The 144,179-nt window shown below is 38.4% G+C and overlaps 1 protein-coding gene and 1 non-coding gene across 2 annotated transcripts; both read left to right on the forward strand.

Annotated features, from left to right (window-relative positions):
• The first annotated feature begins 65,128 nt into the window (after nt 1–65,128).
• Nucleotides 65,129–87,888, forward strand: si:ch211-153b23.4 (uncharacterized protein LOC335392 homolog). The gene is made up of 9 exons (XM_028816018.2): nt 65,129–65,261; nt 70,133–70,246; nt 70,499–72,178; nt 73,928–74,027; nt 74,290–74,438; nt 76,924–77,036; nt 78,715–78,804; nt 80,682–80,804; nt 86,552–87,888. Exons 1-9 carry the CDS (start codon nt 65,195–65,197, stop codon nt 86,711–86,713), a joined length of 2,598 nt encoding a protein of 865 aa, XP_028671851.1. The 5' UTR covers nt 65,129–65,194; the 3' UTR covers nt 86,714–87,888.
• Nucleotides 87,889–123,867: 35,979 nt separating this feature from the next.
• On the forward strand, nt 123,868–124,054 carry LOC114663290 (U2 spliceosomal RNA). Its single transcript, XR_003718104.1, has one exon. It is a non-coding gene; the product is annotated as a U2 spliceosomal RNA (small nuclear RNA).
• The last annotated feature ends 20,125 nt before the right edge of the window (nt 124,055–144,179 follow it).

A 144,179-nucleotide genomic window follows, 5' to 3' on the forward strand; every position in this document is an offset into this window, starting at 1 on the left:
AACAGACTGTAGTGTACATGACCTTCCCAAGGTTCTATTTCTTTAAACAGCAGCTTCTAATAAAACCTGCTTCAAAACAAAGGCTACCTGTCTTTTGTGATCTATCAGAAAGCAACACTCTGAGATGGATATGGCAGCAGGGTGAGCCTTTTACAAACCTTCACAAAGACAAGCTAGGAAACATCTAGAGTCGAAAACTTGTTTATTTTCTTTGAAGTTGCAAAACACACACTATTATTGGGTATTTCATCCTTTCATCAGTGTGAACACTGAAACAAGAACCCTTGTGATGCCTTCCTTTCCTGCTACTGAGTACTGTTTAAACAGCTTTGTTGCGTAAAAGCCTCATAACACATACATACATTACTTGGTGTGTGTGTGTGTGTGTGCATTTGGAATTAGCAACTTTGGAACGTGGGTGAGTATATGGTTTACATTTTTGTTCCCTTACTTTTCTTTCTGTTCTGTAAAAATGTAATCTGCCATCAAAACATCAAAGCGAATGAGAGTTAAGTAATTTCTGACAAAGAGACAAAACAAAAAAAAGCCTTCCAGGATTTTCAAACACTTATTTTGATACAAATAGTGAACAGAATGCCATGCATAATATACAGTGTTTAATATTGGAGCTTTACACGTTTTCTAGCAGATGTCTCAGAATAGCAAACAATTCCTCTGACTAAAATAAATCTTATGATCAATTAAAATGTATAAAAAGTCAACACATGGACTATTTGTAAAAATGAAAATGTGTGTCTTACCATAACTAACCATGTGTGCCTGCAGATGGGTTCAGTTGTATGGCCTCCTCAGTAGCAGCAGTTAGAAGACCCCATCTGCCTTTAAAAGGAAACTCCTGCAGAAATTCTGCACAAAGAAGCATTAAGGCACAGTAGGGCTCAGTTAAAATCAGGGTCCATGATGATTATGTTGACAAAATATGTATTGTTTCACAATATAAATATTCAATAAGCAATGTGTTCATTTTTTTATTTAGCCGTAAAAATGCTTCATAACAGCAAATGTTACAACTGAATAGTGAAATACAACATCAGGCTGCCCATGAGGAAAAAATACATTTGAAGTGCTAAACAAAAGTAAAATACCTTAAAAGAATTATTATCAAAGCTACAGTAGCCATCTAAGTCAGAGGTGTGTATTTGTGAAAACACTAGAGTCCATTTTACGTAATCAATTAATCTAACATGCACATCTTTGCATTTGATGGGAAATGAAAACACTAATAAAAAAGAAAGAAACAAAAATCACCACGCTGAAAACAATAATTATACCTCAGTGTAAAAGCATGAAGGTTAATTTTTGCTCAAAGACAATAAAACTGCATGCTAATAGAAATTATACTGATGTACCTTATGTACCATACCAAACATAAGATTCTTAAATCCACTAAATCCAGTTCATAGTCAGCTGGGGACAGAGCCTGTCTCAGCAAACAGTGAACATTGCCAACAAAACAATTCGTCCAAGCAGAGGACATTTCTGAAGAAAAAAGAAAATCCCATCACTCTTCCAAGGTTTAAACCAGTTTTGTTCCCCATTACAAGGTCAAGAAGGGGACATGTTTAACCAGGCAGACTTTAATGCAAGGTGTTCCATTATAGTAACAAGGTGGAAACTTGAAAACATTAACATGTGATTTTTAAAGTCTGCTTTTGACGATACTATGTATCAGCTGCATACCATTCCTACTGTTTTTTTTCATAAGTTTCAGAGTCGTGCATCCATTAAATAACTTGCTGAAAAAGAATGTAATAAGTATTTCTGCTGTTACAGCATTACCAATAGGCACAAAGTGGAGATCTGCCCTGAATTTAACATTAGACTATTACCGGGCACATACACTGTATATTGTATTTAATGATAATGGGACAGGTTATTAACCTAACCTATCAATCAATTGATCCAGTTTATCTAGTACAGGATCACATCAAGCCAGTGAACCTCCTGGCAGCACTGGGTGCAAGGCAAGAACCACCCCTGGATGAAATATCAGTCCATCAGACAGCATATTCTGGACTGTGCAGCATTGGACTTTAAGACTAACAGAGCAAGAAACTGAGCACAGCTTCCTAGAACCATAAGGCACCCTAGTTATCAGGTATACCACCATACTATTCCAAAGGGATATAAATTCTCATCTAAATTATTAATCTTCTATGTGTAGTTGTCAAGTAATCAAAAGCAACACAAAACAGAACTGTTTACATCCTGACCTACAGACATCTCACTTCAACTCTGCAGGTTCATTTTTTAGTGTTGCAGAGATACAAGAAACAGTGTAGCAAATCCAAAACTGGGGGCTGCTACTTAACATGCTTTCCTAAGGTTGCTTCAATAAAAATGACACCTGGATCCCTTACTGTAATTTCTAAGTGATAATACCATACTGTATAAGACACATCATTTGGTTGCAGTAATGGCATTGGCAAGGTAAATCAGTTAAGAGAAATGGCAGCCAATGCTAAACAGCCAGATGTTCTTAACCATTAGAAGCTGATAATTAGAGGGACCAAAAGGCAGCTGGAAAACAACTCAATTCAGCTTATTCTTATTAAGCCCAATTCCAACTTTGAATATAGCACAATAAAAAAAAGATGCGCCATTAAAAGCAAAACATGCAGAAATGTTGAAATTTAAATAGAGAAATATCTGCAATAAATACAGTATGTATAATACATATGCATATTAGAACATTAGAACAATCTAGATGAGAACGGGCCATTCAGCCCAACAAAGCTTACATTTCCCATCCACTTAATTCTTCCAAAATAACATCAAGTCCAGTTTTAAAGATCCGTAAGTCCTACTGTCTACCACACTACTTGGTAACTTATTCCATGTGTCTGTGGTTCTCTGTGTGAAGTAAAACCTCATAGGTTTGTGTGAAATTTACCCTTAAGAAGTTTTCCAACTCTGTTTCCATGTTCTTGACTAACTCATTTTAAAGCAACAGTGTTGATCCACTGTATCAATTCCCTTCAAAATTTTGAACACTTCAATCATGTCTCCTTTTACTTAAACTGAAATTGCTCAGCTCTTTTAATCTTTCCCAGGAACTTATCTAATGTTCTAATATACTGTACATACAGTATACATTGTTAGAAATAAAGACAAAAGTAAGATGATAAGGGGTTGGGAGACCCTCGACAGAATCCTGTATATTTGATTGACAAATAACAAAACAAGTTAACGTGTCATTGATATGCCTTTCCAGCCGTGAGTCTCAGTGTAGACTGAATCCATGATAGCACCAGCCCCGGTTATGACGGGTGCAAGGTGGGAGAGGTTGATCCAGGTAAATGGGAACTGGCACTGATGCTATAGAAGTGCAGGTAGAATGAGAGGAAAGGCATACTGATTGACAAGACCTGAAGTTGGGCTTCAGGTCCATAAATATTTGAACAGTGACACAGTTTTTGTAATTTTGGCTCTGTACACCACCACAATGGATTTGAAACAAAGCAATCAAGATGTGATTGACGTATAGACTTTCAGCTTTAATTCAAGGAGATTAACAAAAATATTGTATGAGCTATTTATTAATTTTCAGGGGCTCAAAGGAATTTGGTCAAACTAACATAATCAAAAGTATAATGATAATTTTCAATATTTGGTTGAAAATCTCTTACAGTTAATGAATGCCTGAAGGCTGGAACCCATGGCCATCTCCAAGTGCTGAGTTTCCACCCTAGTGATGCTTTGCCAGGCCTTTACTGCAGCTGTCTTCAGGTGTTCGTCAGCATGTCCAACTGGGTTGAGGTCAGTTGGTTGACTTGGCTATTGAACAATATTCCACTTCTTTGCCTTGAAAAGCACTTGGTCTGCTTTCGCAGTATGTTTTGGCTCATTGTCCATCTGTACCGTGAAGCGTCGCCTATCGGTTTTGCAGCATTTGGCTGAATCTGAGCAGATAGATTAACCCCATACACTTCAGAATTCATCCTGCTACTTCTGCCAGCACTCATATCATCAATAAACACTAGTGACTAGTTCCATTGGCCATCTTGCATGATCATGCCATAAAACTGCCATGCCATGTTTCAAAGATGATGTGGTATTCATCGGATCATGAGCTGTTTCTTCTCATTTTCAAGCTCTTCCCTTTCCAACATTCTGGAATATACTGATCTTAGTTTCTTTTGTCCAAAGAAAATTGTTCCAGAACTAGACAGGCTTTTAAAAAATGTTTTCTGATGAAGTCTAATCTGACCCTCCTTTGCTTGAGGTTTACCAGTGGTTTGCACCTTGGGGTAAACCCTCTGTCTTTACTTTCATGAAGTCTTTTCTTGATTGTCTTCTGTGGTTTTTGAGATCTTCCATTGTTGCTGAGTTCAACAGTGTATTCCTTCTTTTAAAAAATCTACCAATTTGTTGATTTGACTACTCCTTGTGTTTCTGCTAACTTTCTAAAGGGTTTGTTCTGTTTTCTCTGTCTAATGATGGCCTGTTTTTACTTGCATGGGCAGCTCTTTGGACCTCATATTGAGAGTTCACAGTGTTACCTTCCAAATGAAAAGTCAATTCCAGACATTTTACCTGCTTAATAGTTAATGAAATAATGAGGGAACTGTTCCAACCTGGCTTTGGAACAGCTTGTTAGTCAAATGTCCATATACTGTACTTTTGAGCTCCTGGAAATGGGGGACTTTGTAGAAAAATGGCTGTCATTCCTAAACAGTTCATACAATATTTTTGGTAAACGCCTTACATTAAAGCTCAAAATCTACACATCAGTCACATAATGATTGCTGTATTTCAAATCCATTGTGGTGCCGTACAGAGCAAAAATTATGAAAATTGTGTCACTGTCCAAATACTTATGGACCTGACTGTACATAAACATATATAAACATACATACAGTATATGCATGGAGGTTTTCAGTCCAAATTCCACTCACCCTAGCCACGTTCTGAAAAGGATTATTCACAAACCTCCCCGTCTAGTGGTTAAGACTTTGAATTTCAATCTATGAGACTGATGGTTCAACAGACTTTTTAATAGGACACATATATGCTGAACAAAGTCCTTTACAACAATTATAGAAACATGAAAAAGAACTACTAAAAATGTTAAAAAACTAAAGAGCAATTATTACTAATAGGTTATTTAAGACTGTAACAATGAGACTATAAATGTCCAGCTTAATAAAATACTATAGTCAGGTGTTCAAGGAGGAGAATGTAAGAATGCAAGGGGTCGCTGTTACCCCTTAAACCCAACAGACATATGCTTTGGACATAGGGAAGTATTTTAATGCTTCTTCCTTTAAGCATTGCCTCCAAAGCACCTCAGCCACAATAAACAGATAATACCACAATAATATTCACAATTAATAAACACAAATCTCTCCTCCACACCTCCCAGCAAGCTCTGTCACACTCCTCCCAACTCTGGCTTGCTTGCTGGGTTTCCAGCAGTCCTTGAAGTAGTCCTTGACCCGGAAGTACTTCTGTTCTTCCTCCCACATGACTTGCTGGCACTTCTGGGTCAAATGGAGTACTTGAGTTTTTCTTTAGCCTAGAAGTACTTCTGGATTTCTGTCTTCATGACTTGACAGTATATCTGGGCAATAAGTGAAGCATGACTTCCCTGGTCCTTGCATAGCACCCTCTGGCGGCATCTGCAGTACCCAACAGGGCTGGGATAACGAACACCAAGACCCAGGAAGTCCTGTGGGAATCTGTGGTAAGGCTATACTCCAGGGGAGCTGCCATTTAGCACCTTGGGGGAGGCAGTGTCCAAAAGTAGCTGCCTCTCCTATCCTTTTATTCTCAGGATGTCCCGGCCAGGTTGAGCTGCAAGCTGTCCATCACAAGAAGAAAACAAAAACCCCAGCTGGCAAGGAGAGTGGAGAAAATAAACTAAAGTGACTATTCTTTAGAACACCTGCATTTATAATAAGAGCCAATCACCACCATTTAACTCCCCTAACTGAGGAAGAAAAGAAAATAAGAAAAACTTAAATTAAAGAGGTATAATTAGCAGTATGTTTTTGAAGCACTTAACCATACTGGCTTGATATAACATCAATGGTGAAGTATTCCAGAAGTTTCATGCATTAAAACAAAAGGCCTCCACAGCAGTTCTTTTATGCTTCACTGTTAGAATGTTAAAAAAACACAGTCTTAAAGGTTAAGAGATTATGATTAGAAATGCAGGGGCACAGACTTTTCAAAATATAAGAAGGTGCTTCATTGTTCAAAGCCCTATATACAATTAGGAGTATTTTTAAGTCAATCCCAAAAACACAGGCAGCCAGCATAATGATACTAAGAAAATATAGAGAGATGAGAAAGATCTTCTGCACTGACCTCTGGTGGCAAATACTACACTGTATCAGGATCTTGGCCCAGGCAGTGTATGATGTCCCCCTATGTCCATCCAGCCTGCACAGCTGGGGCATTGTGCACTTTTTGAGCAGCCATCTAAAAGCTTCTGGGGATAGCTGATATTGCTTGTGATATGACCAGATAATTAAGACCATCATGGAGACCATCAGTAGTGCCATTAACGAATGGTTGGAACAAAGTGTGAATGGGAGAGCAGTACAAGGCAGGGTGGATTCATACCTACTAATCCTTAACTAATAAATTTAAATTCATCAGTCAATTTCACATGCATGTGCTTGAGATGTAGGAGGAAAGAGGAGTAACTGGGAAAACAGGCAAAATCCACACAAGTACTGTAGTGCACAGGCTTGTAAGGGGCCTAAGGCCATGGGGCTATGAAGGAGTAGTGTGCCACTCTAAATTGTAAACCAGTTAGCATATTTAGCAGTAAAACACAGGTTTCCAGCTTTGTTTGCCCCGTTTACCCCATGGCACCTTTTCAAAAGTTAATTTCCCCCCATCCTGTCTTGTTAAGTAATTTGAGTTTGTACTTCTACTATAAGGCAGCACGGTGGTGCAGAGGTAGCACTGTTGCCTCACAGTAAGGAGACTGGAGTTTGCACACCTTGTCTTCATGTCATGTAGGTTTCCTCCTGGTACTCTGGTTTCCTCTCTTAGTACAAAGACATGCAGTTTAGGTGGACTGGTGAAACTAAATTAGCCCCAGTGTATTGGGGTGGGTGTATTCGGCCTGCGATGGACTGGCATCCTGTCCAGGGTCTGTTCCTGCCTTATGCTCTATGCTGGCTGGAATAGGCTCCAACACCCCTGTGACCTTGTTCAGAAAATGACTGACTTCTACCATATTAAAGTAATTGACAAGGGGAAATGTTTTTAACATTTTTTTAAAGTTCAAATAACAATAACAATAATAATAGCACATAATAATGCTATTTCACATATTTAAAAACAACTAATGATGAGCAGATACCAGTATGCCACAACAAAACACATCAATCAGTGAGATGCTTATTCTTGCTTTTCACATACAATTTTGGATATTCTTGGCACAGTTGTTGAAAGAGCAAGTCTCATGTTGTCATTGGGAGCTTTTTTGAGCAAATTTACCCCCTAAGTAAGTGAAATTTACCCCCAACTGGGAACCCTTGCAGTAAGACAATGTTTAAGGAGAAATTGTAATACAGTATTCAATCATTTGACCATTTTAATAGTTACGCAGGAAATAATTTACAATAATAAGCACAATGTTGTAATCTTAATTAGATTAATTTCTGTATGACAGTGTCTGTCTCTGATCCAATCAAGTAAACATTTTCAAAGTATGAGAACAAAGTAAATTTGATCTAAAACAAGCACTTACATGTTTTTCTTTGGGCTTCAAATTACAGGAAAACTAACAGGAAATAAATTACAAAAAGATGCAAATTAAGCCAGTTTACTACATTTAATCAACTACACTAAATTAAGGGCATGAAGCGGCTTGACTACGTTCCTGTTGTAATAATTATGATAAAAAATAGCAATATCCATTCAGTTTTTATTGCTGACCACTTCAAAATGTAAAAACTCAAAGAACCATAAGAAAGATCTTAAAATTGAAGTTTTGAAGCCTTTGTGTTTCAAAGGCTGCTAGAGGATCATTTGCCAAAGAGCATGCAGGAGACACGCCAGCATTGTGCTTTGCAGGAAGAGAATGAAGAAAAAGGCTGATGTCTGTGAGTCACAGGTGCTGTGTGGTGGCATCATGTTAATGTTTACACTTAACAGAACTCTATCCTACTTTTATAGACAAGTGTGTGTTTTATTTCCTTGTTTCTTGGAAACTCCTACATTAATGTTGTTGCTGACTTTTGCCCTCATACTCCCTGCCTGTCTGCCCACTTGGCTTCCTTTTTTTCTACGTTATTTTCTTGTTTGACCCAGCATTTGGTATTTTGAAAAAGGTGCAGAGTTTTGCCTGCCTCACTCTTTTGTTTCTCTTATTTTGCAACAAGTGCTTAGTCCAATGTCTTTTTTTCGGTTTTGCATTTAGTCTTTAGGTGTTAAGTGTTAACTTTGAATGTTTACTGTAGGTAGGCAGTGTGATGTTTTGGCTAAAGCTTTTTAACACACAATACAATGAAATGTTAGAATTACATCTAAGAAGCATTAGCCAGTATTACAGAAGAATAATACTTTACTATGGCAGTGCATCCAATGACTAAAGAAAAATAAAACTCCTGCTTACTTAAACTGAGAAGTTATTTGAAACTAACAGAAATACCCAGCATTGTTCTGGTACATTTAAAATATAATATTTTTTTAGCCTTGGGGAAGGATATATATGAAAGATTAGAATGATGTTTATTTGTGAAATTAAACTGGAAAATTTCCTTGTAACATTATTTAGTGTACTAAGGGGTTTTCCACCTGTTCGCTTCGCTCCCCAGCCACCCTGGCCTGCGCTGCGCACCAGCCACTTCGCGTCTCTGCCACTCACGTTGTGAAGAGACGCGGTTGCTCCTACGAAACCCCCTCTTAAACGGTGATACAATGGGAAACAAATACAATTTTTATTATTACCTCCTCTTTGCTCAATCAGCTGCTGGCTTGCTGCTGCTGCTGCCATGCTGTGTGATCTGCATCTCGCACAGTGCTTCAAACATTTAAAAGCCTGTACAGCAGCTGTCCTACTCTTTCTCTTTTATTTCCGGCCCCGTGCCTGGTTAAATCTCTCGCCACAAAGTCCCGTCTTGCAGGACATGAGTTCTTGATATTTTTTAGTTAGTAGAATAAGAATTTGAAAATCTAACAACATCATATTAAAGTTCAATAAATTCTGAAAAGAATGATACCAAACATATATATGTAGGTTTTAAAATAAGCCCAATTTAAAGCGTGACAAAAAATGTGACATAAAAACATCACATAAAATGTTTGCACTTTTAGGCTTAGGATTTTATATATAGAGAGTAGATATAGAGAGTAGATATATAATTTATACATGTAATATATAAATTATGTTCATTTTCTACTTTGGAGCAACCCATTTAAAAGAGAAGTAGTTGTGCTACTGTCCAAATAGATTGAAATCTAAATAATCAACATAGACCTCAGTGCATTCAGTGTTAACATTTGCAGTGCACCATATATTGAAATGGATTTCATAAGGTATGTGGAAGTAAAATGCTTTACATTTTTCATGCCAACACAAGGTGGATCACAGATATTAGCGATGCTTTTACGAATCCCATACCAAACAGCATTTAACAGAGACATCACAACAGGATGGCCACAAGATACTTATCCTTTTATTAAAGTGGATATTATATTACTAGATTAATTTGGTTAATGGTTTCTTACTGTAATTCATTTATTATCCATCCATTGTCTCCCGCTTATCCGAGGTCGGGTCGCGGGGGCAGCAGCTTGAGCAGAGATGCCCAGACTTCCCTCTCCCCGGCCACTTCTTCTAGCTCTTCCGGGAGAATCCCAAGGCATTCCCAGGCCAGTCGAGAGACATAGTCCCTCCAGCGTGTCCTGGGTCTTCCCCGGGGCCTCCTCCCGGTTAGACGTGCCCGGAACACCTCACCAGGGAGGCGTCCAGGAGGCATCCTGATCAGATGCCCGAGCCACCTCATCTGACTCCTCTCGATGCGGAGGAGCAGTGGCTCTACTCTGAGCCCCTCCCGGATAACTGAGCTTCTCACCCTATCTTTAAGGGAAAGCCCAGACACCCTGCGGAGGAAACTCATTTCAGCCGCTTGTATTCGCGATCTCGTTCTTTTGGTCACTGCCCATAGTTCATGACCATAGGTGAGGGTAGGAACATACATTTACATTTTGTTTTCCACAACTGTGTGTGTCATTGTTAGGAAAGGATTGGTTGAACTTCCTTACCATGATTTCATCATTGTCCTTACGCAGACTTTTCTTTTGACTGGATTAGTCAATCACAAAGATGTAGTGTCATTTCCGTCGACTGTCTCACTGTGATACGTTACCACACACGATTCATACCATAAAATTATCCAGTGACAAAGGGCTTTGTTCATTTAACAATTAGAAGGGACATGGAGAGTAATCTGATCACTGCAGCACTTACCTGTTGTACCGGGCCATACTCAATGGAGTTTTTCACACAATATTACACTGGAGAAGCTATTGTGTAAAGCTCTCTTTTATTTCTTGTATAGCAGCAGGCTACTAATCGTCCCACCACCGAAGCGTCACTACTCCCGGTTTTACTTGTCCTTGGCAAGAAGTCATGGTTTCATTCCAAAATTACTTCTAGAGGAAGGGATTATCTTAAAACTCTTCTGACCCGTGGAGATTCTGCTCTGCTAACTTTGTAATATGCCAAAGGTTTTGAACCTATCATAGACTAGTAATCCCAAAACCGTTTACAGAATGTCCACACTCCTTAGCGCATCCCAACTGCTACTCAGAAGTGGCTTATGTCTGAATTCTGGCTCTTTCAGGATTCCTCTGTGTGATGCACCTATGATGTGGGCCTTCATTTACCATCATTAAAATTTGATTGTATTAACATTATGTAAAAGTAGCATAATTTTAAAAATCATTAATTAGTTAGTCAGTCATTTTCCAACCCGCTACATCCTAACACAGGGTCACAGGTGTCTGCTTGAGCCAATCCCAGCCAGCACAGGGCGCAAGGCAAGAACAAATCCTCAGGCAGGGCAAAAACCCACCGCAGGGCACACACCGACTAGGGACAATTTAGGATGGCCAATGCACCTAACCTGCATGTCTTTGGGAGGAAACTGGGGCACCTGGAGGAAACCAACGCAGACACAGAGAGAACATGCAAACTCCACACAGGGAGGACCCGGGAAGCGAACCCAGGTCTCCTTACTGCGAGGCAGCAGCAGTACCTCTGCGCCACCATGCTGCCAGATCATTAATTAATTAATTAATATTATATTAGTATTATATTAATCAATTAATATCTCTGGGTTCACAGTTCTCGAGGCTGATCCTCCAATTAGCTGTGAACCATCCAATCTCACTGAGATTGCACAGGGGGTGAACCAGCTGAGGGGGAGAAAGGCTGCAGGGATCTGTGGTATCCAGGGTGAACTTCTCCAGGCTGGTGGTAAGGCTGTCCTCCTGGCATTGCAAGCAATCGTTGCTTCCATTTGGGAGACTGGTATCATCCCAACTGACTGGAAAACGGGACTTGTCGTCCCTATCTGGAAAGGGAAGGGTGATCGCCTGGATTGCAGCAACTACAGGGGGATAACACTGCTCTCAGTGCCAGGTAAGGTCCTTGCTAGGGTCGTCCTTAATAGGATCCGTGATCACTTGCTCACCTACCAGCGACCGGAACAGTCTGGTTTTTACGCCTAAGAAGTCTACCATCGACCGCATCCTGGCACTGAGGGTTCTCATGGAGTGCAAACGCAAATATTTCTTTGCAGCCTTTGTCGATTTTCGCAAAGCATTCGACTCAGTTGCTCGAGCTGCCCTGTGGGACATCCTGAGGGTTTGCAGGATCCCCTCGAGGTTGCTGGATATCATGGCCAGCTTGTTCACTGGTACTGTGAGTGCTGTGCAGAGTGGAGGCAGAACCTCAGTGTTTTTCCCAGTTGATTCTGGGGTTCGTCAGGGGTGTGTTCTTGCTACCGCTCTGTCCAATGCTTGCATGGACTAAGTGTTGGACAAGGTCGTGGGGTCCAGCGGCTGTGGGCCATCTGTTGGTGAAGAAAGATTCACAGATCTTGACTTTGCTGACAATGCTGTGATCTTCGTGGAGTCAATGGAGGCTCTGATCGGGGCACTCGAGAGACTGAGCAAGGAGTTTGAGTGTCTGGGCTTGCGAGTGTCCTGGATAAAAACCAAGATCCAGGCCTTTAATGACCTCTTGGGCACAGCCATCAGCAGTGTGTCTGTCTGCGGAGAGAGTGTCGGCCTTGTTGAGAGGTTTACTTACCTTGGCAGTGACATTCATGTCTCTGGTGACTCTTCCTATGACGTCAGTAGACGGATTGGGAGAGCATGGGGGGTCATGAGGTCACTGGAAAGGGGTGTGTGGCGCTCCCAATATCTATGCAAAAGGATGAAGGTCCAAGTCTTTAGAGTCCTGGTGCTTCCTGTCTTGCTATATGGTTGCGAGATATGGACACTATCCAGTGACCTGAGACGAAGACTGAAATCCTTTGGTACTGTGTCTCTCTGGAAAATCCTTGGGTACCGTTGGTTTAACTTTGTGTCGAATGAGCTCATGGAGTCCCGAGTGAGGCACATTACCTGCATTGTGAGGGAGCGTCAGTTACGGCACTACGGCCATGTGGCGTGTTTCCCCGAGGGTGATCCAGCTCGTAAGATCCTCTTTGTTGGAGACCGACTGGCTGGACCAGGCCAAGGGTTGCCCATGTAACACCTGGCTGCGACAGATAGAGGGTCATTTCCGGAGGGTGGGATCAGACCGCATGTCTGCCTGGGGAGTTGCAAACCAGGATCCCAAGTGGTTTCACTGTGTAGTGGGTGCGGCAACGCACTGTACCAGTGCATGCTCCCCAACTTGACTTGACTTGAAAGTTTTTTGCAAGGTTTCATATGCAAACTGAAATAGTTTAGGGGAGCACTGTGCTAAAATGCCTTTATGAATGCAGCTACTTATAACCATTATTATAAGTTCAACACACTGACAATACCATTGAATTTGAAAACGGAAGGATGTTTACTGCCTTAAAGGGCACATTGATTATTTTAAATTAAGTCTGCTAAGTCAAAGACCGAAAGGTTCATCTAGTGCCAAATTGAAATACTGTAAAGGAAAGGTTTAAATGTGTTCAGCTGTTGTGCTCAGTTTGTAGGAAATTTCAATTACTAAGTTCAACCTGCCCTTAACTTCAAGTTACCATGTCACCAAGGAATTTCATCCTGGCGAATAACATTTTTAAACTGTGTGTGCGCCTGTGTGTGTGTGTGTGCATTGCCTGAGTCAGGAAATGAGTGAGGGTCTGAGGGTTCATTAGACAGTGAAGTCACTGGCAGTTACAATCACAGGTGCAATCATTGAGCTCAGGTGTGTAGGGCGTCACCTAGAGCAAGGGTGGGCAACATTGTCCTGGAGGGTCGCAGTGGCTGCAGTTTTTCGTTTCAACCCTGTTGCTTAATTAGGAACCAATTCTTGCCAGTCTCAGACTTTATTTAATTTTATACCTTGTTAGTCTGCAATGGGGCAGCATGGTGGCGCAGTGGGTAGTGCTGCTGCCTCGCAGTTAGGAGACCCAGGTTCGCTTCCCAGGTCATCCCTGCATGGAGTTTGCATGTTCTCCCTGTGTCTGTGTGGGTTTCCTCCTACAGTCCAAAGACATGCAGATTAGGTGCATTGGTGATCCTAAATTGTCCCTAGTGTGTGCTGTGTGAGTGTGTGTGCCCTGTGGTGGGCCGGTGCCCTGCCCAGGGTTTGTTTCCTGCCTTGTGCCCTGTGTTGGCTGGGATTGGCTCCAGCAGATCCCCGTGACCCTGTAGTTAGGATAATGGATGGATGGATAGTCTGCAGTGTTAGGTTTTTATATCATAGATTTTTTTTTTTTAAATATCATCCAAATGAGTTGAGGCCTAAAATGGATAATTTTCAGTCTGGCACATTTTTCTCTTAAGCATTTTATTAAACCAAATAGTGCACGATGAATCTACACAGGTGTACAGGTAGTCAGAGACTTACGACCACGTTCGGTTCTGAAGGACTAGTTGTAAATCAATCTGGATATAAGACAGACTGGTATATGTATTTGTCTTACTGTTGTTGAGTTGCTGGTAGTTGTTTGTGACCCACAAGATGGAGACCTCCACAGCCATCCTGTACTCCAACTCATCTCTATTAATAATAACTATTTCTTTACATTTATATGGCACTTTTCTCACTACTTAAAGTACTTCAGTGAGGGAGGGATCTACTTCAGCCACCACTAATGTGCTGCATCCACCTTGATGATACAATGGCAGCCATTTTTGAACCAGTACACTCACTCCACATTAGCTGTTAGGAGGTGAAGTGGTGAGAGAGATAGCAATTAGAGACAGGGGATGGTTGGAGGTCAGAATGACTGGGCCATGGTGGGCAGTTTAGCTTGGACTTCAGGATACACCCTGCTGTTTAGGAAGGGTGCACAGAGATCTTTTATGACCACAGAGAGTCAAGAAGACATCATTTTTGCAGCACAGTGTCCAGATCACTGCACTGGGGCATTGGGATCCACACTCTGACTACACCTTAAGCACCCCCTGATGGCCTCACAAACACTTCTTCCAGCAGCAACCCAAGCTTTTCCTAGAAAGTCTCTCATCCAAGTACTGGCCAGGCCTGAACATACTTAGCTTGTCCTGTAGTTCATGTGGTATGGCTGCTAATGCAGCCTATAATTTTGTGTTTATATTGAGTTATTTTTTATTAAGTGTGTGCAGTTTTGACATTAAGACTGATCATTCTGCTTGTATTTTGTTACCTTTTGCAAATCTTCCCAAAATAATAATGCAATCAAATTGTGGTTTATGTTTAATAATATAAATCTTGTAACTGCTTTTACTGTAGTTGTTTCTAGTAAAACAACCTGAGGCATCAGTCTGTGTTAAAATTAATTTGTCCATCCCCCTTAGCTTTATTCTAAGTTGTTATGCAGGTGGTGTAGTCATACAGTAAAACAAATGTCTATAGTTTTGGGTGTAACAAATGTATGTTCTTATTAAAATAAAAATTATTCCTCTGTGAATAATTTGTGTACAAAAGAGGCTTTTAATAAAAAAGAGCAAAGAAGACGTTGGAAAAAGTTAGTCTGTGAAAAGTTTCATTGTTCATTCCGAAGCGACATGGAGGGACTTCATTAAATTTACCTTATTGCTTGAAAATTGCAGTCATTAAGAACAGAATTAGAAAAATAGTCAATTGATATAAATATACTTTCATATACATACAAAATATTTTACTATCCATCTATCCTTTGGAATGATCACAAATTTATAATCAGCAAAGGATGGAACAATTACTACTTTTTATCATCATGTCCACTTGAATAAAATTCTTGAATTATGGTAAAATGGCCACCCATCAACATTAATAACAACTATTTGACTTGAATGAAATTATGACTTCAGCAAAAAACTATCATATACCTGCTTGAACATGAATATATAACTGTTCTCGAAAGTCAGAAGCACTTTAACTTTTGAACCATTACTCTCGAGTTGCAGAAATCTTCTTTATATTTCCCTTAATTCATAGTCCGGGGTAGTCAACTCAGATCCTGGAGATTCACAATGGGTGCAGGTTTTCATTCTAACCAGTTTTGCTATTAAAAGCCAGGCTTAGCACATAATGAAACTTTATTTTCAATCATATAGCTTGTTAGTGCTTTTATTCTTCCAAGACAAATATTACACTGTAGATTTTAGGAACAGATTTGTACCTCCGGGCGGCACAGTGGCGCAGTGGGTAGCGCTGCTGCCTCACAGTTGGGAGACCTGGGGACCCGGGTTCGCTTCCCGGGTCCTCCCTGCGTGGAGTTTGCATGTTCTCCCCGTGTCTGCGTGTGTTTCCTCCGGCCGCTCCGGTTTCCTCCCACAGTCCAAAGACATGCTGGCTAGGTGGATTGGTGAGTCTAAATTGGCCCTAGTGTGTGCTTGGTGTGTTTGTGTGTGTCCTGCGGTGGGTTGGCACCCTGCCCGGGATTGGTCCCTGCCTTGTGCCCTGTGTTGGCTGGGATTGGCTCCAGCAGACCCCCGTGACCCTGTGTTCGGATTCAGCGGGTTGGATAATGGATGGATGGATTTGTACCTCCTGGCCCTTCCCTGTCATTTATTTCAAAATATTGCATTATCGAAGATACTTCGTAATGCACATACAGTACACAGGTTTAAATTGAAGCACATCAGCTGAAGAGCTGGTAGTTCCTTTGTAATTCACACCTCTTTACTAACTGAAGGCTGGTTAAGAAAACAGAGAACAATTAAAAACCTAAATGCAGTGCTTTAACACTAAAACAGACAATTTAGAATCGTAATAAATAAGTTAACTAAAATTAATCCCAATAAAACATTGCCCTAGTATTAAAAAAGTAGGTTCTAATTAAAACTTTGGTTGAAGCAAAAACCCGTAGCAACTTCGAATCTCCAGCACAGGAGTTGAGCACCAAGTCATAGATGCTATATTTCACTGTCAGCTAGCTAGTCTAAGTCAGGGGTCTCCAGATCCAGTCCTGGGGCCTCATGTATAACGCTGTGCATAGAATTCACACTAAAACATGGTGTACGGACAAAAACAGAAATGTGCGCACGCACAAAAAAATCCAGATGCATAAATCTGTGAGTACGTTAATTTCTACATTCTTCCGCTACATAAATCCCGGTCAGCATGAAATGTAACGCATGTGGATGCGCCCTCTGCCCCACCCCGACTCCTACTAGAATTACGCCTCTTTGAATATACAAATCAATATAAATAGCCCTTTAAGTTCAGTGTTCTGTAAAAGACAATGGCTAAAGCACTGGGAAAATAGAAGAATTCAAGCGTATACCAAGTGGTGGCAAGGAAAAAAATACTATTTGTTGGTTTAAGCAGTGGTATAAACAACAAAAGGAAGTTGATTGAGTGACATAGAGTGTAGGAGAAACTCGAAAAGTTTGAGTTCAAGCAAATTCAAAACACATGGCATTAAAAAAATGAATTTTGTTTTCATATAAAATTATCATACATAGTTAAAAAAATTTTCAAATTATCATGCAAAATGAGTACAATAATGAATCCAAACACAGGGTCATGGGGGTCTGCTGGAGCCAATCCCAGCCAACACAGGGCACAAGGCAGGAACCAATCCAGGGCAGGGTGCCAACCCACCGCAGGACACACACAAACACACCCACACACCAAGCACACACTAGGGCCAATTTAGAATCGCCAGTCCACCTAACCAGCATGTCTTTGGACTGTGGGAGGAAACCGGAGCGCCCGGAGGAAACCCACGCAGACACGGGGAGAACATGCAAACTCCACGCAGGGAGGGCCCAGGAAGCGAACCCGGGTCCCCAGGTCTCCCAACTGCGAGGCAGCAGCGCTACCCACTGCGCCACCGTGCTGCCCAATATATATCATTAACCTCTATTATTACTTTTATTATTATATAATTTTTTCATCTAATGTAGGAGCCTCTTTTTGTGGAACCTGGTTCAACTGCACCTTTTGAAGTTTTGCACAATATGTTGCATGGTAAATTCGCAAACAGAACATTTCTGTGGTGCTCCCCTTCCCTTGATGCCCTAAGCACATGCTTATTTTGCTTAATGGTTAATCCAGCCCTGTTCCATGACCACAATTTAGGGCAGATACCAAGGATTGTTGATTCAGAGAGCCAACTGCATTTTTCATTACCCCATATTTTAAATAGCTGTTGTTATTTTCTTACTTACACTTGTGTCAGTTTTACTGCATCCAATCTGTTTTTCTGATGTATTACTTCTTAATATATTTGCAAATACCATTCCTTTTAAAGTGACATAGTCATTTGTTGTGTTTTATTTGTAGGCATAAGACATGCCTGCCTTATGCAACCTAGTTTTTCAATGCATTTATTTGTTTAAGGGCTGCATTGGAGCTCAGTTGTTATCCCTATTGCATCACAGATGTTTCAGTTTTGTCCGTTTTGAAGTTTGCACATTATCCCTGGTCTGGTGCTTTGTGGTAATGAAACATGAGGAATAAATGACTGAGAAAATGTTGACACCTGAAATCAGGCCCTCAGTGCTCTTACATAATAATAATAATAATAATAATAATAATAATAATAATAATAATATTGCATTTTGTTTAAGCAGTAACTTTCCCATGCTCAAGGAACTTATGAATGAAGGCATAGAATAAAAGTTATGGTATTATCACACCCTTCCTAGTCTAATAAGGAAGAATAATAGAAATCCTGACTCGTGGCTCTTTCAACAGAAGTTTTATCAGGAATGAAATAATATATATGAACATAAACATATTCAAAATTAAAAATATTCCTGTAATAAATTAATAATTCAATCCTTTTAATATTAACAAATTTAGACTTTGTTTTTACTGTTTTCTATATTAATTAATTTTGTACTTTCCACAATAAGTCGCATTTCCACATGATAAATAACTTAAAAATTCAATTACAGGTAACTCAAATGTGATAAACTATTGCTAATCTTACTACGCTATTGCATCATTTCACTGCATTTCACTGCATAACCTGACACAATTAAAGTAACAGAAATGTAGTATTTAGATTTTTATTTACTTGTGATAATTTATACTATGTAAACTAAATAAGAAATGTTAAAGAAATAATACCATGCGTGTATTGTGTGCGTTTCAACTTAAAGAGCGTGTTTAGTGGTTTTCGTGTTATTACATTATTAATACAGTATTTCAAAATATATGTTGAAACTTTCAAAATCTTTTCTGAAATATGTACCATATACTATGAACGATTTAATGTATTTAATTATAACATGAACTATTTATATACTTAGATAAAGAAGAATAGTGACTTTCAACAAGAACCGTTATCAGGAATGAGTCACATGTCAAGGACTTCTCCTACTCCTTGTTGCCAAGCATGAATAATCAATCAAGCTTATGTTCCTGCTGAAGCCACAACAATACAGAAAAGAACAACTAATCAATAGCATAAAAGGTACTGTAAAATGATCAGACTCAACACACTTGAAAAGGTTTGGGGCAGCCATCCATATATTATCCCTGCCTGCAATGGGTTGATTTTTTACAAGAGATGTTTCTTTGTTGGAGTCCAAAATTGAACTGCTGAAGGTTTGCAAAGAGCTTTAAGGGATCAAACCAGAAGTGATGTATAGGAACCAGAAGTGATGTAGGGGAACCAGAAGTGGCGTTCTTCTGACGTCAGTTTGTGCGTCAGAACCAGAAGTGACATTCTTCTGGTCTCTGGAACCGGAAGTGATGTCATTCTGGGCACTGGAACCGGAAGTGGCGTCATCAGCGTTGAGTCAGACAGGTTTTTCCCGCAGCTGGTCTGCAGAGATAACAGGAGAATGTTTAGTGCACCTCACCCTGGCATGGAAATACCATCGCTTGGTCCATGCAACATCCTCCTACAGTACATTGGTTCCCTTCTTCATGCACATTTCAGTAAGTTAGACACAGAGCACCGTGTAAACCTACTGAATTAAACAAAAAAGTTTTCTGACATTGAACAAAATATGTCCATCACAGTATCATTGGTGGACTTTTGTTTCAAATGTTTTACAAGTATTATGATAATATTGGACTAAGTAAACAAAACTCACTTATGATAGGCAACTGCAAAAAGCTGCATTAGCAAATTCACAGGATTTAGCATTTTCTTGCATTAACATAGATTTCATGATTTGTCTCATGCTTTTAATCCAAGCAATTTAAGAATCGTGAATTTGTATAACTGGTTCTGTGGCTAATTATGTAACCTTTAAAGGCAACCCGGTGAGTCTTAGTAAGTGCTGGTGAATCAGCTGTAAAAAAACTGTTTTTTAATATTTATTTATTTCTTTGAAGCCATCTATTTCTGATTGTGAGTCAATATTTTCAAAATTGCAAATCGTTTCCTGTCCCTTTTTCTAATCAGTACATCCTAAGTATGTAATCAAAGGCCTAGCTTTGCCTTTTAAAGACAATAAAAACAAGAGATACAGCAAGAATTTTGAAATGTTACCCTTGATATCCAGAGCATTGCAGCATATATTTTCATTATCTTTTGTACATCTCCAGAATTTTTGAAAATATCTCCTGCCTACTGCTACTACTATGCATGTTGACATGATTGATATGGGTGACATTTTCTTAGGGCATATTTTCCATTATCACGCTTTATGCATCTCATGTTAACAATATTTGAAAGTCTTTGAAGCATCATACTCATTTTCTTCCCCAATGTGGCATTTCCCAACACTTGTTTTCTTCTACGGAGATTTGCATTACTGTTTTTGGCAATGCAAACAAAATTATGGCTAAAAAAGTCAATGTTTGAGTTTAACTCTTTCATGTGTATTTATTCTACATAAAATATTGTCACACACGTACGCTTAGGAGGCAGTCAACATGCCCTAAGGTGAGTGATCTATCACGATTTGAAGTGTTTATTTTGGGTACTAACACCTCTCTCTCTCTTTCACCAGACTCAAAGAAGAAAAATAAAGATCTCATTCACTTACCTCCACCATTTCTGGGTTCTCAAAATGGCCATGCAACCTCATTTCCACTTCCGGTCCCACACTGATGATGTCACTTCTAGCCCATTGTGATGATGTCACTTCCAGTTCTGACATGATGACATCACTTCCAGCCCATTGTGATGATGCCACATCCGTTCCCACAGTGATGACATCACTTACAGCTCCCTCATATTGACATCACTTCTGGTTCTGCCATTATGACGTCACATTCCATCCTACAGTTTTGACATAATTTCCTGCCATATCACATCCTGTCCCCATTTTGTATAAATATCTCCATTTCATTGCTGTATTTTATGAAATACTTTGGTTATTGATCTACTTCTCAGCTATATTTGCATCAAGTCCACTGGACATTATACGGGACACTTCCCCAATTCTTTTTGATTTTGTAGGAGTCAATTATTTCTTATTACAATATATATTAGTAAGTTATCTGCATTAATAAAAGGAACCATACAGACACACAGACACTTATCCTAGCTCTCATCATTCCAACAAATGGTGCATCACAAAAATTAACACTGCTTTTACAAATCCCATACCAAGTGACATATAACAGGAATATATGCATTGCATTTGTCATTCCAGCAGATGGGTCATGACAGATATTTGTAGTAATGCATTATATTACTACAAATGTTTGTGATGAGCCTTCTGCTGGGAAGTATTTTATTACTACATGAATTACAAAATACAAAATTGCACTGTAAATGTTAACACTGAGGTCTGTGTTGGTTAGTTAGATTGGCACCTGTCATAGACGGGCTTCACAGCTAGTTTATATTCATATGGTGTACTTTTTCATCTATACACCCTTTCATCCATTTTCCAACCTCATTCATTCCATTTGGGTTATGGTAGGCTGGAGTCAGTAATGACAGCATTAGACACAAGGCAAGGACCCACATTGGAGGGGATTCACCCCCTCCATAAAGCATTCTCACTCACACTGTACCAGTTTAGCTGCTGCTTAGCCAAACATTCATATCTTTTAGATGTGTGAGTAAAATCAGACCATCTTGAGAAAAATCCAATGTAGAAACTGGGAGAGTATTGTTATTAAGCTAAGGCTATGTAACATTATTTCACTTTTTCAGCAATTTTCACCCATAGCCTTCATTTACATAATTTTAGCAATTCAGAGTCATTTGCATAATTTGACATGCGCAGTGACTCACCCCAACTAGTCTGTGACTCAATTTGTTAAAAAGAAACAGGTTTGATTTTATCTTTAGTTGTAGCAATGGAGTTTTCATGCAAGAGAGCTGACAACCAATGAATGCTCTTCCGAAATTACAATGTATAGAATGTAGTGAAGAGGAATAAGGAACACTCATGTTTTGAAACTCACAAACAAAAGAAATTCTCATCTTTCTGATATATTGTGTTTTTGTGTACTAAAACAGAATAGAAAAATGTAACTCTTTGTTACTTCGTCAGGCAGCACGCTGTCATAAAAAGAGATGAGCTTGACTGTGCTGGAAAATCGGCACTCAGTCAGTAAAACAGAAATGTCCAGCAATTTTCACATTTAAACTGACATGGTCCAGTGACAAGAGCAGTAACTACGGTTGTCAAATCTGACATACCCCACAACTAGAAGTTGTGTAGTGTGACATTGGCTTTAATCAAAAGAAAGGCTGACTGAGATATGGAGATGACTGGAAGAAGAAATGTTTACTAAAGCTAAAATCAAAACCAGAGATTATTATTTGCTAAACACCTTCATCGAAGCTAGTTTACAACATCTGAAAAACAATTAGTTACATTCTTTTATTTTTCCAATTCAGTGAAAGGCAACTAAAGCAAGTTGCTAATGGTCACATTGTGTCAGTCGTGGGATTTGAAACCATAAGGTATGCAGTCCAGAGTCTTAGCCACTGTACCTACCTAGCCTATCCTCTCTGTCCTATAGATTGTCATTACCAAAGTGCTAGTAAACAAAAGTTAAAAGCCAGGCATTCTAAGGCACTTGAAATAATCACACAAATTAAAGTTTGTTTTTTAGGAGACTTGGATAATGGTGCAAATTTGGATAATGGTGCATGTGATATGCTGCTTTTTACATTGTAAGGTCGATGATGTTAGTTATGTAATATCCAGAGATGGGCTAAGTCGCATCGAGCAACACTCAAAATGGCAACCGCTGTACGTATAAATGGTGAAAAAAAGACAGAATTATTTTTATTATTAACTGAAAATAATAACAAAAATAAGTTCAAAATAGGATATAAAGGACTGTCTATTTTCTGTTACAGTAATACTGGCTTGTATGTGGCTGTAATATGCGTCACTGTATTATGTGCCTTTAATTTTCTCTCACAGTAATACGTCTCTCCAGCAAGTATTTTAATCTGAGCTGGCGTGCAACTGATTATTGTATGTATGGTGTCTCCCCAGCAATGGATTTTATGTGCGCGAAAATAAATCTACTTTTAAAAGTCATCCTATTGTAATATCATGAAAATTCGTATATTTAGGAAAACACTTTACACTTTACCGGGCCAAGTTTGTTAATCGCAAAAATGACATCCTCAGAGTCTTGCACAACAACAAACGCTAATCCCACCTCTTTGGGGAAGCTGGCCTCCGCGTCTCAGTACCCGATTGGATTTTTCGTGCGTTATGTTTTAGGTCTTACCTCATTTACCGAAATCTGATTGGATCGGCTGCGCAATATTTTATAGGTCCCACCCTCTCTGTCTGTGTGACGTGTCAGGCGGCCTTTGAAGCATCGCACCGTGCCCCACGCATGCGCACTTCACCAGAAGACACACACACACAGACACATGGACGCACACAGGGATTTTATTAAAGAGGATATATATATAAATATATTATATATATATATATATATATATATATATATATATATATATATATATATAAATATATTATATATATATATATATATATATATATATATATATATAAATATATATATAAATATATATATATAAATATATTATATATATATATAAATATATATATATAAATATATATATAAATATATATATATATAAATATATTATATATATATATATATATAAATAAATATATAAATATATATATAAATATATATAAATATATATAAATATATATAAAAATATATATATATATATATATATATATATATAAATAAATATATATATATATATATATATAAATATATATAAATATATATATATCCATCCATCCATCCATCCATTGTCTCCCGCTTATCCGAGGTCGGGTCGCGGGGGCAGCAGCTTGAGCAGAGATGCCCAGACTTCCCTCTCCCCGGCCACATATACTAGCTGTGTATGCCCACGCTTCTAAAATCTATTGAAATCATCAGAAAAAATGTAAATGTAGAGATGTCAGGTAATTGAAAGGAACTATTCTGGGCAAGGGATGAGGATCTGTCTCTGATGTTGTCGCACTGGCCCAGTTAATTAGGCACTAATGATATTATTTTCATTGTCACAGCAGGCTTTACATTCGATGTCATACACCTTAAAAAACATCATAGTAAACGACATTCCGTATAAAAACCTTGTCGCAATCTTTAATCAACTTGCCCATAACTGAGGATTCTTCTACTTTTACTTTGACACTTTGCATTTTTCTCACTGTGGAGGCTAGAAGCAAGATAAGGAGATAAGCCTTTCTGGTATTTGACCACCAGCCTAATGAGGGTAGATCACCAAAACCAAATATACAGAATCAAAATCACAGTCCGAGGAACAATGCTGAGTCCTAACATTGGAATCTTTGTGGAAGTGCCTTTAAGCTTCCTCTGTTCTAAGAAACTTGTGAAACTAGAAAGTGATCCAAAGCCAGGATCTTAATAAGGTAATCATAATGAATATACATGCAAAATGGGTGTCAAATCAAGTGACTGGTAATGGATGGCATCCCCTAGTCATTGCAATACACTATATTCTAGTAAACTTATTCTAGTAAACTTAAACTTAAACACTGCCTGTTTTAAATGAGTAACCTAGTTACAATTAATAAGGTTCTAAGACTTGTTGCAACTTACAGAATTGACCTTCATAGGTTTTTAATGAGGATTCCTGTGTTACTGACACCTTGTAACTTCCTGCTGTGTTGTGTAAACATTTGCAGGTCATACTTTAAGGGGGAAGCAAAACTTGTAATGTCTTGTTGTTCTAACATTAATATGTTATTGGTTTCTAAGCAATTTTTAGTAAGCATAGTCTTTCATTTGTAGTAACCAGCTTTTCCACACATAGCCGTGACTATTTATTAGACTTATGAGAACACAACACTCAGAAGAGTCCTATTCAATTCTAAAGGAGGCAAACACAGAAATTAAATTGATTCAGAATGATGCCTGAATTTTCCCCATGCCTGCCTAGTACATTTTTGTATATTGTGAGATTTTTGAGCTCTTTTGGGACCCTCCCCAACTATGCTGCACACTGAAATGAATTTGATGTGTCTATTGAGGGTTGCTTGTCTTTCGCCAAGGCAACCACGGGTTTGTGGCACCACAAAGGCAACTACAAGTTCGCAGTCTTTCAGATTAACATGTCTGTTGCTCAATGGTTGATACTGGGAACATTGTAACTCAGCCACTGACCTGGCCCTGTCACTGCTTGTTTCATGTGTCTATGTGTATTGAATTGTTAGCTCCCATTTGAATAAATATCCTAATAGTTCCTGTTTTGTTTGGAATAAAGTTGATTTTCTTGAAGCCTTTGGATTCAGTGTCTTCTCTCGGGTGCAAGACAGTGACGCATACGTCACATGGTACCAGGATTGGAGTCTTTCATCGATGGATCCTCAACAGGCACACGATGCTCCACTACCACAAAAGCTGGATGAGGCTCCTTCAGGCACCTCTGCCCGTGCCTGTTCTAGAGATGTGCTGATGAAGATGGCTTCCTCAGAGTGTTTCCTATTCTTATTTGAAAGTACGGCAACACTAATGTGCTGGAACAAGAGAGGCTGGGCAGCTATTTTGGCCCTCTATTTGCCTGAGGGGGGTCCTACAGGTCATGCGAAATCTTCCTCCTGAAAGGTTTGATGATTATGACTTTCTGAAGCAACAGATCCTCCTCTGTATGGCTATGTGCCCTTTGGCCAAGGGACGTTAGGTTCGGCTATGGCAGATTCATCTGGATCACCCCATCTGGTGACAGGCTGGTATCATGGAGACACCTTCAAGCACATTATGGAAAAGCTTGTTATTGATGGAGTCAATACTCCAGAACAATGTCCACTCACTGCTAGGCCTGACCCGCAGACTGAAGGGTGCCCAAGCCACCTGGAGGGACTATGCTAACATGGCACAACTTCGACCCAACCATCGTGTCCTCGCCTGAATGCCAATCATAAAGGTGTGGTTCACAGCCTTCACCTCCAACTTCTCCTCTGCTTCCACATCATCCTCGCCTCTCCTCAGAGCAATGTCTGCTGCCACTCCCTGCCACAGTTTCTCCTGCTCAAACCCAGGCTCCTAGAGTCGCTGACGCCACCTTTGGTATCATTCAAACTGACGCCACAGGTAGAAGGCGCTATCATAGGAACTCCGCAGAGATTGAACACAGGTGTTTCCATTGTGATCAACCATGACATCAGGCTTGGGAATGCCACCTCCTACCTGCACAGTCCAGGAACTTTGGTCTGGCCCAGGTATGTGGGTCACAGTTTTCCCCTGGGGTGTTGAAGTAAAACAATTTTAAAGTCATTATTAAGTTGGCCTTGTTGGACTCTGGTAGTGACCTCTGTGTTGTCCATCATGATTTGCTCCACCCTATTGTTTAAACAATGAGAGACATTTGCTGCGTTCATGGAGACATTAAAGAATATAAGACTATTTTACTCCATCTGAAATTTAAAGGGAGGAACTTTAAAGTTTGGACTGCTGTATCAGATACTTCATACTGGCCTCTTTAATAACAAATTCCCACACGTCCTAGCCACCTGCAGAGCACCTTTTTCTGTAGTGGAGAGGGAGGGGAACCACTGAACAAGCTCAGTCAGGAAGAAATTGAATAGAAATTGAACCTGATTTGTACAGTGAGGCAGGGGACAGCCCCTCATCTGAGAGTTTGAGACAACTGGATGGCCCCAGAGAAACAATGGTTAGAGAAGAGCAGGATGTTGCATTGGGCCCCGGGGAAGCGGGGACAGAAACTCTGACAGAGTTTGTATGCTGAAATGGGCTGACAGCAGCATAGGCTTTGTATTTAATCAAGCACATGTTGCAAACAATGCTTACTATATAGAGATCGGAAGGAATTCTGATGTGTTTTTGGCCATGCCCAGCTGGACTGAAATTGCCGAACACAAGATCATAACAGAACCCAGTGTTAAAATGCAGACATGCCCATATTGTCTTCTGGAAGCAACAAGGAAGGTGATACGCAAGGAGGTAAAGCAGATGCTTGAGTTGGGTGTAATTTGTGAAAGTAAAAGCGAGTGGTGAAGCCCAAATGTTCTGATCCCAAAACCAGATGGCTGTATAGATCAGGGCTATTCAATAACAAATTCAATTGGGCCAGATTTTCAAACCAACAAATTTAGCAGGGCTAGACATTTTCAGCGGCTGATATGCAGCAGGTAATAACAACTTCTAAACTAACAAAAATAAACATATTGAAAAACAAGTAATGTTTATTCATTGATTCTCTTTTAAATTTGGTATATTAACAAGTGCATTAAGAAACAATAAAAAAAGTTTTAACTGAACAGAAACTGAGGTAGTAGTAATACATTTTTTCCACTTTTGAAATAAAAAATAAATATTTTGGTCATATCTGACCTAGGCACATGTCAAAGTGCATAAAAACAAAAAAGTACGCAGTATTACTAATAACATTTGTTTCCCTTTTGAAATGAAATAAATATTTTGGTCATATATGACCGAGGCACACCACAAAGTGCGTTTAACAGAATAAAAGAGAACTATCAATACTATCAAAGCTATCAGTGCACAAACCCATAACAAGTTATAAAAGTAAGTAACACACATGAATGGAATGTCTTCAGCACACTAAGGGAAACAGAGGTTTGTTTGTTTTAAATCACCATGTATGTGATTAGCTGTGCTCCCTTTGTAAGCAGAAAGGTGGCGGTATTTATACGCTGCATTTGAGGTACTCTGAAGTTATATAGAGGCCATTAGCCCTAGTGCTACACATTTTGTTTATTTGGTGAAAAACATAACGTTTAAAATTTGAAATTTACCAATCATCAAGTATAATAATAATTCTTTGCATTTATACCTCGCTTCAGTACTCAAAACGCTTTGCAAACTTCATGTAGAAAGGACCCTGGCCACGAACCCAGCATCTCCTTGTTACGAAGCAGCAGTGTTATCTTTTTGCCACCTGCACATGCGTATTGTACTGCTGAATATTGTGCTTGATAGTTTAAAATTACAAACATAAAATTTCTGAAATCGAAGAATATTACCATTAAGAATAATAATGAGCTGTACATTTTAAAGAAATGTTACATAGTCCCGCAAAGCAATCAATGCTTAATTTGACCGATTTTTAAAGAAAATTTCAAACTTTTGACATGTTCTCATCAAATACAGCCTTTCTGATTCGTTCTTTGCTTTGTGTGTCAGTGACCAATCATCGCCCTCATAATAGCCATGAATCCCCAGGATTAAAGAGTATGAGTGAAGAGCCAACCAATCGTATGAAGAGAAGTCCAGAAACAGTGCTTGTCAGTAATGAGGCTCTCATTGGAATAACAATTAAATTCATTTAAGGAATTCATTTAGGAAAACCCACGTTTATACTTACTTGATTGAAAATGGAATATAACTAAGACTCAGGACCAGAGGTGGGTAGAGTAGCCAGAAATTGTACTCAAGTGAGTGTAGCGTTACTTCAAAATAATATTACTCAAGTAGAAGTAGAAAGTAGTTATCCAAAAAATTACTCAAGTAGAAGTGAAAAAGTATTTGGTGAAAAGACTACTCAAGTACTGAGTAACTGTTTGATCATAATAAATGATTTATTTTTTAGAAATGTTGTAATAAGGCAGACAAAAATATAAATTAATGTGCAAATTTCCAATTTCCAATTTCTGCTATTTCCAAATAATAAAATAAAAAATGAGTAAAAATAAATAACATCTTTACAAAATAAAGATGCAAAAATAACACAAAGTTCCAGATCTCAGTTTTTCACAACAAAGCTTTTGAAGCCAATACCTACAGTAGGTAACATGTATGTTTGAACAGTGCAAACTACTTACAGTGACAAGATATACTGACTGTACACTGACAGTATAATACTGCTTATTCAATTGCCCTCCAAATAGCACAGCTGATAGAAAACAACATTAGAACAAGGCAGCTTGTGCACGCAGAAGAAGTCTCACTTTACCTTGACTGGCCAGTCGCGGATAGTTGTCACAATTGACACAGTCACTGTATAATAGACTGTATAATAGACAGATGTCAGACGCTAGATAGATTGTATACAACAGACAAAAATAGCGGCCACTTGGTAACAGTATTAGCTATAATCAATGAAAGCATTAATTAATCAACAGAAATATCCGCAATCGACATTTTAAACTTAACGATTTACTTAAGAAAGAAAAGAAAAACACCCCAGCACGTCTATGAAGGCAGACACTGCAGGCAGGCAGAGTGGCGAAAAGCGCAGAATAGCGCCCCCCGAAACGGAAGTGGTAGAAAATAGATCGCATCGGTAGAGGTTTACTACTACCATAGGGAACGAATGGGAAATGGTTTAGGGAGTTTTAGCTAAAGAATACGCAGCGGCTGCCTTCCGCTGTGCATGTTTGGAATACAGCGTATACAATGGAAAAAAAGTAACGATTCGAGTGTTGCCCAGTGTAGCGGAATAAGTGTAGCGTTTCTTCTTCACAAATGTACTCAAGTAATAGTAAAAAGTATGGTGCAGTAAAACTACTCTTAGATGTACAATTTTTTTTAAAAGTTACTCAAGTAAATGTAATGGAGTAAATGTAATGCATTACTACCCACTTCTGCTCAGGACACAATTGATTATAGAATCATTTACAGTAATACGTAGCCGATGCCACGACCAGCTATCACGGTTGAAGTACTGTCACAAAAAAAATCACGGTGTCATAAATTACTGCCATACTTCAAGAAACAACAATGCACTGCACTGCGGGTTGAATGTTGCTAGGCTATGTGAAGTGTTGCATTCATAGTCTGTACTGCTGTAAGAATTTATGTAGGAATTTTCTGAAGGCTCGCAAAATGTGTTTTTCTCACTTTTTCTCTGCATTTCTGATGGGACCATGGGCTGGGGACACATGTGGCCTGCATTCTGCCATTTGAATAGGCTGAGTATAAATTTAAGATGCGTGAATAAGATCTCCAAATTTAGTTCATACCCGAAGGTACGTATTTTAGAATTGTTAGGGAAATTTGAGGAAGCATCATATATTTCCACCCTGGATCTCACAAAGGGGAACTGGCAGTTGCCCCTAGAGGGGTCCAGTTGCATGAAGACAGCATTCGCCACTCCAGATGGGTTGTTTAAACTCACCAGGCTTCCTTTTGGTCTCCATGGTGCGCCACTAACTTTTCATCGGATGATGGACCAGATTCTGTGACCCCATTCCACATATGCTAAAGCAGGGGTGTCAAACTCTGGGCCTGTGGCTACAGGTTTTCATTCTAACCCTTTTCCTAATCAGTGAGCAGCTTTCACTGCTAACTAACTCCTTTTCCCTTCATTTCAATAGCCCTGTTTTTAAGGATTCAGTCCTCTGAATTGATTTGTTTCTTCATTAAATGGCAGCCAAACAGAAATGAGATGTGAAACGAGCCAACAGATGACCAGCTAAACTGGGATTTCAAACTCCAACAAGTTTCACTTCAACCAGTCTCTTAATGAGAAGCTGATTCTTGTTGTTAATTAAGCCCGTTATTTAATTCAATGGCTTGTTGCTGCTCTCATTCTGCCACAGCAGACATTTCCAAATCTGTTGATTTTTCTGTTTTTTCTGTCATATGGTGGCTTGTTTGATGTCTCATTATTGTTTGGCTACTAATTAAGGAAAATGAGACAATTAAGGGGCCTGAGTCAAGTTAATTAAAACTAAAGCAAAAGAAGTTAATTAGCAGTAAAAATGGCTCACTAATGAAGAAGATGGTTAGAATGAAAACATGCAGCCACTGCGGCCCTCAAGGACCGGATTTCAACACCTGTGTGCTAAAGCATATCTCAATGATGTGGTTGGTCTTTTTTAGCAATGATTGGAGGTCACATCTCGACCACCTGTAAGCAGTGCTTGACAGTTTGATCCTGGCTGGATTGATAGCTAATCGTAAGAAGTGTAAATTGGGTATTTTGGAAACGCATTATTTGGGGTACTATGTAGGAAATGGTTTGATTAAACCTAAGTTGGAAAAGGTGCATGAGGTGCTTGCGTATCCATGTCCGGACATGTAGAAGCAGCTTCAAGCTTTCCTCAGACTCGCTGGTTATTACAGACAATTCATTCTGAATTTTGCACATCTGCTCCTCTCACTGACCTGACGAAGGGCAGAAAATACTGTGCCACTTTCTGGATTGATGATTGTGAGATGGCCTTCTCTGACTTTAAAGCCGCCTTGTCGTCATTCCTGGTTCTGTGGAATCTGGATTTTTCTAAGGAATTCATTCTACTGATGGATGCGATTGCTTTCAGTTTGGGGGTGGTACTGTCTCTGTGTTTCGATGGGGAGGAATATCCCATCACACTCCTGAGCAGGAAATTTCTGCCCAGAGAGCGTTAATTGCTCAACCACTGAGAAGGAATATTTAGCTATTAAGTGGGACGTGGAGACCCTTCTCTACTACTTATGGGGTTGCATTTTATTCTGGTGACTGATCTACAGACTGAAGGATACAAATGCCCAGCTCACTTGGTGGTTTATTAGCTTGTAGCTATTTGCTTTTGGTGTTCGCTGCGCATATCAACATTGACATTCTCTCACATCTGGCTGAGCACAGCTTAGGTGGTTGCTTTGTCCACACCTGTGTGAACAAAGCTGTGGGGGGTGTGAGATTTTTGAGCTCTTTTGAGACCCTGCCCAACTGTGCTGCATACTAAAACGTGGTTGACGTATTTATCAAGGGTTGCTTGTCTGTTACCGAGGCTACTGCAGTTTCACAGCACCACTAAGGCAGCTGCAAGACAACTGTATAACACATCAGTCGCCGGATGGTTGATGCAGGGAACATTCTAACCTGGCCACTGACCTGGCTCTGTCACTCCTTTTTGGCTGAGTTTGTCTATATTGAAGTGGTAGCAACCATTTGAATAAATACCCTGACTGTTCCTGTTTTGATTGGAATAAAGTTGGTTTTCATGAAGCCTTTAGTCTCAGCGTCTTCTCTCGGGCGCAAGACAGTAACTCGCATGTCACAATATAAAGAACCAAAAACTGAATCAGAGTAAAAGTAAAGTATAAATTGGCTCTGTCATTGATTAACAGACATACCAAACAAACCTGCTACAAGATAGCTCATACAACCCCACAATCCCCTCCAAATTTAAAGCATTAGGGGATTTCGATAGCTAAGCAACTTGCCCAATCCATTGTTCCAAAGATATACATAACAAATGCAATGAATGTTTTTATTTTTCCCCACTTGTAACTTCCACTTGAATAAACCTCATTACAAACCCCAAAGCACAATCACGGTAATCCAAAGTGAGCTGTTGTTGTCCAGGTTTCCTTATTTCTGTTTCAATTTGAATTTACTAATGTAACAGAAATAGAAAATAAATTCTTCTGACAATCTTGCAAAAATAGTACAGAGGATTTTTTTTTATTTTGAAAACTCCAACTGTTAGGGGGCAGTCATCTGTGTCTTCTATTTCCATTTATCTCTGTCTGCAGCCACCTCTAACCTCAGACCCAACACATTTAAATCTCTGCCACCAAGTCTCTCCATCTACAGTGGTGCACAAAAGTTAGTGAAACCTTGAGAATTTTCCATTTTCCTGCATAAATATGACTTAAGGCATCATTAGAGTTTCAAACAAATCCTAAAAGTAGATATTGAAAACTCATCTAAAGAAATGAGACAAAAATATCATACTTGGTCATGTATTTATTGAGAAAAACCACCCAGTATTACATATCTGCACCCTCCACCCATCCTTCTGCTGATACCAGCATAGGTGAGAGTTTACCCCAACCCACAATTGCAGCTGCCCAGATAAGCAGAGAGCTGAGGAGACTTTGTGCCAGCATATACTGGGGGCTAGAGGGGGTTGGTAAACGTTAACATTATTCAAGGTTATTGTCTGTCTGTATACCTGCATTGTTATCACTCTTTAATTTAATATTTTCTTTATTAGTATGCTGCTGCTGGAGTATGTGAATTTCCCCTTGGGATTAATAAAGTATCTATCTATCTATCTATCTATCTATCTATCTATCTATCTATCTATCTATCTATCTATCTATCTATCTATCTATCTATCTATCTATCTGTATCTGTGAGTAGCAAAAGTATAAGAACCTAGCAGGTAATTTGAAGGTGAGATTAGAGTCAGGTGTTGTCAGTCAATGTCATGGGTGTCAATCAGAATGATGACAATCATTTGTGAGGTGTAAGGACCCTGTTTATATTAAAAGAACAGGGTGCTATCAATGGCTTCATCTTCAGACACGTTTGTGCATTATCAGTGTATCATGCCACAGACAAAGGACATTTCAGAGGACCTCAGAAAAAGAATTATTGATGCTCATTGTGCTGAGAAAGGCTGCAAAACCGTCTCTAAAGAGTCTGGACTACACAAGTCCACTGTCAGACAGATTGTGTACAAATGGAAGAAGTTTAAGGAGCGGTCAACTAGCAGCTATCACTCCAGCAAGTCATGTGATTGTGAATGAAGTCACAAAAGAACCAAGTGTAACTTCTAAGCAACCAAAAGCCTCTCTAACATTGATTAATGATAATGAAACTGCCATCAGGAGAACACTGAACAACAGTGGTGTTGCAAGGAGAAAGCCATTGCTTTCCAAAAAAAACATTGCTTCCCATCTTCATTTTGCTGAAGAGTGTGTGGACAAGCCTGAAATCTATTGGAGTAATATTTTATGGACAGATGAAATCATAATAGAATTCCAGCATGAGAACCTCATCCCATCTGTGAGTCATGGTGGCAATATTATCATATTTTGGGCCTGTTTTGCTGTGTCTAGGCCAGGACAACTTGCTATTTTCGTTGGGAAAATGAATTCTGAATTATACCAGCGAATTCTAAAGAAGAATGTCAAGACATCTGTCCATGAACTACATCTCAAGAAAAACTGGTTCATACAGCAAGACAACAGCCCCAAGCACACAAGTTGTTCTACCACAGAGTGGTTGAAGAAGAATAAAATAAAGGTTTTGAAGTTTCCAAGTCAAAGTCCTGACCTTAATCCAATAGAAATATTGTGAAAGGATGTGAAGCGTGCAGTTCATTTAAGAAAACCCAGCAACATCCCTGACTTGAGGCAATTCTGTATGGAGGAGGAGGAGGAGGAAGTTGGGAGCATGCACTGATTACAGTGTGTCGCCGAACACACCACAGGAAGAACTACCTAGATTGGGACCTGAGTGCAGCTGTGCAATGGGTGACACCTCAGCACCATACTGGAACAGTGTGACGCTTTTTTTTTACAGTTTCTGGAGTGCCAATCCTGCCATCAACCTCCAAGTTTTCCCAGTGTGTTAAAGGACCTGCTTGCAGAATTGGATGCAGGTTAACGTCATACCCAGGATGAAGCAATTGCAGGTTAAGGGCCTTGATCAGGGACCCAAGGGAGTAGAGTATGCATTGTGAGACTTCTGCACTCTTTTAAGACTCTCCCCAAAGAAACGACATGAAGAAGTGCAACTGCCGCATCTGTTGAGGGTTGCTTGTATGTAATGCTGGGTTATTTTCCTCAATAAATAAATGAAAAAGTGTGACATTTTTGTCTTATTTGCTAGGCTGACTTCTCCATATCTACTTTTCGGGCTTCTGTGAAAGTCTGATGATATTCTAAGTTCTATTTATGCAGGAATATGGAAAATTCTGAACGGTTCACTAACTTTCAAGCACAACTGTGTCTCTGTCTTCCTTTTGATCTTCTTCTTTCTAAACAGGGGTGGTGCAAGTGGTGAGGCTTGTCAGCACTCAGTCTAACTTAGAAATGGGTACTGCATAGCCCCACCATTGTTGAAAAAGTGCCAGTAGATATCGCATTTGCAATGAAAGATGAAGAGCAACACCAAATAACAGTTTATTAACGTGTAACTCAGTACTAAAGAAAGCACTGTGTTCCTAGACTGACTTTCCTGCCGTTACTGCTCACAGAAAATCTATACTAATAAAAGGCAAAGCCCTCACTGACTCACTCACTCACTCACTCACTCACTCACTCACTCACTCACTCACTCACTCACTCACTCACTCACTCACTCACTCACTCACTCACTCACTCACTCACTCACTCACTCACTCACTCACTCACTCACTCACTCATCACTAATTCTCCAACTTCCCATGTAGGCTGAAATTTGGCAGGCTCATTCCTTACAGCTTACTTACAAAAGTTAGGCAGGTTTCATTTCGAAATTCAAAGCGTAACAGTCATAACTGGAACCTCTTTTTTGTCCATATACTGTAATGGACTGCAGCTCGCTGGTCGTGGGAGGCGGGGTTGCGTATCGCGTCATCACGCCTCCCACGTAATCACGTGAACTGACTGTGAACGCAGTACGTAGAAAACAAGGAAGAGCCCCAAAGAGCACTGAAGAAAACATTCATTACACAATTGAGAAGGCAGCGAAACAATAAGAAGTGAGCGAGTGACGCATACAAGCATATTCATAAGTGCAGCTAAGGCGGAAACAAAGCACGGTGTAAACCTTAAGTTTAAATTAAGTTTGGCAAGATTGCTTTTCTCCTGTACAACTATATGTTGCATTCTCAACAGTAAGCTTGCATGACTTGGTCATATTACAATCGGAGTGCCGAACTGACAACGTGGTATACAAAGAGAACTATAACAATCGTAATAAACGAACAATAAAACAATACAGAACCGCTAAGCAAGGAGAAAGGATGGCCTTATATGGCGTTCGTTTATAAAACAGCGGACAGGCTGTGTAAAGGCAGCTTCACAAAAAAACAGATCCTTAACAAATTGTTATTGGTATATTTTCCCTCAATTTAAAAAGATTTTCTTTTCTTCTTAATTAAAATTTAAAAGGAATACTTCACCGCTGCGAAACCCCTCTAACGCTGACGTCCGAGGTTCGATTCCCGTAAGGGAGTGCAGTGAGTGTGTACGCCTGATGAGCCAAGAATTAGGGCGAAACACGTGTCGCGTACCTTTTGCATTATTTAACAGTAAACTATTTTCAACCATTCTATGATCTGCTTCTCACAACTGAAGGCACCGTGGCGGATGTTAGCTGACTTGCTGGCCAACCATAAGCGTTACCTGGTAGGTAACCACCCATACAATCAGATTGTGATTCAGACTACGAATACCGTGAATGTAATTACCCCGATCTACATGCTGTCAAATAAATAAACCACACAACGTGGCGCAATGTTAGGGGCTTCGCCTCTAGTGCTGACGTCCGAGGTTCGATTCCCGTAAGGGAGTGCAGTGAGTGTGTACACCTGATGAGCCAAGAATTAGGGCGAAACACGTGTCGCGTACTCTTTGCATTATTTGACAGTAACCTATTTTCAACCATTCTATGATCTGCTTCTCACAACTGAAGGCACCGTGGCAGATGTTAGCTCACTTGCTGGCCAACCATAAGCGTTACCTGGTAGGTAACCACTCATACAATCAGATTATGATTCAGACTACGAATGCCGTGAATATATAGTATGTATAAGTAGATATGTATATATATATGTGAATGTATGTATGTATATATGTATGTCTATATTTATATATATATATGTGCATATGTATATATATGTGTATATATATGTAGATATGTATATATTTATATGTATATATATGTACATATGTATATATATATATATATATATATATATATGTAGATGTGTAAATTGGTATATGTATATATATGTATATGTGGATGTGTATATGTATGTATATATATGTATATGTAGATATGTGTATATGTAGATATGTATATATATGTATATGTATATATATGTTTACATAACCTCTTTAACACACTAGTTCTCCACTGCGAAGCATGGGTATTTTGCTAGTGTCTAATAAAATAACAAATATGCGCTCTTCCTCCATCATGTAACAAGGCTTGTGTCTCCAATTGTCTTCCTGTTGGTGCGCCCACTGTATGCAGTCCATCAAGGGGCCAGATGCAATATATTGCTAAAGATTAATTTTCTGTATTCACACTTGCATATCTTCCCTGTTAATTTTGGTGCAGTCAGTGATGAACATGGTGAAAGGTTTTGTCAGGACATTGCAAACAACAGAAAAGCAGTATCAAATGGAATCCATCAGTGCTGGCTGACTACTGCTGGACACTGAAATGAGAAATATTAGATGCTGTGTACAAATGAAAATTAGCAGTAAAACACACTAAATTCAATAAAAGTTAATTTCCTGTTTCTTAAAAATCCTACATGATACAATCAATCTAAAATTCTTGTGTTGAACTTAAAGTTATCTTATATGTAAACATCTACATGTGAAAGTGTGTGTGTCTGTCTCTCCGGCCTGGAACTGAGAGGTAGAGTCGGGGTAAGGGATACACAAGCGAAGCCAGCATGTTGTCAAAATGAAACCTCGGAAGAAAGAATCACTTGCTTAACCGCTAATACAGAAGCAAGGTGAGCACATCGGCAAAACAGTATCCCTTTTACTTTTCCTCCCGCCGCTAATATACAAGTGATGCGAGCACGTCGGTATAACAAAACCTCCTAGGAGAGAGATGCCTAGAGTAGTTTCTTTCAATTACCTTACATTTCAATTTTTTGTTCTGACGATTTCAACAGTTTCTAGGACCCTGGGCTTTTTACAGCATGGGCTTACACAGTTAGTCTATTATAATCATCAAAACTTTTTTAGGAAGCAAAACTACTGAAAACATTTGTTGTCCAGTGTTATTGAATTTAATATATGCCCTTAACCCTGTGAATTAGTTAATGATTTTTGTGTGATGACTTCCTCTACAGACCACACCTTACTTTGAGGGCTGTATTATTAATTCATTTTTAGCATGTTATTAATTTGTTTATTGTGTTTACTTTTATTTCTAGGTGTCATTAATTTTAATTTTCTTTTTTTTTTATCATTTTATCATTATTTCAGTGAAGTCTATTTGTGTGTTTATTTATGGAGGCCACTGTTATGTGTGTTTGTTTCCATGGGTGCTGCTGCATATTTTTTTTTAAAGAAAAGCTGAGATCACTCCTGCGATAATTCCAATGGTCATGTTTTATTAAACATACCTAAAGAAGCACTGATATATGAACACCTAGACTTCATTATGATAATTATAAGCAATTTATTGGGAGATCAGGGCTTATAAGGGCTGAGACCATTTGTTGTGTAGCGCACATTACTTCATCTCACCAATGAACCTTCATTAGATTGAAAAGTTACTAGATACAGTTATAATAGTTTAAGACTCTTAAGTAAAACAACTCACATGATATCTCTGTCACCAATTTGCTTGCAGAGAGCTTGGGTGTTTCTTGCTGCACAGAATAAATAAAGGATGGAAAATTTCCCTTACAGAGCCAATATTTTAGAACAACCCACAGCTTGAAATCTTGGATTGAATTAAAGAGAAGGCCCTTATGAAAGACTTGGCATCAGCACTTGAACAATTAAACATACCTGTTGTGTCTTACAACGTTCTACCTTATATAAAATAGAGAAGTGCTGTGAGGTAACCGCTTTCTATGTTTTCCTTTTTATTGTAACTTGTTGCATTTACATGAGAACTTATCAATGCGCATTTGTACACATAATGGTTAACAGTATACATACACCACAAAAAGTAGATCCATTAACACAATATACATAACAATACTTCATATGAAACAGATTTTGGTTTTGAATCGTGTTTTATTTTACTACAAGGGGGCTCCGCCCCCTGCTCACTTCGCTTGCCTACCCCCGGTGTTGGGTAACCCGAAATACATCGATGAATGTATGAGATATGTTTGTAGCTCCGTTAGTCGAGCTGTTTGGTTTTGGAGCTGAGACAGTTTTGCTTCCGCGGTTTCAGACGCGCGTTGTAGGTGCCGACGTCTATTGTTTTTGTCCATGCGGGCTCGTGTTTGTAGCTCCGTTAGTGAAGCTGTATAGTTTTGGAGCCGTGATTGTGACTCCATTAGTTCTCCGTTGTTTACCGTTAGTAATATGAATAATTGCATTTACTGTTAATACGGAGCGGTTTCTGTGGTTGTACTGTTAATAATGCATCACTGTAATGTGATTCACTTATGCTGTATAGTTTGGACGTGTGAGGATGACTACATTCAATACGGAGCGTTCGTTTATTCTTATTACAGTTTGGACGTGTGAGGATGATGTACATTTAAAACGGAGTGTTCGTATATTCATATTACGCGTTGTAGGCGCCTTCGGCTTTCGTTCTAACTCGCGCCCTCCGTACTATTATGCTGTGTATGGTGGACCTTTGTGGACTCCGTACTTTTTCCCGTTTCACTCTGGGGCGAGGGGCTGAATCCTCTTTTTTGTGTGGCTGTGTCGTTACCTATGGCCGCGTTGCCTCATTTTTTATTTACATTAGTTGAGCTCCTTTGTTTTTGAGCCGTGACGCGTTGTAGGCGCTTATTTACGTTAGTTGAGCTAATATTATACGTCGTGTGTTTCATGTGGTAGTCGTTGTAGGCGCATGCGCCCTCCGTACTATCTCGGGTTTGACTATGCTGTGTTTTGTGGACTTTTGGGGACGCCATACTCTCTCCGGTTTGATTGTGGGGCGGGACGCCAAAGCCTGTTGTGTTTGTTTTGTCTGTGAGTACTCATATTATTGTATTACTGTAATGTGATTCACATATGCTGTGGAGTCCATATCTCTGGGGCATCTGTACCATCTCAGGGGTCTGCCTGCGGTGTGTTAGACATGCGTTGTAGGCACCCGCACCTTCCGTACTATGTCGGGTTTGACTATGCTGTGTAGTGTGGACGGTTAGGGTTCCGTACTGTCTGTGCTCGTTGCTTTATTTCGTATTTCCGTTATTTGATGTTTAGTTCAGAAGTGCGTTGTAGGTGCCTGCGCCTTTTGTACTTTCCCGCGCCTTCCGTACTATCTTTGTGGACCTGTGGGGCATCCGTAGCCTCTTCCGTCTGACTCTGGGGTGCAGCGCAGAATCCTCTTTTTTGTGTGGCTGTGTCGTTAGTCGTTAGCTATGGGTGCGTTGTTGCTTCATGTCTTATTTACGTTAGTTGAGCTCTTTCGTTTTTGGGCCGTGACTCCTTCATTCGCGGTGGATCAGACTTCGCTTGCGGTTTATGAGACGCGAGCAGTAGGCGCCTTCGCACTATGTCTCATGGTCCCATCGCTGTGTACCTGCGTCCATATCCGGTTTATTCTCGGTTAGTAATATGGATTGTTTTTCTTTCCCAGTAATAGTGATTAAAGATTAAATTAATATAAGCTGAGCCAGGGAGCTACTTTTTTCTTTGATTCACTTCCAGCATGAAGGAATAAACTTTGCTATCTGTAGCCTCGAATGCTGAGAGTTTTCTCTGCTTCTACAAAGTAACTGAGGCTTGAATAAAAAATTAATATTTCAAATTACGTAACAAAATAAAATAGTCTAAAGGACTTCTTGACTTTAATTTAACATGACTTAAATTTAATGTAGCATACAGTAATAGCAACCGATTTTGTATTCCTTATTTTAAAGTCAATCTCTTTTTTTTCCAAAGGAAACCACAGCACATCTATTAACAAGTTTATGAGAAAATGGGTACATACATGACTGAACAAGTGCTGGAAGCCTGAAGACTAGGCTAAACATCCCACACTCTATCTAGGATTAATGAGGCCTGAATTTATAAATGAAAAAATCTTGTATACCCAGTAACTTTTAGCAGAAGAAAAACAGACGTGAAATTCATATTCTGTTTTTGCTGAATAAAATAACTCTTGAAGATCATAACAAAAGAGATAACTAAAATTATCTCTGTGGCAAAAAGTATAAAATTGCTGCATCCTTTTCATCATTAAAACTATTCATGTGGTCAAAACTAGATATTCAAGCAGATTTACTTTATACCATGTTTAATAAATTTAAATCAAACCGAGCAGAATACATTTAAGGGCTATTGGTATTTTTATGTGGTGTGCAAATATACTACATGAATTAGTGTTGGTGGCTGAACATTTTGTTGCATAACTAACATCTTCTTGTGCTTTTCCCTCACTTGCTGCTTCTCATGAGCTCCTTTATTGTTTTGTTATCGCTATTAATTTTAATGTAACAGGGTTGGGTTTTGTCATGGGGTTGTAGGGTGGGGGTGGACACCAAACATGGAGTTTTACTATATATTTTAATTCCTGTCAGAATGGCATATGTTCCCTTTGAAATGTTTGCTTTGTATTTCAATGAAAAATTGCTCACAAAAAAACTAACATTCTCTTCTTTCAGTCTAGTGGAGAGGTATATGTGGCAAAGTATCTGGTCTCCAGGTGCGATTGTCCCCAAGAGCATGCCACATGACTCAAATGGTTGAGACAACTCTTCCTAAGATTAAGATTGTCTTACACAGCAGTTATAGGATGCTATGATACAGTTATGCACAATGCGTCTTGATAATAATATGACAAATAGGAAATAATCCAAAGCTGTTTTCATTTTACATCTGGATGATGTGCAATGGATTTTTATTCAAAGAACAGCGACTGTGCATAGTAAATAGCGAATGATGTCGGATAAAGTGATATTAATCTTTTGATCTTCAGAATGATGTGCAAGAATTTATCTGAAATTCTAGTCCTCAGCTGCAGCCTTTGACTAAAATTTCACACCAAGGCTCTGCCCACTTCAGTTCAAGTCAAAAGATGACTTTTCTCACAGGAACTAAGTGGACCTTTCCCTGGTATACAAGATCAGACAAGTTTCTATGAACCCTAATTGAACAACAATTAAGGTGCCTGATCTTGTTTGGTTAATTGCTTAAACTTGCTTTGGAATTCTTCACTCATATATGATCTATGATATAGTGTCTCATCTATCTATCTATCTATCTATCTATCTATCTATCTATCTATCTATCTATCTATCTATCTATCTATCTATCTATCTATCTATCTATCTATCTATCTATCTATCTATCTACAATGCTAAGAGTTGTCTGTCTGTCATGCAAAACTCATCAACCCCTGGGCCTTGAACCTTAAACAAAATCTCAATCAAGAGCTTACAGCTTGATATGCCTAAAAAAACATGAATTGGACATGCAGGCTACCATTGAAATTGAGCTTCCTCAATTAGTCCTTCTCACAACAAGTGGTTATGTGGCTGTGTGGCATGGCTGACAGTAAAAGCATAGCAATGCCTGCCACTGACAGGAAAGGTACTGTGGTGAGCTCATTGTACAGGCCAACTGACCATTTCCATCAGAAGCTCCAGTTGTACCTTTTGAGTGCAACAGAAAATCATACACAATCAAAGAATTGGAGGTGCTGACTTCCTCCACCACATTACTATGCTTCAGGTCCTTTACAATATTCGAGCGGCAGTATGGACACATGACATGGCTGACCATAAAATAACAGCTGCATGAGCATGCACCATGTCTGTCAGGAAAACAGCCACAACAGCATTGGATGGCAGTGAAGGATATTGCAACAACCTTGGTGGGGTGACGTGGGATGCTGTGTTGTGTGAGGGCTGCATGCATAATCTTTCTTCGAGGACCAAAGGACTGAGTGTTACTAATAACTGAGATTTCACCAATGCACTATTGTTGTTAGGCAAGTCTGGTGATTACCTTAATAGCTAAATGCCCCCTTGACATCATTCCTGAGGTCCTAAGGGAATGTAGGTGTACCATACTCTTGTGTTCCCAGTTTAAATGCTATTCTATCAGTCATAGCGGCTCCTTACAGTCCCCAATGATTATTCACATTTTTGTTCCTTTGTATTAATATTTGTATTGGATGTACAGTATCAGACCTAAGAATCCCTCCATTAGATATAATCTGTTTATGTGGATTTATCTGCTTTGACACTTTTCATTGCAAAAGGAACATTTTACTGCATTTCTTTGTTTTTACAATTAATTTACTGTATATAGAAGGATGCACATTGTCAGTACAGGTTGTTTAGTCTGTTTCTACCACTGCATTCGGCTTTGTCTCACTGCTTTTAAAACAAGAAACACGCAGAAAAGACTTACTGGCTGGCCCCACTGGATTTCATCACAGGAAGAAAAGAATGGCATCTTTATTTTTCTTCCCCTGTGCTTAAATTTGTCTGCACAATAAATCGATATAAAGGACAAACAGAAAGCATTTGAACTTTTTTACAGGAACAAATCATTCCATTAGTGTTGCCAGAAAGTGTTTTTTGGAACTCAGAAATAATTTACTGAAATTATAGATGCTGTTCATTTTGAATGTTTAAAACTTTTAAGTGAAGTTTGTAGCAGAAATGTACTTTGCCAAAGCATTGCACCATACTGTGAAAGAGAGGTTTTGTATTTTGGGGTATGGCCATTCCAGGGTAGTTTTAAAAGGTAGAATTGGAATGTATTAGGACAAGGAAAAGGAAAAAAGAACAACTTTTACACATAAGCATTCAGCGATTTAAAGCAAAAAAGGATATTTTTGAACCAGATATACCGCTGTCATAAGAAATAACTGAGGGAAATATTTGTACAGCTAATGAAATATGCCAGTTTGTATGAATTATGTAATCCTTTTTCTGCTAATATAAATTACAGAGTGTTAATCCACAAAGGGTGTCCTTAATCGTGTCACTGTCGTACATGGAACCAAATGCCTTAAGTAAAAAGAAAAAACTAGAAATCCTTTTGAAAGAACAATAACACCACAGGTTTTGTGAAAGTTTAAAATTAGTAAAACATGAGAGTCAAAGTATACTTCTGGAAATCTAATCTGACAATTTAGGCTTTGTGGTCAGAGTATCCTGTTTAATGAATGCATCCTCTATGAACTCAGGATATTGGTTGATGTGCTACTTTCTTAGTTCTGCTTTTTTGATTTCCACACAAAGCAAGTTCTTCAAAATGTTACCTAATGTTATGCAGTAACCTTATTGTTAACCAATACCAGTCAAAGAGGAGAGGGGAACTGTTGAATGTGTGAAGCTAAAAGTGCTCTGTAACTCTACTTAAAATTGGGACTTTTTATTTGCAAAGGATGAAATATTGATGTAAAATGCTCCTTGCATTTTACTGCATATTGAGCACTCCCTTTTGTAAATATCATATAAACATTACTCTCTGTAAAGGGAGTCAGGACTTTATAGCGCTTTGAGTACTGAGAAAAGCACTATATAAATGTAATGAATTATTATTATTATTATCCATCCATCCATCCATTTTCCAACCCGCTGAATCTGAACACAGGGTCACGGGGGTCTGCTGGAGCCAATCCCAGCCAACACAGGGCACAAGGCAGGAACCAATCCTGGGCAGGGTGCCAACCCACCGCAGATTATTATTATTATTATTACACTGCGTATCCAATCAAACCTATTTTTGAAGTTTGTCTGAAGTTTCTGCACCAGTCTAGCAGCAAATATATTTAATTGAACAATTAGTTGCAGTGGCATCGCTCATCTCATCCTGTGTTCTTAACCATTTTTGCTGCTGAGAATAGCAGGTACTGGCTGGCCTGACTTCCCTGTCCACGGCTACAAATTCCAGTTCTTCCTGGAGAATTCCCAGGTGTTGCCAAGTCAGCTGAGAGATATAATCCTTCCAGCATATCCTGAGTCTGCCGCATGTTCTCCACCCAGCAGTGCTAGAGAGCCACTAGCGTCAACCCACTGTCTTCTCTTTAAAGTACTGTTTCTGTGTAGCATTTCTGATTTGTTTGCTTTAGGTTTTGTCTTTTTTGCCCTCTTGTCCTTTTTCTTTTAATTTGTGATTTTAATAGTTCTTGGTTCAGTCTAGGCTACTACAGGCCAAAACCTGTTATTTGCTATAGGGTTTAGGCTGCCTGGGGTGAAGCCAAATCCAGGGCCCATAATGCAATTTATTCTGTGAAACAGAGTTTTCTTGCAAATTACTTACTCATCTCCACTAATAGAAAAAAAAAGCTTATGAAAGTAAAACTTCAGACACTATTATTTACTTCCACAGCACACTGGCCAGAATAAATGACCAAAAGCAAATGTCTAAGTGTGTTCTTGCAGCAATTACTATTGGGATAGCTCAGAGTTTCCTGCAGTCTTGAACAGGAGTAAATGAGCACTGAAATGAAACCCTCATTATCTAGTAAATGAATGAAACCATACATGAAACTATTATTATCTATTAAATTTGCTATTTTTTTCAGCTGGTACTTTTTTGGCACAATGTAACTTCAGGATAAAGTTCACAGCTATAATACTCATTACTGACTGTATTTTTAAATTTTCAAAATATTTTATCAAAAAAGAGAAGTTTGCTTAGAGTATGTTTATAATAGTAACGTTTATTGAATTTACAAATATCAACAGCACATTTTTACAATTGATAATTCACATTTGATTATATGTAAAATTGCGTACATTATGATTATTGTTAAGGAATATAATGTGGAAAATAATGATATTGCCCTAATTAGAAATAAACTACATTTCCACTGTATTTGTGTCTATAATCTTAATGAATAATACACGTTTATCTTGATTGTTCATTTCTTTATGAAGCATTTGAATGAGTTGTTAATATTGATTCCAGTTAATGCCGGTATTTAAATTTAGTTATTGTCACTTTTTTTAATCAGAAAGAAATTTCTTTTGAGCTTGTTCAGAATTAAAACTTTTTATTTGAAACTCTATCCCCTCTTGTGGGGTTTCCGTGACAGGGAGCTTCTCCAACTGAGATTTCTGCTTTGTAATGCGTGGATTATTCAGAGTTAAAGTTGTGTTTCGATTTTCTCCCCAGGCTATAAAACACTTTTCAGATCTCTGCGCTTCGAAGCAACTCTAGGCATACAATAGTTTTGAAGGGAATTTCCAAATATGTTAATGAAAACCATGTCCCAAGGTGCAGATTATTTATTAGCAGTTTACAGTAAACTTTGGATTGATAATAAGCAAGTATTTCTGTTGTAATACCAGGAAATACTACTACAGAAAACTTTTTTTTCAGATGGGATTACATACTTAAATGCTGTATGCTATGTGATAAGAATAAATAGGCTTAAACATTCTGGATAGGTACATATTGATATAAAATAATCACAGCATTTTTTAGGTCTGTATATATATATTGTAAAGGGTTCAAAAAGGAAGAACTTTACAAAAAAGAGTGTTATGGCTTGCAAGAGGAAAGTCTTGTTTAATGCTTGCACAAGGGTGCAAAAACAAAGCAATAATTTCACCAGGTCACTGTGAGTGCACTGACTGGTTCCAATCTGAACGCTAACCTCCAACTTTGTGGCAGTTTATATTTTGTAGGACCTGAAGGTGTGGAGCTGCTGTAAGGAACGAGTCTCTGAACTGCAGGTAAAAAAAAAAAACATGCAGTCAATGAAAGCGTGCCATCTCAGTCCAGGGTGGAATTGTCAGAACCTGAACAGTTCTTAAGATGTTCCCCACACATGTCTGCAGACCCAGCTGAGAGTGAGTGAGTCAAATAGTCAGTTTACTTATATAACTATAGGTGCAAAGTTGACTTACTCACTACATTGCTCATCAACCAAAACACTATTTCCTATTTAGTTAAAAAGCTGAAATATGGCAGCATGGTACGTCTAGGCCAGCTGGTAAGAATGGATATTTCAATATATTAATGTTTAGGGGTAAACCCTCCCAATAGAAAAACTAAATACCCCAAAATCTCAAAAAATCTTTGACTGATTTGACTGAAATGTGGTGACATTACAGAACAAAACAAAATTAGCCAACATATGCCTTTTTATTTCTCAATATTTGTTGTAACAAAGCTATAGTGAGTAGGGTAATATTTGGTAGTGCATACTTTTTTGCTTCAGCTTTCATTGAGAAAGAAATAGGGCATGCCGATAATGCAAATAAATGCATGTAAGCAGAACAGCACCACTGTACAAGATAATGCTATAATCACACAGAAAAATGGGACTGGCGAGTGAAAAAAGGGCAGATGTGGTGTTATGCTGTTTGGGAAAGGAGATGTGATGTGGACAAATAAAAAGTTAGGCAAAACTCAGCAAAGATGTAGTTAACAAGTGGCAGGTTTGTCTTACATACAGATTTAGGCTAGACTGAATTGTTAAGCACTCTTATATACATAAACTTCAAAGAACTGGGGATTGGGGCTTGGTGGTAAAATACATGTAATAGTGTGCTGAACTAGGCTTAGACCACGATGTGCGACTACGCTCCGGTTCACAAAACACAAACAGGGAAATGTGATGATGTGGGTTAGCGCCACGCTACTGGTTCCTTCCAGGAGCTTCTTGAACCAGCCAACTGTCGATAACATTACCAAGATGAGCCAGGCAAATGAGGACACTTTCATCCAGATGAGGGGTAGGAGCATAAGTGCTCAGTGCCTTTATTATAAACAATCTAAACAAATCCAAACAGTGTTCAACAGTGCAGTGCTCAAAACATTCTTCCATAAATAAATAAATAATACTCCTTAAAAGTCAGTGAATCTGTGGAGGTTAAAAACATAGTCAAATAAATAAATCATAAGGCTAACGTCTGAATCCTGATCATCATTAAACCTCAGATATTCTTTCTTCTTCCTATTATAAAGCCCTTCTCCCTTCTTCCAAATCCCTTTCCACTTTTCTGGTGCTACACAACACAATGTCATCCGGAAAAAGTATGCAACAGTGGCATTGATCTTTTATCCCATGACTCAACATATCCATAACCAGATCAAACAGGAAAAGGACTTAAAGAAGATCCCTGGTGCAGACCTACTCTAATTGGGATCTTGTGTGTTTCCCCAACACTGCTTTTAACCTGATTCCTGACTCCCTCATACATACTGTATCCTGGACTATCTTCACATGCTACTCTGGTACTCCTTTCTGTCTCATGCACCTCTAGACCTGTTCACATGGCCCTCTTACCTTAAGCCTTCTCCACATGAATAAACTCCATATGTAAACCTTTTCTTTTTTTCTCAATGCTTTTCTGTAAGCTGTCTCAATACATAAACTGCATCAGTTGTTCCTCTCCCTGGCATAAGACCAAATTGCTCCATCCCTGTAGTGGTTTAAGTCTTCTCTCTATAGCCCTTTCCCAAATTTTCATTGTGTGTGACAAGTCTCCACAATCTTGAATACCGCCCATTTATAAATCACACTGGTTCCTCCACTTCTTTGGTATTCTCTCCTGTTTATAGATCTTCTGCATTCCCATATAATATTTGGATAATTGACAAAAAACAACTGAGTAAACTTGCATTTTTGATATAATATAAAATTGGGATATTGACACATTATTTGTACTGGGAGTATAAAATACACTCCCAATGATGGGCCTCTATCCTTACTTCTTTTCAGTCAAATCCACATATCCGAACTAAGTGATTTATTAATATTGATTCTGGTTAATGTAGGCATTTGAATTATTTATTGTCACATATTTTTAATCACAAAAACATTTCTTTTGAGCTTGTACAGAAGTATAATATTTTATTTGAAACTGTGGATCCTTAGATACTTGTAACTCTGACCATTTCCACTTCCTCCCCTTGTATACAGACTGGTCTTAGGGGCTCCTTAACATACCAGAAATCAACCACCAAGTCTTTTATCTTGTTGATATTGACTTGCAGATGGTTCTTGCTGCTTCACCTCCAGCAATCTCCTGTTCTCTGAATCATAACCATTGTTTTCAATGTTACCTGTTATGGAGGAGTCATCTGAGAATCTTCCATAGATGGCAAGAGCTGGTATTATACTGGAAAAGAGTCAACAGGGAGGGAGACAGGATGGTTCCCTGAGGTGCTCCTGTATCACACAACACCATCGCTAACACATAGCCATTAAGCCACACAAACTGTTGTCTGTTGATTTGGTAGTCCATGATCCAGGAGATTTTATTGCATTAAGATTATTAGCCGTAATTTATTGAGATAGGATGATGTTGAAGAAGCTGGAGAAGTCAAAGAATATGATCCTGACTGTGGTTCTGGCTTTGTCCATGTGGGAGTCGTCTTTGTCGGGCATATAAATCAGCACATCTACCACACCTACAGTATATATGTGAGTCTGTTAAGTAAATTGGTGTAGATCAAGATGATGTGTGTTTCAGGACCAGTCTCTCAAAGGTCAATATGAAGGATGAAGTGAGAGCAACTGCTCTAAATTGCTTGGGGGCACTGGGTTTCCCCTTCTTTGGCACTTAAACCACACAAGCTGTTTTCTAGAGCAGGGGAACCATGTGAAAACTCAGGGAAAGTGAGCTCAAGTATTGAAAAACACCCTTTTGGTTTTCATCTTTGCCTATTATTGACTCTACTTTTGGTTTCCTCCATTTCCTCTGTTACCAAAGAAGAGTGACATTAGCGCTTAGCAAACATTTTGTACATCAACAAAGGAAAAAGCCCAAGTAAAGCCTTCTGCCATGTTGTTGTTGTCAGAATAAAACAAATAGGAAATTAATAAACTTTATAGTTGCTAACAGTTTATCATTATTTTATTAATAATAAATATTATTGTAATTATTGTGCTTCTTTATAAGCAAAATATGTCTTTTTTCCCGATGAATATTTTTCCAGTTTACATCTAAACAAACCATCATTGACATGTAATCTACACTCCCAAATAAGACAACTGTGTTTTGGACGATGAAGATAACGAAGTATAATGATCAATTGTGATAATGCAACATCACGATGTTCCTATATGTATGCATCACTACTCAATGTGTTCTCCAGTAGCACTAAGGATAGCTGTTGCTAATCAGAGGTACTGAGATGTCAACTGATCACCAAAAACAGACTAGCCATAACCCCACTCAGCAGACACTTAACGAGAACCAGACAGGAACTTTGGGTATGCTGGATTGGCTAGAAAATGCTTCTGTTTTGTTTCAACTTTCACCACTGCATCTCATCAAAATGGGTCTGAATGGACTTTGTTCAGGGTTTTTGATTTTGTTTTGCCACATTTATTTTTTTTAATGTTTTTCCAGTTAAATCATGTTGCAAAGTCACATGTCATAAGAGGTTGTTGTAGAGCATGCACTGGTACAGCTCATTGATGCACCCACTACACAACGAGACAGCTCGGGATCTCAGTTGGCAACTCCCAACACCCTCCAAAAATGACCATCTATTTGCTGCAGCCAGGTATTTCATGGACATCCCTTTGGCTTAGTCTAGCCACTCGAGTCCTTAACAATGACCCTATGAGCCGGATCACCCATGGGGAATCGTGCCACATGGCCATAGTGCTGTAACTCCCTCACAATGCAGGTAATGTGTCACATTCAAGATTCCGTAATCAACCTTTTTCTCAACACAAACTCAAACCAGCGGTACCCAAGGATTCTCCTAAGTGATGCAGTACCGAAGGAGTCATGTCTTCATCTCAAGTCACTGGATAGCGTCCATGTCTAACACCCATATAGCAAAACAGGAAGCACCAGAACTCCAAAAGAGTTGGACCTTTTTCCTTTTGCAGAGATGTCAGGAGCACCACACACCCCTTTGCAGTGACCTCATGACCCCCCATGCTCTCCCAATCCATCTACTGACTTCATAGGAAGAGTCACCAGAGACATGAATGTCACTGCTGAGGTAAGTAAACCTCTCGACAAGGTTGACATTCCCTCTGCTGTGCCCAAGAGGTCATTAAAAACCAGGAGACTCCCAAGCCCAGACACTCAGACTCCAAGCTCAGTCTCTCAAGAGGCCTGATCAGAGCCTCCATTGACTCCACAAAAAGTTAAGCATTGTCGGCAAAGTTAAGGTCGGTGAATCTTTCTTCACCAATAGATGCCCCACAGCCACTGAACCCCACAACTCTGCCCAACAGCCAGTCCATGCAAGCATTCTTGAAAGTAGGAGGAAAAACACACTCCTGAGGAACACCAGAATCAACTGGGAATAATGCAGAGGTTCTGCCTTCACTCTGCACAGCACTCACAGTACCAGTGTACAGACCGGCCATGATATCCAGTAGCCTTGGGGGGATCATGTGAAGTTTCAGGAAGTCCCACAGGACAGCTCGATCAACTGAGTCGAATGCTTTGTGAAAATCAACAAAAACTGCAAAGAAATTCTGCTGATATTCGCATTTGCACTCAATGAGAATCCTCAGTGCTAGGATGTGGTCAATGGTAGACTTCTTAGGCATAAAAGTAGACTGCTCCGGTCACTGGAAGGTGAGTAAGTGATGCACAAATCCTATTGAGGATGACCCTAGCAAGGACCTTACTAGACACCGAGAGCAGTGTTTATCCCCCTGTAGCTGCTGCAATCCAGGCGATCACCCTTCCCTTTCCAGATAGGGATGACAAATCCCATTTTCCATTCAGTTGGGATGATGCCTGTCTCCCAAATGGAAGTAAAGATTGGTTGCAATGCCAGGAGGATAGCCTTACCACCAGCATGGAGAAGTTCACCCCGGATACCACAGATCCCTGCATTTCCTACCCTCAGCTGGTTCACCGCCTGTGCAATCTCTGTGAGATTGGGCGGTTCACACCTAATTGGAGGATCAGCCTTAACAAACCATGGACCCAGAGATATCCAACGTCCTAGCCAGAGGATCAGCTTTAAGCAGCTGCTCAAAGTAGTTAGTGGGTCACAACTGCAGCGTCATCTGTAAGGACCATTCCATCGCCCATCCTGATTGCAACTCTCCAAGAATCAGATTAAGATGTGCGTAATGCTTTGATTCCTCTGTAAGCAGTACTTAAGTCACTAGACTTAAGATGGTGTGTCACTTGCTCACAGATTTCTCTAACAAACGCCTGCTTATCTGCCCTCAGAGCCCCCACAGTCATCCTTTTCAGTTCCAGGTACAGACTGGAGTTGCCATCAAGCTGTACACTGCAACTCCTCTCGATGATATCCAACTAGAGGTGTTTCAAAAATGCTTGATGGATTTATTTTTTTATAACTGACGTTATGATACTGAGTCCGTTGTGCTGTTAATATAACATCAGTAGCTTCAAAGATAGATTCATTTTATTATATTACCTTCTGGCTTGATACCAAGATATTTCCAGGCATTTCCCATAAGTTGACTATTTCCTTGTTGTTTGTCTTGTACTGAAATAATCTTTTCCTCAACTTTGTTATATTGAGCTGATATTTCATGTAAAATGAAAGAGCAGTATTAGTATAGCTACACCAAGACTACATTACTACAAAACTGCTGCTGTGTTTCTTTAAAGCATTTATTAAATGATAACCTACATGTTTTTAGTCATTTGTTTTAACATTGAATGATTCATAATAAATTATACTTTATTCTTTAGGGAAGATATTTAAGATATACCAGGAAACAATTTCCCTTTGTTAGAGGTCAAGGATTAAGAAAAATGTTAGACTGTTAGATGATAAACAATACCACTCTGAAAGGATATTTAAGTTATTTTAAGTACATATGATCTAATTTGAAAAGAATGTAAAACTGAGTGTAGAGGCTTTACCTAGGTAATTGAATTTAGGGTATTCCTATTTCATTTCTTTAAATAGATTTTGGGAAGTAATATTGCTGCACATAACAGTGGAAAGAAAACAGCACAGTGATTAGCTCTGTGTGTAAGGGGTTTTCAAATTTTCTATGAGTTTCAGTGAATTTTATTCTGGGGATTTAATTTACTTCCCAATGATGTGAATTTTAGGTTGACCAGTGACTCTCGATCAGATAAGAATAAACAGTTATGAATGTGTGAAAGTACCTTGTTACAGGCTGACATAGCATTGATGTAGAGGTGGCGAACTCCGAAGAGTACTTGGGAGTCCACATTAATGACAGCTTGGACTGATCTTCGAACACAGAGGAACTATATAAGAAAGGGCAGAGCAGGCTCTTCTTCCTTAGGAGACCGTATTCCTTTAATGTGGGAAGTGACATCATTCACATCTTCTATTACTCTGTGATGGCCAGTGTGAATTTCTACACTGTGGTGTGCTGTGATGGTAACATCACTTCAGGAGAGGCCCACTGAATCAACAAACTAATGAAAAGGGCAGGCTCAGCTATGAGATGCACTCTGGACACCCTGGAGGTCGCAGCGAAGGGGAAAATTAAAAAGAAAACTGAGTGCCAGTATGAGCAATGCTGCACATCCCCTCTCTAACACACTAACACTGAGGACTTCCAGCCAACAAATTATTGAGCATAAGTGTGTCAAGAAACACTACTGAGGCTCCTTTAAACCAACACCAATACGTCTGTATAATGCCTCTCTGGGACTGCCAAGTTAACAGTTTTTCTTTATTTTTAATTATCTTCCCTTATTTATTTTTTTATTTTTTTGAAGAAAATAACATTGCATAAAATCAATGTTGAATTTATATAACAAATGACTTGATAGTCAAACTGAAAAGAAAGAAAAGAAAAAAAAAATCAGAAAGTTAAAAAAGCAGGATCAAAAAATGTCAAAATTTAGCAAAACAAAATTCAACCCCCACCTGAGTTTTCTTTCTTTTTAGTTATTCTGGTATGTGTTATGTGTGCAAATACATTTACAGTTTCTATCTATCTATCTATCTATCTATCTATCTATCTATCTATCTATCTATCTATCTATCTATCTATCTATCTATCTATCTATCTATCTATCTATCTATCTATCTATCTATCTATCTATCTATGTGCATTGAGCTCAATAAATTTATATAAGCTCTACCTACATGCAATCCAATAGTTGAGTTAAGATAAATGGATAGATCAATAAATGCTATAACTGCTCATCTAAAAAAAAATGTCAGTCCTCCCATACCATACCACATAATCCTGAGAAGGGTCATGAGGGGACTGGAGCCTATCCCAGCAAGAACAGAGCACTAAGCAGGAACAATCTCCTTTACAGGGTGCCAGTACATTGCAGGGTGAACACATGTACACATCAGGAGCAGTTTGGTGTTGCCACTCATTCTAACCTGCATGTGCTTGTGTTGTGGGTGAAAACTGGAGAAAATCAATGATGACACAGGGAGAACATGCAAACTCCAGGCAGGGATGACTCAGGACTTGAACCCTGGTCTCCTTACCACGAGACAACAGAGCTACCACTGTGCTAATGTACTGCCCATGACAGTCCTTATCACTGCTTAATAATCCCATTTCACAAACAACACATGCTCACACCACATCCAACCACTGGAGTCTGATTTGATCTTATCAGTCATCTTTAGAGACGCAGATTAAAACACTCTATGCAGTAAAATGAGATTTTACCAGCTTTAATAATAATGCCAATATTAAATGCAATATTCAAAATGTTCAAATTTATATTAATTTGTAAGTTCATTTTCAATTAATACATTGTTCTATCATAAAATGACTAATTTAATAAACAAAGTCCAAATATTTAAAAATCATTTGGATATTAATATTTCTTAAGATACACACCTCGAAAGAGAAGAGGTGATCTTATTAAACCCCTTTGCTGATTCTTGTAATCATCCCCATCAGCTGTTCTACCGCTAGCACGTGACATGGCTGAAATAATTAGCTGAGGTTAATATAACACTGGACATGTTTAGAAAAGGCATAAATATTAAAGACTAAGAATCAAAACACACAAATGGCTTTACAGTGCTAAAGCCATCAATTTCTAAATTAAATCAGAGATGTGGGGGTAATGTTACTGGTTACACAGTGATTACTGGGGAAGAATGTAAAAGAAACAAGCAAATAACAGTAAATTTTACAAGAGAAACCCAGACAAATGACTGAAGAGACCCTTCATTTACTAATGTGTGTAATCAGTAGTCTCCTGGGAGCAATATGTCTTGGAAGAGTTTAGTCTAGAGGTGCTAAAATGATAGAGACAAGGGTCATGGGGGACCTGAAGAAGGCCAATATAATTTCCCCAGGATAAGTAGTAGTATGAAAGAGCAATGAAATGAAAAGTTAAAAGTTCTAATATGGAGGACAGGAATGAAGAATAGTTATGGAGTCTAAGGATTCTACAACTCCTGTTGCCACTAGTGGGAACTAGAAATGACACACCCAAGATTTTTGAGGGTCATTCCTGATACTGCTGGCGGAGGTTAAAGGCCGGCCTGAGGGGGAGAGCATTCTGGATATGTGCCAGGGCTGTGATATCTGGGACAGCTAGATATTTGTTTCAGTGTTCTGTTTTACAGTATAGTTTGAAAGTATAACTTGTCTTATCTTTTTGTGTTTTGGTTAAAAAATAATAATTATTGATATAAACTGCTCATCACTGAGCTCCTGGACAGAATGAGGTGCAACCAGGTGGCGTCGGATGGACTGAAACATAATGTCCCAGAGGTGTTCAATTGGATTTAGGTGGCAAGGAGATTAAACCATTTCTAAATCTTTGGGTGTTCCTAGGAACAGAGTAGCATCAGTAACTGTGAATGAAAGACTTTTGGAACCACTAGGACTCCTAGAGTTAGCTGTCTGATCAAACTGGGCAAGAAAGGCCTTGGTCTGGGGAATGACCAAGAACCCAATAGTCATTCTAAAAGAACTTCAGAACTCCTCTACTGAGGTGGGAGAACCTGTCAGAAGGACAACCATCTCAGCAGCACTCCATCAATCCGTTGTTTATGGTAGAGTGTCTAGACGGATGCCAATCTTAAGTGAAAGGCATATGAGAGCCTGAGTGAAGTTTGTCTCTGAGAGCATGAGGAAAAGATTCTTTGTTCTATAATGAGACAAAAATTGAACTCTTTGGATAGAGCTCCAAACATTATGTCTGGCAAGCCATTTCTAAAGCCCTCAGTGTTCCATGGAGCACAGTGGCCTGAATAGTTGTGAAGTGGAAAAAGTTTGGGACATCCAGGACACTTCCTAGAGTTAGTCAACCAGCCAAACTGAGTAATTGAACAAAAAAACTTTAGTCAAGGAGATGACCAATAATTTTATGGTCACTCTAACAGAGCTGTAGAAGTCCTCTGCTGAGATGGAAGAACCTGTGGAAAGGACACAGCAGCTTTATCAATCAGGAATTTATGGTAAAGTGGACATCCATCTTGGAGTTTGCCAAGACTTTGAAAGCATGAGGCCAGAACTCCACTGCTCATCACCTGCCTAATACCATCCCTAGGGTGAAGCATGGTGGTAGCAGCATCATACCACTAGGGTAATTCTCAGTGGCAGGGAGAAAGAGATTTGTCAGAACTGAGGGAAGGACAAATACATCCAAATACAGAGAAGGTCCTTGAAGAATATCTGCTCCAGAGTGCACACGACCTCAGGCTGTGGCGACGGTTCAACTTTAAGCACAACAATGATCCAAAGTATACAGCCAAGACAATGCTAGAGTAGCTTTGAGAAAAGCTTTTGACTATCCTAAAGCACAGACTTGAATCTCATAGAATATCTGTGGAGAGACCTGAAGTTGTCAGTTTATGGACACTTCCTATCCAAGCTAATGAAGCTTGAGAGGATCTGCCAGGAAGAATTGGATTAACTGGCCAAACCAAGGTGTGCAAACCTTGTAGAGACGTTCCTGAAGAAGACCCAAAGCTGTAATTTCTACCAAAGGGGCTACTACTACTGAAGTACTGAATTAACGGTCTGAATACTTATATGAATGAGAGATTTCAGTTTTTGATTTCTATTAAATTTCCAAACCTTTCTGAAAAACATGTTTTTGCTTTGTCATTGTGAGTTATTGAGCAGACATTGATGGGTAAGATGAAAAATGTATCCATTTAAAATTAAACCTACAACACAATAAAGTGTGCAGAAAGTGAAGGGGTAAGAATACTTTCTGAAGCCAACGTATAAGTGACACAGTGGCACATCAGGAGGTTTGACCACCCCACTGTGTTTGGATGCGTAATCATTTTCAGTTTGCTGCACCAGCTCCCCAGAGTGTGCGTATTCTCTTCACTCATTTTGAATGTGTTTGTAGCTGTATGGAATGTACCAGCACCCTGTCCAGCGCCCAGCATATGTTACATTAAAGGATATTATCTTCAAGAAAGTCCCTTACATTTTCTGTTACTGAATAACTCATTGTGTTGCAACAAAAAACTATTTGTACATTCAAGAATTTTCTTTTATGAGCTAAAATAAAATACTTCTGATTTTTTCATTTTAAGCAGTTCTCAAACTTAGAACACTTACAGTATTCTTTATTCACACAACTGTGCCTTTGAAACATCTGTGGATCAATCAATGACTTACAGAGAACTGTATGCTGTTAGAAGGCACACACTGCATTAGTATGTCAACATGTATTCTTAGGAATTATTCTTGTTAAATTTTCCTTATTTTTCGTTGTCGTTGCAAGGCAAATATTTGTTTTATTGATTCATAAAATGATTCATTAAGGATCATATCAGTGAATAAGCAGAAAATGCATTTTGCATTTGTTTTTGCTTTTTTTGCATTTATTTCATGCCTCAAAGAAATGTATATTGTGCTTTCAGATTAATCTCTGTTTCTCACTATCAAATTTTACTTTAAATACTGACTTGCAAAAACATTTTTATACTCTGTTTTAATCTGTAGTATCCCAGAGCCTGGATAAGCGTGATTTAGATTTAGGTGGGGAGCAAAAAGGTTAGTGTCATGTCACTCTCTTTCTGTTTTTTACCTCTTCATTTTGGTGCTGTTCAATCTCAAATTGAAGAAGGATTTTTTCACCATGGCCTCTTATTACATGTGTTACAATTAAGAAAACTAGTCATCCATGAGGTAAGGTTAATATTGTACTTCAGTAATTAAAGGATCAGGATATTGTTTCACTAAAGATCTATTTCAGTCAAAAATAGTGGTAATGTTAATTAGCTCAGAAGCAAAACTGCATATACTGTATACAAATACCAAGTGTAAGAACAAAGATTTAAATCAAAATAATTATTGTTTTTAATTTGCACTGCAAGTTATAAACTATATGACTAGGTGGTTATTCCTTTGTGCAATTTTGTATTTCTTCAGGTTGATCCTGAAGATTTTTTTTTATATTGATATATTTTATTAATTCCTGAGGGGATATTGTCTTTTCATATAACATTTTGGGGTCAGAGCGCAGGGTCAGCCATCGTACAGCACCCTTAGAGCAATTTTCAGGTTAAGGACTTTGCTCAAGGGCCCAAGAGAGTAGGATCTCATCTGGCACTAACAGGACTTCAGCCAGCATCCTCCTCAATTTTAGCACAGATCCTTAGCCAATCTGATTATTACATTGTATATCTGGATACAGATTTTTGGGGTCCCATAACTCAATTTTGACTTCAGTTTTGGGATTACAGTTTTTATGCCATTTCCTGACACCATTTTTATTTTCCCGGGCAATGCCATTTTGAGAATTAATTAGTATGGCGATGCTATGCAAGGTTGATGCACTTGCTGCTTCCTGAGCAGCTCTTCTTTTCTTCACAATAGCAGCCCGCTTCTACTCTTCTTTCGTCGGAATCTTTTCACGTTAAAACTGATTAAGTCAGTGTTTGTGTTGTAATTACTTAGTACATTTTCTTTAATTCTGTGGTGGGCTGGCGACCTGCCCACGGTTTGTTTTCTGCCTTGCTCCCTTTGTTGGCTGGGATTGGCTCCAGCAGACCCCCGTGACCCTGTAGTTAGGATATAGCGGGGTGGATAATGGATGGATGGATTTTCTTTAATTTTTCACTGAAGCTGGCACTTAAGTCTTCAATCTGCCTCAAGAATGATTTAAGATATGAAGAGGTAGGGGAAGTGACAGCGAAGGTGGTAGGGAATGAGAACGGTGCCCATACACATGCGCTGCATGGATGCCCTGCTGCCCGCTGCTAAGAGTTGATTCTACAATAAAATAAAACAAAAATAAAAAGAGGAATAACCTTGGAGGTCAATCATACCCCAAAAGCAGATAGCAGACATCATGTAGTACACGTGTACCAAATTTCAGGTCAATAGTTCAAACGGTTTGCAAGCTACATGTGATTTAAAATCCTGAACAGACAAATGGACAGCCACAGTAGCATATTATATATAAAGATATAATAGGACTGACCCTTTGAGAAGAGAAGTACCTAAAAAAGTCATAACTTCTGACATCAAAATGTGGCGTAACGTGACCTCTTAAAGCATGGCAAGAAGATAAAGGTTTGTTCCTTGCGCTTGTTCTTTTGTTTTTTAAAGTACCCTCTTTTCATTTGTGTGTCAGTCCATTTGAATAATAAAACCACTGTCATTTTCATGTAGTGCTGAAAAAAACATTGAATGCAAATCAGACACTGATAATAATCTTAAATTCTGTGTAAAACCACTTTTCCAGTTACTTTCATGGAATCTGAAACTTGTTTTCTTTTCAACGGACAGTTGATCTATTTGTGTTATTGTGAAATGGGAAGAAGGAAGTGCTGGAGGTTTCTTCCTTTCCTTCTTTCTCAATAATTTTAGAATGTTAAAGGCAGCTCAGGATTAATATGTAAACATATCATGTGAAATGTCTGTTAAGACAAATAACGTAAGTCAGGCAAACATTGAGATCAGTCAACACTCTACACTAAAATTGCTTCTGGGAAAAAAAACATACTGTAGTAGATTGACAGCAATAAGGCAGGAAAAGAGGAAAAACACTATATCGTATATGGACATTCAGATTCATATTTAGATATTACAGTATATGGACATTCATATCACACAAAAGGCTCCATGCTTTTCAACTCCTGCACAAAGTAAATGCTGTACTCTTTAGTAAGTATGGTACTCGCTGTAGAATATCCAGAACTTCAGCAAATATGCTTCCAACTAATTCAACTGTTTCTGAAACTGCTTTCACCAATTCAAATTCACAAGGAGCTAGAGTGCCTGCCTCAGTGGCATCAGATGCAAGGCAGGAAACAACTACTGAGCCTTGGTGCCAAATCATGGCAGGGTCCACCCAGACTCGTAGCCAACCATTTTCATTTGAACAATTTCAGAGTCTCAAGTCGTCTATGCTGCATATACCATGAATTTGTAAAGACATTTGGTGAAAATATGCATCCAGACATAAAACATGCAAACTCTATCTCTAAAGCCATCTCTGTAACAACTGGGCTCCTGTGCAGCTCCTACAAAAACATGCCAGGTAAAGCTAAATGACAAAATAAAGAAAGCAGTTGACTAAAGTACATAAATATTGAAAACAGGGGCTCATGTTTAGGTGTGGTCATTAAAATGCTATTCATGTCCGATTATACTTTACAACTGGACTGAATCAGTCACTCATTTGTTGGCTATCATAGCTCAAAGAAGAATATCAATGATTTGGAGAGTGGGCTGATTGTTGGGACATATTTGGCAGGTGCAACTAAAATTGCCTGTTGTATGGAAATTTTCTAATGGAACAAAGAGGGCAAGACATCATCAGCAAGGAACAGCTGATAAAGCACATTGTGATGCCCTTTGATTTATTTGAGATGCGAGCAAAAACAGACAACTGATCCTGGGTCATCTGAGTACAAACATCACTCTAAAGCTGAATGGGATATTTCAACAACAGGGTTGGTGTTACAACAGTTATGGTTGGTGTTAGAGTATTAAAACTCCCATATCTGAAGTATAAAAGCACTTACCAGAGTAGAATGGTGCAATCAACAGTAGCCTACAGGTCTGAATACTTGTTTTCAACAGGGAAGAGTTCTGAGGCTCTGCTTTAATGCTGGGCGCCATGTTCTGACGTGAATTAGCTTCACTGATTCTCTTAAACAGCCTAATGATTGCTTATATTGTTCACAGGTTTGCATTTGTACGCTGACAGAGGCTGAATCTTCCAGAGTGCCAATGCCCCTGTGGTGCAAACAGGCAGTATATTGTTTCAAAATCACAAATGTATATCATATATCAAAGGTGTCACTCACTAGATCTCAGATAATTTGGGACTCAGATTCTGAAATGATGCCAGAGACAGCATTTTTCCACACTATCAGTACAATATTAGAATGTCATTTCTTATAAAAGATTGTTGTCTCATCAGGCTAATGCACATTCGGTATCTTTCTCAAGGTGCATGGAAACTGTTCTTGTAGCTCATTGTGGTCCAAAGCTCTAATGAGATTATTTGTCTTTCCTTTATTCTTTCACTGACCTCAATAATTTTCTTTACATAGAAACCTATTTTAATCCTCAGGAGCAGCAGCCTGTAAAGTCCATCCTGGAGGGTCGTAGTGGATGCATGTTTTTGTTCCAACCAAATTTCTAAGTGACAAGGACGGGAGGGTTCATGTCCCGAGTCCTCCCTCCATGGTGCCTGCATGTCCACGTGGGTTTTCTCTGGGTGCTGCTGTTTCTTTCCACAGTCCAAGGACATGTCCTAGTGTGTGTGTGTGTGTTTGTCTTTATCCTGTGAATGACCGGCACCATGTCCAAGAATTGTCCTTGCCTTGTTCCCTGTGCTTGCTGGGATAGGTTCCAGCTTCTTAGCAACCTTGCTCTGGATATGGTGGGTTTGGAAAATGGATGGATGGATGGATACTTGTAAGTCAGTTATTCCTGTTGAAGCACTAAAGGCACATTTTAGTTGTCTTGCTTGTTAAACTCCCCAACCTTAATTGCTTATTTTAGTCTTAAACAGCTGCATTCACTGTTCTTAATTGCTCCTAATTAGCAATAAGTTGAAAATGACAAAGGAGCCAGCAGTTCACATATAACTCTGCTCCATTAACACCTGTCTGTGTTCATCGTGAACTGTCTTGCAGAGCCGGGTCTAGAGGTATTTTCACCTGAGGCAGGAGGATAAATTTGCACCCCTATGTATAGTTTTTTTTTATTACTAACTAGCTGAAATACCCAGCGTTGCCCAGGAGGAAAATAAAGTTTGTTTTTTTTAATTGTTTGAGAAAAACATAGTTAAAAAAAACACAACTTTAAAAATAAAAATAAATTAACAAACAATAAAGACTCACTAATGTGCTTGTCTTGCGGTCTTGCATGTATGTTATCATCCAGTTGAAACTCAGAACCGGCCAACTCTATTTAATTTGAAAATCAACAGGGCTGCAGTGGTGCTCAAACATAAAGAATGCTGTTAGTCACTTCCAGTTCACCCTGTGGTGGTCATTCCGTGTGTCAACTGGATAATAACATGCATACAAGACCACAAGACCACCCCCATCCTACCCAGAAGGAGGTGGGTTAGGGTTGATTTCACCATACAGTATTTGTAGTCGATCATTGAGAAACATGTGTACCAAGTTTCATGTAAATCACTCCAGCTGTTCTGACGTGATGCTGGAACATACATACACAGATTGAATTTTATATATATATATATAGATAAGTATTACATAAAAAGAAATAAATAAATGATTTTGAGAACAAAATAAATATATTAATTATTAAATAAAAAATCACAAAACACAGTAATAGTACAATAGTAATAGGAACATAAAATTGCACATATTAAAAATAAAATCACACCAACCTTAACAAAAGAAAAATAAAATAAGTATTACACATGAGATGAATTAGAATATTACAAATTTTTCAGTAATTTAATTTAATAATAGAGACAAAATAATATCAATAATACTTTAGGCAAAACAAAATTTTATATAATTACAATGAATAAATAATTAAATAAATGCCCAATATAAAATCTTTTTTTAAAGTTTTACTTTCTTGCTTTTAGTGAAGCAAATTCATCAAATATTTTATCAAAATTAATTTGTTTTGTCAATTCCTGTTCGATTGATAAAATTGCCATATTTGACCATTTCTCCTGAGCAAGTGATGATCTTAAATATGTTTTGATAATTTTTAGTTCACTAAAGCTTCTTTCACTAGAAGCTACAGTAACAGGTAGTGTTAGAAATATTCTCAATGCAACTTCTAAATCAGGATAGGACTGAACTAATCTATATTCATGAATCGTTTTTAAAAGATCTAAACTTGTAGCTGCTTTAAGGTCTGGAATTAACATCATTGCCTGATTTTTTAAACTGATTACTTCTGATAAGAATTCTGCAGAATTTATATCATTTGGATATTTAAGGGATAAATCACAAGCTGCTTTTTTAAAATTTCCTGTATCCATCGACTTAAATTTTTCACCTGTTAAAAATTCAAAGTCAGATGATATCCCATATAGTTTTTCATATCTCCGTCTAAGTTGTGATATTAAAATATTTATTACTCCTTATATCATATGAGGAAATGAGTGTATTGAGCGAGAGTATCCAATGAAAATCGTCAGTTTGCTTAATGTATTTGACGAACATTGCAACATCCATCCATCCATTATCCAACCCGCTATATCCTAACTACAGGGTCACCATTGCAACATATATTTGGCTTTTTTCTTTTTTTTATTTTGCAATTTATTAATTTTCATTTTTCATCAATATGGCACCCTTTCCCATTGTTCACCCGAGGCAAGTGCCTCGTTTGCCTCACCCTTGTCCCAGCCCTGCTGTCTTGTTTAAATATATTAAAATATTTGGAAGGAAACAGAAAAGAAAAAAGTGAAAGTCCTTTGGATGATAGCTTTGAAAGGAAAAAAACACAATATAAGAATGACCGCACTAACAAGCCATAACATTAAATACGATCTGTTATTAGTAAGGATTGATTCCAAATTAAGCAATTGGATTGGACGAAAAACATGCACCTTCTACAACCCATCAGTTCAGACTTTGCAGACCCCTGTTGTAGAGTGTTAGCATAATTTTCAAAAACCATTGCCTGTTTCAATACTAAAGAAAGGAGACAACCAATCGGGATACAGCATTGGTCCAGGTAGCACCAGCAGCTAGGAGCCCCTAAATGGGGCATCAGTCAATTACAGAGTACACCCGGAGTACACCAGTGTTTTTCTTTTACCTTACTGTTAAATGAAATTAGAAAATATGAGGAATATCCCCATAGGCAGAGATGGACTGGTAACAGAGGTGAGTGAGACAATCCCGAGTGGACCCTTCTGTCTGTGGACCATGCTGTCAGACCACCAACTCTGAGGCAGAGCAAGCAAGCAAATGAGCAAGTGAAAAAGAGGGAGAGAGCCGTGACTGAATGTGATTGGCCCACTATATGCATCCACAATGTGCCTCTTCAGTTACAAGGCCGTATAATTTTACTAACTGCTAAGAGTTCTTCACAAAACAGAAAAGGGGCAGGAGAGCAGGAAAAAATAAATGTAATATACTCCAACATGAGACAGCAATGTGTTAGAAAGCAAGTGATTTATGAGTTAGGGACAGCAGCAGGGTCAGAGTGGAGAAGGGGACTTTCTATAGTTTGCAAGTCAAGTTAGTTAATCAGAACACTCAAATTAAAAAAAAGGGTACGGGTTGGTTGAAAATTTACTAACAATTAGTTCTAAGCAAGATAGCAACATCATAAAAAGACTTCTCTTTGATTTTGTCTTCTCTAGAATAATGTAGGCAATCTGTTTCATGCTTTATTTTATATGGGCACCACCTTTCAAACACATGGAATTAAGATTAGCCAACAAAAAGTGAATAGAAATTTAGATAGAACTAAACCATCTTTGAACATGTGTTAGACCCTCACACATTCTTAACTTTTTATCAAAAATTAGGCATCAGGGGAGCAGATGAGAGGCACAAGGATAAAACTGAGAGGTATCTGCTTTCAAAGTGATGGAGGGCTAGAGTGGGCATCTGCACAATCTGTGCTTTTTTATGCCAGTTAGTATTCTGTAGTTACCTTCCTTCTGAATTAATTGGTAATTTTTATGTGTAGATGAACAGAAGTGAGAATGCAAGGATACTTGGTTTCTGGCCAATCCATGTCACAGTCCATCCAGGACTGTAAATGATTGTAGTATAGGTGCATTGGCAATACAAGTGTGTGGTTGGTGTGTGTGTATGTTTGTCCTGTGATGGATTGGAGCTGTGCCCAGGGGATTGTTCCTGCCCTGCGGTCTATGCAAATTGGAATAGATTCCAACACCCCCTGCGACCCTGTTCAGGTATAAGTAGGTTAGAAAACGACTGACTAAAATATACATATTAAAATAAACTCAAAAATGTATTTATTTTACCTGTGCATATATTAATTAATTTGTTAAAAACTCCATTCATTCTTCCATCCATCTTCTAAACTTGCTTATCCAGAGCAGGGTTGTGAGGAAGTTGGAGCCTTTCCCTGCAGTACTGGGCACAAACAATCCCTGAGCAGAGCACATCGCAGGGTGAACACAGTCTCACCCACTTAAGTACACACTAGCATCTAAGTTTGAATCTAATATGTATTTATGTCTTCCTTGTTAACAAATGAAAAATGATCCATTTATTGCTTGGAATTGCACATGTTCCTTTTTTTATATTTCCAGGATGTCTTGTGCATGACGTATCAGAGGGAAGTTGCCGGCCTGTCTTACTTAAGGATCAGCGCACTGAAGTCGCGCACAGGCGGAGGTGCACGCAGGACTTGGCAAGATGTCAGAGCCACAAGTGGTCATTGAGTCTCTTCACTTCTCTGTCGGCATTCTTGGTATAGCTGGAGGTAGGCAGAGGGCGACTGTACGCTTACAATCGTTTTTTTTTAAGGGAGGAAAAGCGCATATGAACACCAAAAAATGCAGTATTTCTAATTTATCACTTTAGTACAACGGATCGCTGTTTTCTCTGTTTCTTTTACTTGAGAACCTGCAATGTTTTCTTTTAAAGATGATAGTTTTTTTTCATGATTGTCTTATGAAACATTTGTTACTTTATCATTTGAAATGTCTTATGAAACATTTGTTATTTTATCATTTGAAATCACAAACATATTTCACCTTTCGGAGCAGTGAGGCTGTGTTTGGAGTTGGACAGCTCATACTTTCGCACTGCAGCTTGACGTTTAAAAGCAAGCTGGCTGTTTAACCGAAAAGGGGCTTAAAAAACAAACTTTAAACATCCGCTTTAACTGAGCTTGATAACTAGATAATTATGTGCAACAAATTGGTGTATGTTTTAGCAAAAAATATATTAAAAATCCGCACTGCGTCATTCATTACGCGATTCATTTAAAATCTAATTGCACTAAAGGTGCAGTAAATCTTAACGTTGTTATTGGAAGACGCATTGAGGCTGCAGTTATTCAGCTGTCCTTTGTATTAAGTATTATTGATGACCTACTGATCGAGAGAAAGAGTAAATATTGCTGTCAGTATCGACTCCAGGCTCCTGCGATCCTGACATGGAATTCAAAATGATTAACATATCATGACACAAAACACTTAAACAAGCTCTTCGTCACTGTAGTGCTGCGTTCAAGACAAGAAAGACCCTGGACTGGGCGCTAGTCCATTGCAGGGTCCACTTACTCTCACACGGGCAATTTACAGTCGCCAGTTAACTTCTCTGGCTTGCCTTTCGGATATGTCAAGAAAAACAGGAAGTAAGTCCTGGCAGACTCTACACAGACAGCCACCAGGCGCCAGGTTTGAACCCAGGATGTGTGAGGCTGCGCGCCCACCGCACCGGCCAGGAATTACAGTACACACATATTAGCTAAATTGATACTGACAGCAGGTCTAAAGATGTTTTTAGCAGTTATATGCGTGTTACTTGTCATGTCCACTAGCATAATGATCATTTACATAATATTAGATTATGCCATACTTTTACTGAATATGTTGAAATGTTATTTCTTCTAATGAGTTTAATACTAATTGTCAATGGTATACAAATATTAACATTTGCATTACATTTTACTTATTTGTTATATCTTATAATCACTATTTGAAAATTCATATTTTTCCAGACTAAAAAGAGACTTCCATACTTTGCATACTCCAGAATTATACTCAACATACATTCATCTTACCCAAGAACATGCATGATATTTTTTTTTTTTGTTGTTCTTTATTTTGCCTTATACAATTTCTTGTATTAGGAATTTGGTAGTTTTCGCATACCCCTTGGGGTCAGAGCGCAGGGTCAGCCATTGTACAGCGCCCCTGGAGCTATTACAGGTTAAGGGCCTTGCTCAAGGGCCCAGCAGAGCATATTTCATTATATTTTCACAAACATTATATTTTTCTTGTTAAACTCACATACTGTACAATGTTTTTTATTATGTTAACAGAAGATCTACGTTCACAGACAGGCATGATAAAGGCAGCATGATAAATGGCTGTATAAATGTTAGCATAAAGTGTTCATTTTTAAACACCAGGACCATTTTCTTTGTATTTGGTCACAACTGAAGTGTTAAGTGTATTCTCAGAATAAATGAATGCAGCTATAACAAGGGCTGAGTCAGCAAGCATCTGCAAAAAAAGAAAAACAGGTCAGTTAGATCCTACTGAAACATACAAAAAAGAAAGTAGAAAAGCTTCACTACTTTGGTTGCAGTATATTGCTGCAAGAAAGACACAACAAGAGTTAAAACAAATGATACATAATTAAAAGCACTACCTGAAAAAACGGAGTGAAACTATGATGAATGAACCTCTCTGATAGCAATAGAAATTATACAATGCATCTCAATGTCAAACAAATTTCTTATAATTCTGTATGAAAATGGATTTTGGATGGTAGAAGATTGAAGATAAATAGGAAGAAGATGGAATATATGGGGCGGCACGGTGGCGCAGTGGGTAGCTCTGCTGCCTCGCAGTTGGGAGACCTGGGGACCCGGGTTCGCTTCCCAGGTCCTCCCTGCGTGGAGTTTGCATGTTCTCCCCATGTCTGCGTGGGTTTCCTCTGGGTGCTCCGGTTTCCTCCCACAGTCCAAAGACATGCAGGTTAGGTGGATTGGCGATTCTAAATTGGCCCTAGTGTGTGCTTGGTGTGTGGGTGTGTTTGTGTGTGTCCTGCGGTGGGTTGGCACCCTGCCCAGGATTGGTTCCCTTCCTTGTACCCTGTGTTGGCTGGGATTGGCTCCAGCAGACCCCCGTGACCCTGTGTTCGGATTCAGCGGGTTGGAAAATGGATGGATGGATGGAATATATGCGGTTTAGTGATGATCAGGATTCAGAGGTTAAGCAGCATGGAGAGCTACTGAAAAGAGTGGCTACATTTCTAGCATAAACTGAAGTGTCATGAGAAAGAACTTTGTAAGTTTCCCAGTGAACCTTATGAGAGATTAACCAAGAAATTGTAACAAGTCTCCGCACACAGCATGCAAAAGAAAAAAAAATGGCATAAACAAAGATTATTGGTCAGAAATACCAGAAAAGAGTATTAACATATAACTGAAAAATGCTCTCAATTGCAAGATATGTTTCCTTGTTTAGTAGGCACATGACTTTTAATGCACGGTGGTGAGCATGTGCATGTAAACTGATTTGTGTAATTAAAATAATAGAAAAGACAAGAAGACCGGTGTGTTCCCTAATCGAGAAGTTTCAGAGAGTGTTGCAGTTATTTTTCATTCATCAGTATATTACTCTGCGTATCACCTGTGTTTATTTTCGTCTTATTCTCAAGTCATACATTGTTAATGATTTTTTTGCCGTTGCACAGACATTTAGTCTACGTGTCAACACAGAGGCCCCATCCACACTACTGCATTTTTGTTTAAAAATGCAAACATTATTCCCCATTTTCACCTTTTGTCCATACTACCCTGGCATTTTAAATCCCTGAAAATGAGGACTTTTAAAAACTCTCTCCAGATGCATATACTTCTGAAAACACTGAACTGGCATTGCAATGTGGATGGGTGAAAGCACAGTCTATTGAAAACACAGACACTAATCACACTCTGATTTCTTTGTACTTATTTTGTGTGCCCTTCCCTGATTGGATTTTGCTCATTACAATGCATGCGTCATTTCCTGATTGGTCACTCTACACTTAAGAAAATCATATGTCAACATGGCAGAAATAGAGTAGTTGTATTCCATGGCGCTTGTTGTTTTGTTTACCAGTATGCTTGTAAAATGCATTATGTGCAGTATCAATGCACAAAAAGCAAATTTTTTACTGGTCGCTACACTTTTGCAATAGATCCCATGGCCGGTGGCATTACCCTCGATGCACCCATGCCCACTATAGCGTATCATATGCATTTTTAGTCATTTTATTGTAGGCGGAAATACCTTCAAAAACAAGCTAGTGTGGATGTTTTCAAGTGAAACCATAATAGTGCACATGTATCCTGATACAACACAAAATAAAGTTAAATAAAATAGAAATGTTAGGGATGTGGCATTTCAGAAGCTGAGAGAAAGTAAAATCAATCTTTAGATTGCTGCACATTTAAAAAATCATATTTCATTAATCATTTTACAATTTGCACCTAGCTAACTTGATCGTTTTAATTTAAAGAATTTATTCAGTCTCGTAAGCTACATTCCAAGTTAGATGCAACTTTCCTACTTATTGTTTTCCAATTACTTTGATTCTTTTATGTTGAATGTAATTTTAAATTATCTGCATGATACGCAGACAAGTGATGTAGCCTCCCGAGGAGTGAGTAAACGTACATTGATACTCGGCTTACCGTGATGTCACATTTCACTTTCCTGTAGTTTCTCACACCTCTAAACAAGGCCTCTGCATTCTCCACAACAGTTTGACATTTCAGCTCCTGCAAAAGGCTGCTGTCCATCATTTGGTCAACCTTGTTTAAACTGTAACATTGCAAAACAGAATGATATTAACTAAGGCATCAGTCTTGCATATGTGTATTAGGTGTGAAATTCTGAAATCGAGAAGTATGTTGTATTATCAGACATAATGTCATGTGGTAGTCTAGCCAGTGGGCTGGTGTAAATATCAAAGAAGTGATTAAAGTTGCAGAATAGACATAAAGACTCTTCACTTTAGACCAAGGAAGAAATTAGTGACAGAGGATATTGGTCAAGTAGAAGCAAGAAGGTGAATGAAGCACCATTCAAGAAGCCCATTTGAACCATAATAAGAAACTATAGGGCATGCCAAATGATAATCCAAAAGGTACTGAGGTACTGAGCAAAAGGACTGATTTGAAACCACAATTATTCAATAGAGTATAACTGCAGTCTGTCTCAACCATGACATCACTCACATTACTCCTGCAACATTCACTTGTGACTCACCTAGCCAAGTCCATCTTTCTCAACACACCCATTCCAAGGTGTACCTTGCATGATGTTCTTCAGAAATTTCCTTACATTTGGCCTGCTGTAAGGGTACCACTACTGAATTACGGTTAAGGTTAGTGCTGGGGAAGGGATATCGTACTCAGTGTTGATTCTTTCTTCTTTCATCATTAATTTGACTTCTGATAATGATGACAATGTTGTCAGGTGTGGCAACAATGATGTTTCTCCACTTATCTGTTTCAGCTTATTTTATACATGACTCTTCAGGGAATATTGGTTAGGGACCAAGTGGATTGTGGTTGTAGATTTGAAATATCAATAACCTCAAAGGCTTTTTTATTTTTTTCCTTTTTAGGGTCTCTGCTATTACTAGTAAATGGCTACAGTCAACCTGCCGCAGAACCCTTTATTCCGAAAACAGCTATGGGAATTATACTACTACTTATTGCTTCTCTCCTGGCCTACAGTGGTAATGAATCAAAATTATAATGGGGTTGTGTGGTTAAAGTCTTGCATACAAATTGTAAGGGGTAATTATTTTCCTGCTAAAATTATGGCTTCACAGTAATGAATTTATTCATTGTAAATTTAGTGTAATTAATGACATAATAACAATTGTTACATCTATTTACTGATATGATGTTTGAAATAAAGTTGAACTTGAAGTATTACACAAAAATGGGGTCTAAATATTGCTGTCATTTTTCTTTTTATCTCTTAGGTCTACGTCGAAGCTTGAGCCACTCACCACTCTTTGTGTCACTGTGTCTCACCATCTCAGCTCTGTGGTGTGGTTCAGGAGTAATCAGTGTCCTTGCAGGGGAGGGGTTCTTGGTTGGTGAAGCTATGTATCGGAATGCTATGGTTCCTGGTTTGGCTTCTTTCACTTTTGCTTTACTGGTTATTGGAGTGGTAGGGATTCTTCAAAGAGAAGTGGTTCTTTCCGTCATTTCCTTTGCAGTGTGCCTGGCATGTGCACATGAGATCGTAGGCTTATATGTTCTGGGTATTAGCCAGGTTGCAACAGCTGCCAACTACTTACTTGTGTGCCTCATTGGGGCATACTTTGGGTTTGGTCGATTGCTCAATTATATCACTAAAGCAAAGATTACTCTACCTGGTACTGGTCTAACCAAGAAAAATAAACTTACTGCTGCACAGGCACAGGAAAAAAATGATATGGTGATAATTGGCTTGGTGATGAACTTACTTTCTGCAAGTGTCTTTGCCTGTCGCTTGCTTGGAGTCGTCTCCACTCTTTTCAAAGGTCAAGTCCCATGGCTGTGGGTGGCAGGATTGTATCAGCTAGGGGTCTGTGTCCTGTCATATCGTGCGTTTGACACCCTGTCTGCTACTTTTTATGGTTTTGCTTCAGTTTTGAAATTTGCTGAAGGTTATGCCCTCCTCCTGACCACCTGGTACCAAGTGCCTAATTTCCCTGTTGCCTTTCCTATTGTCTTCTCAATCCTCTTCTTTACACTGGCACTTTTCTGCACACAGAAATGCCTGCTGGAAGGTTTCTACTTATTGTTCTATGTTTCGTACTGCATTTCCATTGCAGCCCAAAGTAATGGATTTTTCCAGGCAGGGGCACAAGGGGTTCAAGCAGCAATTTTTATTGCTTCTGCCTTTATGCTGTTCATCTACTTGCAAAATATGGCTTCACCTTGGAGGATTCCAACTGGAGATGCAGTAATAAAAGAACTGCTTGCCAGAACAAATACTCTCACTCTAAGACAACACAACAAAGACTTCCATGCCCCCTACTTAGGATACTCAAAGTATGCAGATGCTGAAGTGCTTGGTCATGGCTGTAGTGTACTGGCTGCTTTTGCAATGATTGCCTCTTTGGGACCTGATGGGCCTTTGGGTGTCATGGTTCTTCCTTGGGTGGTGATGGCTGGTGGAGTTCTTCAGCTTCTATCTGGCTCGGTTGCATTTGCACGTGGGAAAACTTTGGAGAGCACTGCATTTATTTTGTACGGCATCATGTGGGTAGTATGGGGACTGACTAGGTATGGCGGACTTTATGGTGGTACTAGAGGGTTCAATGTGGCAGTGGGTATTATTTGCTTTATGCTGTTTAACTGCTTTGTGATCACTGGTACACTGTTCCTTAGCAAGGCATGGTTCACATATTCTTTGAGTTTTGAACTTATCTTGATCAGCTTCTTGCTTGATGCTATCAGTGCCTTACCTTTTGGATATGACATTGGTATTACAGTCATCTTTGGATTGGTCAGCTTTTATTGTTTTGTGGCCAACCTTTTTAACAGTAGTTTTGAAAATCCCCATTTGCCTCTTGGAGAACCTTTCATCAAGCTGAGTGGCTATGGAGGAGGAAGCAACAAGTGCCTTCATGTGCCTGCCCGGAAAGCCACATCAGTCCGAGCTATAGCAGGTAGTAACATAATTGAAATTTGAATGATATGTTAAATAACTGATGTGTTATAATGCAAAGTTATGTAACATCGAAATAACAAATCAAATAACACAATAGGTTGGGCTACAGTGACAAAAATAATGCATCAATAGTCATCACACCTCACATGAATTTGCTTTTTTACTGTGCTTGCTTGTTTCAGACATTGGTAAACTTGCAGCTTAGGTTTAACCAGTAGAGTATTTTGTATTGATTTTTGCACATTTGGAAAAAGAATAGTACTGATGGTTTATGTCCCTGTTATAAAGTAAATGATTTGTTGTAGCGGATAATAATGAATGATGTTTTGCAATTAAATGTTATTCAAGCTGCACTTATTATGAGGCCACACATCATTCATTATGGCTAATTTGCTGTGTCAACCTACAAGGGATGCAAATCATAAAAGAAATACCCAAACAATATATTAGTAAGAAATAAAAAGTAGGTTTTACAACAACAGTTGCCTTTACAACAATTTCAATCCTCCTTAAAATGCTTCCATACAATTTACAAAGTGTGTGTAGTGGGCTAAGAGCTTCCAGCTCTTTAAGGGATGAATGTGTAGAAAGCTATTTTGCACTCTCTGCTCTAGAACTTTCCATAGATGATGTTCAAAGCTGATGACTGGAGAGGCCATGAAAGGCACTAAAGTTTATCCTTATGTTCATGAAGCCACTTTTGAATTAGTTTAATAGCATCATGAAGAAACAGTGTTTCCAACTTAAGTTACATGTTGTCCTGTGAAATGTTCTCATATGTCCCAATGGCTTCTACAACAGGGCTACCCATATTACTATGAATAACACCATGTTTAACAATTACCGACAATTGGCACTCATTAAAAAAAGAAATTAATAAGAATTAGAGTTATAGGAGTCATAATATTACTGAATTTGGTATATTGAGAAGCTAAGTTTCTCAGCCCTTTTATCTTTATACAGCAAACTACTAGTGGGGACTGACCTGAACATGTTAGCCACTAGGCCACAGTGCCTATATGACACTAAAGTTTGCAATAGCTGTAACCAAGTATTATTAATGATAATGTGCCTTATGTCTGTTTAGATACTTATGTATAATTTGGCCTCCGTGACCTTCATTGGTAGTACAAAATCTTTGTATTTATTGGTTATTCGCTTTCTGAATTTACCTTTTCCATTGCTGTACCACAGAGAATAATCCCACAGAGATTATCAATCAGAGATTTTCCCATTAACCTCAGACATAAAGCAGACAGTCATCCAGTATGGGATGCTTGTCCATCACAGGCAACACTCATGCACTTACACATATAAATGTCTTTAGGACGTGGAGGACTCTGAACTATCCTGTGCAAATGCCACCTAGTCCAGAATGAGCCATCAAACTATTTACAGACAGTGTTTAGGATGGGGATGTGAAGACATTTTCCTTCATCTGTCGGCTAATAACAGCAACCAGTGTACTACCAGACCACCCTCTTTAATATCTTACACTATTTAATTTGATTACTTATTTTTTGTTTTCTTATTTTATTCTTATAAAAAATGATTATTACAATGGATATATATTTCAGAGTACCAGCATATCCAAATTAGTAGTTTTTTTCCAATGCTACCTCAATATTTACAACCAGTATCATTTTGCTTTTATAAAAAATCCAGAACTTATTACAATGAATATATTTTTCAAAATGCTAAGAATAAAATTTAATTAGAAATTTCTGCTGTCTTATTTTTTATTCAGAAATCATGAAAAATGGTGGCACTTGTGGAATGCCTTCAGATACGGTGTATGTCCTAGTTGCTGCTTGTAACCAACCGGATGCAGTTGAAAAGGCTTATAGGTAAGTCACTGGAACATTTATGACTTCATAACTTTGAAGGCACCTGGGGAGATAATAGAGCTGCAATGAAAATATAATTGCTTCTGTCAAATTCATTACTTGGGAAAACACTGATTACCCTGCTGCGTAATGTTCAAAAATCCTTCTATATTATTAGCACCTCTGTAAGTAGATAGAATAATAACATGTTATTAGACAGCTTCTAAAGGACTTTCACAGCATTTAAATTAAAATTTCCTTTTTATATTATTTCATCTTGCAGCGCAAAGGTACATGCAGAAGACAGGCCCATGTCACTCTGGATATCTAGCATCAAGCAGTTAGAACCTGCCAGGCACCTGATAAACCCAATCTTGTGGGACTTCATGGAAGCAGCGTGGCCCTCCTCTATTAGTATGGTCATCCCTCGAGGTGAGGACTTACCTGACTTATTAAAAATATGGGAACTGATCATTAATAATCACCAATAAATGTAAGAATGAGTGTGATTTATTGTGCCACCCAATGGGACAACAATATACAGTATGTTGGAAATGGAAAGATACAGTTTAACTTGGTTAATTAACTATCAGTCTTTCCTTCAACAATGACGGTAATTAAATAAATAAATTATTCGGCAAGGCTGTGACTTTATTTACCTTACCTTTCTCTGTTGTTGGAGCAGGTCTCTGGCTTTTAGACTTACAGTATTTCAAGGTAACTGAAGTCCACTCATGTTAGAAAACAGAATAATATACTTTGTTGATAAGCACAGGGATTATAGAAATATGATAACAGTACAATTATATTGACATATAAGACATGACACAGACAGACTAGATAGCTAAACATAAAACACAGAGGCTGGCTGTTTACTTGCTATTTATAGTTCTAATTTATCTTGGCACAGAGTTTTACAATACCAAGTCTTTAAAGATGATGTCTGATGTTGTTGTGGCATTGTTGAATTGTTGCTGCCCCGTGTTGATGTTCTGTGATGCTACTTTCTCAGCTTGCTTTCTGCTGTTAGGCCCTTTGCTGTGTTAACTACAACATCATATGGAAAACGATTTGAGATTCTGAAGTTTCCTTCTTGAAGTGATGGCTCAGCCTTTTCAGCTCCTTGGCCCACAGAATGGCTTGACAGAGACATTGTCAATTTCTGATCCACAAAAAGAAAGAGATTGTCAGTTCTCAGCTCCCCAAAACAGAGAATGGCTCTATCCGCTTTTACTTTCAAAGAACAAGTCTGAGAGGTTTTCAGTCATTTTGGAAAGTTCACACTCATTGAGAGAATCCCAGGTGATTTACATCTTTGTTATCAGATGATGTCCAGGCAGATCCTGGTACAACCCAAAGTTCAGTCATTTAGTTTGGAATGTAAATGGAGGTTTTGTGCAGCTGGATGTCTGTTAAATCTAGTGCCTTAACAGGCCAGCTGTGCCACCAAAGCCAAGCATAATGGGCAATGCCCACTGTGTACTACAACAAGTATCATGTGCAGTAAATCCAGCATAATACATTTGTTTCAAAAATAGGCAGATGGAATATTTTAAACATTAAATTTGCTCAGGATTAAAAAAAAAAAAACCTCATTAGGTCTGAATTTCTTGGAAGCCACTTTCACATTTAGTAAGTTCTTTAAGGCATTGATAGCTGCTGGCAACTTCCATCTAAATAACGTTCTAGTCTTGTCTGTGTACAATGTGTGTTATCAGCATCAACAGAATACCAGAACAATGACTGTTTAAGCAGTGATTTCCAGCAATGTGTTATCAATATTATGAATCAATGATTTAATCATACAGCAGGATATACCCTGACTATCAGTATATTTCGTCAGATGCAGGAAAATTCCATCTACGCAAGAATGTCATTTCAGGCAAGACCTTTGTGTCCATTCAAAACCAGTGACAGGACACGCATACATGCATCAAAAGAGACACTGAATGTTGAAAATGTGTGATAATGTGTGCTCAGATCAGCAACAAAGGGAGATGCTTGTTGGTTTCAGAAAAATGTCAGTGAGGTCTCTCCTATTTCAAACTATTTGTTTTAAGTAAAGACATACAGCAAATATACTTCATTCAGTAAATTTTCATATTCAAAATTGAATTGCCACAGAATGTTCTACATTAAAAACAACAATTTTTTTCCATATACCATAAGTTTTAATCCGTCATATTAAAAGGGAAACTAACTTTTAAGAATCTCAAAATTTAGTTGCTGGAAACAACCATATACACATTTTAAACAATGAAATTAGGAGATTTACTTCAAATTCAGAACCCCTTTAGAGCTTCCAATATTGGCCATCATGCCTCCAGAAAGCTTCTCAAGTTTATGTTTTGTTTTAAGTTATTACCTTAGATTGCCCTAAAACCAAGTATACAATATGTGAATCTTACAGACTTCTAAACAGTCTTCTCAATTACTTATTTTTGGGGGGAGATGATGGCATAGAGCAAAATAGCATAGATAAAGGGTGGCATAGCACTGCTGTAAGGAAACAGAGCTCATGTCCAAGGTATTCCCCATATGCAGTTTGCATGTTCTCCCTTTGTGCACATGGGTTTCCACTGGGAGCTCCTCCTTTCTTCCTTTACAAAGACATAGGTGAACTGGTGTTGCACCCTGTCCAGGAATTATTCCTGCCTTGTGTCCTAGGATTGCTGAGATAGACTCCAGCTATTCCATGACCCTGCCATGGATAAGTGGGTTAAGGAGATGAATGGACAGATCACAGATAAATAATCCTCCAACAGTCATTTACAATTGTGAGGAAAAAAAATCTTTATGCCAAGAAATGTCGTTTTAGTTTGTGAATGGAGTAGACTCTGATAAGATTGATATGTATTTACAGGTGAAATGTTCCCTAGATTATTTGAACATTATTTTATTCTTTTTTTGAGTCTAGGTGAGTGGCTTGACTGTTTTGGCTTGAAGCATGCAGCAAAATACATTGGAACTCCCCAGAGCATTGCCATTCGCAACCCAAACTGCACCGTCGCAACACACCTTATGGATTTGGTAGGCATTTTGCACTCTCTTATTAACTAAAACGTTGCTATAACTATTCTGCACTTTTTTTACTTTTGTTTCTTCGTACACATATACATTATGACTAAAGGTACAAATATTACTTTGCGAGCAGAAACTGTTTCGATGACTGGAACCTGGAAGGGTGTGTTTTAAAGTTCTCCTGCTAAACCACACTTCATTCTCCGGGCATGTTTATTTAAAGAGAGAAAAAAAATTCCTTGTCAGTTCAGATTACACAATAAAATAAAAATGAATATGTAGTTACAGGGAAAAATCTTGATCCCGGTTCTAGTTCTATAAAAAGTCCTTCAAAAAACATCAATATATAAGTACAATAAATTTATTTCACAAGGCAGCTTTAGGGTACTGTTCACACTTATTCAGTGATCAGAGTTATGCTAACAATCCTTTGTTAGATAAAGATTTTCTAGTCTATGAATATTCAAGAAAATATTTAGCATACAGCTGATAATATGTTAATCTCTATATATATATAAAAGCCAAAAACCACTGACTCACTCATCACGAAATATCCCGAACAATGAGGACTTGGGACTTGAAATTTGAAATGTAGGTCTATAGGTGCTTGCTAAGAAAAAGTTTGTGGTCCAAGCAATAAAATTTCTTTTAGTTTTTCAGACCCGTTTGTATATCTGTCCGTTGTTCACGAGAGAACTACTTAACGGATTTAGATTGGGTTTTTTTCTATAATTTGTTTGAACATTCAGTTGATTTTGCGACTTTCTCATCGCGCTAAGTATCATAGTTCGCTTGCAGTACCGATGTATTAGCGTGAATCCGAGAGAGACTCATTGAGCTGCGGGGAGGGGGCGGGGCCCTCCTCACTCACACATCTGCCTCGGGGCATAACCTTAACTACACATAGTTAGTGAATGAGAGAACTACTTAACGGATTTAGATCTTTTTTTTTTCTATAATTTGCTTGAACATTACAGTTGATTTTGCAACTTTTCTCATTGCGCTAAGAATCATAGTTCGCTTGTGGTAGCGATATATTTGTGCTAATCCGAGACAGAGGCTGTGGACCAAGGGGAGGGGGAAGAGTGACATCAGGTGTAGAAAGCTGGGCGGGGCCCTCCTCAATGTCCTGTTTCACTAATACGTGGGGATGGCTAGTCTAATATACAGTAAATAGCTCCATATATGGGACATTAGATCACTGTGTATAGAGTTACACAGAGAAATACATGATACTTCATTCCAAACCAGGGTTAACCTTGAAGGGAGTGCAAACTAAAAAGAGATCATTCTAGACAAAAGGTAATATAACTGAAAAGCTTAAATTACTAAAATATTTCATAAAGGTTTTTCACTACAGTAGATGGTGCAAAGATCTGTGATACAGTTTGCATATATTGTAGCTAGTAATCCACAAAGGGAGAAAATGAATCACATATCTTAAACATAGTTTTTTTATTCTTAAGCTTTTGAAAACCTAACAGGTGGCATCATCGGAGAAAAATGATTAGACCCCCTCTCGACCCTGGGTGGTAGTACCTGCTTCAGATGAGCCACAGAGGCATATGCGTGACAATATATAGTTATTAGCTCCTGCCTTCTTAAGATATAAATTTGAATCGTAAGCATTCTGGAAGCTTAGTTTAGTTTTATGTAAGTGTTTTTTTTGTTTTATTTTCACTCATAGGTGGGCCCCATTGCTGTGATGTCGGCAAATCCAACAGGTGAAGCAGACACCACACATCACAACCAGGTCTATGCTAGGCTTGGAGATAAGGTAAGTATTATGCAAGATGGGCTTTTAAATTAGCAAAATGTAATGCTTTCCAAAGAGACTGTTAAAAATAGAGACTGGACCCCTAGAAGAAGATCTACCCCTGCATTTAGAAAGTAGATTGACACTCTTTTTCCTTTCCGAATACCATAGCGGAGCACTGGCTAGTAGGGCTGCTTCAAACATTTAGGTTTACTGTGTCAAAATCTTGGCCAGGCGGCAGTCAGTGTAGAGTCTTCACATTCTTCCTGTGTCTGTGTGGAGCTTCTCCCGATCCCCAAACTTCAGCCCACAGACATGAGATCTAGGCAGGCCAATCTACTTTGTTATTAATAGAAGTGTGGATACAATACAGGTGTATTCCACCTTAAAATGACGTCCCATCTTGGGTTGGATTCAGTCTTGTGGGATTCAGGGCTGTACAGTTCAAGTTAAACTCCTCATGATCTTGTAATGGAATGAGCGGGATCAGAAAACCAACGGATTTTAAAATTAAGACTTGAAGGAGTAAAAATGGCTGAAACCCTTTAATTGCAGCAGTTATAAAATATTATACAGATGGAGAAAGCAATATAAACATTGTTTCATTAGGAGTAATATTTTGAAATAATGTTTTCTTCAAATACAGTAGCATTTCTAAAGAACACATTTTTGAAGACCACTGTTTACAAGCAGATATTTTGATTTTGGCCAACTATGTGGTTTGGCTCAAACCTTAGCAAAGGACTTACAAATCTGGGGAAGACAAAGACTTTGAAAAAAGGTTAAAAAGGTCTCTTATAATATAAACCATCAGTGAATGACCTGATATTGTGGGAGCATCTAGAAAGGCACCACTGCATTTTGTGTTTTCTCATTTCAGGAGTTAATTGTACCTGGTCATTATCCTTTTGGATATGCTTAACAGTCTGAACTGGTTCTAAGCCTGGTTAGAAGGGAGTCTAGAGTGTTATGCTGAGTGCTTGTCATGTCTTGATGGAAGTACCTGAAATATTTCCTACCAGTCCTAAAGTCCTAAAAGAAGAAACCATTTTGGCAGCCCACACATGTTTCAGTCTGTACAAAGAACTGCTGTACAGGAGAAAGAAGGAGCCAGGACTGAGGCTCAGCATAATACCAGTCACTAGGGACGCATCTGTGTATTTTTCCCATTTCTGGCTGTAACATTTGTTAATTACAAGTTCTTCGGTATTTCAAAAAAATGTAGAGGGAATTTGGGGGTCTTGTGCAGTAAGAATGTATGAGTAGGCAGTGTGTTTTCTACTAATTTTTGTACAGACTTATTACTCTCTGATGGATTAGGAATGATTATCTATTGTCTCAGTATGGAAACATGGAGATGGATGACAGAGGATAATACTGTAGGTAAAAACGTTGTCACAGGTTGATACAAGTGAATGTTAGAGAGAAAGAAAGAGAAGGATACAACTCTGGATGTCTGCTGGGAAAGAACCATTGTGAAGCATTGTAGGGAGTGAGATTTATTTTTCATAATGTCTTTTCTCCCATTTAACCACTCTTCAATGTTTTGTGAAGGTGTGAGTATGCAGGCAAGTATCTGAAAAAAATTTCGAAAGAAAAGAGTATATATATCTGAGAAGTAAAAGTAGGGTGAATATGAGTCCCTATCAAGATTGATGTAATAACTGGGGAGCCCAACCATGTTGCACAACATTGGTTTAACATCCATTCTCTGAAAACAAGGCCACATATTAATTTCATTGGCTTTGGTTCTAAGTAAATAGTAAATCAGGCCTGAAGTGATGGCAAACAGACCATCTCAGCAGCTTAACCTTTAAAATGCAATGTTGCAAAAACAGATATTCAAAAATTATTAGACCTTGTTACTTCTGTTTGTATAATGTATTTTCCTTTCACAGGTGGATGGGGTTTTGTGTGATGGCCCTTCACCAGAAAACATCGCCTCTACTGTTGTTGACTGTACCAAAATACATACTGGCAACATAGGCTTCTTCCGGGTTGGAATCTACCCTAAATCACAGGTAATTACACTTAAAATAAGTGATCTGCCAATAATATATCATTCAGTGTTTTGTAGAAAATGCTAAGTTACCCATACAGTTGGGTTTGGAGTGTCAAAGTAAGATATGGTGTCAACAGAATGGGACAGTTCTTCATAGACAGACCATTTAAAAATTATTTATTTTATCCCTCAACCCCTATGATGATTCTAGTTTATTTTACTTAAAGGCTGGAACCATACTACACAATATTTTGTACAATTTTGAGTCATAGCATTCTTTTATTTAATGTTTAGAAAATCAGCGAGTTATAGACACTTGCAGCATGTATCCTATGCAAGCAGTTGTGTAGTGTGACACCCCCATTAATTCAGTCATTGTACCTTACAACTCTCTGCAACTCCTTATGACGAAATCGATCTAGTTTGATTTTTTCGTATGGAGTTGCTAGCTGCAGGGGGGGTTCTTGTGTTTGAAAGCACTTAGCTAGAAAGACATACTGTACAATTCCCACAAACTGAGGAATTTGAATGACCAATAAGAAAGGAGGAAAAGAATGCACTGGACTATGCAGATTTTGCAGTCAGCACAAATGTCTAATGTTAGTAGCTTTACGAAACACTAAAACAAAAAAAGGCAAGAGATTACGTCTGATTCCATTGTGCTCCACATTCTTTGCCTGCCAAAATGAGATGACATCACAGAACAGTAACAGTGCGAAATCAGTTTTGGAACCATGAGAAGAATCCCATAACCAGCCACTTTGAGAGATTGCCATACACTGTAATTTCATTTCATTTTTGGAGAGGAAGTTGGAAGCATAGAAGATAGAAGATAGACAGTTGAAGATAAATAGGAAGAAGACAGAATATATGAGGGTTAATGGTGATCAAGATTAAGCAGTTAGCCTGCAGGAAGAGCTGGATATCTAGGATCAGTTGCCGCCTGAGATGGAAAACTAGATGTACAGATAACCCATAGAGTGCAGTGTGGATGGAACAATTGAAAGAAGGTATCAGCAGTATGGTGTGATTGAAGAATTAAGGCGAAAGTTAAAGGTAAGCTTTTTAAGACAGTGGTAAGACCAGCAATGATGTATGGAGCTGAGACATGGGCAGTAAAGGGAGTGCAGGAGAAGAAGTTACAGTAGATGTAGAAGAAATGAAAATGTTGAGGTCGATGTGTTGAGTTACAAAAAAGGACGGAATAAGAAATGAGACAACCAGACGTACAACAAAAAGGGGAGAGATATCTAAGAACATACCAGAAAGTAGATTGAAGTGGTTTGGACATATGATGAGCGGAGATCATGAATATGTGGGCTAAAGAGAAATAGGCTTGAAGTACAGGAGAAGAGAAAGCAAGGGAGGCCAAATCAGAGGTGGATGGATAAAGTAAAAGAAAGTCTGAAGGAAAAGGGCAGGAGGAGCAGGACCAAACTGTATGCAGAAAGTAGATCAAGCTCATTGACCTCACATAGAAGTTAATAAAAATACAATAAAATGTACAGGTTCTCACCAATAATGAATGATATTGATTGAAGAAGAAGAAGATGATGATGATGATTAATTACAGCTCCTCGCCTCTACTTCAGGCGCTTTAGGAGGAGTTGTATCTTCTGACAGGTCTTCTACTGGTGGGGTTTCATGCTGGCTTTTCTTGATAGGTTTCAGGAACATTGTGATGAGAAGCTGCAGTCGTTGTTTCTTCATGGTGGTGAAGAGGGTTTTATATGTCTGAATGGCAGCATCAATGTCATTATTAACTTTGAGAGACTGAACCATATAGGGATCCCATGCTTAGGTTCATTGTCATACACTGTAATTTCATTTCATTTTTGGAGAGGAAGTTGGAAGCATAGAAGATAGAAGATAGACAGTTGAAGATAAATAGGAAGAAGACAGAATATATGAGGGTTAATGGTGATCAAGATTAAGCAGTTAGCCTGCAGGAAGAGCTGGATATCTAGGATCAGTTGCCGCCTGAGATGGAAAACTAGATGTACAGATAACCCATAGAGTGCAGTGTGGATGGAACAATTGAAAGAAGGTATCAGCAGTATGGTGTGATTGAAGAATTAAGGCGAAAGTTAAAGGTAAGCTTTTTAAGACAGTGGTAAGACCAGCAATGATGTATGGAGCTGAGACATGGGCAGTAAAGGGAGTGCAGGAGAAGAAGTTACAGTAGATGTAGAAGAAATGAAAATGTTGAGGTCGATGTGTTGAGTTACAAAAAAGGACGGAATAAGAAATGAGACAACCAGACGTACAACAAAAAGGGGAGAGATATCTAAGAACATACCAGAAAGTAGATTGAAGTGGTTTGGACATATGATGAGCGGAGATCATGAATATGTGGGCTAAAGAGAAATAGGCTTGAAGTACAGGAGAAGAGAAAGCAAGGGAGGCCAAATCAGAGGTGGATGGATAAAGTAAAAGAAAGTCTGAAGGAAAAGGGCAGGAGGAGCAGGACCAAACTGTATGCAGAAAGTAGATCAAGCTCATTGACCTCACATAGAAGTGAGAAAAGATGAAGAGGTAAAAGAAGATGAAGAAGATATTGTAATTTAACAACTGTAATCATTAAATCGGATATGCTGTCTGACTTTGAAATTGTGTCAGAGTACTGAATTGAGGTGCCAATAGTTTTCACACTGAGAAATATTAATAACAGCTCTCCACATAAATCAGCTGTATATGAAGAATCCACCCTCTTTGAACTTTTTTTCTTTTTATTGAGCTGCAACCTTAATTTCGAATGAGGCATTGGGACTTCTTTTAAATCAAAGTGAAATTTTATAGATTCATCTATGAGGATTATTTTTTAAAAATCCCATAAAACAACTAACCCTTACATTGATTGGACATTTTGCAGGAGGTATATATGCCTTTTAGTGCAAGTCTCTATTAGATCTGCACTTCTGGACAATGCTTTTTTGTGCCCTATTTTTGTTTTGTTCAGCTTGCAATAAATATTCATCCATAAAATGAATATTCTAATAATTCCCAGGACTCCTGAAGGCTAAAATAAATTTTTTTCTGTCATTTTTCATGTTCTGATGCAATAAAGATGCTGTCACAACTCGGCTCAGTGGTAATACTTTTATCAAAATGATGTCAAATGCAGAACATACTTTTGTAGCCTAAGTGATTGTATCACATCAGTGAGGGAGAGTGGCATGTGACATGGGAACTCAACCTCTTATTTGGGAACATTTTTGGCATTGGGAGATTAAATTAACCAGGTGTAGTGTTTATGTGTACATTTTAAAACATTTGTCTTGTGTTTTTCTTGGTCTATAACAAGATGCAGAGGACAGAAAGATATGGAAAAAGATTATCCATTGTGGCAACCCCTAACGGGAGCAGCCAAAAGAAGAAGATTCTTTCATTAGTTTAAAAACACATACCTCAAAACAGGCAACAAAGAGCAAAACACTCAAATATTTATAAAAAATATCACACTTAGCTCAAGTTTCAGTGCGTACTTGTTCAGGAAGGCAGCATGTCATTAGCACAAGAGTCACTGGCACAACAGAATCATTTTCCGTGAGTGAGGTCTTACCTTTTCACCAGTGTCCATGTGGCTTGACTCCAAGGGGATGTAGATGGCCTGGTTGGCTCCAAGAATTCCAACAGGACAGCTGTCTAGATCCTAACCATTGTGAAAGATAGACAGCCATCAAGCAGAAGGTTGTGCAAGTGTCTCTCTCATGTTATTCATGCTACGGTTACCGCAGATGGTCTATTTTTATTCTGTTTCACTCTGTAACAGAATATTTTGGCAAGTTCTTGGTAACAGAAACAATTGTGAGGCTGACATTCAACTCTGTATTGTTTTTTGTTTATCTCTGGATGGCTACATTTCAAAATCTAAATTTCCCAGTATAAGCTAAGATACTTAAATGTGTAAAATATATAAATATACTGTAGCAAAAAAAGTTGAGGTATGACTGTATAGCCATTTAAAGCACTATTCAGCAGTAGTGACATGCTGATCATTTATTATATTTACTGCACTCTGCCAAACACCATTACATCAGTCTGGCAAAAAGAGAGCAAGAGGATCAACAAGTCCAATGTGCATTAACTCTTTTCAGCAATGTCACCAAGGCTCAGAGAAGAGGACTTATCAGCTTCACAGGTTCATTCTCATCATTAGGCACAGACCTAGTAAGGACATTCGTATTGCAGACATGCCATGCCGTAAGCCATTGTTGGACCCCTTTAATAGTCTCAGTAATAGAAACACATGCCTTATAGAATAACCTGCTGGAGTGATGCAGAGCTAAAATTAAGAAGAATTGAAAGCAAGGAAATTAGAGAACTCTGTGAGTGATGATACAGGCTAAAATGGCCCTCACTTAATAGCTTACAGTTTGTATACAGACATCCCTCGAAATTCACGGGGATTACGTTCCTGGAGCACCTGCAAATTGTGAAAAACCGCGAATTTTGGATGTGGTCAAAAATAAATGCCTATAAATACTTATTTTTATAGTTTAAACCCTAAATATGCCCCCAAAACACTTTAATTTAATTTCAAACTCAGCTTAATACATTACCTAAAAAAAGAATGTAAAGGTAAACCTGTATACTGTACAGTACTGTACTTCTATGTCTCCCGCAGTGCTAAAATATAAAATACCGACGTTACCCCTACATGTACTGTAATTCATGCAAGTGTGTTTTCTTTAGTATGTGCTGTTGTTTTCTTTGGTATAAATAGGGTAAATACGTAATAATTTAATTTAATAAAAATACAATAAAATGTACAGGTTCTCACCAATAATGAATGATATTGATTGAAGAAGAAGAAGATGATGATGATGATTAATTACAGCTCCTCGCCTCTACTTCAGGCGCTTTAGGAGGAGTTGTATCTTCTGACAGGTCTTCTACTGGTGGGGTTTCATGCTGGCTTTTCTTGATAGGTTTCAGGAACATTGTGATGAGAAGCTGCAGTCGTTGTTTCTTCATGGTGGTGAAGAGGGTTTTATATGTCTGAATGGCAGCATCAATGTCATTATTAACTTTGAGAGACTGAACCATATAGGGATCCCATGCTTAGGTTCATTGCCAGAAGCCTTAGAAGGTGTAGGGCGTTTTGGCGGCATCTTAGGGCTTTAAAAAGAACAAAACAAAAAAACACTAGAACACTCAGTGAAACACTCAAGATAGCTGCATGCGGTAAACTGTTATGATGCGGGAATGCTGGGCTGCATCTGCCGGAGATGCGTCACAGGGCAGCAGCCAATCAGCAGCAAGGAGAAATGAATAATGCTCTCGGATTGGCTACTTTCACCATCCCAACCCGTGTTGCTTTGTGTTCTCTCTACAGTACAGTACTGCCATAAAAAAATTGCGGAGGATATTTGCAGTTTCCGCTAACAATTATTAGTTAGGTTCTAAGGAAAAATCCAAGAACGACTGAGGCCGTAAACTCTGAATCGCGACTTCACGGGGGTCTGTTGTATCATGGTTTGCTTCTGATTCCCTACAGCAAGATTATCTCTCTTCTCCTTTTACTCTGTTAAGGGTGAATGGTGCTGTGTGAAATAAAGTATATAAAAAAAAAGTAGGAGAATCCAGGGTTCAGACATGTCTTGTACTCCACAGGCCTAAAGTACAGACCATTTAAACAATAGGATCTCAGAATGTATAGCTTTTCGTAAAATGTGCAGGCTATTGTAGCATCACTTTTACATTATTTGTTGAATTTAACATGTTTCTTTCTCTGTACACTTAATTTACCTTCTTGTCATGCAGGTGCTGCAGCTGTTTCAAAACGTCCTGAAGAAACACAAGAAAGGTGTCGACAACTTTGCCTTTATCTCAGATATCCCAGAGGAGACTGTCTCTCCTGCAGCATTTGATCAAAATAAGCGGAGTCTTCAAATAGTGTATGAAAAGAAAGACGAAGAAGAATAGAAAGGAAACAAAGACTCTACTATGTAACACACTCGGGAACTTGTTTCTACCTGTGTGCTATACAATTGTGAGCAAAACAAAATGAAGTACTTGCTGCCTTAAAATGATGGCACCCTTGAAGAAGAGTCAAATCAGGCACCTACTGGGAACGAGCAAGGAGGCCTGGCTTCCATGCAGTATTTGTCACTGACGAGGCAAAACGAATCCTGTGACCTTCATGAATGCTTGCCACCTGCTCTGAACACCTGCTCTATAAGAAATAACTATGAACAAAATGCCCTGCCCACCACTCTATAATTGCACATAATCAGTAGTATAATAAACCTAAGACAATTCACCAAGAAGATTATGAGATGAATTGTAGCCATTAATTGTATGCCATTCAGCTGTCCTTTCTGTAAAAAAAATACCTGGCAGCTAAGCTGAGTTCCCAGGTGCATCCGTGTTATCAGAGATTTAACATCAGAACTCTTCTTGTTTCAAAAATGAGACTTTTTATGTGCCAAATATCAAATTTGGCTGCATTTTTTCTACAACATGATTTGTATTAGAGACATGTACAAAGACTTTCATACAAATGTGAATAATATATAAAGCAATGTATGTTCATGTAAATACATTTTGTAAATTAGTCTATTCTGGTACACCTGTATTTACTGTATGTTATAAAAAAATTCAAGATTTTTTCTTTTTGTTATAAATATTAAATCCAATACTGTTTCCAAGTGTTATTTCTATAATGTTATGTAAGTAACTAAATGTTGCATGACGGTGAAGTGTTTAGTGTTACTGCCTCATAGTTTAAGTAGCCCAGGTTCAAGCCCAGGCCAGCTTACTGTCTGATTTAAGGTTTTGCAGTTCTCTCGGTGTTCACCTTGGCTTTTCACAGTTGAATCCACTCTGCTCCAAACTACCAAACATAGACATGTTAGTCTGGCTTATTTCTAGCATCCTGTTTACCTGTAAATAGTTTTAAAAAACAAATGAATAATTTATTATCATGTCACATATTTTGCGCTACCTGCCATCTGCAATTTATGTTAATTAATGCAATGATAATGTGAGATTTTATTATTTTGTCTCAAACTCAGTGGAAAAACAGTGTAATGGTATCTGCTCTGTCCCTGAATGATGTCAACTCAAGTTGAAAAAAGTGATTGAAAAACAAGTAGAAATTTTATTTGCTCATAATATTAAATTTAACTTATTACTAATGTTCTCTTTTTTAAGTAACATTGTGTTTTTGGTGTATTAACATAATTCAGTGCTCATTGTAAAATTCACAAACCCTTAGCCATCAAAAATTTGTCACAACAAAATATTATCTCATAACATTTAATGACAACACATCCCTCACCAGGAAACGCAGATGGGGAGATGAGAAGGGATTATTTAATCAAAAATATTTTTAAATTTTTCATGGTATTGTTCCTCAGATCTTTTTCAATGGACTTATGTTGAACATGATAAAATACTAAGATCTGTAAAGAAAGAAATACAGGTATACAGTAAAGAGGCAGAAAGATTATGTGCTGCACTGAACAGTGGTGAGAGAAAAAATAAAACCGAATAACAGTCTATAATATACAAAAAAATTATTGCTGAGGTAATTTTATCCTAATATTCCATTTAAGTACATGCTACTTACGTTGGATGCAGTAAGTGTACAAGATACACTTTTGTTAGGGCTCTTAATAAAATGGCATCCAGACCCAGGCCACCATCCTAGTTCTGGTACCAGACTTCTGGTTGTTTGTGGTGTTAGTGAAAAAGTTGCATTACACTACAGTACTTGCTGACTGTACCATACACAATTTTAGTGAAAAAAATACAAAGTAGGTGTTTGTTCCATAAGTATTCTCTACATGAAATGCATAGTTACAGAATGTGTGAACAAGAAAAATCACACTGTACATCATTAAACCAAATCTGGTTAAATTTGATGTGCTCCAGTAATATTCAAAACTCTCTCCCCTACCTAACCAAAAAAGACAAAGCAAGACTTGGACAGAGTATAATGCACATGCATCAGTCAGAGAAGCTAAAATGGCTAAAGGGCTTGCAGTAACATAAAGTTCACAAATTACTATAAGGAATGATATTTGACAGGATTAAAGTCAGAGAGGCGAGATTGTGCTGGTTCCGAAATGTGCAGAGGAGAGATGCTGAGTATATTGGTAGAAGGATGCTAAGGATAGAGCTGCCAGGCAAGAGAAAAAGAGGAAATCCTAAGAGAAGGTTTATGGATGTGATGAGAGAGGACATGCAGGTGATGGGTGTAACAGAACAAGCAGAGGACAGGAGGATATAGAACAAGATGATCCGCTATGGCAACGTCTAACGGGAGTAGCTGAAAGAAGAAGAAGATGAAGAACCAGGGACTGAAAAATATGGGAATTTTTCTTTGGTTTTTACATTTACATTTTCTCTTATTTTAAGCAGTACAAGGAATACTTTTCCAATGATAATCTGTTTAACATTATTCAAGTTGAGCAAAATGTGTCGATGAGCAAATAGTGTAGCACAGTGTATCACGATAGAGTTGGCCATTTTGCAAGAGAATTCTGGTGTTGCTGCTTGCTCAACAGAGCTGCTTGAATGAGGTTGTGAAAACTGAAGTGAGTAGCCAAAAAAGAGATAGCAGGCACATGCTTTAAAGTGTCCCTGATAAGTACATTGTACCTGTAAGAAGTCTAGGAAACTCTGTGAATTCTAAAGTACCTATACCTACAGCACAATAGTACACATCTCCTGAAACAATGGAAATCAGTGTGGAATTACAACTAAACAGTAAAAGCACTGTACATCTGAGCAGACATATAACAAAAAATTGCATTCTTCCTTATGCAAGATGTACAGTAAGTGACAAAGCACATCACACAGCAGACTGCAAAGTACATTGTATAATTTTTTTTTTTTATAAGCAGGAAGTTTTATACGCACATTTCTTGAAATGCAAAAGGTTTTTCTGAAGAAAAACAAATGAGCTGCAATGAAAGTGCAATTCTGAATGTTTAGGTGGAACAGAGTTTCACAATGAGACTTCCTCTGGTTAAAGCTTTGATTTCCAAACAAGCATCCGTTGGTTCCTATTTTCTTACTCACAGCTCAGAGTCAAAGACTTTATAAATAAAACATATATCTATCTATCTACTGTATCTATCTATCTATCTATCTATCTACTGTATCTATCTATCTATCTATCTAAATTTTCTTTTGTGAACTTCCCTTAGGAATTAATAAAATCAATCTAATCTAATCTAAGATATATTGCTTATCCATCTAACTAAAATAATGTTAATACTGTGTTGCATGTTTATTGGTACATGTATTAAATTACAGTATCTTCTTCACCTTTTCCCACTCCTTTCTGGGGTCGATGTGTTTGTCCAGCCTTCTCCATACAACCCAGACATGTGCCTCCTCCCCAGTAAGACCCTTTTTCTTCTTTTACTTAATCTATTGACCTCCACTTTAGCCTTCCCTGATTTCTTTTACCCACATATTCATTGTCTCTCCTCATCACATGTCCATACCACTTCAATTTACGTTCCTATACTTTCTTAGATATCTCTCCCACTTTTGTTGTACCTCTGAATTCTTACTAATTTTTCTGCCCTTTTTTGTAACTCCACACATCCATCTCAACATTCTAATTTCTGCCACATCTAACTTCTTCTCCTGCACTCCCTTTACTGTCCATGTCTCAGCTCCATACATTATTGCTGGTCTTACCTCTTAAATAAAAACCTTACCTTTAACCTTTACATTAATTATTTGATAACACAATACTCCTGATACCTTCTTCCATTTGATTCATTCACACTGCACTCAGTTCAGTATATCTGTAATCCGTACCTGACCCTATAAACCTCCATATATTTTCATTTTATTTAACTGTTTTATTTGTGCATGTGTATCCCCAATAGATATGCACCATTTGTTTATTTTTTGCTAGGTGTACTATTAAATAAAAAATGTAAAGCAAATGTAGATTTATTATGGCCACATGCTATAAATGTCAAAAGAATAATTCCTAATTCTTTGCATTTATATAGCGCTTTTCTCACTACTCAAAGCACTCAGCAATTGCAGGTTAAGGGCCTTGCTGAAGGGCCCAACAGAGCAGAGTCCCTTTTGGCATTTATGAGATTCGAACCAGCAACCTTCCGATTGCCAGGGCATATCCCTAGACTCAGAGCCACCACTCCATCCTGAAAAGGGAAATACTGGGAACACAAAGCACCTTCATTGCTCCATGAACTTCTGCTCTCAGAGTAAGTGCTGTTTTTCAGTATAGTATTTTAAAAGGCTGGTCTGCAGTGCTTCTCCTTCCAAACACTGGAAGTGATAGTGGAGGACAGAAAGAACGATCAACCATGCTGCACATCCTCTCTTTGATACATTAGCACTGAGAACTTTCAGCCAATGAATTATTCAGCAGAAGCATGACAAGAAGCACTACTGGGGCTCCATTATACCAATAGCAATATGCCTGTATAAGACCCCATTAGGACAAAAGCTGTGGCTGCTCTTTTTATTTTTGGCAAACTTTGGCCAAGTTTCTTTATTTTAATAGGTTTGGTGTGTGTTTGAGGGGGGTTGTTGTTTGTTATTATATTTATTTATTTATTTATTCAAATTCTGTAACAAATCTATCTATCTATCTATCTATCTATCTATCTATCTATCTATCTATCTATCTATCTATCTATCTATCTATCTATCTATCTATCTATCTATCTATCTATCTATCTATCTATCTATCTATCTGTGTTTATATGATGCCATAACATAGTGCCCTTCCTATCCAACTATTATATAAAGATATAACTCAATATACAATGATACTTGGTAGATTATATGGACATGTGTTCCAATTGACAAAATGCATGCTGGGTATGCAGTTTGGGGTGGGGTCTCATTTACTATTAACTAGTCTTTAGATATCCTTTAAATTTAATTTCAGAGCCTCGTTTGCCATTGCCATTTACCAGATTTGACAGAATTAGATTTTTTTTACCAGTATACTTTTATTGAGACACCAAACAAAATATGCTTCATTGTTTCATTTTCATTTTTTGCAGATGAATTTAAGAAGTTCCTAAAGCCAAAACAGAAAAATATGATGAGGCTTTAACTTTACTTTTATGGCTAAAAATGAAGACAAAAATGAGATCTACCAACATTGCAACACAAATGAAGATAATATTAAAAACCTCACAGCCATTTCATTACTTTTGAGGTACAAATAAAAATGGAGAAACATCTTTCTAAACAAAGTAAAAATAGGAAAGTGTGGAATTTCAAATAAAATTGACTCACAGAAGGACTTTATGAGCTGTAGTTTATAAAAGTAGCATCAAAAATCTTTAGCATAAACTACTAAGTAAGGGATTTAGCACTCCTAAACGAGGTCTGTTTAATAACACAATAGCAGCATTTCATGTAAACACCGGTGGGTCTCTGGTTACAGAATAGTTCTTTTACTTTGGTATATTCATAACTCATTTCAGTATTTAGATAAAACAGTTATACTATGCGTATCACAATTGATACTGCCATGATTTTCAAAATGTTCTAACAAACTTTGGAAACAACAGAGTACAGAGTAGTCATGCAGCCAGTGACAAAGACATATCAGCAGGGGTCTTGAGTGCTTCATTGTCAGGTGTTGCAGCATTGATATTGAGTGTTTTGTCGTTGTGTGGTGTAGCAAAGGAGTTTAATGCTGCACTTCTGTGCGGTGTTCTGCTCATTATATGTGAGTACATTAACCTCTTTGTTTGGAGCTGCATATGTATCTTTTGGATGTCTTCTTTCATTGAACTGACACTCCACTCCAGATATTCTATGCCCAGCTCTCAGCTTTGAGACTCCCCCCTCAGCAGCTGTCCTGTAATGCCTCAATAATTTGACCCAATGACCCAATATCAACAAATTTATGGATTCACTGTTCTTGCTTTTACCACTATAGAGAGAACCAGAATACATTGAAAAATCCTTTAGTATACAAATCAACTTTGATTTTCAAAAATGCAGACTGGTTGGTGGGATTCCTTCTTAATACAAGAAGAACAATGTTTGAAGGATAGCCACTGTTAATGTGCATCAATTCATGTAAGCTGAATACCTGTCAACATTTTCAGAAAGACATTTCTCCTTACCACAAGGCTGGGAAGTCCCATAAAGGATACAAGAACATGACACTAGATCTCAAAGCAGTGATGCACCTCTGGAGTGAGTTGGATGGAGACAGAGTAGAAGCAGGAGGAAAGAAAGGAAATGTTTTGGTTTATTACTATAATGAACAAGTTATTCTAAAATACAGGCAGGGATCCAAGACCTATAAGTTATACCTGGAGGAAGAGTAGGCTTTGCTGTTTTGGCTTTGTTTATTTCTACTTTGAATTGTCCCTTTATATTTTTCCTCAGTGAAGTACTTGATTGAAGCCCTGTTATTATCCTTGTACTTTTGCATTTGAATCATATTTCTAACTAATGGTAATAGGTTAGATTTTATACTCTTTCAATTTACTTTTTGTAAAAAATACATGAAACCATAACTGAAGGACTCAATTTCACGTTATACCACAAAGCAGAGAAGTACTTGTGCTAATTTTTTCCAACCCCGCTGACAGGTGGAAGAAATTCTTTTTTACAATGTTGCAGCCATGTCTGATTATTGTAAAGGGTGCTACTTCCTTTCTCGTTTTCAGATGAATAAATAGATCAAATCCTTTTTCTCAATGGCTTTTCTTTGAACTGGAAACATTTTCTTCTAAGAAAGTATGGACGAAATCATTTGAATCCCAAAAACTACAGATTCAGTCTTTCACAATGGATGGTGATGGAGTGCATCCAATGCAGAAGCGATGTGCTGCTTATTTTAGGCAGCATAAAAGCTCTCGATGCATCACCCATCACCACTAGAAGCAATTAGAGTTCTGGCAGCAGTTACAGAAAGAGTTAAGGAGTTAAAAGAAAAAATAAAATAAAGTAGTATGTACTGTATATAGTAGTAATAGTAATATTGTTAATTATATAGATATATAATGCTAAAATACAGAAATTCATTTCATTAAAAGAAAACACAAATCAACTTACATGATGTGCTCCTTATCCTGTCCCTATGGTCCCATTATCTTAAATCTTGTGACATAGTATAGTTCTCACATTAGACAAGACCTCTTTGGTCATTTTATACATGGCATTTAAGCTCTGATGTATTTCAATAATACAAGAGGAGAGGCAACAATTAAGCTGAAAAATGAGAATATACTGTTATCATAAAAATGTACTCAGCATAGATGTTGAGTATGAAGGGCACTGATTTAGTTGCCCCCTTAATCCTAAAGTTCGCCTGATGTAATGCTTGAGGGAGCTTATGCTGGGAAAATTGAGCTGGAAATTCTATACCACATGTGTTTGACTCTATGTGTTGGTATAGATTACTTGTCATGGTTGATCTGTACTTCAGCTGCCAGACTAACCAGTAGCCTATAGTGAGGGTGACAGAAAAATTATAATCTTACAAAAACAGCCCCATAAACCATAAACATTCATCCCATTTAGGTCTCTGAAATAAACTGCTTAGTTGAATATAATAACAAAATTTGATGCAATTGAAATATAGTGATGATCTTTAAACATTGACCCATGACTGCTGTTTACTATGTTTACTATGTCCAGGTCAACATATGCACAGAATGCAATATCACCATCAGCTCAATGCACAATGAAAGACATTTTCAAACAGGAGCTGGCTATGGAGAACTTTTAAGGAAGCCACAAACAAAATGGAAGGAGTGTCAATCAGTTGATAGATGATGGTGAACAATAGATATTAAAATTTGCCAGAATTTAACAGAAGCTTTAAACTATAAGCACATTTGAGAGACAATCATTTTCTGTTGATTGTTCAGTTATATTTTGCTGTTTCTGTGTCTCCCGTGTTGCTCCAGTTAGAAGATTATTATTATTGTTGTTGTTGTTTATTCTTTATGATAAATGAAGCACAATAAATAATAAATTTGAAGCATAAGATTTAAACTGAAACCAGAAGGGGCAGGGTTTTCTGTGGAAACGAGAGTGACATCAGTGTTTCTTGACCTTCTTGTCTTCATTTCCAAGGGCATAAAAGGGAAAGGCATACATGACAGTGGCAGTCCAAAACTCAAGGTGCAATTACATTTAGTATAGAAGCTCTGAAGATGCCATCTACTCATACAATACGTGTGGAACAGTATATAAAAACATAAAAAGTGAAATGCATCCGATCCATTCAGAGGAATTTGGGGCTTTTGTCTTGGGTTATACTTGAGACAAATCTGGTGAAAAGCTTTATGATGAGTTGTAGGAAGTAGATAATCTTTTGAGTGAATGGAGAAGGATTGCAAACGTGGCACTAAAACCTTTGCCCGGTAACCGTGCAATTTGATACATTCACCTTAATGTATATAATGGCAGGGGGCCAACAATATTTACCAGCAACTGAGGCCTTGTAATGAAAGTTAAGACAAGGTATATAAACACAGGAGGAAAAGAAAGCCACAGAGGAGGAACTGATATTATGTATGCATAAACAACACAGAGCGCAAAAAGTTTTTTTTTTCTGTTTTAATGATGCTAAAACACATCATTGTACATTTTGCAATTGTATCCAACAGAAATTTGTAGTTGAGATAATTCATGTTCAATATCAACAGTCCAGCACAGTTGTTTAACTTCAGTGACAACTAACAGTTTGAATTTTAAGCAAATTAATTTCCTCCTTACATCACCAAAACTGATTATTGATGTTTCTGGGTTTTAATGCCTGCTATTGTCTCTACATGATTTATTTCAGAGTCTACAAAAAGATTTTCTCAGGCTCCCATTGTCCTCTCCAGCCCATCATATAAGAGTCTTCCTAACTAGATATTAAAGCTTATCGAACTGGAGTTTTAATACAACGCAACACATTCTTTGAATATGTGGGATATTATTCTCAGTGGTTGTGTGTTGCAAATTTTTCAGTCAAATCTGCAGGTAGAATGTGGCAGAGCTATGCACATTCTCAGATTATATTAGATTAGAGATTAAAGATCTTTATTTGCACACATAATACAAGAGCACGGTGGAATTCTCATACCATAGTTGCAGTGACATATTGGAACTGAAGAAGAGAAATGATAAAGAGCTTCGGTGTCAAGCTGGCCATCCTGTATAATTGGTTGCAGAAAAAAAATAAATAAAAAAATGCACACAATTATTGTGGAGTTTTCTCTACAGGTGCAAGTTCAAAACAGAACTGTTCCTAGATGGTGGAGCTTCCAGTTTTGAACCCTTCTGACAGGAAGAGGTGGATCCAGGTTGACGGATACCAGAAGTGACATCAGAGGTGCTCTAGCTGTCAATCAACTGGTCTGCAGATGTAGGAAGAAAGAAAGACATTAGGATATCAACCCTTCAACCCCTGGAGTGGTAGTAGAACTGCAGTTATTAGAGCTCTTCAACAGCTCCCTATTCACACATACTTGACAGTATAAATAAATACAGTAAATAAATAAAAGTAGCAGATAACAAACAAATAAAGAGCATAAACAAATAAATACAGTAAATAAAAGTTAAAAACAGTATAATAAACAGTTAAATTTCATTCAGTTTGATGTATTCTATTAAATATATTTATATTTTGGTAACCATTAAGTAATATATATATTTTTTTTTTCCTAAGGGGACTGTTTAACTTCATACTCTAGGTTTATTGCATTTGGACTGTACGATCATAAGCTATCTCAATTTTAATCCCTTCTACATTGCTGCTGGGGGTTTGTTTTGTTTTGGGCATGCTCTGTGTCTAGTTATGTCAGAGAATTTGGACTTCGTGAAGTTTTGTCTAGCCTCACTTGGGGAGGAAAATTGGGGGGAGGGGGGAAGAGAGCAAGTTATTTCTTATTAATCCTTTTTACCCCAACTACTGTAAGTGCCAACATAATTATAGGCTCCTTAGCCATACTACCTGTCAATAATATGAAATCAAGGTTACAGCTACTGTATGAAACAATGTATTACTTTTACTTAAGAGTACAAAATGCCCTCAGAGGTTCAAAATTAGTGCTTCTGCTACCAAACACTGAACTTTGTGAACTGGAATGGCAAAGGTCTCAATCACAATCCAAAGGGAAAAAAGTATTTGCTGACCTAACGGGTCTAAATGCCAAGATAGTATTTTTACGGGAGATTCAATTAATATGTAAGGACCAGTACTGGTTGTAAAGAGATGGGATTGGCCAAATTTTTCACTCCAGCTATACAAAGAAAAATAGAGATGTGGGAATTTTAATACATAAAAAACAACCTTATTTGTAGTATCAGATGTTGTATCTGATTCTGAAGGGCATTACATCATGGTGATGGGTAATTTATTTAAATCTAAAGTAATTTTGATAAAATATCTACACACCTGATATGGATGATAGAGGTTTCATCCAAAATGTATTTGCATCATTTCTAATATGAACACTCATAAAATTATAATGGCCAGAGACTTTAATTCTGTTTTAAATCCACAATTGGATAGGTATTCTATTAAAATGGCTATAACATCTAGTATTGAAAAATAATCACACAGTTTGTAATGGGTTATAATCATAACATAATCAGACACATGAAGATTTTTAAATCTAAACTCAAGAGCATATTCCTTCTAATAATCAGTACATCATAGTTACTCAAGAACTGATTATTTCTTTATAGATAATTTATTGCCCACTATCAAACCTTGCAAGTGTGGTGCTATTGTTATCTCAGACCATGCCCATCTTGTCATGGAGCTTAAATCACTATGTCCTACACACTTTTTTCATAGCTGGTGTCCTATTTCCCTTTCATTAATTCTGTATAGTTCTCACCAGCTAATCTCTAAGCAAACTGATTATTTTTTAGAGAAAAATGCAGGAATATTGTGGGAAACTCGGAAGGCTTTTAAAAGAGGACAGAATATTTCATATGTTTCCCACAAAAATAAATTGAAAACCAAGAAGGTGTCAGAGTTAATCAACAAAATTACCAGAATAGATCAAGAATACACAAGAGACCTCATGTTTAAACAGTACATATGCCCGTTTTCATTTTGAAATGTATGAAAACTAAACTTGGCTTAAAGCTACACACATTTTCACGGCAGCTTCAGCCCATGCATACGGACGTTTCTAGTAGGTTTTGCAAACTGGTGCCACCCATTGTGAAAGCAGTGCTACTGTTTGCCTGTGTTATCAAATACACCAAAATTAATTGCATATCATTTTCAAATTAAAGGCCCTTGATTGTAATCAACCTGTAACAATATAAAGGTGCACAGAATGACCAACTGCCATGGCTGCTGTAGCATTGTTAGAAGATACAGCAAATTAGAAGAGAGCACATATTTAGAGATTTCTTGTCCCATTACCAGCTTCTAAGTTGATTTAGATTTCCAAGAGCTATCCTATTGGCGCTGTTTTCTGATCTGGGGCTGTCTTTATAAAGACAGACTTTGAGGAATTGTGCTCTACCTGTTTCTTTGCAAGTGCTATCCACCCTTGGGTTTTTTTTAGCTACAGGAGCTTTTCAATGTGAACTGACTACCGAGTGGGTATTTTTCTGTCATCACTGAGTTGCACCATGCCACATGTATGGGATGGTATTATATATCTGGGTGACAAGCAGATAAGATTTCCTTGCCCTATGGTTGAACAGGCAAGAGCAATGTGCAGCAACATTCAGTTTTCCAAATATAATTGGAGTGGTCAACTGAACACAGATTGCTATAAAGGCGCCTTCAGAGAATTCATTTGCTTATATAAATAGAAAGTATTTCCACTCTTTTCAAATGTGAAAACTATCTGAGAATGAAAATGTGCCTCATTAATGTTGTGGCAAGGTGGCTTGGCTCAACTCATGATTAATTTATCTGAGAAATAGTAGTGCTGTGAACACACTTGAAAATGATGTGTGTGATAGCTGGTTTCTCAGAAAGATAAGACATTTAATATTACCAAATTTGGTTAAAATTGTAAGTTATCTGTATGAAATAACCATATAACACAATTACTTAGATGAGAGCAGTTACCTGCTGAAGACATAGCTTCTCGCCCCTGCTCGCCAACCTATGGACTGAGCTATGTTAAAATGCCAGTTATAAGTGTCTTGCCAATATATATTATACAGTATGTAAGAAAGAAAAAGGTAAGATCGGATGGGCAGGAGGCGAGAAAAAAGCAAAATACTCCAGGTAGGCTGGAGAAATAAAGAACATCTGCAGGGGTTCCAAGGATAAATGACTGCCCAGTCCATGCTGGGCATTCTACCTAACATTGATGTTCTAAATCTGTCTTCATGGTTTTCAGGTTTCACATGGATGAATTTGATGATGATGGTCATGTGAACATCTGGGACATCCGCCATTCAATCCATAAACACAGGATCAGCATGGTACCTTGATCAGGTGGTGGTGGCACACATCGCCATCACAGAAGAACCAGAAAAGACAGCAGAGAATACTACAGATCAGTATGGAATTGCAGGAAATTGAGGAAAATAATAATTCAATATCAATATAGTCTAATAGAATACTGGGATTCGGTTGGATTAACTTTGGAGGGATGTTCAATAACATTTCTAATGTCAATTTTTTTTCTTAAAAATATAGAGAAAGCCTCACAAGTTTCACAAGAGGTTTTTAGAAGGAATTTCATTGAGTGAGTTGGGTTTAAAAGCTGATCAATAGTTGAGCAGAGGAACTGGATAAACCTCTGACACTCTCGGAATTACTAGATGCTATAAACCCAAAGTGGGAAAGCAGCAGGCCCTAATGGCTTCCCAGTGGAATTTTATTAAAAAAAAAATCAAACAAGTTAGCTCCACTATTAGCAACATTTATATAAGCTAGATAAAACATTCTACTTCACAATTTTCTGCAAGCATTAATGGTCTTTCCAAAGAAAGAAAAGACCATATAGACCAATTTCTCATCTGAATAATAATGTTAAGGTACTCTCCAAAATTCGAGCCAGAAGGATTGAGAAAAGTGCTTCCCTCTTTAATATCACAAGACTAAAGCATGATTTATTAAAGGCAGTGTCAAAGAATAGACAAAGAGCCACAAAAAGGTATGGGGCAGCCTCCCATATACTTGAACCCGGCTGCAAAATGATAAATTGATTCTACAATTATGTTCAGATTGGAGTCCAAAACAGACCTGACTTGGCTAAGGTAAAGATGGAAGGCTGAGGAAGTGATGTCGTCTGGGCCGTAGACCAGAAGTGGCATCATCGGGGCCAGGCAAAGTTTCCTGTAAGTGGTCATCAGTGAAAACAGAGAAAGTTTTAGCAGATTCCGCCACCTCCTGGTCTGGGGTGAAATTACCTTCATTCAAGCCCTTTAGCTGTCTCTCATGCGCACGTGTGACATTAGTCACTTAGCTTCTAATTTTGGAAGCTTGTTTAATGTAATACACTCACCCATAAAATCTCACCAAAGATCTTATTATCGTTGGATGCAGAAAATACATTTAACATGGTTGAAAGGGACTACCTATTCACCACATTGCACAAAGTTGGATTTGGCCCAAATATATGTGCAAGGATCAAATTACTCTATACCAGTCCAGAAGTCTCTGTTTGTATTAACAACATTATTTCAAACTACTACAAACTAGAACATTGCATTTGGCAAGGATGCCCCCTATCGCCATTGCTCTTTGCAATTGCCATTGAGCCACTGGCCATTCACTTGCAAAAATGTATTGAGAATTAAAGAGGATTACCAGAGAAGGACTTGAAAAGAAAATATAACTATATGTAAATAATATGGTACTGTATATATGAGACCCACAAATTTCCATACCAGCAGTCCTCAATGCAAAAGCAGAATTTCAAAAGATACCTGGAGTTAAAATTAATTTGAATAAAAAGTGTACTTTTTGCAGTGAACTCCCTAACTTACAAAATTATACTGGACATCTTCTAATTTATTTTAGCAGATCAGTTTAAATATCTAGAAGTAAATATTACAAGTAAATATAAAGATCTTTTTCAACAACATTTTGCTGTCTGCTTGGAAAAAATTAAAGAAGATGTGAACAGATGGTCTACACTACATCTCACATTAGCAAGGAGAATCAATACTGTCAAATAGAACATCCTTTCCAAGCTTCTATTTCATCCCTATATACATTAACAAATTGTTCTTTAAGATGTTAGATTCAATTATAACCTAATTTATTTGTAATTTGAAACATCCACGCAACCAAAGGGTGACTCTACAACGACCTAAAGTAGATGGGGGTGTGGCACTACCAAACTTTAAGTTTTATTACTTGACGCCAAATGTACAAGCTATGAAGACGTGGACATTGACACAAATTGATGAAGATACAGAAGCCTGGTCTACAACAGAAGTAAAATCTTGCTGTATTTCTTTATATGCCCAGTAAAAACAAATTATCGTCAATATATGAGACAGGACCCAAAAATAATGAGAATTTTTTTTTTAAATCATATATTTTTCTGAGGCCGACACGGTGGCACAGTGGTAGTGCTCCTGCCTCTCAGTTAGGAACCTGGGTTCGCTTCCCGGGTCCTCCCTGTGTGGAGTTTGCATGTTCTCCCCCGTGTCTGCGTGGGTTTTGTCCTGGTGCTCCAATTTCCTCCCACAGTCCAAAGGACATGCAGGTTAGGTGCATTGGCAATCCTAAATTGTCCCTATTGTGTGCTTGGTGTGTGTGTGTGTGTGTGTGTGTGTGCACCCTGCGGTGGGCTGGCACCCTGCCTGGGGTTTGTTTCCTGCCTTGCAGCCTGTGCTGGCTGGAATTGGCTGCAGCGTGACCCTGTAGTTAGGATATAGCGGGTTGGATAATGAATGGATGGATGGATATTTCTGTGAACATTTACAAAATGTAATCACCCTCAAAATACTCTACCTGAGACACAATACACTTGTCCCACCACTTTTTGCATTGTTCAAAACTGTTAGCCTTCAGTGACTCCATCGTTTGCTTCCTGGCCTCCTCTAAATCCTGAAAGTGCTTTCTTTTAAGTTCACTCTTCTTTCCTGGAAATAAGAAAAAAAATTGCAGGGTCCAAGCAGGGCCGGATTTATATGAAAAGAGGCCCTAGGCTATTCCACTTATGAGGCCCTTTCACCTTCCATTTTTAAGTTTGTAAATTACATGAGAGATAATAATTTTTTTGCTATCAATTTGAATGTAGGCCCCTCTTGATCTTGAGGCCCTAGGCTGAAGCCTAGTTAGCCTATAGGAAAATCCGGCCCTGGGTCCAAGGTCCAATGAGTGGGGGGACCATTATCATCCCATTTTTCATGAGAAATTGCCACACATTCAATGCTGTGTGGGTGGCAGTGTTGGTGTGATGCAGAAGCCACACGCCTGATAGCCACAAGTCGGGTCGTTTTTCTCCGCACAGCATCATGCAATCAATTGAGCACTTTAAGGTAAAAACTCTTGCCTAGCTCAAAGCTTCTTCCTTGAAAGCCTGTTGAAGCATTGTGACAGCTTCTGCTCCTGTTTTCCCCAAAAGGAAACAAAACTTGATGCTAACAATTTATTCTTTCAAGTCTGCCATCACAAAATCGACGAAGACGGTAACAGAGGTGCAAGAAAAAAATTACACTGTCCTTACAGACCTTTCCCCAAGGAAAGGCCAAATAATTCAGAGGGCAGTCTAGTGCTTTGAGTACTGAGAAAAGCGCTATATAAATGTAATTAATTTTTTTTTTTTTTTTTTTTTTTAGTACATGCATCTAGCGGCAAACTTCAGAACTAACGCCCCTCCAGTCCCCAGAAAAAAAATTCTCATTATTTTTGGGTCCCCCCTCGTATTGATAATCCAATTGTCCATGACTCACTCTGAATATGGAACCAAATGCAGGAAGCACTTCAAGATAGAGAAGCTCTTATCTGTTGCACCTTTACATGATAACTACCTTTTTCTACCCTCGCAAACCTTCACAGTTCTTAATGTTTGGAAAACATCCTAGATTAAAACACTTAGAGATTTGTATATAGATAATGTCTTTGCATCTTATGAACAAATACGCTTCAAATTTAACTTCCCCTCAACACAATTTTTCCACTACTTCGCTAAAAAGAACCTGCCCGATTTTCCTCACTTCCCACCCACTGCTATTGCATACTGATGCTGATCAGTCTTGAAGACTCAGACAGCATGTCAATAATATGTAAAAACATTTTAAAGTCTCTTACTTTCAAAGATCCAAGGGCACATTGAGGAAAGCAGTGGAAGGCATAGAATTTATTCCAACTTCATATCCGCAAAGCATTCAATCATCTAACTTGAAATCTTTTAAATCAAGCACATTTATCTTGGTTGAAATTGTCCAAAATGTATCCAGGGCAAGACTAAACAAGAGAACATTGCAAACTAGCTCCAGCCTCATTGGGCCACATGTTTTGGGCTTGCACCAAATTAACATAATTCTGGGCAAAAATCTTTGAATGCATATCAGACATCCTTGGTGTCACAATCACCTTTTATAAGTCATGGGTAACTGATGTTATATACTATTTGAAATTGGAAAAAAATAAATTCTCACTTAGAGGACCTATTCAAAACTTTTTCAAAATATGGCAAGATTAATCAAATCTTAGGATAAGAATTTATATTGGGGAGAAATATATACAGTATATTTTTTTTCTTCTTAAAGATTTGCTCATGTTGTAGTCTCTCCTCTCTTTCTCTCGGACAGGGGTTGAATTATTGTTAAGTTTGACATGACTATATGGAATGTTGTTTCTCTTTAAGTAATATCAAGTTAATAAAAGACTTGGACATAGAGATGAACATCATTTGCATAATATTGTTCTTTTGTTTACATTTATTTTCTGGTGATTGTGTCCGTTTTTTTAAGATTTTTTCTTCTTGTTATTTATTTTGTGGAGAGTTTGATTGTATTATTTAGTTTTTTTCTTTATACTGTTTTAATAATATAAATGTTATATATACACACACATTTGTCATGTGACCATTTTCTGTCACATTTACATAAGAAGAACATATCAAATTTGACAAACAAATGGAGACCATACAGGCCTTCAAGCCCATTTGTTTAGTTCCGAGCTAAGCTGTCTCAATATCTCCTCTAAATTATTCTTAAAAGGTATCAAGGTGTTTGTTTCAACTACATGTTTCGGTAGTGTATCCAGCAAGGGGCATTAGCTCCCTTGTTGGAATGAGATTTTTTGTAATTGCGATGTGTTACATAACCCAAATCTATATAGATATAATATTAAAAGGCGATACCCCTCCCTTAGTGATACGATGGTAAGAAGTCACATAAGAAAAAAAATGCTTAATGACGGCTTACGCTGAATAACAGACGGAGAAAGCCAATGGCAAGAACCCAGTTCGGGAGTGGAGGCCCGATGTGTAGAGTCTGTCATTTTCGCCGCTGCATTGGAAGGACTTTCAGGATTGGATGATGTTATCTCCCATCCGTCTGTCAGCTTCAAAGGTATGCCGGGCAATGTTCCAAGGCTTTAAACTCTTTCTTCATGTTCAGGCCCCAACTTAGGTGAATAATACAATTCCAAACAAGGCAAAGAGGATACAATTTCATGCTGACTCTGACAGACGAAAAATAATGCACGTTTCCCCAGCTATCTTTATCTGTCTTGTCTTATGCTTTGCCTAGCAGTTCTAAATGATGAGCCTCTGTGCTAAATCTGTGTCAACTGTGCATGCGAGTAGAAAGAAAAATAGATTTAGAAAATATATTTGTACAGAGGAAAGTGACATATTAAACTTATGTTACAGATAGTTTGTTCCAGAGTCCCACAACTCCTCCTGTGTGCTTCCTGGTTCAGTCCTAAATACACATCCCTTAATTTCCACTATTGTCCTCAATTCACCCTTAAACCAACAACATTCCTTCAGCTTAACTTTATCAGTGCCTTTGAGGATTTTAAATACCTGGATTAGGTCTCAATGCAATCTCCTCCGCCTAAAACTAAACAAGTTTAATTCTCCAAGTCTGTCAGAGTAGAACATGTCCTTAAGTCCCGAGAGGCACTATTTGTGTTGTGGTTTGTGCTACCTGTACATACAATGATGTCAGTCCATGGAGTTATCCCTCTGTGGATTCACAAAGGGCTTTTGTGGTTTCTCAGTAGCTTAGTTGAAAAAAGGGTTGATAGAGGCATCAGACAAATGTAAAATTTAAGCTACAGTTTAAGTCAGACTTTTAACTGTTACAAGAAAAGAAGAATGTGAAGTAATGTTGGTTATGCAGCGACCACAACGTAGATGAAAAAGGTTAAAAAAAAACAAAACTGGAAAACAGGGATGTCAATTTTCATTAGCAATCCTCTGTCAGTGTGCATAACCTCATAAAATTCTAAACATTCTTGCTAAAATGGACAAACAGAGGCTCATAACATCAACTATGTATATTAACTTGTACATTACAATTAACATGATAAATAATTTTTTAATTTCGGTTTTCTTATGTTCTGCAAATGCTTTAATTTCAAGAGTGTAAAAGCCCATCTGTTTATAATACCTTGGGTTACTGTAGAATCTGCCATATGGAGAACCTAGCTTCATTATGAGGGGTGATTTAATAGATGTATTAATCACTCTATTCACGGAGAGCATGAACAGCTAGTGGACAGTTATTCTTGTTAGTGATTAGAGGTTAGCATGTGCTTAAACTGAGATGTAGGAAGCAAATGACAATTGGCAAGAATTTCTACTGGCTATATTAGTCAAACAGGCAACACAGTCATAGTAGGAACAAGTTAAAATTACAGTATAGTGAACCTGGTAAATAAAGACAATTTCTTAGGACAAGAATAGTCCTAAAAATTGCTGTTAATTTAATTTGAAAATATGCATTTATACAAAAATAAAATATTATGAATACTAAATAAGAATGAGAACAAAGTGGATTAGTAAATCACAAGGGGGCTCTGCCCCCTGCTCGCTTCGCTCGCCTACCCCTGGCGTTGGGTATCCTGAAATACATTAGTTGAGGTTGTTCGTTTTGGAGCCGTGCCCGCTTTGCCTGTGGCATTTCAGACGTGCGTTGTAGGCGCCTGCGTTCATTGATTTTATCCAGGCGGGCTCGTGTTTGTACATCAGTCAAGCTCGTTCGTTTTGAACCCGTGCCTGCTTTGCTTCCGCAGTTTCAGACGCGCGTTGCAGACGCCTGCGTTTATTGATCTTATCCAGGTGGGCTCGTGTTTGTATCATTGAGCTGTATTGTGTTTGAATTTGGTGTAAAGCGTTCAGCGGTTTGTACAATCCCAAGCAGCACATTATTCCTAACTTCACTCCGCAGTAGTGCACTCACAATATGGCGGTGACGCCTGCGCCTTCACTCCGCAGTAGTGCCACACACAATATGGCGGTGATGTCTGCAGCTTCCATACTGTCTTTGTGGACCTGTGTGGCCTCCGTAGCCTCTTACGTGTGATTCTGGGGGGGTGGGGGAGTTTGGGGGGTGCAGCACAGAATCCTCTTTTTTGTGTGGTTGTGTCATTAGTGATAGCTATGGGCACGTTGTTGCTTCATTTCTCATTCACGTTAGTTGAGCTCTTTCGTTCTTGGTCCGTGACTCCTTTGTTTGCGGTGGATATGGCTTCGCTTGCGGGTCTATGAGACGCGCGCCTGTGCAGTACGCCTCATGGTCCCATTGCCGTGTCCCTGCGTCCATATCCGGTTTATTTCTCGGTTAGTAATATGGATTTCTAATGTCATTTGTCATGTAACTGAAAACTGCTATAACAAGAAATTGCATTTTTTTTAAATTAATCAATATGGTCTAAACTAAATTAGATCTTGTATTGTATAAATTCGTTATATACAAATTAATCATTTTTATTTAGACGAAAATGGAAAACACAACATGGATACAAATCAAAAGCACCTTTAGCAGTTTGGGACCCACACAGGCACTTAAATAACCAAAGGACGGGACCAATGGTCTGTTCTTTATGCTGCTTGAAATTCCACTAGTCTACTGAACATAGTGACCCTTACTGACAGCAGGGTCCACAATGATCATGGACTTTTGGTCACATCTCCTCTTATATAGGTCCCAAGGCAGATGGGGCAGGGCTGGAAATAGTGTCACTGTTTGTCCCAAAACTCATCCTCTGCTCTGTGGAAAAACAAGTGGGGGTTAGTTAAGGATGGTGTAACACTCTTATCCTTTGCAGTCCCTTCCATTTTAGGGCTAGGCAGGTACTCCTGCAGCTTGTGTGTGTGACAACAGTAGACCAATATCACATGTGGCCAGTAGCACATTTGTCTTACTTATTATTAGTTCATGCAATGAGTACACAAAAATGGTTCATCACTAAGTATGATAAACATTTGACTTTATGACACATAGCAGTACAGTGGTTTTGCGCAACTGATTATGTCTTGGTTTAAATTGTTTCCTGAGAACTGTCTATTTGGAGAATATACCTTGGCTTTTCAGAAGGTAATCTGTTTTTTCTCCAGATCCAAAGGACTGTAACTGGTGTCAAATTCAGAGCTGACCACTACCCTGCACCCAATTAAGACAGACTACACTGCAGGTCTACATTACTCTGTACTAGAATATGCAAGTCTGGAAAATGAATGAATTAATGACTCACTTTGCAGATAAGAGTGGCACCAAATTAAGCTAGGAAGCATTTCCTTACACAAAGAATTGGAACTCTGGAGCAATTGATTGAGATGTGTAGTGGAAGCATAAACCTGGACAACCTTTAAGAAAAAAACTGGGTGAGATATTGGGACAGCTTAGCTATTAGATAAAGTATCGGGCTTAATGGACTAAATGGTCTCCTCTCATTTGTCAGATTTCTTATTTTCTTATGATCTAAGTTCGTGAACAAGACAGAATGAAGTGGAATGAACAGGAACTGAGCAGTCGACTCAGCAGGTTCTAGGAAGACTGATCTTTGCTTAAAGAAAGATGAGTTGTAAGAATGGCAATTGAACACATATTGGACAATACATAGTTAAAGTACAATTGTTGCAGCCATGGTGGTTGTGTCCAAAATTACACTGTACAATATATTGGAGAGAGTAAAGAAGCAGGAACATAATCTCTTTGGATATAAGGTTGCTCGAGCTTCATGTCTAAGTCTTTTCACATGAAGGCTCTTAAAGTTAAAGAAGTTAAGTATTCTTCAAGTCTGTTATTTCTTCACAATCATGGTATATTTTAATTTGCCACATAAAATTGCATTCTAAAATGGAGCTAATAGGTACCATTATTTCTAGATCCATCTGTAGCAGCTGGAATATATTGTTATCATACATTATTATATCAGTCCTACTTCCTGTCTCTTGTGGTGTATTATTCTGTTAATTACACACAATCTTAGATATGAACAGTTTAAATACTCAACATTCTTCCTTTTCCTAGTGAATTGTCTAGCATATCATACTAGACAGGATAGCTACTTGCTCATAATAGCAAAATACTTTTATTATCTATGGTAACCATCAAAAGTAAATTAAAAGATCTTTTAAATTACAGTGTTGGGAGTACTGTGAATACAATCAAAAATTCTCAATGTCCTTCCTCTTCCTATTGAATGTTCTAGCACATCACAGTAGATGGGATAGCTACTTGTTCTTATGGACAATACAGTTCATAAATACAATATAAATACAATATCAATACAGTTTGAATATCTGGTGTAAAGAAATGTGTGGACAGATGGGTGTCCCAGCTGGGATTGATAATGGTGTCTTTACTGGTCGGGAGGCCATTATAGTGGAAGGACTGAGGGAGACTACCTCACAAATCTCAGTATTCCTCCAATATGCTTGGTGGCAGCACTCCTATGGTATGGCTCCTGTTTGGACTCCCACAGGGCTACATGGGAATTGTATTTGTTATGGGAAGCCCTATTGGGGTCCATGGGTTCTGCTAGGGAGAGCTGCCAGGGTTAGGCTCTCTAGGACACCATCTTGTTGCACCAAAGGTACTTTGGGGCCTAGGTTAAAAGAAAAGAGCTTCATCTTCTCCAGGTGAGTCAGAGTCAGGAGATGAGTCAGGTGAAGCTCACCTGGCACGCATGGAGGACTTAAAGAAAAAGGAAGGAATCATGGCTATTTTATGAAAGGAGAAGGGGTGATTATTGAAGCCTTATGATAATTTGTTTAATAAAAGACTATTTTAACCTGGGACTGCACCTGTAGCAATTGTGTCAAGGGTTTGTGGCCACACTGGGGATAACTATCACAAACAAATATAAAGATCTTTTTAATAGTATCAAAAGTATTATGGATACAATAAAACAAGATGTTAACAGATGTTCCGCTCTCTATTTAACCTTAGCAGGGAGAATTAATACTATCAATATAAACATCCTCCCTAAACTGCTATAACTATTTCAGAGCATATTCATAAGTAAACCATTCTTTAAGAAATTAGATTCAATCATCACATTATTCATCTCGATTTCAAAATGACCATGCATTCAAAAGGTGACTCTACAAAGATCTAAAGCAGAAGGTGGCATGGCACTACCTAACTTTGTTTAGCTAATGGGAGTCAAATGTAAGCACAATAAAAATCTTGTAACATTCTTGAATTCACACTGGCCTTACTTGCAGGGGGAAACAAATCCTGCTGTAAATCTTCCTGGTATGCCCTGCTCTGTGCTCTGATCCATGCTAACTCTTATCAGTTTAGCAGCAATCCAGTCATTCATAGATTACTTGAAATATGGAACCAATGCAGGACAAATTTCAAAGCAGAGGCGGACTTATCTTTTGCTCCTATACATTATGATCACCTTTTTCCACATTCAGACCTATTCAAAATTTAACTCATGGAAACCGCTAGGGATTAAGTCACTTACAGATATTAACGTAGTTAACATATTTAAAATTTTATGAAAAATTACATTCAAGTTTAACTTGGAAAAAAATACCCACTTTTCTGCATCTCCCACCCATATCAATACCCAGAGACCGTAATGGTTAATCCTGATGAAATTTGAGACTGCCTTTCAGCAATATATAAAAGTATTTCATAGAAACTACCCTTTAAAGATCCTAGAGATTGGCAGAAAAGGAACTTTTCAATTGGCATCCAAGAAAAGGCATGGACCTGCGCATGTCACATTTATTGACTGAGCTTTTACTTTCTAACACAGTCATACCCCTTTTTTGTAATATCCAACAACATGCTGTCTGATGGAACCCATGTTGTATGGATGGTTAACAGGTACAGCGAGTAGAGTCACAATAGTATAGCGGTACATAAAACATGAAATATCAGACAGACAACCTTATCTTCTGTTAGTGAGGTCCAAAACACCAGAATTCCTTATTTCTTATCGCTGCATTCTATGCATTGTACTTCCAGATGAACATTAATTGGTTATTAGCTTTCACACACACAGAGACTGCCCCATGCCTAAAGACAAAATCCAAATTCAGAAGCCATATCACCTGTGCTTTAGAACACGTCATCCACCTGAAGCTAAGCATGTTCACATCTGGCCAGTACTTGGATTGGCAACCATCTAGGAAAAGCTGGGGTTGCTACTGGAGGAGATTTTAGTGAGTCCAGCAGGAGGCATTTACCCTGTGGCTTGTATGTGGATCATAATGCTCCAGAGCAGTGATGGGGACACTGTGCTCTATATATGGCCTTCAGAGGAGACATACAGTAAAACCATTGTCCTAACTCTGTGGTCATTAAAGATCCCTGGGCAACTGTTTAAAAGAGTATAGTTTACCTTGACGTCCTGGCTAAATTGCCCATCACTGCCTCATGTATTCTGGCTCGCTATTCATCCAGTCTCTCTCGGTCTTTTCCCTTCACCATATAATAGCGAATGTGTGATGAGTGTACTGGCGCAATAAAGGCTGCCATTGTATCATCCAGGTGGGGGCTACACATTGCTGGCAGTTCAAGTGATTATCATCTGTCTATTTAAGGTGCTTTGAGTAGCAAGAAAAGTTCTATGTAAATTTAACTATTATTATTGGAGCGAGTCGCAAACTAGTTTGAGTGAGTCGCTGGACACGTCACATTAGATAACTGAATTCACAGAAGCATGCTGCAACTGCCTCAGACTTGCTAAGATTGTGTAAATGGAGGCTATGACTGAAAATCACTGGAAAAATTGTGTAATATGACATAGCTGTAAAGGTCATTCATAAATCACATTTATCTCATTTTAAATTGGCCAAAATGTACCCAGGACAAAACCCAACCTGCAAGCATTGCCATCTACCTCCAGAATCACAATGTTTTGGAAATGCACTAAATTAGCATAATTTTGGACAAAAATCTTTACTCAATTCTCAGGCAGCCTTGGTGTCACAATCAATCCTAATCTGTTAACGCTGACATTTTGTGTCAGTGCACAGGGAGAAAATTGATTCTAGTAGCCTATACCACACTACTAGCATGCAGACTTTTATTGCTTAAGATGAAGAATCCCACCACTCCTTTTATGACTCAGTGAGTGGGTGATGTCTTATATTATCTCAAAACAGAGAAAATCAAAATCTTTGTGAATGACTTTTTTCTTCTTTGAATTTGTTTTTTCCTTCATTTTGAAATCAGTGGTTGTATCTGTTATTACATGTGTGACTAAGTAGCATATCTGTAATGGGGATTAAAAATTTGAGCTTGGACTTAAATGCTAGGTTTAATGCAACAATTTAATACTACTGCATTCAAACAGATGTTTTGCAGAAGGCACAGGACAGGAAGTCCTGACAAGCAGTGAAAAGCAGGCCATTAGCTCAGTGATTTGATCATACTGTCAGGGACAGCCCAAGGGTCAGATGCAGTGGCTTTTAGGAGAGGAAAATGTGAGGTAAATGAAATGGAGGGACGATACACATCTTTAATATGAGAATGCAGCATTGGTTTGAGAGAGAGAGAGAGAGAGAGAGAAAAAGGGTGTATGCAGTTCTGAAGGCACACTGAAACAATGTGCTGTCCGAGGGCAAAAGTGCATTGCCACCTACCAAATGAAAATACACCTCAATGAAGCAGAAGACAACAAAAGCATTGTCATGGCGGTGCATACTTTTAAAGAATGCCTCAGTTCAATTAAGAACGGAGTCTTGAATTTACAAGGACGTCTCTCTCCTGGGTATAGTAAAGTCAAACTTGACATGGATTGCATCGTTCAGGTTGTAATTTTTATTCCACTTTTCACTTCTAGTATTTAAAGCTTGGTTTCTCTGCAAATAAACATAATGATTAAAGTTTGACTATTTCTTTACTAAAACCTCCCTTATTAGTTTTCCCCAATTGCTAAAACACATGAAACGTCCTCCCATTTTCTCAAAACCTTAAACACAAATCCAAAAATTCAAACTACATTCACAAAACCACAGACTTTCCTATCAAAACCAAACTATCACCTCAAAACCAGTTATCATGTGTACAAAACCAAACAATGTGTTCAGATCATACACACAGCAAGTATAAATATATTCACCACAGAGCATTTGTTAGACACTACATAAAATAATGTAGGACACAGCATCCAGGGCATGTAGGTAACAGAATGTTTATTGAAAATGCATTTAGCAAAAAATCATAGGCAAAGTCATATCTACATTCAGCACTTTCATAACAAAAAATAGAAAAAAAAAAATCTAAATGACAAGCACATTATTGCACAATCACGGTCATTGAGATTCATTCTCCTACATAATGTCTTTGTGCGGGGTCAGGCCAGAGAACTTCATCCACGTCACAGGAAATAATTTTCCCTTGCCAAGCAACGGGGGAGGTGGGGGAAGCCTCTGGTGTGCTAAATCCAGCCTTGACAAGACTCCACAGTTATATCATCACAGGCATGTTCCATTGCCTTTGATAGTTTCCCTGTTGTAAGGCTGTTGGTCACAGACCTTCCACCACCATGCAGAGAAGAACTCCTCTATTGGATTCAGGAAGGGGCTATAAGGTGGAAGGAAGACCTTTATGAAGCGGTGGTTGTGGATTAAACACTCGGCATCAGGACAACGTGGTGAAAGCTCACATTGTCCCAAACTATAACATAAACAGAATGCACTGCTTGCTGATCCAGCTACTCACACACAGCCATATTATCCTGTAGACCTCCCAGAAATCTAAGTAGATGTTTGGTGTTATATGGCCCCAGGTTTGCATTTTGATGGAGAACCACCCCTGTGGTATAGCGAGTCCACAGCTCAAATCAAAGGCCACTTTTTAAATAAATAATCGCCGCCCTCGAGGCTTAGAGAGGGGAGTGATTCGTGATGCGGAGAGTCTTCACTTAAGTGCACAGGTGAGGAGTCATCCGCATCTGTAATTGTTGCCGGGAGCTGCTAATTGCCACATCTGATTCACGTCCCCGTAATATTTAATAGTAGCGCGAGGCAGATGAAAGGGAGGAAAGAGAAAAAAGAGGAGAGAAGAAAGAACAGGCAGTTAAAGGAGAAGGAAGCAGGAAGGAGAAAGCCGGTGTGTGAGCGAGTTAGAGCGCGAGCAAGAACAGGCTCTATTAAGGTGAAAGGCAGCTGGTAGAAGAACCCCAGAGGAGTGTTTGACCAACTCTCAGAGGGGGGCTGTTGGAAGCAGTCGCTCCAGCTGTGCAGTTTAGAGGAGCTGGAGTGACCGGCGGAGGAAACGACTTGGTGCAGAAAGTAGCAGGAGTCGTGGAGGTTTTGGGCGTGTTGAACCCCAGCGTGAGCGCCGTGGCTTCTGGGGAAGGAACCCAAATCTCGGTCTGTCTGGAGTCCGACGTGGCCGGGGAATGGAGGGCTACTGGACCAGAAAAGAAGGAGCTACCTTTGTTGATAGGGAGACTCCCCTGTTGTTGGGTCCAAATGGGAGAAGCAGGGGAGCCGCCAGTAGAACAACGCACCTGGCTTTAGTTTTAAAGAAAGACTGCTTCCAGCCATTATTTTAACCTCGATTTTTTAAGGATTTTTTTTCTAGTGTGTTTTTAACCTCCACAGTTCACTTGTTTTTATGGATTATTTATTTAATGACTTATGTGAGAGACACTGCACTATTTGAAAACTTTGATTTTGTTGACTCTTAATAAAAGCACTTTGCACTTTTTGCACCATCCCCTTGCTTCATGGTTGATGTCTTCACTGCTTAGCTCATCTGTGACATTAACGATGGTGTCGGGTTTGAGGGTTCCCAGAAGTAAGACGGGAGCATGGACTGGAACCCGTATCATCACAATCCTAGTTACTTATGGCTGCACAAAGGGTGACATTGCCACCACGCCAGCCAGGAACGTCCATAATGGCACGTTGACTACTTATGTTCCTGACTCTCTGCCTCCTTTTCACCAGATTTAACCCTTCATCTCTGAAAATGTATTCATGGGGCCTTTCCATGGACTCCAGGACAAACACTCTCTATAGAAATAGACAAGTAGTTTAGTACAGTAAGTAATACAAAAAGACAGACCTCTGCAATAGCGTATTTACAGTATATGCACTCTACATATTAATATAATTCACAGTACTGTAAAGGTAGCTACTGCAGCTACTAGCCTACAGTAACAGTAGGCCTATGAGCATAGAATTGGACTGGAATCAGTGCTGAAAGTGTGTGTAGGTTACACTTGCTTGCACATACTGATATCTTGGATCTTTGACTCTTGCAGGGTTGTGCACAAAGGGTGCTCTGTACACCTTTTTCCTGCTAACTCTGTTGCATTGTAGGACACAGTCAATAATTGATGGAATCAACAGTGTGTCTTGGTCAAAGTTGACACTGTTTTCAATCACTCTCTGCTGGATTTCACAGAGCATTATTTTGAAGCACCATGTCAACAATGAGTGCTTCTTGTTGGGAGAAAAGAGCAGTCCGTCCACCCTCATTTGGTCAATGTTCAATTCTACAGAGGTGACAATGCACTTACAAACTTATACAGCCAGTAGAAACAGTATTGTAATGAACATTACAGTACTTACAGTATAGTATACTGTTATGTCAAATCTTGTGCAGCAAGGAACAATTACCTGTTCTCTTCTCTGAATGACCTGGGGCCTCATGTATAACGCCGTGCGTAGAACTCACACTATAACATGGTGTAAGCACAAAAGCGGGATTGTGCGTACGCACAGAAAAATCCAGATGCTGGAATCTGTGCGCATGCAAACTTTCACATTCTTCCACTACATAAATCCCGATCAGCGTGAAAAGTAACGCACGTGCACGCGCCTTCTGTCCCGCCCCAACTCCTCCCAGAATTACGCCTCTTTGAATATGCAAATCAATATAAATAGCCTTCTGTGAAAAGACAATGGGAAAAGCACGGGGGGAAATATAAGAATTTCAGCGAATACCAAGTGGAGGCAAAGGATAAACGTACTATTTGTTGGTTTAAACAGTGGTATAATCAACAAAAGGAAGTTGATCGAGTGACAGAGTGTCGGAGAAACTCGAAGGCTCAAGTTCACAAAGTCGCACAGTGCCCGAAATAAAAAAGAAATCACATATCAAAGTCACCGTGAAAAGGCAAGTCGTAGCCCACCATCTGAGTGTCATATGAAAGCTTATTAGGGTACAGACAAAAAAAATAGGCACACAGTGGGACAAAAGCACGAAATGTCAACTTTAATCTCGAAATTTCCACTTTAATCACGTAGTTTATTTTGCCATTAAAGTAGAACATCATAAACTTCATCTTAAAATCGTTTACTAGTTTCTCAAATCCCATTGTAACTAAAGTGGCACATTAAATGTTTTGTTCTGTATTTGATCTTCTATGTGCTCTACATGTGTGAATCACTACCTGCTTCTTAAACGGGCTTTCTCTTTCTCTAACAGGACATATAATACATTACATTCGTGATATTACAGCTCTCTGAATAATTAAAATACTGAGATATATACGTGATATCTTTTTCATGATGATAGGAATGAAAGCATGTTATTAAACATGGGAACACGGTGGCGCAGTGCTTGTTCATGTCTCACACAAGAGGCTTGCGGTGCCATGCGTGACCTTCGATGAAATAATTTATTACAGAAGTACTGTCTCTTTCAAACGTACTAACCTCCAGTTCCTGTCCTTACTTTTCTTTCTCCAAAAACCCAATCGCCACACAATCAGCTATATAGACGTGAAGCAATCTGTAAGCTTAAAACGCCGATTCTTCAAAACTTTTAAGGAACATTGAAATATCTTCTTAGTACATGTTTAATTATTATATCCGTCTATCCTTCCAGTGTCGCGTCAGCACCAGCAAGAATACAACGCAATGCAGGAACAATCCCTGAACTAGCTAGCGCTGCGGCACCGTGTCCTCACAGGTTTAATTACTAACAATAAAGATTATTTAAATGAAGTTAAAGTTTTATCTGTATTATATAATCAACATATTTTGCTGCATTTCATCTTAAAAATGATATCATCATATGTAAATACACGCTTCATAAAGTGGCACAGGTTGTGTAATATAACTGTAGTGCAAGTTTACAGTGAGGTAATTGTACTTATAAGTACAAACAGTTCTACAAGGAGCACTTGATGGACTGATTGAGTGCGTTTATAGTTCTTGGGATGAAACTTTTTCTAAACCACGAAGTCCGTACAGGGAAGTCTCTGAAGCGTTTTGCCGTGGCTGAGTCAGCGTCTGCTTCATGCTGTATACCGATAATTCTCTTTCCAATCAGCTGCTGCTGTGAGTCCACACTCAGATACAGTGATATAAATACTCCGAGTGGTGCAGTGAGAGTAATATGGAAAAAGATGATCTGCTGTGGCAACCCTTAACGGGAGCAGCTGAAAGAAGAAGATGCATTGAGAGTAACAACGCTAAAGCAGTTATGGTATTTGGAATACTATGGCTATTCCCTGGACCATTATATTGCTGCAGGTTAATTACAATCAGATGCATTACTCTAATAAACAATATGCAGTTAGTTTCAGTGTATTTATAAAGCCGCGTCAGGAATGTGGATCTAAGAAAGAAAGGGTGATCACACAGGAACAGTAGCACTGCTTTGACGCTGGGTGCCGCCAGTCTGCAAAATAGAGCGGAGAAATTGCGTACACCAAGGTATGAGTTACCGTGGAAATGTGTGTGGCTTTACGCCAAGTTTAGGTTTTATACATTGCGATTTGAGCGTGGAAAGGTTCGTACGCAACATTTCTGTGCGTACGCACCGTTTATACATGAGGCCCCTGATGTTGCCGGCCAGTGAACCTGCTCAAATTGGGTTGGACTCTTTGTCCAGCTTCCCACATTGTCATCCCAAGAGCAAGGACATGGTGTACAACAGTTGCCCGAATTTCATCAGTAATGATTGTTCTTGGTTCTTCCTCCTCATCCAACAACCCTAACGTGAACTCTTCCCCCTCTGCCTCTGTGTATGTTTCTGTCCATTGTAGATGGATGCACATGTGCCACCTGTGCACTCTGAACTGACTTTTATCCTGCCTAATTGGTCATTAGAAACGTGTTCAATTTTGTGTCGTTGTGTGTAAGTGATGACAGCTACGTTGGATTTGTGTTGACATTTTGCTGCCAGTGTTTACAATTTTGCAACACAAGTGTATCACAGTGTGGAATGTGTTTAAGGTTTAGCAAAAAAGAGCAGATGAGTTTTGAAAATTGCGTCTAAATATTTGAACAGTGCTTGAAGTTTGGCCAAAAGAGTGTTTGATTCGAAAACTGAGTTCAGGCCGAGAATTTGGTTCAGAGAATGGGGTTTAGTGTTTTAGCAACTGAGAAAAACTAATATAATTTGCCACAGCGTGCTTGTTCGAGTGGTTCATTATTTGTTTAGCTCTTTCAGTTTGTCTTGCATGTTTGTTCAGGTGTAAGGCGTTTCTTTTTATGTTTGGGGCTACCATAAGGTACCATGCCTCTGGTCCCTGCTGAGGATTTGAAGGAGAGGTTACCAGCCTTTGCCATATTACTCTGTTTGAATTGTGCTGCCTTTTCAAAGGTAACAATCTGGGATGTCCCAGAAGGAGTGCAGCCTTTGACCCTTGCTAATCTGTTCTGCAATGAAGCCCTTTCAGGGGATATGACCCTGGGTCAGTGATAGGCTCTTGACCACTGTGGTGTTTGAAGCATGAGTGAGGAATGAAACTTACATAGGTAAGTACTGTGGGGTGTACATGCAAATCAAGGCAAGTCATTTAGTAATTTCCAGAATTTACTTGTCCACCAAAAGTATGTTTTATCAACACGCACACCTGACAAAAACATGCTGATTTTCAAAACTAAAATGAAATATATATGTAAAAAAATTATTTTCCATAATAGGTACAGTATTAGTGTAGGTGCAGGTCATCTGTCTATTTACAGCTAGATTAATTTAAGATTCCCAAACTGAGTAAGATGGTATTTGAAGAGAAAATAAATGTAAGTTGCCTTCTTCATGACCTAAAGTACCAATTCTGTCTGTTGTGAGCCACTGTGAGAAAATTAAAAAAAAATTCACTTGATAAATGCATTGTCCTTACATAAGTTATTTGTAACTTTATTTGTTCTTTTGCAAAATATTAATTGCCTACAAAACTTGACTGTAAACAAGTTAATGTGACAGTTATTTCAAATACTTTTCCTCTGCACTGGAATATAGGCTGTTATAACAGAAAAGACTGTTTGGCAATTAAGAGATAAGTCAAATTATTCTAATAAAATATATATTTGAAAAGGCAGTTAACAATTCATTGTCCTTTGAAATTAAATTATGATGCCTTGCCTTCACAGCCTTGTTTTACAATTCTTTTTTAGCTGACTACCTCTGCTCAGGCCTGTGTTGCCCATTATTATATTCAAGGTTAATATAATAAATGATAATTAACTTTCCTGGTCATATAGTGAATACAGAACATCTGTCAAGGGTGAAGTCTTAAAAAAAAAATACTGCAACAGTGATTTAACTGAAAGATGAAGATTTCCCAAAGGCTTGAATTTAGGAAGAATTAAACCCTAAAAAAAAAATCGATTTTGTCTATGGTGTATGCTAAATTAATCCAGCCATCATCAAGCATATCCAGCTCAGAATCACAAGGGACTGAGGTCTTTCTTAGCTGGACTGGGAGTATCTGGAGAACAACCTAAACACTGAAACTGGGACAAGGTGTTTGCGCCACATAGAAAGCGCCCACTCTGCGCTCTGGACCAATACTGTAGAAGAATGTTAGACACTCAATGTCTAAGCTTATATTTGTAGTTAACCAATTTGCCTTATAGTATGTGTTCATTATACATCTTAATCTTATGCTGTGCACTTATGAGTTGTATCAATAGGAAGGATAAGACAGTACAGGATTCAGATGGAGAACTTTGTTTCTTGGTGCAGAAAGAATGGTCTGTATCTTAACATCAGCAAACCAAGGAACCGATTATAGACTTTCACTGCACCAAAGAGCTTCTTTGTCTGGTCACTATTCAGGGAGTGAATGTAGAGATGGTGCACTCCTACAAGTACTTAGGATCCACATCAATGACAGGTTGAATTGGTCTTGGAACACAGATGAACTATACAAGAAAGGGCAGAGCAGACTTTTTCCTTAGGAGACTTACTTTAATGTGGGAAGTGAGATCCTTCAGATCTTCTGTGGTGTGCTGGGCTAGTAACATCACTTCAAAAGATGTCTGCTGAGTCAACAAGCTGTAATATATTTTTTTAACACCAAAAAGAGACACTGCACAACAATTTTTATTGAAACATCTTGCTTACTGCTGATTGTGACAGGTACTTACTGGCTATGCACAAATATAGTTTTGGTTTTACTGCATCACATAGGAACTAAATAGACATTTATATGTTTACTGACAATAACGTATTTAGTCACGTTTGTTTCGCATAAGCTATTATATTCAACAGAATTAAGTGTTTTGCTCCCGATTTTCTTTTGTATTCAATGTCTGGTGCATCACGTTGCAGTGTCCAACAGTAGTCAGGCAGCATTGATGGATTCCAGTTGCCCTTGTATCATTTCTCCATCGTAGCAATGTTCCTGGTGAAACCTTTCACCGTGTTCGTCACTGACAGCGAGAGGGGAAGAAGTCCAAGTGTGATTGGAGGAAATTAATCTTGAGTGACATGTTGCACTTTACTGTCTTGTATACTTTGAGAAGTTTGTCTACCAGCTGAATGTAGTTTGGGGCTCTGTAATTGCCCAGAAAATTGTCAACAACGTCTTTAAAGGCTTTCCAGGTAATTTTTTCTGACCCAACTAACAGATCTTCAAACCGCTTGTCACTCATAACATGTCTGATTTGGGGGACAACAAAAATGCTCTTTGATCTTGGCGTCAGTTATTCTTGGGAACATCAGTCTTAAATAACGAAGACCTTCGCCTTCCTTGTTCAGTGCTTTCACGAAATTCTCCATGAGTCCCAGTTTTATGTGAAGGAGGCGGCAAAAATATCTTTGCTGGGTCGACAAGCGATTCATGTGCCACATTTTTCAGTCCTGGAACTCATTTTTTTAAGGAGTGGCAAGTTCTGTCGAGAATAGTGCGACTCTTTGTCCCATTCACAGATGAAACAACAGTACTTTGTATACTCGAGCTGCAGTCCTAGTAACAGAGCAACGACTTTAAGATCTCCACAGATATTCCAGTTGTACCTGCTATACTGGATGTGCTCCAGCAACAATTCCATATTCTCATATGTTTCTTTCATGTGTGCTGCATAGCCAACAGGTACTGAAGGATAAACTTTGCTGTTGTGTAGCAGAACAGCTTTCAGGCTTAACATTGACGAATCAATGAAGAGACGCCACTCTTCCGGGTTGTGATCACAACCCAAGGCCGAGAACAATCCTTCAATGTCACAACAGAAATAGAGACTGTCAACTTGTGCAAAAAGTTTGGTTATATCATGTTGACCTCGAAACACAAATTTTTGTACCTGGTGACAGCAAACACTATTCCTGCAGTCTCGACTTTTGCTTTTGACAGACCCAAATCTGACCAAATCGTTCAATTTGGACTGTTATCAGATGTAGATTGCCTGATGAGCATGATTCAAAATCCAGGTCAATGCTACTGTCAGTACCCTACATTGCAGTTTCTTCATCTGGTTCATATAAGATCCAATCCTCTGGTGGTTTCGGAATTGGAAGACTGTTGTCATGTGGCACGGGTCTCATTGCTGAAGGCAGATTAGGATATTCAATTGACTTGTTTTTGGCAGAGAAACCAGACACATTAGTCAAACAGAAGTAACAGTCCGTCACATGGTCTTTCTGTTCTCACCATATCATCGGAACAGCAAATGGCATCGTCTTTTGAGTGCCTCTGAACCAGGCTCTCAGACAGACAGCACATGTCACACAGCAAATGTGAGGCGCACATTCCTTGTCTTGATCACCAATTTTGCAGCCAAAATACAGATAAGCTTTCTTCACAAGAGCAGTCATCCAACGTCTCAGAGGTGCAAGTGTATATTCACCACAGATATAACAATGTGTCACGGCTGTTACGACATTGACGAGACATATCGCTCAACACCAAAACAGCTATAGCATCAAGCTTATATTAACCAAATGAGCAGGATCGGTGTATGCAAGCCACCTTTATAGCATTCTGACAGCGTCAAGCTCATTCAGACCTGCCCAGGCAACTTCCACAGAACAGCTTCCAACCTGGCCTGATTCCATGACTGGACATGCTCAGGCTGCACAAACCGTTGTTGATAAGTCACTTACGGGAGCGAAAATGTTTGGATGCAAAGAAAAAAATCATGACAAAACTGAAGATTTCTCTGAAACGGTACGTGATGGGTACATTTTGAGGAGATATTCGTAATTAGCTCCCAAAAATCTATTAGAAACACCCAACAGTGTTCAAGAAGCAAAAACTTTGTTGTGCATTGAGATGTTTTCATTTTACCAATTACTACACACTGAGGTGGGCTGGCGCCCTGCCCGAGGTTTGTTTCCTGCCTTGCATCCTGTGTTGGCTGGAATTGTCTCCAGCAGACCCCTGTGACCCTGTAGTTAGGATATAGCGGGTTGGATAACGAATGGATGGATGGATGGAAATATTACACATTCAAAATTCATTTTAACTCAAATTAACAGAGCTCTAGGAATTTGTATCAGACATTTTGAAATGTGTGCACAATACATTTTCATATAGCAAACACTCTGACTGGAAGGTACTTGTATTAAACTGAAAATTCAAAGTCCTATTCACACTTCATTTCATAGGTATAGAACAGCATTTTCAAACACATGGAGCATTCTTTCAACACATTTAAGGCATTTTCATATTTTACACCTTTCATTCTTTTCATACATCCTCTTCATTTCTCTTACTTTCTTGCCACACTGCACTCTTTGCCTCTTTGGCAAGACTTTGCTGCATATTTAGAATTTTTTTTATTTAAAGTTTTTATTTTAACCAATCCTCTCATTACAGTGTATTAATAGTATCTTCGATCTCACCATACTTCCTACTTCATCATTGGTCTACCTCCTCTTACGTTTGGCAAAATTTTGCCTTTGAAAACATCAGTCAAAAAGAATACTGCAGACAAACATCTTTCCCCCTGTACAACATCTTCACTTCCTGAAACCTCTTTCGACCATTACCCTGTTTCCCAAGTTTAAGACCTGTCTTCTGCTATACATATTTGTCAGCCTTTTTTACTGAATTTTTACTGTGTTCCAGCCCAACATCCCCAACTTACACACACATCTCAGTTGCAATAGTCACTCGTATATTTTCTTTCAATTTGCTGCGTGTTAAGATGTCTATGTATTTACACTTGAACTGTAAAGAACGAGTTAACTTCCTTTACCTGAACTGATCTGGACAAACACCCGACTGACTTTAACAAACACACTGAAATACAAGACTAGGAAAACCTACACAGCCACAGAGAAAAATAAACCTTACAAAGCTATTCTAATGACAAAAATCTTACCTTCTACATTTTACATTACTCTAAGCTCTATTCTTTCTAACTAATTACATATTCTACATGCTGCATAAATTGTTTACTTTCTATGGGAGGCAAACACATCAAGCACTGCCACTGGTTGTAACCTTAAGCACCCAGCCACTCTAGTCTTCCTTCTCCTCTTGGTGAACAAATCAAGCCTTGGCAGGAGATCTACTCAATTAAGTGCAGAAATCACTCTCTTTTTGTCTAGTCTGCTGACAAACTTATCAAGCCATGGATCGACTACTCTGGCAAACTACTCAAGCCACGTACTTAATACTGCTCGTGAAATAATCAAGCCACAATCTTCAATCCTTAACTTAATTACACTAAAACTAACCCCAACTCTAAACACAAAACACTCTTATTCTAATGGCTTGGAGTCTAACCCAGTGCTTTATCCCCAAAAGAGCAAATCTCCTCCTACCATTTCAGGTCTGATGGACGTGTCCTCTAGAAGGGGTCCTGCACAGATGGGAATGGCTCATAATAACTTTGAATGCAATCCTGCTGGGTGTGGCCCCAGACAGGAACTGAACTGCCCCTTGTTGGGTGCCAAAACTGCAGTAGAAATTAACATTTTAAAAGAAAGAAATTTATCCCCTAATAGGACAAGTTGGTAAAACTTCAAGTCAGAAACCAGAAAGGAGGAAAGTCATTCATTGCATCATTTTCTTGCAACACCATGATGAAGAGGGAGCATCCTTCTACAGCATGATCAGGATGGTTAGAGAAACAAAGGATATGGGTTCATTTTATAAACTATTGAATTTACATACTGTCAGTCAATACATTTATTTATATTTAATCTGGTTGGTTCGTTGCTTTGCCCCTAAATGAGCTCTATAAAATAATTGTCTATTTTACTATATGCTTATTCTTATGTCCTTTGGGTTGAGCCACCACCCTTTATTGCTAACATCTGTCCAATCTTGAATACAGGTCAACAAATCTCTTTATCTTTTAGTGCATTTTGTGTATTATATTTTTCTCTGTTGTTCACTTGACCTTTGTTGGGTTTCCTGTTATGCTTGAACAGGTTTCTGTCATGTATTAACCCTTTATGCTATTTCTTTATGATGAATGCTATATTACTATAAAATGATTCTTCCACAAGACATATGCAAGCAAATGTAAATATTAAGATTAATAGTAGAGAACTTCATTATATTGGGTATGTAATGTATGCTAGCTGGAAGATGTTTAACTACAAAATTGTACTTTGTATAAAGTTACTCCCATGTTTTGCCAATAATTTCTGTACAATGTATGGTTGTCGGTTTGTCAAATAATAAATCTGCTCTTATCAGTTTATATCTGATACATCTGGGGACCATGTATTAAATTCATTTATGGAACAGAGAGATGGAATAGGGGCTTGCTCTGTCCACTCCATGCATCAACCTGGTATTGCAGTACCTCCAGGAGCAGGGCATCTTCTCATTTACCGGTGCAAGAAGAGACAAGCATTGGCTGGAGCCAGGCTAGTTGTAGGAAAAGAAACTTAATCCCTACCCCCAGATGCACACAGCCTACACAAAAGAAAGCAGACAGTAATGGAGACAGTAATAGCACCAGATATTGCACAAGACACCATGTTCTCACCTCTTTGAGGTAGAAGATGAATAGGAGAAGGAACACTATGGCTGGAAGAACAAGGTCTCCACTGTAGGGGGCTCTGCATAGGCAACAGACAGCCAGAAAGCTGCATTCGCACCTTTTTCACTTGGAAGATGGAGAAGGCATATCTGGGCTGTGAAAACAAGGCCTCAGCCACAGGGGGCACTGCCGCAGCAACAGACAGCCTGCTAGAGTGCTTCATGGCTTCTGAGAACTTAATTTACATTATTGTGGGGGATTTGGGCCAGCACAAGCATAACCAGCCTGCCCTAAAGGGGAAGATTGAGACACCAAGGCAAAGCATCACCATTAGACACTGGGAGACAAGTACTTCACAACCGCTGTGCCTCACCCTCCTCTACCACCCAGAGGGGCCAGATGTTTGTGACTGAGAAAACAAGTGCAACCAAGAGCACCTGCCGCTGCATCAGTACAAACCAGCACAGGATGCTTTCTAAAAGACCTATATTTTCATTAGAGGGCACCACCATGTGAAATCCAAGGGGGGTTGGGAGGGGGCTATTAAACAAATAACTTGATGTTCACCCCCTTAAATCATGAGCAGCACAGTCTGAGAGTCACTTAACTAGTAACTTAAATTGGAAATAGAAAAATAGAGAAACTATTTGCATGATTTGGTCATGTGGCATGACTGAACTCACCCACAACAGCAGCTTTCTAATCCTGACTCTTGCCTGACATCTACTGGAATGTAGGAAGCACTACAAGTTCCTAACAGCTAACAAATACATGATGTTTTACTGCCAATCAGTTTGAAGAATTCCAGACAGCCCACTTTTTCCCCCCTTAGCTAAGCCCCAGCCATAGAAGTTTGCCATTCCTGGAGGTCCTGCAATACCAGATCAATGTCCCAAGCCCCAATTCCATCTCCTTGTTCTAAAAATCAATTCAATATTGTGTTGTGCGGGTCACAGACTTGCACAAGGGAGGAGGAAGGGAGTTCAGGTTTTGTAAAAAAAAAAAAAGCTTTGTTTTCAAGACAGGATCATCATGATAAACATTTATCCAAATGGGAGATGTCATTCAAACACATGCAGCATGCAACAATAATGTCATCCTGCATTCACTCCCTTCTCAGATAAAAACAAATAGCCTTCCTAAACAAGCAAGATGGCAAAGTGAACACAGCTTGCTGAGTGGCCACATTTAAATGTTCTCTGCAACAAGCAGTGGGTGACAGTTCATTTGTGTCTTCACAGGAAACCTGTGAAAGAGTAGTTGCACCGGTAGCAGACAACCAGTTCCTGTTGGTATTTACAGAGTGTGTCTGCACAATATACAGATATTAAACTGATTAATAATTTTATTTTCAAGTTCCAACATGAATAAATATAGCACAAACATACATACAATCGAGGCACAGACGGTTAACTTTTACCACAGAATCGTAGTACCCAATAGAGGACAGGAAGGATTATATAAGACATTCTTTCTAGTGTTTGACAGCAGCGAGGCCCAGTTCTCAATATCACCCTTTATCCAGTCTCGTATTTCCTTCCTAACCCATCCCATGACCCATTTTACATTATCTTTATTATAAATTGAGGAAAACGTCACAATTCCCATATGCTCCAACTTAGTGACCTGATATTTAACGAAAAAAGAGAGAACACTTAACCTTTGTCAAACCTGTTCCAAACATTGAGCTCATAAGCAAGAAGAACCAATAATTCAGGCCATAGGGATTACCCCACAGTTCACACCTCACGTGAAAAGGAACATTCCCAAAAAGCAAGTTATGGTTTCTTTGTATAGACATTGTTTGTCCAGAACAGATACTTGTCCACAGCAGAACTGTAAGCACAGTTGGTCTGTGACAGATGCGACTCCATACCAGGAACCAGTTCAAATCCTAAATGATTATCCAGGGGTTTTGGCTGTTGAGTCCTGGAGGTCTCCCCAGTACTGTGTTCTTCACAACTTGGTATGAAGCTTTATGATTTATAAAGGTCAAGTTGTTGAAGTTACATTTCTTTTAAAACCACTTCATATTGATAAAGGACAGGAATACTTTCAGCTTTTGGGGTTAAATTTCACCATGTAACAAGGTCGCAAAAACCATGGAGGGGGAAAAAAAAAAAAGGTTGCACAGTTTAGTCAGTCTGACATATAGTGAGGCAAAGTAAATACAGTCCATCTTTAGTTGAATGTTTGTAAAATTTCTCCTACCTTCTTTATAGTCTTGCTCCATGGCTTGCCTCTGTTACCAAATTTAGGCCTAGGGGAAGTATCAAAGAAGCAGGCACCAGTCAGGAATCTCTCACCATATATTGTTTTTATTTTCATTTACCAAGAGATATATAAATGCTTCAATCTCTGAATCAGTCAACATGACAGTCAGGTAAACAATGGTACATGCCAATTTTCTCTGCAAAACAATAGTGTAATTTACTTTGGTTCAACAATACTATTGTTGTCAGCTATCAAGAAGTACCTATTAGAAACCAATGACTTTAGAACTTAATTTTCAAAGGAAGCTGGCAGTACTGTATTACCATATTGTATGTGGATTAGATACTAATCAAAGTAATCTGATTATTCAAACCAGGGGGGTATTTTTTGTACGTCACTTAAATCATCCGAGATCAGATGCCTCATCTTAGATTAATTAATGCCGGTGAAACTCATTTGGGATAAGTCGGTTTTTCAAATGCAGCAGTGTAGATTTGTTTATCTAGATCTAATCATCAGAGATGATTGCGCGCCCGCGCTGATTGAAAAGCCCATATACAGTATATTGAGTCTAGAAAACATGATCAGCAAGTCTTTGATAGGCTGCAACAAAATGATGAAAGAACGGGTGCATTCTTTCACACAAGCGGAGCTGGACCTTTTACTCGAAGGATATGAAGAATTTCAAGAGTTAATATGCACAAGGGGTAAAACTGCAAAAGCAGCCCAAACCAGAAAAGACAGCTGGCAAAAAGTGGCCGACAAATTAAAACGCATAAGTAGTGTGCATTGTACTTACTGAATGAAGCGTTTCATTTCCTATGTGTCAGATTAATTATTTAATATGTCATAATTCCAGATCAAACATGAGCACAAAGAGAACATGGGAACTGGTTAAAGTGAGGTACAAGAATATACTTCAAACTCGTAAATATTGGTATATAACTATTTAAAGAATTGTTGACAAAGAATCATAATCTAAAAAACATTTTAAAGCTAATAAGGCAGACAAGCAAAAAACAGGTGGAGGTCCACGCGGCCCAGACCTAACCCCTGCAGAAGAGTTGGCTCTCCAGCAAAATGCCCATTGCCTGGTTTCTGAGGGTATTCCAGGGGGAAGCTCCTCCTCAGAACTAGTGGCAGGATGCAGTGGTCACTTAATTTCAGGTAAAAGGATGGTCACTGCATATATTTTGTCCTCAATGTTCCATATAGCCCTCTTTTTTTTTGGGTCAGTTGCAGGGAATGTCATATCCCTAGAACCTGTGTCTGACCACCAAGATATTGACGAAGGTCAAATATTTGATGAAGACACTGATTATTCATCAGGAGGAGAGGTAAATGTTCCAAATGTTTGAACAAACTCCACTCTGATCAGTCCCATGTGCTAATCGTGATATAACTGTTTTGCAGGAGCCTGTAGCCAGCACACATGTCCCTTTTGGAACAAAGTCCACATCAAAAAAAGGAGATGGTGAGGTTGGTTGAGCCATTTGTTGTACTTTATACAAAATGATTCAAAATGATATACTGTGTATACAATATAGAGGAAAATTTGTACAAAGAGGAATTTGTAATTGCGTATTTATTTGCAGAAAAAAGTGAGGGCTCTATACAAGAGATCTTCAACAGAAAATCACATACAGAAAACTAAAAATGAGAAAAATACAGCAGGACATGGAACTTCATGAACTGAGGACAACCAAAATGAAGTTACAGGTACACATACTAGAAAAACAATTGGTAACAAAATTCTCTTCTCTTTCCCATATGTATATGTGCATGCGTGAGTGTATCCTTAATTTATGTTCTCCTCCTTACAGGCTGAAGGTCCGTAATATACAATAAATAACTTGTGTGATACCACTGTTGTCTTTTTACATTGAAAATATTGGGCCACAATTCTGTCTCTGGCAGCTCTGCCACTGGTTTGCTCAAGGTGCACTGGGTCAAGGTCATCAGGCTGCACCAAAACCTCAGGGACTCTTTTCTGATGGTTGCTATGTTGTGTAAGACAGAGCATGCAACAATTATGTCACATGCTCTGTCAGGTGCAACCCTCAGCCTTTATAGACATTGAAATCTCTCCTTCAGGTGGCCAAAGGTCATTTCAATTCATGCCCTTGTCCTAGACAGAGCTGCATTATATTGAGTTTGTGGCCCAGGGTTGGGGTTAGGAAACGGGGTCATTAGAAAATGCCTACAGGCATATCCCGTCCCCAAGCAGGATTCCATCATGGTGACCTGTGGAATATGTAAGAATTGTGAATACAATACACACACATCACCAAGATTTATAATTAGATTACCTTGTTCAAATGTCCAATACAGGTGTGACTCCTTAAAAATTCTTGAGTCATGAACAGACCCTGGCCATTTAGCCTCCACATTTGATACAAGGTAGGATGCATCACAGATCATCTGAGAATTGATAGCGTGTAGGTCAAACAATTTTGCTGTATGTCAACATGCCTATTGGCTATTTTTAACTCTTACAAAAAGTTACATTACCTGCACGTTAATACTGTGGAAGCCTTTTCTGTTCACGTAATCTGGCTCATTTGGACCTGATGGGGCCTTTATTTGGATCTGCGTACAATCCAGTGCTCCAATCACATTTGGAAATCCTGGGTAATGAGAATGTTAGGCTGATTGTGAGATTCTTTATGGAACTGTGGGTGTTTTTGCCTGTGTATTACCTACCTGCAATGGCATGAAATGCCTCTTTTATTGTCTGCACATGCAAGTATCCAGGAAACACTATGAAAGCCCTATGAAATACTATGAAAATACTATGAAATATTTCTGAGCCAAACAGACTTTACGAATTGGCTGGCAAACTGCACTTTTAGATAGACTTTCCACATCGCCTACAGTATATTAAAAAAAGTGCCGCTTGCAAAAAACCTAAAAGCAATGCATACTGTCTGTGGTTGTGAGAGCCCGATTTCACCTAGTTTGACTTTGAATATAAGGTGCTAATAAATCTTTGAGGTACAATATTCCCCCTTGGCTAAAGCGGTATCTTTCAAAAAGAATTTCCTCCAGGATCTTGCCGATTGTGCAAAACCCTCTTATAATTTGCGCATCGATATCAATTGGTTGCTCATTCATGAACAGCGAAGCCATGACTGAATGAATTCTATGCACAGACACTGATTAAAGTATGTGAGCTAATCCTTGTTTACATAGAACAAACCTGCACCGAGCAGGTTTGAGGATTTGGATGTGCTGCTATGATAACACATCCAGCAAGAGTTTCGAAAAACCGACAGATCCAGGATCATGCAAAATCGTCAACAATTACATTCGGCTAAATGAGTAATCCATGTACGAAAAATACCCCCAAAGCAGGTGTCTTTTGCAAGACAGGTAAATATTTATGTCCTGTTCTGCTAATTTGTTCATTCTTTAAAACACTGATTTCTAACCCATTACACTTTTCCCACTTTTTTGTAGTCTCCTGACATCTTGCTCTAAAGTCTAGGTCTTTGATTCAGTGCCTAGTGCCCCAACCAGTCCCTGCTCCATTGATGTTCCTTGCTGTGCATTTCTGTCAGGTTGTCTTGGTTCTTGTTTTTTAGGGGTTAGAATTCTTGGGCCTTGGCTCAGAGCCTGGAGCATGACTCAGGCTCTGTGACCTCAGATCTGACATATGCAGGAAAAGGGTGGCAAGCAGCAGAGGCCATATGAGGTTTCAACTTCCTTATCGGTGTGATCAGACCCTGAGTCTTCTGTTTCGTTATTTGTTCTTTTGATGGTCTCTGCATTTTCTTTTTCACTTTGTTCAATTTAGTGTCTTTTTCAACAGGTAAGTCAATGACAGGCAGTAGGAGTTTGGAGTGAGTATCTGGGGTGTTCTGCTACCAGCTTCTAGCTGTACCTTGTACACTGGGTTGTCTTTAATTCTCTCTGTATTACGACATACCTATTTTTCCCAGTAGGCACAGTTTTCCTGGGCCTCCTCTTTCAGACAGGTTTCTGACTAGGACTGTCACCTGGTTGAAGTATGGTAACCCACATTGTACGGTAATAGTACTGCTTACCTTTTGCTGATGCTTTCTGTCTGTTATCCACAGTGATCTGGTAAGCTTCATCTTAGTTGCCCATTTTTATACTAAGTCCTTTGTCTGCATCCTCATTGTCAGGTGTAAGATTAAACAGCTCATTGACGAGTAATCGTGGAGCTCTGCCATACAAGAAGAAAAAAAAAAAAAAATAGAACCACCAGTTGATTTGTGTCTTGAACAATTGCATGCACGCACAATTTGTGGAATAAGAAGTTATGTTCAAATTCACACCCCTGGTCATGGTTCAGCTTTGCAGGGTAGCCAAAATATGGGATAAAGTCTTGGAAAAATCTTCTCAGCTGCAGTTTTTCCAGGTTTGCTTTTAGTGGCATATGGTTGTGCAAAGCAAATAAAGTGATCTATCAGAACCAGAACATATTCATAACCTGCTTTAGATGGCTCAAGATTCAGAAAGTCCAAGAACAGTTCAAAAGGTTCACTCAGTAATAGAGCTCATATGTTCACTGTCTGGGGATCTAGGGTGCTTCGGCTTGATGCAGGCACATTGTAGAATTACATAATCTTTAATCTCATGTTGCATACAAGGCCAATAAAATCTTTGGCCAGATGAATCATCTTGTCAGATCCAAGATACACAATTGTAAAACTTTGACATGGGGCATGTGAGAAACAGTTTATTCTTGTACAGCAGTTTGCAAAAGTAGGTTGACAGTTGTGTTTGAGAAACAGGGTTTATTCTTGTATATTTATTAGTATATTTGTGATATTGCTTTGAGTCAATAAAGTCATTAAAAGGTATTGTGTTAATGAGACAACAACAACTTTTGGCCAACCTATCTAAGCAATTGGAGTACAATCAGGTATAAGGTGGGTGCACAAAAGAAGGTTTATGGTTGTGAGTATGTGAAACACAAAGTTGATTCTTGTACAGTGGTGGGAAAAAAATGTTTACAGTTGAGTGTGCAAAACAGTCAATTTCTGTATAATGCTGTGCAAAAGTAGGTTTACATAGATTATTATCATCATTTTTTTTAGTACATTTATTAACTCAAGCCAATGTCACAAAGTCAAGGTATTGTGTTAACGAGGCTATTGGAACAACAAGTGTAAACCTACTTTTGCCCACCCTGAAAAAGCAAAATCGGGTATACGAAGGGTATATAAAAAGGAGGTTTATGGTTATGAGTGTGCGAAACAAAAGTTGATTCTTGTACAGTGGTGGCAAAAGGTTTACAGTTGAGTGCGCAAAATAGTTTATTTTTGTACCAGTGTGTGCAAAGTAGGATGACAGTTGCATTTTCGTAAAACAGTTTATTCCTATACTAGTAAAAAATTACAATAATATTAATGTTTTATTGATTTGAATTTGTTTATGAAGCTATTTTGTTAATGAGGATATTGGAATAACACTGTAAACCGACTTTTGCCCACCCTTTGTTTGCAATTGAAGGACAATCAGGATAAGATTGGTGAGAAAAGGGAGTTTTACAGTTGTGCATGTGCAAAACAGGTGATTCCTGTACAGCAGTGCACAAAAGTAGATTTACAGTTTGTGTGTTTTTTTTTTTTTTTTTTACTGTTTTGAGAGGGGGCGATACGCTATTGATGCGTGTCACACACATGCGATTGGGAGGCAGCTAGAGGGCCTAAATAATAGTACCTTGCCAGAACAGGGGTGGCGAGCTCAACTAACTTTCTCTCTCCATCCTCTGCAGACTATCTCCGGGAAAACCCATTAGGTGCTGGCGCTATCGACGTCACTTCTGGTACCAGCACTATGGATGACATCACTTCTGGTAACAGCATGGATGATGTCACTTCCATCAACAAACCCCCCTGCAAACCTGTCACTTCCAGTTCTGGCACAATGGATGATGTCACTTCTGTCTCAAAGTGATCACTTCCTGTCATGGCCTTTATAGCAGCCATCTTGTCAAACCAAAATCAGTTCAGTTTTGGACTTTAACATGAACACAACTAATTAAAATTTAACCTTTTGCAGCCAGAGCACAATATATGGGTGGCTGCCCCAAACCTGTTTTAATGTACCCGTGTCTTATCACAGCATCCAAGGGCTGCTTGTCCATTGCCAAGTCAACCACAGGTTCACAGTGCCCTGCAACTTCGCAGCACTTTGCAGGTTCACAGCATCACAGAGGCAATGGCAAGCTCACCACCTCCTTGCACAACAGGTCTGTCGCCCAATAGGTGATGCGGGGAACACTAACTTGGCCACTGACCTGGTCCCAGCCCTGCCTGTTTGCTGTATCTGTGTACAGTAGAGTGGTAGCTCCTGCTGCAAAAAATAACCTTACTGTTCCTCTTAGTTGAATAAAGCGGATTCTCCTGAAGCCCATAGACTCAGCCTGGTCCTTTGGATGCAAGGCAGCGACTCACATGTCACCTTATGAGTATGCGAAACAGTTTGTTCTTGTACCACAGTGTGCAAAAGTAGGTTGACAGCAGTGTTTTTGCAAAACTGTTTATTCTTGTATTATGACTTTATTAGCATATTTGACATTTTTGAGTTAATAAAACTTGTGTTAATGATGCTATTGGAATTATAAAATTGTAAACCTACTTTTTCTCATTATAAGCAATCTAAAGTACTATTGGGTATACAGTGGGTGCGCAAAAGTAGGTTTAAAGTTCTGAGTGTGCAAAACAGTTTGTTCTTGTAAAGTAGTGTGCAAACGTTTTTACAGTTGCATGCAAAACAGTTTCTTCTACTCAAAAGTAGGAATAAAACAGCCATTTCTTTGTTGACCGCCATGCAAACGATTACAGAAGCACAATGCTGTTATACATGTTAAGAGATGTATTGAGGTTAAGATGAGGTTAAGATGATGTTAAGAGGTGTTGCCAGACACTACATGCGTGACTCAATAGTATTTTTACAGATATTAAGAGTCTATGATCATGTCAGAATGGAAATTTTGAAGCCAGTCATGCCTCCATAAAAGGTAAACTAAAGAAAGTTGTCTGGCTCTGCCTTTGCACCAGCAGGAGATGATGATTTAGGGCAATTTGTTTGGGGGTTCCTTCAGTTTCTGTACAGTTTAACAGTTAATGTTCGCATTTACACATATGGGATGAAACTTTGCTCAATATCAGGAAATGGTTCATTTGTTGCTGTGTGTCTTATCTCAATTAGTTCCTGTTTTCTATCTGTGCACATAATTGCAGAAGCGGAGCGATGATAGATATCTTGAGATATGTGTTGTAATATCTATTAAAAAAAAAAAAAATCTTCCAAGTGCCTACCATCATGTCAGGATGACATTTGATTTTACTTTGAAGCCAGTTATACCTCCATTAAAGAGAATGTAAAGTTGTGTGGCTGCTTCATTGTTCCAGCAGGAGAAGACTATTTAGGGCTGAGTGGGGGTCTCTTCACTGTCTTGTTCAACAGGACATGTTCACGTTTACACACAAGGGATGAAACTTGGCGATACATTAATCATTTACTAGCATTGACCTATGTCTTCTCTCAATTCATTCCTGTTTTCTAACTGTGCACATGATTATAGAAGCAGAGTGATGTTAGACATTAAGAGATCGATGCCAGACACAAAACGCATTTCTCAACAACGATATATTTTTATAGCACATTTTCATACAAATTGTGTAGCTCAAAATGCTTTACAAGATGAAGGATGATGTGAAACAAAAAAGATTGTTACTTAATATTGCATAAAATATGGTCAGATGGCCAGGAGGACGGAAACAAAACTCCAGATGAGCCACAGAAGTAAACTAAATCTGCAGGGGTTCCGAGGTCAAGAGTGCCCAGCCCGCACTGGCCATTCTACGTAACAAATGACCTAAATCAGTCCTTATAGCATTCAGTCTTAACATGAAAGAATTAGATGCTGGTCATGTGGACATCTGGGGTACTGCCTTCAATCCATTGTAGGGAACTGCATGGTGCCTTGATCTGGCTGCCTTAAACCAGAAACACAGCAGAAAATAGAAATTTGTACAAATTGCAGAGCATTGATGAAAATGATACTTTAATGCACATATAGCACAACAGGGATACACCTAAATGTAGCAATAAGAGAGCCATTTTAAAATAATGGGTTTTCAGCAGTTTTTTTTTTTATATAAACCGCTCCTCCACATTAGTCTGATGTATTTCTAATCGGCAAGCTATTCCAGATTTTAAGTGCATAATAGCAGAAGGCTGCCTCACCACTTCTTTGAAGTTTAGCTCTTGGAATTATAAGCAGACACTCATTTGAAGATCTAAGGTTATGACTTGGTATAAGGTGACAGGCATTCCAAAATATAGGACAGATATTTAAGGCTTTGTAAACCATAAGAAGCATTTTAAAGTCAATTCTAACTGGCACAGGTTTACTAATGTAATGACATCAAAACTGGAGAGATGTGCTTAGATTTTCTTTTCCTAGTTAAGATTCTGGCAGCTGCAATCTGCACTAGTTGCAACCAATTGATGTCTTTCCTGGGTAGTCCTGAAAGGAGTGGGCTATAGTGATCTATTCAATATTAATAAAAGGGGTGAACTAGTTTTTCAGCAACTTGCAAAGTTATAAGGGATCTACCTTTTGTTTTATTCCTTAAGTGAAAAAATGCTGTCCTGGTAATTGATTAATATGTGATTTAAAATTTAGGTCAGAGTCAATAATTTCCCCCTAAATTTTTTACCTCTGTCTTCACTTTTACGCCTAATTGATCAAGTTTAATACCCTCGCTATATCCATTTTTTCTAATACTAAGATTTGTTTTCTCCTTATTTAATTTGAAAAAATTACTCATCCACTCATAAACACGAGACAGACATTGGGTCAGTGAACCAAGAGAGTCAGGGTCATCAGACGCTATTGATAAATAATCAGCAGCATGTCTTTTGGTAGCTCATGTTATGCCTTGAGATAATCTGACCTGATGGAAGCATGTAAATCGAAAAGAGCAGTGGACACAGGATAGATCCTTGTGGAACACCTTATACTTTGAAGACACATGATATTCTATATTTAGCACAACTAACAGAATTTTCTATCTGTTAAGACAGAAACTAATTTAAGACATTGCCAGAGAGGCCCACCCACTGATTAAGGCGATTTATAAGAATATGATGATCACTTGTATCAAATGCTGCACTCAGATCTAAGAGGATGAGAACAGAGACCGTCTGCATTAACCCACAAGTCATTTACTACTCAAACCAGTGCAGTTTCTGTATTTTGATTTGTTCTAAAACCTGACAAACTTAGTAGCATTTTTATTCATGTGATCATTTAGCCATGTAATAACTGCCTTTTCTAGAGTTTTACTTAAGTCAGGTTAGAAATAGGTCTAAAACTGTCAAAAAAAACGTGGAGTTGAGATTTTTCTTGAGCAGGGATTTAACAGCAGTCTTAAGACAGTCAGGGACAACTCCTGTATCTAATCATAAGTTTACTATGTCAAGCACACAATCAATAGTAGAGAATAAAACTCTTGGATTATAATTTTATAGAAGTAGCACTGCCTCTCAAAATGGACTATGTGGTTATATTCCGTTATTTTAGCCTTCAATGCTTCATAGTGAACTATGAATTTAGTTTCTCCATTTATGTTCAGCTCCCCTGAATGTTTTCTATAAATCAGACACTCTGGGTCCTACATGGTATAATAGTGGTAGAGGATTTTTTAACTCTTTTCAGATTTAACTATGTCAGCAGCACCTCTCACTTTAGCATTAAAATTTTCCACCTTACTATTTACATCACTATTGTAGTTAGAACTACAAACAGACCGATTGTTTAGAATGTTAGCAAACTCTGAAACTGCAGATGTGTCAAAACAGGGTTTAACAATACACTTCTTAGTAGTTGTAGCTATCAGTATTTCTACATGAAGAAAAAATGGTCTGTATACTGATATCCACGATCTGCCTCACATCAACTTTTAATCATTTGGTAATCATTAAATTCAGTGTGTGATCCCCATGTGTGGGCTGGCTCAGACGGAAAGAGTGCAGGAGGTTCATAAAATTTTGCTTTTGGGTCAAACTGGCTATCGATATGAAAATTAAAGTCACCAACAATTAGGAATCTGTCAGTTATAATTGATACTAAACTGGAGAATTCCGTAAAGACAGACACAGTATATAGGAGGTCTATACAAGGACAATACTAGAGACTGAGAAACTCCTTGAACAAGGGCAAGATACACAAGATGCGAATGTACCAAAGCCAACATCTTTACACTAACTGGCTCGAGTAAATTCATGCTAAATCTCAGCTTTACATTGGAGAAACGAATAAGTAAAGCTGTAATTCGGAAGTGCAAATTCAAGTAACAGCCGCATGCAAGAAAGTCGATTTTCCTATCACTAATAACATTGATGTAAAATATATTGCTGGTTAATGCTCTAACATTTAATAAGGCCATATTTAAGGTCTCAGAAGAACAGTGCTGAACTTGCAGTGTGTTATGGCTGCTCTAAATTGAATTATTTGTGTTAATGCCGCTTTGTGCAGATTTCTTATTAATCTCTAATCCAGGGGTCTCCAACACGGCACTCGCAAGCTATCGGTAGCTTGCAGCCCCTTTCCAAGTAGCTCGCCAAAGAGTTAATGAATCCAACGTAAATTTGAAAACTTGATTAGTCAAATTAGGGGCAGGCCATCTTTCCAAAAAAATCATATCGCGATCCTTTTAAACACAAAATCACTATCCACAATCTGAATTGCAATCTTTTCAATGTGGCATACACTTAAGAGAATATCCCAACTCAAACTCATTAAGATCTAATGTCAAAGTTGAATTCAATTGTTCTCTCGTTCGCTAGCTAAGTGGAGTTAAGGAACACACCCCAAAGCTAGCGAGGGAGTGAGGAAGGCCCCACCTCTCGGTCCGTTGTGTGGATCTCTGATTCACGCAAATAAAATCGGTACTGCAAGTGAACGGATACAAGTGAAATGAGAAGTCACAAAAGCAACCGGAATGATCAAGCAATTTATAGAAAAAAAACAATCTAAATCCGTTTAGTAGTTCTCTTGTGTAAAGCGGACAGACAGACATTGGATTTTATATCTTATATATTAGTAAACCTTTAAAATAATGTGCAGTTAAAGTCTCAGCAGCATTCTCAGCATTTCTGGAGCTTAGTAGAGCCAGATAACTAAGAATCTTCACCAAGCAGCTCTGAAAATGTCTGCTTTGTTTGGGTCTACATACCACTGTGAGTCTGCCTTTTCTCAAATGAATGTCATGAAATCAAAGTTCAGAACAAGACTGACAGATGAGCATACACCTCTCTTGTTGACACCATGTAGTGCCAGTCATCTCACTAAAAAAAAAAAAAAAAATGTAACTGAACATGTGAATACTCTTGTGAAATGCAACTGACATAACAAAATGACGAATGTATAAGTAATATCTGTATTTATAATTGCATTGTTTTGACAGCATTCATGTTTTAATTCAATAGTATGAGATACACTAGAAAATGCATACAGACATACAAAATGCACTTGCAGGGGAACTAAATATTGTGTGATGCTTTCATGCAAAATGTGAATTGTAGACACTAACATTTTGTAAATGTTCAGGCAAAATAAGTCTATTCAGTTTGTTTGGGTTGAAATAAGCTATGAGAATAAACGTTAGAACACATGAGTAGCTCTCAGCCATTTTCATTTTGTAAAAGTAGCTCTCAGGGGAAAAAAGGTTGGAGACCCCTGCTCTAATCTGTTATAGTTTTAATCCAGTGTACATCTAGAGGTGAAATGGTAATTAAATTATTTGAATTTATGCCACATTGTCCAGGTTTTTTACTTAGCCTGAGGGTGGTTATTAGTGTTAATGCAGTGCACATTTCAGGAAGAACTTGCTAGAGTTATCATATCCTAGCAAGGCATTATGGAAAGAATATGGCTTAGAATTACATAAATCAGGAGAGACTAATTACCTTGGAGGTTTTCAGAGTACACAGGCGCCGATTCTATTAGGATGCAGACCATCTAGCCTGAAGAAATGCTGCCTCTCCCAAAACAGATCCCATTTGTCCATGAACCCAATGTTTTGCTCCTCACAGAAGCCTTTCAACTGGTGGTTTAAAGCCAGCAGGTGACTGTAGTAGTCATCTGATCTTCTAGCCAGAGGTAAGGGGCCCAAAATGAAGATGCTTGCAGTCCTCTTCTTCATGGCAAGAAGTGCTGCGAAAATCATTGTGGTAGTCATTCCCAAAAGGAGTAGGGGTAAATCTCACTTGGCCCTGGAAGTGAGTGGTATAGCGCACAGTCAAAGTTGCAGAATCGCAATGAGTTGCGATGGTTTTGGCTGTCAAGGACGACTCTCAGCAGGCGAGCCTTCAGTTCCCTCGGGTGTGTCTGTCTAATCAGGAGTTGCTGAATCTGGATCTCAAGTGCCCGGAATTCTTTGACTACACTCTGCATCTCATCATCCATTCCGATTCTTGTCCTGGAAAAAGAAAGAGCTAGATTATCACTCTAAACAGGTGAAGATTTTGGGCAATGTGTGTGTGTTCGTGGGGGGCTCTTCACTTTCTGTCCTGTTTAACAGTTAGTTTGCATTTACTCAAAAGAGATTAAACACAGCTTAATGAAGAATTTCCTACCATTGACCAACATGTCTTCTCTCAATTAAATGCTGAATTTTAACTATCTACTATCACAGAAGCAGAGCATTGCTAGAGTTAAGACATTTATTGTTGTGAGACATGAAATGCACGTCTTTTTAAAAAAAAAAATATATTGAAAGTGCCTATAATACTACAGGGATGACAAGTTGGATTTTATGTTGAACCCAGTCATGCCTCTAATTCAATGGAAACTAAAGAAAGTTGTATGGTTTCTTCAATGTATCAGCAGGAGAAGACTATACATGGCAACATATGAGGAGTCTCTTCATTTTCTGTCCCGTTTAACACAAGACAATACCCAGCAATACTTTTTTTCTTATTGTTTATGCACACGTCACCTCTTAATTCCTGTTTTCTAACTGTGCAGATGATTACAGAAGAGCGATGCTAAGCATTTTAAGAGATGACCTCTGACGCTATCAGAATTACTTGATGCTATAAAATCACTTCAAAGCAGGAAATCAGCAGGCCCAAATGGTTACCCTGTAGAATTTTATAAGAAAATCTCCACTCAGCTAGCTCCCCTCTTATTCACAACACTTACAGAAGCTAGAGACAACCAAACACTACCTCAAACATTTCATCAACCATTAATCACTATCTTTCCTAAACAAAATAAGGACTTGTTACAATGTGCATCATATAGACCAATTTCACTCCTGAATAATGATGTTAAGATACTCTCAAAAATTCTAGCTAGAAGGATGGAGAAAGTGCTGCCCTCGGTAATATCACAGGATCAAACTGGATTTATTAAAGGCCGACACCTATCTTCCAATCTCCGACACCTGTTTAATATAATATATTTACCAGGAAAATCAAACACCCCAGAGATATTACTATGATTGAATTGAACTACCTTTTCACTGCATTGGAGAAATTTGGGTTTGGCTTGAATATTTCTGCATAGATCAAACTACTGTATACCAATCCAGAAGCTTTAGTTTGTATTAACAACATTTGTTCAGACTACTTTAAGCTAGAACATGGCACAAGACAAGGATGTCCCTTGTCACCACTGCTCTTTGCAATCGCCATTGAACCACTGGCGGTTCACTGTCGAAACTCTTATCGGATAAAGGGGATTATCAGAGAAGGATTGGAACAGAAAATTTCTCTATATGCAGATGATATGGTCTTATATATATCAGACCCAGAAAATACTGTGCCTGCAGTTTTAACAGCACTCACAGAATTTCAAAAGATATCTGGTCTCAGAATTAATCTGAATAAAAGTATACTCTTTCTAGTGAATTCACAAGCATGTAATATTAGATTGGACACCCTACCTTTTACCATAGCAGATCAGTTTAAATACCTAGGGGTAAATATCACAAGTAAACAAAGCTCTTTATCAACAAAATTTTGCCGTCTGTATGGAAAAAATTAAGCAAGACTTGCATAGATGGTCAACCCTTCATCTCACTCTAGTCGGAAGAATTAACGCTGTTAAGATGAATATCCTTCCTAAACTTTTTTTATTTCAAAACATTCCAATATATATCAATAAATCATTTTTTAAGCAATTAGATTCAACAATAACCTCATTCATTTGGAACTCAAAACACCCACGTATCCGAAGAGCAAGCCTACAAAGACCTCAGGCAGAAGGTGGCATGGCTTTACCCAATTTTCAGTTTTATTACTGGGCAGCAAGCAATTAAGCCATAAAAACCTGGACACAAAAAAGCGAACATACACAGGCTTGGTTCGCAATAGAAGTAAAATCCTGTAGTACTTCTTTATATTCCCTGCTCTGCGCTCCAATAAATGCAAGTTATCGCAAATATGCTAACAACCCAATTGTGCTTGACTCACTCAGAATATGGAACCAACTTAGAAAGCATTTTAAGATGGAAAATCTTTTATCCGTGGCACCTCTGCAAGAGAACCACCTCTTTCAACCCTTGCAAACATATCCAGTTTTTAATACCTGGATAAGATTTGGGATTAAAATGCTCAGAGATCTTTATATAGACAACATCTTTTGAACAATTACATTCCAAATTCAACCTCCCAGCTACACATTTCTTTCACTATCTTCTAATTGGAAATTTTGTTAAACAGAAACTGCCTGATTTTCCCCACCTCGTATCCTCCACCATGCTGGAAAAAATACTGCTCAAATTCGAGAAATTAAACACCATTTCTGCATTATATAAAATCTTATTAGAGTCCCTACCTTTCAAAGACCCAAGAGGACATTGGGAAAAAGATCTTAATATATCAGAAAAGGAGTGGAAGGTAGCAATGCAGAGAATTCACTCGAGCTCCATATGTGCAAAGCATAGAATTATGCAACTAAAAATTATATATCGAGCTCATCTGTCTCGCTTAAAACTGTCCAAAATGTTTCCAGGGCAAGATCCAACCTGCGAACGCCGCAACCAAGCTCCTGCCTCATTGGGTCACATGTTTTGTGCCTGCAGCAAACTAATATCATTTTGGACCAAAATTTTTAAGTGCCTTTCAGACAGCCTTGGGGTCACAGTCCCTCCTAACCCATTAACAGCTCTGTTCGGTGTTTTTCCAGATGGACTTGAAGTGGAGAAGGACAAGCAAATGGTGACTGCATTCACTACACTTGTGGCACGCAGACTTATTTTGTTAAATTGGAAGAATCCTAACTCTCCTCTGATAAGTCAGTGGGAAACCGATGTTTTATATTATTTGAAATTGGAAAAAATCAAATTCTCAGTTAGAGGATCTGTACAGAATTTTTTCAAAACCTGGCAGGATCTAATCAATAATATTTTAGAATAAGAAATAATTATTACCGCTTTATTTCCCTTCTCCATTTTTTTTTCTATTTTTTTTTATTTACCTATATATATTTCTTCCTTTCTTTTGTTTATTTTTGCCCTATTAAAAAGCTCTAAGCAATTCTCCTTTGACTAAGCTCTCCTTCTCAAGGGTGTGGTTTGATTTGTCTTTAATTCTTTTTTGTTATGAATTAATTAATATTGTATGGAATGATTACAATAAAATAAATAAATAAATAAATAATAAAAAAAAGAGATAGTTTTTGCCAGATGGGAAACACACATTAAGTATTTATTTAAAACCACACAAGTGTTAAAACCCAACAAGAAATTAACCATTTCTTAGTGTTGATCCACATCTCCTCATTCATTTAAGTCCTGACTTAACTGTGAAGATAATCAGGTAGAGCAATACTAGACATCTTAAGAGATGGATGTTGCGAGACTTGAAACAGGAATCTCAATTGTTACTTACAGATATTAGAAGTGCTTATCATCCTTGTATTTTGAAGCCAGTCATTCCTCCATTAAAGAGAAACTAAAGAAAGTTGTCTGGTCTGTTTCATTGCACCAGCAGGAGAAGACAATTTAGGGGTACTTTGTTTTGGGGTTACTGAAGATATTTACAGAAGTGGATCAATGGTAGATATCTTAAGAGGTAGGTGTTGCGAGACATGAAATGTGCATCAGTTATTTTCCAGGTATTAGAAAGGCCTACAATCATCCTGGGATGACAGGTTTGATTTTATTTTGATTACAGAAGCAGAGCAATGCTAGATATTTTAAGAAATAGGCATTTACAAATGTAAAATGTGTCTGAAGTGTATTTTTTCGGATATTTGAAGTGCCTGTGATCATCCTGGCTTGAGAAGTTTGATTTTGAACCCAGTCATGCCTCCTTTAATGGGAAACTAAAAGAAAGTTGTCTCTGTTTCTTTGAAGTAGCAGGAGACGACTATTCAGGGATGTGTGGCATAGGTCTCTCTTCACATGCTGTCCTGTTTAACAGTTAAATGTTCACATTTACTCCAAGGGGATTAAACCCAGAGCTAAATGAACACTTCTAGTGTTCAGCAACTTGTCTCATTTCAATTATTTCATGCGTTTTAACTGTGCAGACGATTACAGAAGCAGAGCATTGCTAGATATATTGAGACAGTTTGGGTGTTTTTGGGCCTTGGAACCACTGCAGATTACCTTTTGGTGAACGTGACAAGCTGACTTGGTAATCGTATGTATGTGTCCCTCATGAGAAATCTGAGCACAGCCTCAAATCATAAAAGTCACTTATCAAGGTGTTCTTCTCTTCTGTGCATTCATTCAAATTTGTTACTGAATGGCTCTTGGCATTATGAACCTGTAGGGAGGGAAGAAGCAGTACAAATTGAAATGAATAGTTCTTATTCATCAGACATGTGTACCATTTTAAAAATCATATCAAGCTAGTCATAAGCATCCTTTGTGAGGTACTGTAGAAGAAAACCATAAGTCAACAGGTCTTGAAAACCTTCAATAGTTTAATAAACGTCTAGTCACAAGAGCAGAAAGCAACGTGTCAAGCTTGAGCGCCGGAGAGTTTAAGCATGAAGCTGACAGGTGTATTGTGTTATGGGACAACGTGGAAAAATTGAGACTGAGTATCATGAAATAGAACATGTAGCCAATAGTAGAGGTCTTTACAGCATCTGATCAAGAAGTGTGCTTTAATGAGATAAAGGAAACGAGTCTGCTATAAGGAGAGTGGGAGAGGCGCTGTGGCAGTTCATTATAGACCGATGCTGAAGTATGTTACAGCTTCAACAAAGCGTTGATAAAAACAGACTTAATGCACCAAATGAAACCACAAACATCTGATAGAAAATCAAGATGATTGCCTGACTAGACTTTGCAGTTTTTAGGCACATTTCTATTATACTGGAAACATTTCTATTCAATTTCTTACAACTAATAAAATACCATTATAAAAGCAGAGTTGTAATTATGGTGGTGTGCAACTGAATGTGTTTAACATGCTACTGTTTATTATGATACAGCACACATCCTTATGTTGTCAGGACATGTCATCTCAAAATGAATTTTTTGGCTGCTGGTTTGAAAGTGACATTGAACGCAAGAACAGCAGCACACCAGGGCTGATCCTAGAAGGTCTTAAAGGGAATCTTGTGCGTTATGTCACTATGACCGTCTGTCACTTTAGTATTTGAGATTTACTGAATTAGAATTTACTGAACATTTAGAACTGATCACTAACATTATGGAACTCAACTTCTTACCTTATTATTACTTGATCTTTTCCTGTTGTCTCTTGCTGACTTAAACGATCAACAGGGACAAATGGCATAA

The sequence above is a fragment of the Erpetoichthys calabaricus genome, chromosome 12 (assembly GCF_900747795.2).
Source record: "Erpetoichthys calabaricus chromosome 12, fErpCal1.3, whole genome shotgun sequence".
NCBI lineage: Eukaryota > Metazoa > Chordata > Cladistia > Polypteriformes > Polypteridae > Erpetoichthys > Erpetoichthys calabaricus.

Excerpts from the sequence above, each read along its gene's own strand:
- si:ch211-153b23.4 (XM_028816018.2), top strand. The coding sequence starts at position 65,195 with ATGTCAGAGCCACAAGTGGTCATTGAGTCTCTTCACTTCTCTGTCGGC. Across the intron at positions 70,247-70,498 it reads TTCTCTCCTGGCCTACAGTG|GTCTACGTCGAAGCTTGAGC; the intron begins GTAATGAATCAA and ends TTTATCTCTTAG. Across the intron at positions 78,805-80,681 it reads ATGCTAGGCTTGGAGATAAG|GTGGATGGGGTTTTGTGTGA; the intron begins GTAAGTATTATG and ends TTCCTTTCACAG.